The 143,426-nt window shown below is 46.2% G+C and overlaps 4 protein-coding genes and 1 pseudogene across 4 annotated transcripts in view; 2 read left to right on the forward strand and 3 right to left on the reverse strand.

Moving 5' to 3' along the window:
- Nucleotides 1–1,131: 1,131 nt before the first annotated feature.
- Cd101 (CD101 molecule) lies at nucleotides 1,132–39,299 on the forward strand. The gene is made up of 9 exons (XM_032897625.1): nucleotides 1,132–1,236; nucleotides 10,355–10,735; nucleotides 11,885–12,301; nucleotides 14,354–14,740; nucleotides 18,258–18,635; nucleotides 19,590–19,994; nucleotides 23,799–24,209; nucleotides 28,294–28,695; nucleotides 38,486–39,299. The coding sequence occupies exons 1-9, from the start codon at nucleotides 1,194–1,196 to the stop codon at nucleotides 38,713–38,715; spliced, it is 3,054 nt and encodes a 1,017-aa protein (XP_032753516.1). The 5' UTR covers nucleotides 1,132–1,193; the 3' UTR covers nucleotides 38,716–39,299.
- Nucleotides 39,300–64,839: 25,540 nt separating this feature from the next.
- On the forward strand, nucleotides 64,840–95,781 carry Ttf2 (transcription termination factor 2). Its single transcript, XM_032897626.1, has 23 exons — nucleotides 64,840–64,897; nucleotides 64,982–65,084; nucleotides 67,052–67,138; nucleotides 70,246–70,312; nucleotides 70,938–71,867; nucleotides 72,660–72,774; nucleotides 72,972–73,157; nucleotides 75,365–75,492; nucleotides 76,676–76,757; nucleotides 78,202–78,321; nucleotides 80,126–80,276; nucleotides 82,531–82,636; nucleotides 83,698–83,879; nucleotides 84,647–84,800; nucleotides 85,059–85,150; nucleotides 85,806–85,888; nucleotides 86,434–86,567; nucleotides 87,203–87,373; nucleotides 88,857–88,915; nucleotides 89,988–90,138; nucleotides 91,100–91,182; nucleotides 92,660–92,734; nucleotides 94,456–95,781. Exons 1-23 carry the CDS (start codon nucleotides 64,870–64,872, stop codon nucleotides 94,598–94,600), a joined length of 3,432 nt encoding a protein of 1,143 aa, XP_032753517.1. The 5' UTR covers nucleotides 64,840–64,869; the 3' UTR covers nucleotides 94,601–95,781.
- Nucleotides 78,510–79,010, reverse strand: LOC116895163 (annotated as a pseudogene).
- A 7,136-nt stretch (nucleotides 95,782–102,917) lies between the features above and the next one.
- On the reverse strand, nucleotides 102,918–111,771 carry Trim45 (tripartite motif containing 45). Its single transcript, XM_032897627.1, has 6 exons — nucleotides 110,775–111,771; nucleotides 108,649–109,379; nucleotides 106,957–107,086; nucleotides 105,968–106,082; nucleotides 104,212–104,338; nucleotides 102,918–103,197 (listed from the first exon to the last, which is right to left on the reverse strand). Exons 1-6 carry the CDS (start codon nucleotides 111,260–111,262, stop codon nucleotides 103,049–103,051), a joined length of 1,740 nt encoding a protein of 579 aa, XP_032753518.1. The 5' UTR covers nucleotides 111,263–111,771; the 3' UTR covers nucleotides 102,918–103,048.
- A 26,548-nt stretch (nucleotides 111,772–138,319) lies between these two features.
- Nucleotides 138,320–143,426, reverse strand: part of Vtcn1 (V-set domain containing T cell activation inhibitor 1) — a 67,403-nt gene continuing 62,296 nt past the window's right edge. Inside the window, exons 5-6 of the mRNA XM_032896679.1 lie at nucleotides 142,154–142,323; nucleotides 138,320–139,927 (exon numbers count right to left, since the gene is read on the reverse strand). Coding sequence (XP_032752570.1) covers nucleotides 142,199–142,323 — 125 coding nt within the window. The 3' untranslated portion in view covers nucleotides 138,320–139,927; nucleotides 142,154–142,198. The remainder of the gene's footprint in view (nucleotides 139,928–142,153; nucleotides 142,324–143,426) is intronic.

Consider the following 143,426-nt stretch of genomic DNA (forward strand, 5'->3'; position numbering starts at 1 on the left):
TTTGTTTGTTTTTTGCCTCTAGTTGTTTCTTTAGCCCAGTCCAATCAATCTTGACTTTCCATCCTGTGCACCAACTTCATTCTCTGCCTTTTTGTGTCCCATTGTTTGTGGACACATTTCATTGGTGGTCATCTGATTAAAAAGCCGTTTCCTGAGGGTAAAGGAAAGGTTGTGAATATCTTTGTATATGTGCAAGTTCTACCTCAACACCAGAACATGGGAAGAAAAAAAATGGTATGTAAAGGTGGTGGATGGATGTATCGATAGATGGAAGGGGTGGATGGGTGAATGGATGGATGGATGGATGGATGGATGGATGGATGGATGGATGGAACAAGAAAGAATCTGTCTGTTACTGTGCCCTGAAACAGACTAAATTATTACTAATCTACCTAGGTCTGTGCTATACCAGATCGTAGAGTCTGAGGTTAATGTCCTCAGGGATGTGATCTTGAGTTCTAAGTCTCGAATACTCAGTTATCCCAGGTCCAGTGCCAGTAGTTGCATGTAGGATAGTTGCAAGGATAACACTTCTGTTATCCTTGATCTCCAGACCCTGCCCCCTGGGAAGATAAACATTAACTCAAAGGTCTTCTGATGGTGATGATGGCAGGTGATATCCATTGAACAATATGTGGACCAAATACTGTTCTGAGTGCTTTAAACCAATGACATTTTTTAAACTTGTCTGTGGGATGTGTGTTATGAGTAGCCCCATTTTAAAGATAAAAGTTTAAAAAGTTAGCCTTTCTAAAACCACACAGCTGATAACAGTGGAATCTGCCTCAAACTTCAGGCAGCCTACCTCTGGGACCTTCTATTTTTATACCTCATGTGACATCCCCCCCCCCCGAGCTCATGGATTCCTCCCTCAAGAGGAGAGCAGAGCATTTCTCAGTGTTTTTATTCACTCAGATTTTCGAAATCCCTTCATATTTGGGCAGGAGGAGGCCCAGGTTCTCTTTTGTCTGTGTTTCCTTCACCATGAAGATAGCTACTTACCTTCATACCGAGATCTAATGACTGTAAATGCAGCCACCTTTGCTTTCTGCAAGCCACCTCCGTCTCTCAGTGGGCTGGAAACCACACCATAGCTTCCTCTTTACTAAAGTTTGCTGTGATAGCACCAAATTTTGTCACTCAGCTTCTGGGCAAGTTCAGTGACACTGCCTGGAAAGACTGTGCCGGTCCGGATGGCAAGCACCCTGTGTGTGGCATCTCTCTTTCTCTGTCTAAGTAAGTCTTATAACTTTGATGTTTCTACCATCACAGGAGCTCGTCATCCAGAGGCTGCAGGGTGAGGGATCAGGCCAAGTTGGTCCTCACAGGAACGACTCGGTTATAGACTTTTGACTTTGTGCCTATCTTTTACTTATTGATGACAGTTTTAAGGCTTCCTCATGTGTCCTTGCAATTGGGGCAATGGAAGACTTTGTTGTGTCCCTGGGTGCCTACTGTATTTTATTGTAAGTTTATCTTTGAGCTTTGCATGTCCCTGGCTTTACCTTCCTTTCCTGGGCTGCCCATCCCATGGGAGAGGAAGAGGTTTTGCTGCCACACAAAGAGGCCTCAAGGCTTGCCTGATGGTAGGGTGTAACTAGATATGTGTGCCTTGTGGGCGTGACTGGGTAGAAGAGGGAAAGCAAGGAGAGCATCCTGAAGCTTAGGTCCAGCTAAAAGAAGCGTCTGGACTTTATCTGAGAGCTAAAGAGAGACTGCGAAGGATCAGGGCAGTTACCTGGCTCTACTAAAGCCCATATAGGGGCCTTTATCTGGCCCAGGGACACTTATGCATATTTGAAGAAGGTAGAGGAAGGAAAAGGAGACAAAGGGAAGAAGCAGATGAATTGAGCAGGGAACAAAACAGTTCCTTATCGCATAGAGCAGGTAATGGGCATGCTGTGCCCCACATACAAAGACCAGTTCGGTGTACCTTAAAAATGCATATCATAAAATACATAGGACTGTAAACTGGCCATGTTGAAATAAAGTTATCAAAATAGTCTCAGTACTAGTGTGGTGGCATCTGTAATAACAGCACTAGTGGGAGCCTAAAGTAGAAGGCCAGCCTGAATTTTATAGTGAATGAACAACGTTTAAAAAATAAATCATAATGTGTTTATTTCCATTCTAATTCATGTGCTATACAACAAGATCTGGAGGACTATTTATTAATCACCAAGCTCAGAGAAGTGATGGGTATGAAGAGAATGTTTTAATATGCCCACAAAAATTGCCATATAATATGCAAATAGCCAAGGTTCCATGTCTGCATCCATCACTGAGGGAAATAGGACATTTCCATTGGAGGTTAATGAGAATAAAAATGAAAGGGCTTTTTCACCCTGGACTAAGGACCCTTTAATCCTATCCGTGGGTTCAAGTTTACAAGTCTTGATTCCCAGAGACTGGGTAGAGTTAGTGCAGGGACTAGGATAGCTGGGATGAGGGATGAACTGGGCTGAGCTGCAATCAGTGTGGCCAAGGCTGTAGCTTTATAAGATAAATGAAAGGAGCATACCATTCGGCACTAAGGTGGACCAGCAAGCTCTGGTGGAGTTGAACCAGGATCACATCTCAGCCAGCACATGGGTGAGGATCAGACCTGGGGCCAGAGAAGGAGACAGGAAGAAGCCTGCAGAGGGATAGATTAGAACCATTTGCCAGGTGACTGACACCTGCCAACACCCTCGCAGGGCAAGCATTGACGAACAGTGTCTTGGTGGAGTCCTGTGTGGATTGCCGTGTCTGTGATCCTGCTCAGTCGTCTGACTGAGTATGCGTGCTCTGTGTGTGGGGACTGTGCGTTTGCTTTGCATGGCAGTGAACTGGGTTTACATTGCACAAGGATGCAGAAAGTTGCATGTTCTTGTTCTAATTAGTATTATTGTTAGTAGTATGTTATTAGTTTTCAGTTGTCCATTTGTTTTTTGAAAAGCAGGCTCAAAGGTCTAGAGGAAGCATCATAACAGTCAAAAATCAAAAAGGAGAAGATGGTGGCTTTCCTCCACCCACTTCCATGGTTGCCTGACCTGGGTTCTGCATTTGTTCCTTCTAGTCTTCGACCCATGTTATGTTCCAGTTCTGCATGGAATCACAGGTCTTACATGGGACATGCATAAATCAGGAAGTAACTTGAAGTCTGCTACATCTCATTATAATTACAGAGAGGAAATACAGGAAATTAATGATGATCAAGTGATCGATCACATTGTTCGGCGAACCTATTCTTTATCCCAACTTTAGAGTGTTGTTTTGGAATGCAGGGACAAAGTCTCCAGGACCCAGCACCCACTCCCTTACCAAGCAACTCTACCACTGAGCCACATTCAATGCCTCCATTTATTATCCCTTCAGGTCGCGTATTATTCCGTGTGTTGTGTGTTGTATGTGGCAATATGGAGTCCAAGGACAGCTCTTTGGATTTGGTTCTCCTCTTCTGCCTTTTTGTAGGTCCTCACAATTGAACACAGATCATCAGGGCTTGCTTAATGAATGCCTTTACTTGGTTCACCAGACCCGTTTTATTTTTTTATTTTCCTTATGGTTAACAAGAACACTAAGTAACCAATTAGAATGTGACTCTCAGACGCTAATGCAGTGGGGGAAAGGCTCCTGTGGACTTAGCCTGCTTGCTGTATCACCTCTCACCCTGACCAACTGCCAAACAGTGAAGGGGGCCATTAACTCAAGAGGGGCTACTTTTATGTTACTGAGATTGGATCATGGAAAAACAGAAAAGTATCCCACTTCATTCTGGATGGATGACGTCCCAACCTCCCCACACCCCACCACACACACACACACACACACACACACACACACATTGCTTCTAGTGCGTAAAGCAAAAGCAATTGTTTGGTGTGTTGCCTGTTCCCTAGGTAGGTAGATTTTACATAAGGTGAAATTACTTCAAATTCTTTGGCTATGTTGTAGCCTGAATGTTTGTGCTCTCTTGGATTTCACCTGTTAGAACCTAAACCCCGGGGGTGATGGCATTAGGATAGAAAGGCTCCGGAAGGTAGTTGGCTGAATGGGTTAGTGCTCTTACAGGAGATGGGAGAGACCCAGCTGGTCTCTTTCATGTGTGAGGACACAGCTAGAAGGTACATCTACACAGACCAGGCTCCCGTCGGACACCAAATCAACATGCCTTAATCTTGTAATACGTAGTCTCCGCGCCGGTGTTTCTACAACACGACTCCGTCTACTGCTTTTCTTTATTGCTACCAACAGGCTAAGACTTAGACCTTTGTAGACATGAAAGGGAAAGCCTTGGTGTTTTTACAGGTTATTCATTCATCTATTTATTCTTGCAATTCTGGGGGTAAATTCAGGTCCAGTGTGTACTATGCTAGCGCTCTATCACTGAGCCATCTCCCTGGCCAGTATCTCTAAGATGGAAAGAAATGGTGTCCAGATGCCAGTTCACAGGGATCACATGATGACGTGTCTAACTGTCATGGCCACTGTCTCTATGGGCTGTGTCAGAACTTCTCACTTCCTCCTAGAGAGGATGATCCTGCAGGGGACTGGCCATTGCTTTCTCTCTTAGTGGATGGACAGTGGGCTTTGCACACAGTGGCTTTCTTTCTTGTGGTCCAACCTCTTCCTCTACGTGTCCTCTCTGGCTCTATGTGTCTCCTCTTCGCTGCTGCCTCTGCAAACGTGCCCTTACCCATCCTCACTGCTCACCACCTGTCACTTGGCTACCTTTAGTCGCCATCCTTGTTCTGTCCCCTACAATGCCATGAAGCGGTTTACATGTTCTATAGCCACTTCTTAGCCTCAAACCCACCGCTGTTTCTGCTCTACTGGAATGTCTTGCAAAGCTCTGCACAGCAGTCTACTCAGGTGACCCAAAGGCCTCTCTTAGTCCCTGCCCTCCAGCAGTCCTCAGCAGTGCAAGCCCTTCTCCCTTAAAACATCCTGCTTCCTTTGCTTCCCAAGTCACTGTGTTATAGCTGCCTTCCTACCCTCCTAACTTCCCAGGTCCTTCTCTAGGTTTCGTCCCCGCCCATCTTTTAACAGAGGTTCTCACTGGCCATCTTCTTTAGAGTCCACAACACTTCTGTATACTTGTGTGTAATGAACCTAGTCTACCACTACAGCCCAGGCTCGGGGACTTGCCAGGCAGTGAGAAACAGTGAGCATAGCCACAGAACAGCTGGGCACTTCCAGGCATAGGTTCGAGTCTGGCTGAATCACTGTGAATTTTGACATTACTAAACACAGAAATGACACAGTTCTTGAGAGGGTTAAATTACAAATGTTTTCGCAGTCTTTAAGGGTCTTTAAGGTGATGCACACATATTTAAATCTCTCCCCAATGTTTTTTTTTTTTTTTCGGGTTTTTGTTTTTGTTTTGTTTTTGGATGTCTTTACTGTTTATTCCAGAGCACTCAAATTCCATCTCTAAAGTTAAATGCATTACCTTCTCACCCACCCTTGAGTACACTGATAATTCTCACTGATACTCCCTTTCCTGATGGGTACCGTATTCTTCCAGCGGATCTATCAAACTTGGGTATCCGATTTCCTCCAACCTCCTGTGCCTGTTCATCCCTGCTGCCGGAAGCATCCAGACCACTAAGCTCTGCAGATCCCATCTCCGCAACAGCTCTTGAGTTACAGTCCCTTTCCTTCCAGCCCTGCCCTTTCATCAACTCTGTCCTGAGCTAGAAGTTATCTGATGTCTATTTCCAACTTCCACCATTCTCCACACAACCATCAGTTGCATTGCCTAAGATCTTTCCGGCACTCTGATTGGATTCCCTAGTGCCCAATTAACTCTGAGCTGACAGCCATGAGAGTCACGTCCCGTGTCTTTGATGCTGCTAGCAAGTCAGTCTCACGCACCCATCCGTCTTGCACCCCTTTCCCACCAGTTAACCTCTTCCTGTTTCTACACAGCTCTTTTCATTTTCACTTAGGTCATCTTCTTATAAAGTTTAAAAGGCTCTGTCTCCACTTGGCAATCTTCTCAATCCCCCAAAGTCCAATTCTCATGCCATTTGTGCTAGTTAGTTCTTGTCACCTTGACACAAACCTGGACATACCTGGGAAGAGGGACTCACAACCCTGGAGATACCGCCATCAGATTGGCCTGTAGGCCTATCTACTGGGACTTGATTGCTAATTGATGTAAAAGGCCTGCCCACTGTGGGTGGTACCATCCCTACACAGGTGGACCTGGGCTCTGTAAGAAGGCAACAGAATATGAGCCTGGGACAGAGCCATTAAGCTGCATTTCTCCGCAGTCTCTGCTTCAGCTCCTACTTCCTGGTTCCTACCTTGAGAGCCCACACTGACTTCCCTTCATGATGGATGGTGGGTTATGAGTTGAATGAAGCTCTTTCCTTTCCTCCCCAAGTTGCTACTGGTCATGGATTTGCCACGGAAACATGAGGAAACTGAGATAGCGTCCTTTCTACGAGCCTCACCTGTTTGTACCCTCAAGCCATGAGCTCTCTGCTTTCTTCAGATTCCTCCGGGGGCTTTCTTTTGTATCTTTCTCACAGAGATGATTGCCTTTCTAACTGGCTAGCTTAGTAAGGCTCGAGGACAGAGATGATTCTAAACTCATCTCTATGTCTTAATCTCTCAAGTATCAGAAAGACTGTAAGTGGCTGAATAAATATTTATTGACTTGGCAAATAAAGCAGGGAGGAATGAAGTGCTAGTTTCCACATAGAAACCTTCTAATGGGCACTTGTTTCACTATAAAAAATAGTAATAAAAAGTGTTGAAGAAGCCCGGCCAGGGTGCTCACGCTACAAATAACAATATAACGTGCGCTGGCAGGAAAAGATGAAGGGTGCCTCCTCTCTCTCTCTCTCTCTCTCTCTCTCTCTCTCTCTCTCTCTCTCTCTCTCTGTGTGTGTGTGTGTGTGTGTGTGTGTGTGTGCATGTGAAGACCAATATCAGGTACCTTTCTCAACCTTACTCACTCCTTCCTCCTTCCTTCCTTCCTTCCTTCCTTCCTTCCTTCCTTCCTTCCTTCCTTTTTTTCTTATAATTCATTGGAACTTAAAGTATAATTATATTATTTCCTCCCTTTCTTTCATCCTTCCAACCTCTCCTATATTCCTAACCTTTTCTCAAACTCATGGCACCTTTTTCTTTGTCATTGTTACATGTATGTATACATGTATGTACACATACATACATGTATGAATACAACCTGCTCAGTTCATTTGGTGTTGCTTCCATGTATATGGTTTTATGACTGACAATCAATGTCAGTGTTGGGTAAACAATTAGGGCTTCATCTATGCAGAAGAATATTTCTCCTGCTCTCCACAATCTTTAGTGCCTGTCGTTGTTCAGTGAGAGGGGCCCAGTGAGAGTTCCTTCGTCCATGTGAGTATGTCTGCTAGTGTGCTGCTTTTCCAGGTATTTTTTTTCTGCACTCATATTGTTGGAGTATGGGTGAAGCTTCTCTGTCATTTCTAGAAGACACATCCCTACAGCAGGTTTCCTGGTCCCCTTGCACTGGCAGTCTTTCTGCCCCCCCTTCTATGATGTTCCCTGAGCCGTAGCTGCAGGAGTTGTGTTGTAAATGTATCAGTTGGAGCTGGGCTCCCCAGGAGGACTCGTTCTTTGCCTTCTTACTGGTTGTGTCTTTTCTGTAATGTTCTCCCTTGTTGCAAAGAAAAGTTGATTCGGTGAGTCGTAAGGGTTACACTTACCTGTGGGTATAAAGGTAAATATTTAGAATGTAGTTATGGATCATGCTAGCTTAGTAAAGTGTCAGTAGTAGATTCTTCTCTAAGATCCATGACATCATTAGCCCTGGGCGGTTGGCCACATTTCCAATACTAAACATGATTTCTTTCCTGTTGGGTGAAATAATAAAGCTGTTGAAATAATAGGAGAGCTGTTGGTTACTACTAAGATACGAGGGCCAGTAATGCTCTTAGGATATCTTGCCAAATTGGTCCTAGGTGGGACCTTGTATTTAGAAATAGGATCTATCACTCGTACCTTGGACTCTACTCACTGTTTCAGATAGACGAGCTTGCCTACAAGCCCCAGGGTTCCTCCTGCCTCTGCCTCCTCGGCACTTGGATAATGGGTGCCCCACTGTGCCCAGCTTTACCTGGGTACTGGGGATCAAGCTCAGGCCCTTATGCCTGCGCAACAGGTACTTTGTGATGGAACCATTTCCTCAGTTCTAAGACAGATATTCTCATGGTGAGATGTAGTGTGTAAGAAAAGGCTAATAAAGCCTAAGTGTGCAGCTCGATGAATAAGCAGAAACTGAAACCTGCAGAATCACTATAGGCTTCAAGAAACAGCATCATCAGGTCCCCGGAAGTACCCACCCATTCTGCCTGTGCCTCATCAGGAATAATGCCTCCCCACAAATCACTTTCCTGACTCCCATGATAACCACTTCCTGGCCTGTTTTTAAAGATGATTTTAACCTTTATTTATCAACTAAATGATACAATGTGGGTTTGCCTATTTTTAAATTTTTATTATTTTTTTTTATTTTATATGCATTGGTGTTTTTTGCCTTTATGTATATCTGTGTGAGGACATTGGGATCCTTAGGACTAGAGTTACAGATAGCTGTTAGCTGATGTGTGGGTGTTGAGAATTGAACCCCGGTCCTCTGGAAGAGCAATCAGTATTCTTAACCACAGAGCCATCTCTCCTGATCCCTGTACTTTAAAACAGATGGGATATTTCTGTAGGCAGCCAAAGAGATTCAAAGGTATTCCATGAATGACCAGGCATAATTCTACATTACTACAAATAGTTATGATTTTTAATTTCTTTGTAAAACTCCATCTTATGGTACACTGCCATAGTTTATCTGTTCTGCTGTTGATGGACATGTGAGCTGTCCCTTGTTTGGGGCAACAGTGAATGGCACTGCTGTAAATATTCCTTCATGTGTCACCTGGTGCACAGTGCCCACCTTTCATACTTCACAAGGCTGCCTTGCTGAAAATGTTTAAAACTTCTCTGTAGTCACTTTCTGGTAAGTAGTAATTTAATTTGTTCTAATGTAGTCTAATTTCTATTTATAGATATTCAGCACAAAAAAACGTGTGATATAAATATATGACATTGAGATTTATGAATACTTAAATATATTTTTAAATTATTACTGGAAATGTGTGTGGCCGGGTATTGATTAGTTTCTTGGCCAGTTTTGGTTGAGTGTATTCAGATGCGGTTTTTAAGTTTTTAGTTGATTTTATCAATTAATCACTTCACCCTCTTGTGGGGGGAGAGGGAGCCTCCTTCCGGCCTCTTTCCATTTCCTCTCACGAGCTCTGCACTTCTCTTCCCTCACTCCCCACAGGAGTCTCCTGAACCCCTTGCCCTTGCTCTGGCTCTCCGGAGCCTGTTCTGGAGGATTCTATCCTGTCCACTGCTTCATGTTGCCCATAGCTCTCGATGGACCTTCTGATGTCCTTTAACCCCGCCTTGCCCTTCGAGGGTTCCTGGACCCTCAGAGAAGATCTTGTCCATCTCTGTGACATCATTACCTCTTTCAGAAACACAAAGCGAGCCCACTTTCAGTATTAATCGTCATCAACAATCTTGTAGTTTCTGAAAAAAAAAACCATCTCTATAGAAAAGTTACCTTTTAATCACATTTCTCCTCTAGACCTCATTTTCTGCAGTTTCGATCGAAAAACATCCTAGCTGAAAACCATGGGTAAGAAAAATAACTCTGAGCCCAGACAGACCCTGGACTTCATGAACGTCCATTTTAGAGTTTCCAAGTAAAGCGAAAGAGCCTTTCTAAGAAATTAGAACAGCAAAGCCAGCAAAACCGAGCAAAAGCAAAGAGAAAAGAAAAGCAGCAGAGACAGGAAGTGCCGCTGTCATTTCTGTGGCTAGTTTTATCTACTCTTGTGCTAGACACGGTTGAGGGCTACAGATGTCTGTAACCAACCAGCAAGAAGGAGTAAGGCATCGGGAGCAGATTTGCGGACTTGGCCTCTCTTGAACGCCCTTCTGTGGGGGAGACTGTGCCTTGGGATTTGGGGGTTGAGAAGGTTTATGCTGTTTTGGCATAAAATACTGTAAAAGGTAAATTGGCACATATTATACCACCTTTTGAGTAAATCCGTGTAGACAAACTGCTGCCTTGACACATGGCTGAGGCTAAACATTTTCAAACGGAGTCTCGGCTGTGCAAGCTTGGTTAGCAGAGGAACGGAGGCCTCACTGAGCCATTCCATCCCATCCGGCCTGAGGAAGGCGGTTATAACGAATAGTCTGTGGTCTCATATATCAGGATGGTAATATAGAGACCGAGGTGATGTGGTGCCCTGGGAATTAAAGCACTCATGCCGTTTTTATCCCCTTTCTTCCTCCTACTTACAAGCTAAGCTCAGCATCAGCCAGAGGGAAGTGAAAATACAAGAAGGACCTCTGTACAGAACCGAAGGTTACCCTGTCAGCATCAGTTGCAACGTAAGTGGTCATCGGGGTCCTTCCACACAGGATTTCCAGTGGTCTATTTACCTGCCAAGTGCCCCAACCCAAGAAGTCCAGATCATCAGTACCAAGGATGCCGGCTTCTCTTACACCATGTATACCCGGAGGGTGCAGAGCAAGGAGATCTATGTAGAGAGGCTGCGGGGCAACTTGGTCCTGCTGCGTTTCTCAAAACTCCAGATGAAGGATACTGGCGAGTATGAGTGCTACACACCCAACACGGACGGAAAGTACTTTGGAAGTTACAGTGCAAAGACGTATCTAACTGGTGAGCTCCTGTTACCCAGCCCCTGGCAAGCCTGTATCCACCATCACAATGCCTGCCGAGGGAGAGACTTTCCACTAGTCTGTTTGCTGTGGGTACAGAACCTACCTACCACCCTGAGTATTCTGGAGATGTGTCACAAGTACGTGTCTCGTGTGTTCCCAGTGACATACGAGCCCCCACTCACAAGTTGGTAGCAGCAAAGCATTAGATAGATCTTTGCATTCTACCTCACCCCCATATCACCTTGCAGCTCGGTAAGAGAGCCAGCCCCAGTATCATGGGTGATGTCATTAACTGCAGAATGATTATTTTCCAACCATTTCCTGGCACATTTATCTGCAGGGAGAGGATCAAATTCTTGCAACTGTGGTTCGCCTGGGAGATCTGGTTTAAACACCTCCATGAACTCCAGGGTGCAGATTCAACACTGCCTCCTTTGCAGAACCCTTTAGATTGCCTCAGGCCACATCCCCAACCTGGTTCTTCTTAATGCCCTGGTCATACTGTGATTACCGGCATTCACCCCATTATCTCATAACCAGCTACTTATGTGCCCGTCTCCCACCACCTCTGAGCTTCCTGGGGACTCCCAGATCCTGCCCAATGTCCGTACTCATTGACTTGGCCTCGGTGCTGCTTTTACATGAGTTTCAACTGTGTGGTTTACATTTGAGGGAGAAGAGAATAGCAGGGTCCTTAGATGGTTATGAAAACTTTGGGAAAGCTTGCATTTGGTCTCTGAGTAGCAAATTACATTACTTTAGATCTCCATAATAGAAAAAGCAGATTAGGGTTTAGGAAGAGAAAAGAAGCCATCCATTCATGTCCGTATAGTGAGACAGAGTGGCCGAGAGCCAGAATCTGGATCCAGAAACTCCAGTGTTCCTCCTACTCGTGGCTGAGTAGCTAACCTGGCTCCAGCCTGTGCTGATGAAGCAAAGCCAGGGTCCTACATCACTGAGCCACTCGTTTTGCAAAGTTCTTAGGCTCTCTCAGCAAAAGGGAAAGCCCGTGTTAGGAAAGTAAATGGCTGGGAAACCAACTCAAGGGGTGTGCCTTGCAGACGAGGTTTGGGCACCATCTTCCCTCGAGAAGGTCTAATGAGACAAACATGAACCAGTAAGATAATCGCCATTGCCTTGTTTCCAGTGATTCCTGACACCCTGTCTGCCACCATGCCCTCCCAGACGCTCAGTAAGAAGGAAGGCGAGCCGTTGGAACTCACCTGCGAGGCGACCAAAGCCACGGCTCAACATACCCATCTCTCCCTCACCTGGTACCTGACGCAGGAAGGAGGAGGGAGCCATGCCACTGAGATCATTTCTCTCTCCAAGGATTTTATATTGACCCCTGGGCCCTCCTACACAGACAGATTTGTGGCCGGCGATGTGCGGCTGGACAAGCTTGGAGCCACTTTCTTCAAACTGTCCATAGGCAAGCTCCAGCCCTCAGATCAAGGCCACGTGTTCTGCGAGGCCACAGAGTGGATTCAGGATCCAGACGAAGCATGGACTTTGATCACAAGAAAGCAGACAGATCAAACAGCTCTGAAGATCCAGCCAGCAGGTAATTATCTTCCCGGGAAGCCTGTGAATTCATTCTCAGTGAGTGTGTAGGGATAGCTTTTTTTTTTTTTTTTTTTTTTTTAAACCTTCTGTTGACTTTTTCTAAAAGGTAGATAAAAACTCTAAGTTAATTTTGTTTTTGTCATCTGGAAAGCATAACTAAGAAGATGTTCCAGAATGTTCCATTAGGGCTCTGTTCACGGGGAGAGTTTATATGGGACAAGAAATGGGGAACAGATAGATTGATGCTACAGGCAGCCGTGGAAGTTGTTTTATAACCACAGTTGCCAGGCGTTTTGTAAGCACGTCATCTTCATTATTTAATTGTAGTCCAAATAATCACCTCGATGTAGCCAGCTCTCTGTTTTAAAAACAAGGAACCCCACAGACACAGACACAGACACACTGCGTGCATCCCAACACCTACCAGAGACAGGAGGTACTCGCTTCTAAAGCCAAGTCTGCCTCTCTGCAAAGCCCACTTACCACAGGCAGCTGGGCCTCAAAGCAGCTCCAGTTTCTTTCTTTTTTTTTTTTTTCCTGTTTATTATTTTATTGGATTTTTTAAAATTTATATTTCAAATGTTATTTCCTTTCCCAGTTTCCTGGACATAAGCCCCCATCCCATCCCCCTCCCCTTCTTCTATAAGGGTGTTCCCCTCCCAATCCATCCCCCCTTCCTACCCTCCGGTCGACATTCCCCTATACTGGGGGTCCAACCTTGGCAGGACCAAGGGCTTCTCCATCCATTGGTGCCCAACAAGTCTATCCTCTGCTACATATGCAGTTGGAGCCACGGGTCAGTCCAAGTATAGTCTTTGGGTGGTGGTTCAGTCCCTGGGAGCTCTGGTTGGTTGGCATTGTTGTTCTTATGGGGTTGCGAGACCCTTCAGCTCTTTTTTTTTTTTTTTAATTAACTTGAGTATTTCTTATTTACATTTCGAGTGTTATTCCCTTTCCCGGTTTATGGGCCAACATCCCCCTAACCCCTCCCTCTCCCCTTCTTTATGGATGTTCCCCTCCCCATCCTCCCCCATTGCCGCCCTCCCCGCAACAATCACATTCACTGGGGGTTCAGTCTTAGCAGGACCCAGGGCTTCCCCTTACACTGGTGATCTTACTAGGATATTCAATGCTACCTATGAGGTCAGAGTCCAGGGTCAGTCCATGTATAGTCTTTAGGTAGTGGCTTAGTCCCTGGAAGCTCTGGTTGCTTGGCATTGGTATTCATATGGGGTCTCGAGCCCCTTCAAGCTTTCCAGCTCCAGTTTCTAATATGATGCCTGGCCCCTGTTGGTGGCAGGATGCCCTTCCACCAGGCGCCATCTCTATATTGCATGAGCCATTGACATTTTTGTCAAAAGTAGACAGAAAGGCCTGGTCATTTTCGGTCTTTTTATGTGCATTGGTCATCTAAGACCATGAGTATCCACTGTGGAAAGTAATATTCCAGTGGTTGATCACTGACTGTCTATGGTTCTCAGCTCCACCACATCCTGTGGTCTTCAAGTGTCTAAATTGTGCTCAGTGGGTCCTAGAAGGCCCTATCACATGTGCTCAGAGGTTAGGAAATTCTATGGCTGTTTATCAGACAAATGAACAAGGTAAGAAATAACGGTTGGGGGTTCAGAAGAAGCAGCAAATACCCAGCACACAGTGAGGCCCAGGTTCAATCCCCAGGACAAAAATAAAAGAGAAAACCAGAAGTCCTAATTTCCAGCAATTCAACACAGCAAGGAATAGTTCACTTTTTCATTTTGGAGGCAGGCCTAAGTAGATCTTGACACATCTGTGTATGTAGAATTTTTTCTTACTGGGACTGCTTTCAGAGAACCATGGACACCGTCCTTCCTGGATGACTTAGACTAGTCAGGGGCTTTGTAATTTTCTTTTACCGCGGGGCTATTTTGGAGCAGGGAACTCTGGTACCACAGAACTGAAAGGTGACCTGCAGTGCAACCATGGGACTCTTACCACAGATTCCATCCATCTTGTGCTGAAAGGGGCACGCACGGCAGGCTTTCTCAACATCTGCCTTGCTTTCGTTGCCCAGCAAGAGATTTTGAAGTGAGCATCACGGCCAGCAGCTCCCCTGATGAAGGGAAACCCTTGGAACTGGTCTGCCTGGTTGTCGGCAGAGGAGGTGACCCACAGCTTCAGGGTACTTGGTTCCTCGATGAGAAGGAAATTGCCCAGATTGATGCTCGCGGGATCCTGGATCTGAAGAGAGACTACAGAGACAGAGCAAGCCAAGGACAGCTGCAGGTTTCAAAGTTAAGTGCCCAGACTTTCTCTCTCAAGATCTTCTCCGTGGGTCCGGAGGACGTAGGCACCTACACTTGTGAAGTGGCAGAGGTGGTGAGGACTCAGACAGCCTCCTGGCAGGTACTTCAGAGAAAGCAGTCACTAGGCCACCCGGTGCAGCTGAGGGAGCCGGCAGGTACGTGACAACACGACATAGGGGCATCCACAGATGGTGCTGTCTTCAGACGCGCCCCGCCCCCGGGAGGCATTACAGGAACACATGGGGGAGGGGTGGGACTTCCTTTAGAGTCTGGAGCCTGTCAGACCCTACTGGAGGGGAAGTAACCCGTGAAGGACGGAAGCGCACCCAGACTAGCTAAGACGTTCAGAGTGCAACTCCTGAGCCCTGGGGCCTGGGCCTCCCTCTTCTTTTCTTTCCATTTCAATTCTCTTGTCTATGAAATGACAAGTGGGTGGCCTCCATGTCCCGTCCGTCTTGCCATCTTACGTTGTTCGAGTCTGTTTACTCGTTTTTGGAGTTGTAACTTTCACACGCTGTTTTCCGTTCAATGAAGGCCTCTGACTGTGTGTTTGCACACTTGTATGTACATAAGCATATGCTTAGAAGTGCATGAACATGCTGAGTGCTTGTGTGCCCTGCGTAAGAATGCACGTGTGTATGGGGGTTGGGGGGGGAGAGCTGGAGAAGTGTAGAATCCCTTTTCCTGAGGAACACACAGCCAAGTGAGCTGACCTTGAGTTGAGGCTGGGCAGCCATTTTTCAATTGCCTTCTGCTAATCTTGTTATGTTAACTTGCAGTGGGTCATAATTCTGACTCAGAGTGAGGAATGAAGAGACAAATGAAAGCAGACAGACTCTATTCTCTGCACTTGCTGGGATGCGGCGCGCTGTCTGCTCAGCCGGTTCTGAGCATCCCTAACAGTGCAAGCCACTGCTGTGGCTTGCGTATAATTGTCCTTCAAAGGCTCCGCGTTTGGTCCTCAGTGTGGTGATGAGGATGAAATTAGATGACGGGAGCTCCACCCTCGAGAGTGTATTAATGCCACCTTGGGAGACAGGACTGTGTAAATGAGGCCACACCCCGTATGCTTGTCCCTCCCTCTTCCTCACAATGTCCCGCTGTAGTTAGAGGGTCCCACCATGCCAGTATCACAATATTTGGATCCTTAAGCCCATGAACCCATTTATACACTACCCAGCCTCACATATCATGTTCTTGCAACACAGAGCAGCCCCAGGATGGCCACCATGCTCATCATTATTTTGTGGAGGTTGAGTGGCTTTAAACATGTTTGAATCCTCAGTGCTCTGTGTGTAGCATAAAAACAGATGCACCCACAACTAATATTAGAATCCTCTGGGCTGAGTGCTAAAGTCAAACTCTAGAAAGAAAATTTGCCCAAAAGCAAAAAAAAAAAAAAAAAAAAAAAAAAAAAGGGGGGGGAGAAATTTTAATTAAAAATAAACTGAGCTAAAAAGACAGCTATTCTTGCTACACTTGCTCATTAGGGGTATCTTCCAAAGATAGATAAATGCCACTTCTGAGTTCTGCTTCCCTCTCCCCATTGGCTAGGGAGGAAGATAGCAGAGCTCAGGACAAGTGGCAGGCCAGGAAGTGTGTTGGTGTTAGTTTCCATGCTAAACATTTGGTCTAGGTTTCTAGGATTCAGGAAAAACAATGTGGGCGGGTTTACATGTTTGCACAGAGCTCTCTAAATCTCTGAACTCCCAGGGGGAAATATCTACAAACTTCTTTAAACCTGGTGTGTGAGAATTTGTTTCCAGGAGCTCCAAAGGGTTCTGCATGGTGCCGGGCTCTGGTCCTGCAGAGAGGGTAAATTTTTTCAAGGCTAAAGAGAATTATTTTCTCATAGGCTGGAGTCCAAACTGGGCCTAACATGTAGCAATTGGAAAACTTATTAGCATATTTATTGGGGGCCTTGTCTAACATCATTTTGAAAGTCCAACTGCCATTTGAAATCCAAGCAGATTTTATCACTCCATGAATATTTTAAGCAGAAGGGAGCACCCGCGGCCACTGCGCCTTGCTATACTTCCTACTATGAGGCTAATGACCACAAGGTATTTTTGACGTGATGCCTCTTGAAATTAAACATAATGATTGTGTTAAAGAGGTGAGATCGTGACTCGTTATTTCCCCTCTAATTTTTAAACTCTGGTCATGAGTCAGTTTTATATAAAAAACAAACAAACAAACAAACAAAAAACATATACCACGATCACTGACTCTCACCCAAAATGCAGGCGGAAGCTTGATAATTTGCTCAACCCGTTTATGAAGATTAGCCTTCTTTCTGCCTTTGTAGCTGGTGTGTGCGCGCCTGAAGCGGAGGTTGGGATCTCTCTCTGCTGTGGGGAAGAGCAATTTGCAGATGCGTTTAGATCCCCTTTAGGTGTCTAATGCCAGTCTGTTTTACTTTTCTCTTTCGCTTTGAACTACCTCTGCTGCTGCCAGTGCCTCCTTCCCATTAAGCACGAGAGCCAGCCCCCTTCAGTCCTCTCTGTTGCCCAAGGCCTCCGCCCTCGGTGTGGCCTATGTTCAGCCCTCTCCACAAAGCAGAACTGTAGTTACTATTATTACCCTCATTTTTCCTGGAAAGAAACACAAAGGCTGGAAGAGGTCAAGTGTGCTGCCCAGAGTTAATTCTGCCTCAGGTCATGGTGGGTGTTATCCTTACACTTAGTGCTGGGATGCCCAGGACACAGGAGCTCCTGATGTATCTACATGGCCCACAGGGCAGCCAGAACAGGACCTCGTACAGTAAGCGTTTGTTGAATGAATGTTTTCATTTCTCTACATCTTGAATTTCCCATCCAGGACCCGGCCTTGCATTTATAGCTGTTTAGCACATAGCTCTATTATGACGTTTAAGCATGAGAAGACTGTCGCTTGACAGTGACAGAAGGTAGAGATGCACTGTATCTATAATACATGCATATATAAATACAAAATTTCCCCAGATTAATGGTTTTTATGGTGGCCTTGCAAACAGAGATCTAATTAATAATTTTCTTTCCCTGTTCAAAGCCTACACTAAGGTAATTAGGACTGGCAGGCACATTGCGAGCTTTCTGAAAGAGAGCATATTGGAAAGACTGACAGCCTTTACTCTAAAAAAGCAAACACCCTAAAATTTAAATTATCAAGGCTTCATTACTTTCAGGTTCATTTACTCTCCCTAATGAATCAAACAAAATACTATCAGATATTTGCCCAACTAGATCTTCTTCAATACGGGCCAGCTGAACAAAAACATAAGGAAAAAAAGTATATATTATGAATCATGTGTGTTATAGGCTTCTCTGTCTGCTTCCTTGTTTCCACTATGTACTAATTACCTTAGGGAAGTTTTATTTTATTTACACACACACACACACACACACACACACACACACACACACACACACACACACACACACCCTTGCATACTATCTTCCCATCCTGCTATCCATTTATCTTTCCATCCATCCATCCATCCATCCATCCATCCATCCATCCATCCATCTATCCATGATGTGTTTGGAAGATCTTTGCTCTGAGCGTGGTACAGGAGAGTCAACCAACTCTGATCAAACAAATAAAGTACTTTATAGTTAAATTTCATCATCATATTTTAGAAACGTTTTTATTTACTCGAAGCACTTTTCTCCCATAACCTGTAATCTGCAGCAAGAAGTGTGGCCGTGTCTGCCGAGCAGCGTGCCGTGTGGGAAGGAGAGACAGTCACCCTTCTCTGCAAGGCAGCTGGAGATGCAGCTGCTCTGTCTGTCAGTTGGTGGCTCACCCCACAGGACCAGACCACACCCGTGTTTGTGGCTGGCATGGGGCAAGATGGTATTGTGCAGCCGGGAGTCTCTTCTCCCGGCCCTGGGTACCATGGTAACAGGAGGTTGGAGAAAGTGGACTGGGCCACCTTTCGGCTGGAGATTGCTTCTGCCACGGTCACAGACAGCGGTACCTATGAATGCAGAGTGTCAGAGAGACCCCAGAACCAGGCCAAAGATTTGCAGTCAACCCAGAAGATTTCAGTCACAGTAAAATCTCTGAGTAAGTCCCTGGGAAAAGTCCTTTTCTGAATGTGTGCCAGTCACGTTATTCTATGCAGCACTTGGAGTGACGTCATCCAGAACTTCTGCCAGAGGTGCACGTATCCTGAGTGCCAGTGGTACATGTACTGTGAGGGCCAGTGGTATACGTCCCCTGAGTGCCAGTGGCATATGTACTGTGAGGGCCAGTGGTATATGTATCCTGAGTGCCAGTGGTATATGTCCCCTGAGTGCCAGCGGTATACGTCCCCTGAGTGCCAGTGGCATATGTACTGTGAGGGCCAGTGGTATATGTATCCTGAGTGCCAGTGGTATATGTCCCCTGAGTGCCAGTGGTATATGTCCCCTGAGTGCCAGTGGCATATGTACTGTGAGGGCCAGTGGTATATGTACCCTAAGACACGCAGAGCAGAACACGCAAATCAGGCCTGAGAGCAACCTCTTGAGTTTATTCATCTTTATAAAGATCATTCTAGAGTGCAACTTGTAAATTGCTCAAAGTTGAAAACAAACCCCTATGACTCGGAGTTGACTTACAGATGAGTGGGGCCAAGCCTGCTCCCTTCCAGCAGCAGCCCAGGTATCACGGAGTCTGCTCTAGCATGGGCAAGTGGGTGGCGCTGAGCCCAGTGGGGGTGGGGAGAGGAAGGAGGCCAGACCCTGGCTGCGCGTGGTGTCCCTGCTCAGTGCAGCTGTCTAAGTGGCACAGTGGAGAAACACTGACTGTTTGTTGTGGCTGCTGAGAACAGTCATAGGGGAGGGGGGAGACTTGGAGAGCTGAGGTTGAAATTCGGGACAGACTGTACTGTGGACCAACCTCTACCCTCGAATTCATGACAGTCCAGGGACACAAATGTGTGGTCCTGTGTGAAGGGTGGCATTGAGAAGACTTGGAAGTCCCTGTGCTTGGACTTGGTAAACAGGAAGTGTGTCTCAATCCCCCCACCCCCCACAGAATCAAGTTTTCGAGTTAATCTGATGAGCCGTCAGCCACAAGTGACGTTAGCCCATACCTTCGACCTGTCCTGCATAGTGAGGGCCAACTACTCGGATCTCAAGCTGCCATTCTCCGTGATGTGGCAGTTCCAGCCAGCTGGCTCTGGAGCCTTCCATCAGCTTATTCGAGTCACCCATGATGGCCGAGTTGAATGGGGGGACACCCTCCCCCAGCTCCACAGGAAGACGAAGGTGTCACAGTCTTTCTTTCGTTCTCAACTCCAAATCCACGATGCTGCCATGGAGGAGACAGGGGTGTATCGGTGCGAAGTGGAGGTTTATGACAGAAATTCCGTGTGCACAAGTGGCCCGGCCAGGGTGTCTGCCACCTCTAACCTATTAATGATTACAGTCACCGTTCCAGGTAAGTGATACTTGACATTGATCCCTCTTTAAAAAGAAAAGAAAAGAATCTCTTTTGGCTGGGTGTGATGGTGCATGCCTACAGTCCCAGTATTCAGGAGGACTGAGAATTTGCGGTCGGCCTAGGTTAAACTAGTGAGCCTCTGTCTCACATAACAACAGAACTCCTCCCACTTTGTGTACACTCTAGAAATAGACATAAAGTTCCCACGTTTGCTGTGGTAAAGTGAGCATGACGTAATGGCATTACCATGAAGGTAGTGTACGTGGAATGCCCACATCGGCTGCTAAAACAGTGAGATCTTTCTTGGCAGCTAATAGCCACTGCTCTTTGACCTCCCCACGCCTGCCATGAGTTCCCATTGTCAGCAGCTACATGACACTGCGTGGCACAGTCAAACCTCACTGCTGAGCTCCAGCATTTTTTTCATATTTGGAAGTGGTAAGGATCATGTAAATTCTATTAGAGTGCTGTCTTCGTTAGGGTTTCATTGCTGTGAAGAGACAAATGACCATGGCAACTCTTATAAAGGACAACATTTAGCTTGGGGTTGTCATCTAGTTTCAGAGGACCAGCCCATTGTCATCATGGCAAGAAGCATGACAGCATCCAGGCAGATGTCGTGCTGGAGAAGGAGCTGGCACTTCTACCTCAGGATCCACAGGCAGCAGAAAGAGACTGTGTGTCACACTGTGAATAGCTTGAGCAATAGGAAACCTCCAAGCCCGCCCCCTCAGTGACACACTTCCTCCAAGGCCACGCCTACCCCATCAATGCCACGCCCACCCCAACAAGGCCACGCCTCCCATGGCCAAGTATTCAAACCCATTTGTTTACAGGGACCATAACCATTCAAACCACCACAAATACGCTTAGCTACCTCTTTTAACATATTAACCTGTAAGAGAGAGTTTGTGGTTCCAGTCCAATTCAGTCCTAAGTTGATAATAGAACACAGAGGCTGAGTCAAAGCCCGCCTAGCTGAAGTTGGGCTGCGCCTTGTGCTTCCTCTCTCCTGACTTGCCATGAGGGGCTTTGAGATTGCTCAGATGAGATGAGCTCTGGGTTTGGATGAGTTATTTAATCTATCCCTACTTCGGTCACCGCCTCGATATAAATCTCTGATGTGCACTTGGACTGCGGTCTACTGTGCACCCAGAGCCTATGCTCAGGCGGGCAGCCACCACGTGCCCTGCTGCTGAGCAGTGCTTTGTTAATGGTCCAGATCTTGCTGTGAATTCACGCCTTAGTTTACTCATCCCTCCCATGATGCTGAGATTGCTTCCACAAGCCGTCCTTTTCCTTGCCCTCTGCCTGGCATGAGGTTTCCTTCCTAACGCCAAGGACACTTCTCATTTTCTTGTACAGAATTCTCCTCCGCCACTGAGTCGCTATATTAATTCTTTTGTTTCGTTTTGTTTTTCTACCATATCTCATTCTGTAGAGCAGGCCAGCCTGAAATTCTCATTCCTCCTGCCCCAACCTACTAAGTGCTCCAGTTACAGGCATACAATGCTTGGCTTTTCTTTTCTTTCTTTTCTTTCTAAACTCAGGCTAGCATCAGACTTGTTAGGTGGCCAAGAATGACCTTGAGCTTCTGATTCTCCTCCATGGTAGTCAAGTCTTCATCCCATTGAGCCCAGTTTCTTTTTTAAAAAACAACTATTCATTTGGATTTAAGCTTAGGTGTTTCCTCTGACTCTCTGTGCTTTTCTACGGGAAAACAAAAACAAAAACAAAAACAAAAACAAAAAAAAAACCAAAAAACCAAATTTCTTCCAGTGGATACAAGCCACCTATTGACAACCTCCATGTTTGTTATCCAGATTGGTTTGTCTTCTGGCCTTAGGATTCACATCTAACGGCTTCCAAGGCATGCTGTGTTCAGGGACATAGCATAGGTCGTTATCATTGTCCAAAGATGCCCCTTCCATATTTTTCATGGTGCAGGGTCCTCCCCCATGTCCCAGCACCACAAATTAGAAACTGCGTTCTCCACATGTCCAAACTCCCATGGCAGGCATGAAAGATCTTTTATAATCCTCTGCACTTGTCTCTTCAGCGCCTCCTACTTCCCATCCTAGATCTGACTTCCAAGCACACTCAGCTGCCTGCATCTATAATCCCCACTTCCCTTTATGTGGAATTCCTTTGCTATCTATTCATCAGAATGGCTGCTATTGATCCTCAAGACTCATTCAGAGTTGCCTCCTCCAGGAAGTCTCCCTTCACTCCTGTCCTGGGTTTAGAGAAATCTGCTGAGTGATCCTGATATTTGTTTCATTAGTACGCATCTCTGTCCTTGTATTGGTGACCAATTACAGGAAGTCTTTGTTCCTATCGTATAACTTCCTCTAAACTGTGATTCACTAACAGGAGCTATTCACAAAATGCCTAGAATGTCTGGTATGTGATTTCATATATATACGTGTTTGTGTGTGTGTGTGTGTGTGTGTGTGTGTGTGTGTGTGTGTGTGATTAACCAATGTTTGTTGAAGGGGAAAATTCAGGGACCTACTGGCATCATCTAGAAAAGTAGGGTGACCGGGCTGGGGATTTAGCTCAGTGGTAGAGCGCTTACCTAGGAAGCGCAAGGCCCTGGGTTAGGTCCCCAGCTCCAAAAAAAGAACCAAAAAAAAAAAAAAAAAAAGAAAAGTAGGGTGACCAACAAGAAATGGCAGAGAGATTTGTGACAAATATTGTTCACCTTAGGACAAAGGAAAAGCCACTAGAGTTAAAAGATAGCAGAACCCCCGTGCATATGATAGTCTCAAATGGAGTGGCTGCAGAAAGACAGACTTGTAATAGCTTGTGAATAACTTCTTCTTGATTACTCACTTTGCTAGGCAGCTCTAACTAGACTTTGACAAATTGGGGATCCAGAAGTGGTTCAGATAGTAAACACACAGAGGCAGAATGCTCATAATGTCATTTTCTCTCAAATTATGCAAATATGCTATGGAAGAAATCCCTCTGCTAAAATACAACAGGATTATCATGTTGGGGGAAGAGCTGGGCTTTTTCCTATGACTGCCCCATCCCCACACAGTAAGGGCAGAAGGAGGACCCGCAGATGGATATTATGAAGAGAGAATCATCAATTTGCAATCACACAGACTTCTCACAGGCATGTCAGGTCTTTTGACATTGTAACAAAAACTGTCATCTACAAAGTTCATGCACAACTGAAACCCCAAGAGCAAAACAAAATTTCTTAGTGTACATTCACAGTTCCGCGTTGGGTCCCATTCACAGCTCCTCTTAGCCACATGCTGCCTGTAAAATGGACAGAGCTCAGTGAAGGGAAGGACAGCTTCCCCAGATTATGAGTCACACCAAAGTTGAGTGAACAGTTAGGGCAGCCTCTGAGAGGGAATTCACCCACACAATGCTTGAGTGGTTCTCGACTTGGGGGCCAAGAGATATTGTGCATATCAGATATTTGCATTGTGATTAACAGTAGCAAAGTTACAGACATGAAATAGCAACAAAATAGTTTTATGGATTATAATATTGTGGCTGTGAGGTCACCACACAATGAGGAACTGTATTATTAGGGTCACCGCATTAGGAAGGTTGAGAACCACTGCTGCTATGGTGGCTGTTTGCCCTGGTTAACAAGCTAGCTTAAAATTCTAAGGTATGTGTGTGTGTGTGTGTGTGTGTGTGTGTGTGTGTGTGTGTGTGTGTGTGTGTGTGTGTGTGAGAGAGAGAGAGAGAGAGAGAGAGAGAGAGAGAGAGAGAGTGGTGTGTATGTGTATGGGTGTTTCTAGGAAGGTAACTCTTTTCATTATTTTCCTTCAGAGAGCAAACTGAGAGTGAACTCAAGCAGTCAGGTCCAAGAGCTAACCATCAGCTCCAGCACTCAAATAGAATGTGCCATCTTGTCCCGATCTGCTGGAAACCTTCCGTTATCCATCATTTGGTACTTCTCTCACATTTCTACAAATGCATCCCACTTGAAAATCCTAGAAATGGACCAAACCAATGTTGTAAAATATGGGGACGAATTTCAAACCCCTCAGAGCAAGCAAAAATTTTATTCCGAGAAAGTTTCCCAAGACTTATTTCTGCTGAACATTCTGAGCATGGAGGACAGTGACCAGGGCCACTACCACTGTGCCGTAGAGGAATGGCTCTTGTCTACAAATGGCACTTGGCAAAAGCTTGAAAGGAAGACTTCAGGACTCACAGAATTGAAACTCAGGCCCACAGGTAAGCCTTGGAAGAGTATCGTCATACATCTTTCGATAGGACTTTCTCCAGTGGCCTTTAGGGTGTGACTATGATCTGGACCACAGAAATAACAGGGCTACAATGATTACAGGACCTGGAAACCTAGCAGAGGAGGGGAGGTTGCTCGAGGTGAATCAGTATGAAGTTTCACGCTCACACAGGAGCAAGATCCCTTTGCCTGGTTTGCCTATCAGCTTGGCAGCCTGGTCCATGCAGCTGCCCAGGGACATGGACCTCCAGATCTCTATAGTAAGAAGCTGTGTCACTCCAGTGGGCCCTACTGTAATTTGGCAGAGGAAGGGTAATACGAAGCATATTCCTCCCACTGTGAACAGAAACTGTACAACTCTGTGGGGATATGTGGAGAAATTGCTTTTCAACATTTGGCTGCCTAAACATAAGGCTAATCAGAGTAGTTAACTGTTGGAATGGCTTACTGGGGGAGTCTTCTCCATCTCTGCAGATCCTTAAGAGTGTAATGGAACTTCCAGCCATTCCAGCTAGTCCCCGAGTGCTGCAGAATGCAGACGGGCTGGACTGGGTCACCTCTAAATGTTGATTAAAGTCAAATGGGTATCACAGCTAAGGAACTGGACAAGATTCAACAGTGTGATCCAACAGTACAAATAACTCCATCTTATGTGGTGCTTAAAGTACTATTTTCGAGATGACATTTTTTTAAAAGCCACTAAGATTATAACTGGGCATTCCCATATGCTGGAGACAGGACACAAAGGTAAGTGAGACAGGGCTCTAGCCCATGGTGAGCTCACAAGCAGCAAGAGAAACATAAGTAAAACCGGCTTAGGGAGCGATCTCTTCCTCTGCCCTTTCTCTTCAGGTCCCTCCCATTCTCTGTGAAGCTTGAGTGCTCCCCAGGGAGTGATCCTGGGCTCTTCTTCTTAGTCACTACTTTTCTCAGAACTTCTAAAGCCCTGCCCTGGCTTTACCTATTGTCTACAAGATAATCACCCCAAATCTTTGGATTTAGATATTCTGAGCCTTGTGCTTTTAGACTCTACTGTTCACTTCTACTTGGATGCCTCAGAGACCCCACCCCCATTGCATTTATTATCTTTTCCTGACCCTCGTGATTACTCTGTCTTCCTACATTCTGGATCTGTGTGACTGAAATCCCTGCCTTCCAGTTACCCTAGCCAAACACTTGACTGTGTGTGCGTGCACGTTTTTAAGGAAGCAACATCTTTTGACTCAAGCCAGTGTTTCTAAGGTAGTAATGTGGCTTCAGGATTAGATCTTTTAGTGTATCGAGAAATTCTCAGTCTGCACTGTTAAGTCAATTGGATTGGGGGGCACCTAGGAAGCTAGTAGAGTCCACTTTGGGTGTGTTATTATAAGAACATTTCCACAGAGGATTAGCTAAGGGGAGACCTGCCTGAATGTGTGTGGCCTCATCAAATAGCCTGGGGTTGGAGGTAGAGGTGCCAGACAGAATAAAAGTGAAGAAGGAGGAGAAAATCCATGGGTGTAGCTGTGCCCTTCCTCCTCTTCCTTGCCATCCTCAGAGCAGCTTTGCCACATGCTCCTATACTATACATCTGCCTCACCTCTGGCCCAAAGCCTAGATGACTTTGGACTAAAATATCTAAAATTATCAACAGGATAAGCATTTCTTCCTCTCTTTAAGTATTTGTTACAACAGCAGCAGCAGCAGCAGCAGCAGTAGCAGCAGCAGCAGCAGCAGCAACAACAACAACAACAAAAAAAAACAAATATAGAAAGTTGATCCCAGAGAGGCGGGGGTCAATGGTGTGACCCAGCCTGATGAAGTGGTTCTTAAGCATTTGGAACTGGTTTGAGGGAGGAGTTTGGAAGAGGTTGGAGAAGCAAGCCAGAACAGTTCTAGAATGTTTTAAGCAGAGCTTAATGGGAAATCCTATTGAAATAAACTGCTGGTAGGAGTATGGACAGCAAGAGACTTTGCTCATGAAATTTTACATGGAAATGGGGACTTTATTGGGAAGTGATCTAACGGTCATTCATGTTGAGTTCTGGCAAATATTTTGTTTATTCCCTGAGATTTGGGTGAGGTTAAACTCAAAAGGAAAAAATAAAATTCCAAGGCAACTCAAACTATGGCATGGTTACTGCGCCTTCCTTTTAGCCAGGTTTACAATGACTAGCAATGAAACAGAGCAGAGAGATATAAAAACTTTGGCATCTGCCCAAAAAAGAGGCTCATGGAAAGTTGAGGAGTGGGAAGTCAAGGAAGCTGTTAGAGATGAGAGCTACACACTCCACACCAGCACAAAGGAAAAGGCTCTTTGGAGGCATCTCAGGAATTGGCCAGACTTACCCACCACAGACTCAAGGATGTAAAAGAGTAAATTCATTGAGGAAAATTTTGCTTGAAAGGCAGTTGTGGTGGCATTCAACTAGAAACACTGAGGCAGCGTAGGACAACTCCAAAGACATCCTGACTTACAGAGTGAGTTCCAGACTACCCTGAACTACTGTGATTTTTTTAAAATGACTTTCCCTTGAGGTAAGAGCAACATGACCAGAGTCCCTTGCTCACACTGGGCTCCATAGGAAGTTGGTTCTGTAGGATCCATTTTACTGGGCGCAGCTGCATAGGCACTAAGAGGCCACTAAAGCCGTGGTCCAAGGGCTCCTAATCATAAGGCAAGCCATCCAGGCGGTGCTGGTTTTGTAGACATGCAGAACATAGGAGTTATTGGAGCATGGTGCCCGGAACCACTAGCCACACAGTAACTCTGCTTCCTTTTTTTTTTTTTTTTTTTTTTTTTTTTTTTTTTTTTTTTTTTTTTTTCGGTGCTGGGGACCGAACCAGGCAAGCGCTCTACCACTGAGCTAAATCCCCAACCCGTAACTCTGCTTCCTTAAGTTGTCTTGCCAAGGTATTTTTGTTGCAGTAATGAAAAACTGATTAACCCAACACAGTCGCATTCCTCAACGAGAGAATGCTTGAAGTGGACCAAAGTCTCTTGAAATACTGAGTGTATTGAGCGCTGTGTGATCACCATGTGACTGCGGGTTGCAGCTGTACACCTGAGTTAGGAAACGAACTATGGAATAGGCTGCCAGGAGATACTGTGGGCATCACCATGGCAGGAGTTTTTTCCTCAGGTCAAAAGAAGAAAGAATTTCAAGAAGAAAATAAACCTTAGTGACAAAGGCCAATGAGAAAACAAAACCATGACTGGAAGGATCTCTTGAGCTTGGAAGTTGACCTTAGTGGAGTATTGTGATGACTTAGAAACCAATTTGCAACCAAAGAGGGCGTAACTGGAGGCAAGGACACAGATAAGTTTATGTGAATTTAGATTCTACATGATTCCCCAAGAAGTACAAGTAAATCCTAATTCTAACACTAAACATAGTCTAAAATCAGGGGGGAAATGTTGAAAACCAACAAAATAGATCAATAAATGAATTGGTGGAGTGGTAAATGTATTATATGCTGTAATGTCCCACCTTGACTTTCTGTTGCTCTTTGTTATAAATCCTGGGGATTTTATTCCAGGTCCTCGCCTGCTGGTTAGTGGAGGAGGGGGGAGGAGGAACGCCAGAGCTGTTTAAAGCATACTTATTAATAACTGAGACAGATCCCTCGGGTGGTATTCTGACACTTGTATCAATGTTCTGTCTCTCGGTGTGTCTAAGCAAGAAGATGGTGTCTGGGTGCGGTGGGGGAAGGTGATTTCATAAGGCCTGGTGCAGCTGTAACACTAGGTTCGGTGGGATACTCAAAGTTGGGAAAGGAACAGCTCCTGTGCCAAGTCAAAGAGGAAGTTCAAAGTTGGGCCAAAGCTGGGAGCCCAGCTGAAGTCCTGTCTATTTCAGCAGGAGGCTCTATCAGGCAAGAGGATAAAGGAGGGAAGTGGTTAGCTTGGTTTGCAGCAGAGAATGTTCTGGCAAGTGTGGCCAAAAGGAGAAGCATCAAAGGAAAGCATTCATGATGAAGGTTCTCTTGTCTGGAGAATCCCAGATGAGATCTCCCAGTGGAAATGACAGGGCTCAAAGGTGACCGGGCCAAAAGTCTTGCTCTTCTCTAACTGTCCACCACTTTGCCTTCTAGGAAGTCAGGTCCATGTCTCCAAAGTAAGCTGGAAGGGAAATGCTACAGAGTATGGAGAGGCGGGCTTCAGCTGCAGCCTGGACGGCCCTGGTAGCACATCCTCCCTGTACTCTGTGACTTGGTACTGGAGCAAAGGAACCGCTGTGGACGGGAGTCAAATGCTGGTGCACCTGCAGTATGACGGCTTGCTGCAGTATGGCCAAGAGGGGAGCAGGAAGCTCCTGGACTGCTACCGATCCTCTCCCACAGATTTTGTCCTGAAGCTGCATCGGGTGGAAATGGAGGATGCTGGGATATATTGGTGCAGGGTGGCTGAGTGGCAGCAATATGGCCACCCAGGCAAGTGGATCAACCAAGCCTCAGATGAATCACAACGAATGGTACTCCGGGTGCTGCGCTCAGGTAACTTGGGGGTCACTCAGCCACTGGCTCAAGGGTCATGGCATGTCCTGTTCCCCTCTACGATTCTTGCTAGCCTTGTTTCCTTCTTTCTTCTGGCTAATGACCATATTTCAAATTCCTCAAAGAAGATAACTATACTGCCTTTCTCCATAATAACTGGTTTCAACCAGCAAGGTCTGCATGAGGTTTGGGCACAGACACCTGACTAATAGGCACGTCTGACCTGTTCTGCCCTTCCCTGCCCAAGCAAAGAGCCATCAGCATCCTGTATGCCTCTGATACCCAAATAGCATGTGCAGCCAGGATCCTTACCTCTTGGCTGATGCTCTAACCTCCAGATGCTGTTTTTATAGTGGAAAAGAAAACAAGGCAGAAGACGACAGTTGTGATGATAGGTCTGCAATTTGACCCAACTGAACCAGAGTCAGTTACACCCAAATACGCTCCCCTCTCTCTGCCTGCCTCCTCACCAAACTGTCCAGGCTTTGGTAATGTTACTGGTCAAACATAACCAACTTACAGAGGTAGAATGACTGCTCCGGCTCAAAGCTTTAGAGACTCTGGTCTACGATCATTGCCCTGTGACTGAGTCTGCAGCAGCATACCATGGCTGGAATCTGTGGCCGAGCAAACCACTCACCCTGTGTCTAGGAAGAGAGGAAGAGGAGGGACTGGTGTCTCACCATCCCCTTCAGCGATGTACCTTTAATAACAGGAAGATCTCCTGCTTGAACTGTCTCCCGCTAGGCATCATCACCTCCAAATAGAACCAAACAGAAGAGCAAGCCCTTCACACGTGGACTATTTAGGGCACGGGGTGGTCATTTAAGACCCAGATGATAGCACTGGTCATTTGGTATCTTCTTTCCATTGTGTCATTGTGTCCTAGAAGACATGAAAGAAAGGACGATGTCATAGAGAGTTGCCTTCTGGGTTCCAGCAAAGGCCTTTGACCAAAGAGTGACAGTTCTTTGTGCAGGGAAGTCGTCCTCAGCCACTGTCAGCCTAGTGTCGTATCAGACATGTGATGGGCCTCTATTAGGCTTGTGTTAATAAGAGCTGTCTCTTCCAGCAAGACCAGCAAATTGTGGCCGCCATAGGACCTGCCAGCTAATTATCTTACACTTCTTTCCATTCCAGTGAGACCCAAGTAGGTGAAAGGCAAACTACAGGCTGAACTTAGGTTGGAAAAGACTGGAGAAACTAAGGCAAAGTCTTGGGATCTACCACAGGGAAGATAAATGGGACTTATCATCAAACTGGCAGTCCCAGGAGACCAGCTGGCTTTAGAGGCAGTTCCTGGAAGGACAAGGGTACATACGGCAACTTCTCACAGGCAGAGAACCTCACCACATCCAGGTAGGGTCCATCTGAAGTGTTCCTTAGGGCTCTGCCATCCTCTTCCCCTGTCTAATCTTCAGGGCTCCGTCATCTTTCGCTCAGGTCCGTTCTTCAGTAATTTTTTTCCCCATGGGTCCAAGCAGAATTTTTCTTATCAGCTTTTCATTCCAACAATTATAGGATAGTCCACACATCTGGCTGCACTCCACAAGTGTTTTCCTCTGGAATTCATGGGCCCCAGAGAGTCAGCAGTTTTTGCAGTAGAATAAATAAAATAGCAACCATAAGAAGGGCAGACTCTGTGACTAGCAAGCGCCTCCCCTATGAGACAGGTGAGATGATGCACAGCCTGTCTATGTGGGAGCATGAAGAGCGGGTGTAAAGGAGGAACTCTGGAGGGAGGCATTAAAAATGGAGTCACTTTTGTCTCCTCTGAAAATGCTCACAAGCCTGTGCCATGACCAGCAGGGTTTTCACTGCAACAACACCATGTGTTCCCAAGGCAATCCTGTGACTCAGACACTGGTTTGCTCCACCTTGCTGCTCCTGGCTGGTGGTTAGGAAAACAGTCTGGAGTAATAAAAAGTCCTTAGGGATTGGAATCCGAAAGCCTAAACTCAGATTACAGTCCTACCACGTATTAGCTGTGTCATCAGACTGTGCTTTCTTGTGTGTTGTTTGGCTTTCTCATAAAAAGAGGATCATAATACAAATATGTTTTGAAGAACCTAGTATAGACACTAGCGTATTATAAGTTTTAGATAAATGTAAATCCCTTTGTCTTTATGCCTTCAACCAAACTTGTCACATACATATACATACACTACCATAATTTCTTTTCATGTTGCTGACATAAAACACTTTGACAAATGCAACGTAAGGAGAGAAAAGGTCAATTCTGGTTCCTAGTTCAAATATACAGTTCAGCTGGGTAGCACACACCTTTGATCCCAGCATTTGGGAAGCAGAGGCAGGCAGTTCTCCAGTTTGGAGGCAAGCCTTGTCTACAAAGCAAGTACTAAGACAACCAGGGCTACACAGAGAAACCCTGTCTGAAAAAAAAAAACCAAAAGGAAAAAAAAAAAAGATACAGGTCATAATGGTAAGAAAGTCAAGGGGGCAGGAACTCGGGGAGGGGAGTTCCATTGTGTCTGCACTTTGGAAGAACCCAGCAATGAGTGCTTATGCCTGGCTCACTTTCTCCTTTTTTAGAATCTAAGGAATGATGCCACCCACAGTGGGCAAGCCTTCACACCTCAGTTAACATCATCAAGATAATCCTTCACAGATTTGCCCGTTTCCTAGTTGATGCCAGATTCTGTCAAGCTGAGGACTCTAATCATCACACATACATATGTAACAGGCTTACACCCATCTATGAGGCAGACTGTTTTAATTTGCTCAGTATGTAATCATATGAGATCCGAGCACACAAAAGTGCATATGGCAGAGGTCGTTCCCACAGAATGGGGAGAGTCGAACCCGCTGTGATAAGCATCATCAGAGAAGCAGTCCCAGGATGCTAAGGGAGCAACTGAACTAGAGTAAAGGGTCAGGGACTGATGCTGTCTGGGAAAATGGACGTGTGAGAAGAAGAAGAACTATTTTAGGAACAGGTACACAAGATGGCAAAAAGATCTAAAACTTCATGCCGGAGCGAGGGAACCTCGGTGGCTGAGAAGGGCTCAAACTCAGTGTGCGGAGTACAAGGCTAAGCGATGGGAGCACGAGTGTGGGGCTAGCACAGAGCTAAGATGTGCCTAGTGTCTAAAGTGAGGGAGAGGCGCTTTACCATGGCAGGTATGGGGTGCTACTGAGTAAGATCAGGTGCAGCAGTGACGCCCTGAGAGTCACGTTTGGAAGGTTCCCATTGGGTGCAGCAGTGAAGCTGAAGTGGAGGGAGGGCAGACGGAGCAGGGCGAGCTACGTGAAACTGTAGCCAAGATGAGGCAAGATGGAGGCCTGAGCCCAGGCAGTGGTGAGGAGGGTTGAGTAAGCAGGAGGTGTTCAGAGGTTGGTTAGCTTGATGGACGTCTGTGGGCAGTGAGTGAGCAGAAGAAGCAAATTGGTATTGGGCTTAGGTGGATCATGAGGCCGTTTACCAAGCAACCGAACCAAGGCTTAGAGGGGGAGATCGGTCTGATTTGTGCAAGTTGAGCTGGGACTCAACTCAAAAAGAGTTTCCAAGAAGCTTTTATCTGTGGGATTTATTAGTGGGAATTCCAAGTGTGGACCACATGTGACTTGTACACTAGGAGCTACCAATGTATGACCATTAGCGATGCTCAGGGGAGGACACCCAAGGTAAAGTACCAGGCATCGGCAGTAGAGAATCAGAGCAGCGTATCAGGAGGCAAGAGACCGAGGACTACGATAGGCTGCTTAAGGTAAGAATGGGAGGGCCAAAGAGATGCCTCAGGGATTAAAAACGCAGCTGTTCAACCATGATAACTGGAGTTCAGGTCCTAGGACCCTGTGACAAGCCAGGCATGACCTCACATGCATGTGTGACACCAGAACTATTGGTAGCAACCTTAGAAGGCTCTCTGGGGTTTGCTGGCTGCCAGCCTAGGCGAAAAGTAACATGAGCTACAGGAGAGACCCTGACTCAAAAGGCAGAGGGTGGTAGAGGAGGACACCTGCATATAACACACACACACACACACACACACACACACACACACAGAGAGAGAGAGAGAGAGAGAGAGAGAGAGAGAGAGAGAGACAGAGAGAGAGAGACAGAGAGAGAGAGAGACAGAGAGAGAGAGAGAGAGAGAGAGAGAGAAACATCTCCCTGGATCTAAGCAATGTGAGAGTCAGCCTGAGGTGTGAGGTCTGAGGAGTGAGGAGTTAGGTGCAAGGTACTTTCTCAAGAGCGGTAAAGGGCAAGAGAGAAGGACCATAAGAGGTGGCAGGAAGCATAGACAAATGAGTTTTAGTTGTTTGTTCTGCTTGAGGTTCAAGTTTGGTAGTCTCGGGAGCATGTTACAGTATGAGAGGAAGCGGCAGTGGGGGCGGAGGGATGAAGTCCATACAGCAGCACCTGGCTGTGAAGGCAGCCCTTCATGACATCCTTATCCTTCCTGGTAGGTATCTGAGTCTTAGTGGTTCTCTGACTTACCTCCTCTCAGACATCACCCTGGAGCTACCTGTGCCATACACATCACCACTAGGGGGCACCCAAGAGAGGCGCTCACAGTTGGATTCCTGCTGGCTGCAGACTTTGCTGGTAGACTCCAAATCAGATACTGCTTATCACTGCTCTTCACTTCATCACCTCCCCTGTTTGGCCACACCAGATGGGGTTAGTTTTAGAACGACATGAAAGAGCCGTGGATTACATAGCTGAGTCGAGGTCGAGCAGATATAGCCTGGACCTTGCTTCCCCACAACCGCCAATTGCCTCTTAACAATGACTCAATGGGGTGAGCGCTATAGGGCTGAGCCTTTTTTACCTTACCTTAAGATCGTAAGTACAGTGTGTATGTGTGTGTGTGTGTGTGTGTGTGTATGTATGTATGTATGTATGTATGTATGTATGTATGTATTTACTTGAGTTAAGGTTTCATAGCTCCTGGGCTGTTTTAACACATGCTATATAGCCAAGGATAATCTTGAACTTCCGATCTTTCTGCATCTACCTCCTCAGGGCTAGGATTACACGCCTGCCTTATTACAGCATACGTCTATAACACGAGGGTTCAGACCCAGGCCTTTGTGCATGCCAAGCAAACGTATTACCTAAATGTCGTGTTCTGAAAAACTTGTCTTGATGCAGTGATAGGCCAGACCATAAGGCTTTCTGGGAGGTTGGATTAGTCGTGGCAGCATAATACTCATCACCGTGTCTCAGCTTTTATTTAGATAAGAATTTACTGAGAAATGGATTCTTAAAGGACACACGCACTCCTCCCACACTGAAGTTTCTGGAGAGGCCATTTGTTTATTTTCCGCAGCGTACTCAACAAGGTCTGGCACGAGGCACTGAGCTAACACTTGAGAGAATGAACAAGCACTCCCTCAATTAGGTTAAAACAGGAAGCTGTCAGGGGCCACCCACTCTGGGATGCACTTGCTGCAGAGATCCAAACCCCACTTTTAGTTCTTGGCAGGAGCCAGATCTCTCAAATGACCTCACATGGCCCAAGTTCTGAATGGAGGTAGAGAAAGACTGAAAACACCTTTATTCTCTCTCTCTCTCTCTCTCTCTCTCTCTCTCTCTCTCTCTCTCTCTCTCTCGTCAGCATTTCTGAGGAAATGACTAAAAGAAAAGCTCTTCCTTGTGTGCCTGGCCATGGGCAAAAGGAAGCAATTTCTAAACGACTGCTCAAGACGAAGTGAGTTCATTGCATTTTTGGCTCCGTTCTGCAGGCCTTGTACTTTGAGTCTGGGGCACTTACTTGGATTGATTTGCAATGCCAAACTGTAATGGTTTTGAGTGTCACCGGTTTGCATCCAAACGTGGGTGAGAGGCAGATGGTAGGGAAATGGGCACCACAGGATCCGGAGCAAGCAGTGCCCTCCCCCGAGAGGTCATTTAGAAGCACTGGAGCTGACAGTTACTCACACTTGGCCAACTCGGCACTGTGCAGAGGGCACTGTGCTGCCCCTTGGTGGCAGACTGCTCTATATGGAGCAGCCTCCTCCCATGAAGACAGTTCCTTCAGCCTGAAGGCTAGAGTCTCAGGGGCAGAATAAACCAGGGCCAGATTTCTTCCTACATCCCATGTGCCCATCCCTGTCACCGTCATCCTGCCATCCCAGCTCTGTGAGACTTGCCACAGACTCACCTCCTGATTCCCTACCACCCGACTAGAAGGCAAGCCAGTGGAATAGTTCCTTTGCTATTTCTAGGATTAAAAAACACCATGACCATGGTAACTTATAAAAGAAAGAATTTGTTTGGGCCTATAATTCCAGAGGGTTAGAGGCCATGATGGCAAAACAGAGGCAGCAGGTAGTGGGTGTGGCAGCTAGCACAGACAATGAGGCCTTACATCCTGAACTACGAGCACAAAGCAGAGAAGGTGAACTAGAAGGGCAGTGTGCATCCTTAAACTCTCCAAGCCAGCCACAGCGACACACTTCCTCCAGCAAGGCCATAACTCCTAAACCTCTCCAAACAGCACCAACAATCGGAGGGCAAATGTTCAAATGCCTGAGATGGATGGAGATTTCTTACTCAAATCACCACAGCCAGGGGCTCCAAAGGGATCACCTGACTTTCCCCATGAAGGGTGAGATTTAGCCGTGGAATAACGTGAGGGGTCAGTTGTGGTTGTTGGTTTCCCATCCCTGGGATGGAAGACCCGAGGCAGCTTCTCGGGAAGAAAGGGATACTTTGTCTCATTGTTTTGGAGTTTTCAGAGTTGGTCCGTGGCTTTGGGCTGGCAGCAAGGTGGGTAAGAGGGTGTGACATTTTGAGAAACTTCTTAGCTCTTTGCATCCTGGAAGCAAAGAGAAAAGGGAGGAAAGAGGGAGGGAGGGAAAGGAGAGAGAGAGAGAGGGAGGGAGGGGGAAGGGGGAGGGGGGGGAGAGGGGGAGGAGGGAGGGAGACTGAGAGGGAGAGAGAATGAGAATGAAAACTAGAATTCCACTGTCCTCTTTAAGATCGTGCCCCCTGTGACCTATGACCTCCCATTGAGCACCACCTCTTAAAGGTCCCCTCACTTTCCAGTAGTGCCGAGCCATGGCCAAACCTTTACTATCTGACTCTTTTGCAGGACATTCCAGATCCACACCACAGAGCTGAGGTGAATCAGCAAGCTAGGGAGAAGGTTGCCTGGGAGTTTCTCAGCTTTCCTGGGAACGTTCTAGCTACTGTCTATGGCTTAACCACTCAACAAATGGTCTGGATATTGTGTTAAATGTTATCTCCTTGCAGCTCCATAAATTATCCTGCTTAGTTGATAAGGAAACAGAGGATTGGAGGAGAAGAATAACTTCCCCAGTAAGAGTGAGTTGAGGAGTGACGAGCCGAGCCAAGCTCTCTCTGGAGTATGATGTAGGAATGCTCATGGCCAGTGTTTTCACAGGGACTCCATGGTTCCATCCTCTCTCAGTGAAAGGCCTTGAGCCTGGGCTCAAGAGAGACACTGAGGCAGATTGTCCTATTGGGTAAGAAGTTTATTACAAGGGTTATTAATGCCAAGCACAGAGCTCTAATGAGTGTTCAAGGAGGCTCCTCTTAGAGGGCTCAAGAAGGTTCACATGGTGAGCATGCAGCCAGGGTCTTGGATTCAGTTGCTGCAGAGTGGGTGGGGTGGAGAGGAGAAGGGGGTTCCAGGAATGTGCAGCTCTGAGGATGTGGGGAAGTGAGAAAGAAGGGCCTGTCTAGTTGACGTCTACCCAGTATATGGGTGGGGGCATGTGTCAACCCTGGCCGGCCTTTGATATCCCAGGGAGTCGAGCCCTGAGGTTTGTAAACTTCCTTGGGGAAGTGAAAAATTGTGGCTGTCTGTCATTCTCTGGGAATCTGGACACCTGAGAAGACTGTTTACGCTCTCAGAGATGGGCTCTCTGTAGGGCACTTGTCATTTCCTGACAGTGGCCATCGCTTTCATAAAAAGAAGTTTCTTTGGGTAGCCATGGTTGAGCAGCCTGGCCCATTCTAACAGTGTTGCAGTCTCTGCTTCCTTTGACTGTGTTTGCAAGCATCATCACAGGAGACCTGGGAGACTAATTATTGTCCAGCTGGACCATTTGGGAGAAGAATGCACAAAGAGGTTAAAAAAAAGGATTAAAAAGTTAAGCCAGGCGTGGTGACACGCGCCTATAATCCCAACCTTTGGGAAGCTGCGGCAGGAAGATCATGTGTTTGAGGTTAGTTCAGGCTACGCTACATAGTGAGACTCAGCCTCAGATCAAAACAAACAAAAGAAAAAATAACATTCAAAGTCTCTCTCTGCCATTGATCACGTTTTCAAGAAGGAAAATCAAATGCAAGATGAAGACTACAATTGAGAAGGAAAAAAAAAAAAAACCCAAAATCTAGGCCACCAACTCTACAACTCTGTGCCAAACCCATTCAGAACTGACAGCCTAATGCTCACCAGGGACCGCCACTCTGCACGACGGCGGCCACCCTGGTTCTTGCATGGGGAACACACTCGGTAGTCGATTCTTTCTCCAGGATCCTGGAGGCCTTCCAGGGAAAGTGCTTTACAAGACACAGAGACATGTAAAACACAGGCCCAGCGCTCCAGGAGCTCACAGAACCCACCTCGAGCAAATGTCTGGGCTCTCTCTTGATTTCCGGCGAAGAGGCTGTCTTTGACGTGTAAAGTGCATCAGCGAGGCCCCGAAGGGACATTTGTGCACTCGGAGGTTGGTCAGAATGACCTATTAAACCTGTTTTATCACTGGGAATCCATAATCTCGAAAATTGTACAGCTTAACCTTTGAAGAAGAGAGGTCTCCTGTCCTGATGGTTTCCCAAGCAAAGCCCAGCTGCCGTTAGTCAGATTGTTCAGAATAGCCCTGATTTCACATATACCATAAATGTAGCTGGAAGACTACAGTGAGTGGTTGGTAGCACATTACACGTGTGACTTTCTGCTGAATGCCTGTAACCCAGGCCGTTAGCCATTAGCTCAGGGTGCCATTTCCCAGGACCTGTGGTCTCCGTGGTCCTCTCTGCTTTGCTTCCCTGGGAAGTGGCCAGGAGCCCCAATGCCCCACATGTTGCTCTGCTGATGGTGCTTCCCAGCTGGCTGCAGCTGCTGGAGGATCGCATGCCTCTGTACGGTGTCTTTGACTCTGGCAGCATTCGATTTGGTTTAAGATCAGCAAATGCAGGAACCGGGGACACTTAGACATTCTCAATCCAGGAAGAAAGGGGCCAAAACAAAGGGTTGCGTGACAAGGAGGGGTGAGCACTGGGCCAGGAAAGAAGTCTGGGAGAAGTGAGGACCAACCAGACAGGGGCTGTGCCCAATAGCTTAGATACAGGAAGTGAGAATGGTGGTGCAAGGAGCCAGGGCTTGGGATAACCTATGTGTCACGGGTCAGGGGGAGAAGCACCTTCCTCGAGAGGTACAGCTGCTACTGAGGACAGCGTGGTGCCCTGTGAATTTCAGAAACAGCAGTGGGAATAGCTCAGTTAAAAATTCAGGGCCAGCTACACAGTTGAGAACGAGGACTGAATTATACATATCTTTTCTGAGGGAAGAAGATTAAAGGAAAGGTTGTCTTTTTTTTTTTGTTTTGCTTTTCTTTTTGGCTGGTGGTTGTAAGTAGGTCATTGGTAGCTCTACAGCTGCCTGGCCGGGCAGGGGGAGAGGTGCACGTTGGGAAGGTCCTGGGTCTGTTCTCCCAGTGCTCTCACTCACAGGATGAAAGGCCTGTTATCTACGTGGACTTGCTGATGATAATGTGTATGGTGGTGTCCGTGCCTAGTTGGCCCTGATAATTGGGATGCTGATTATCTTCTGTGTTTCTCTGGTTGCAGAGTCCACGTTCTCTTCCCGGATCTGCTCCTCCGGACCCTTACTCTACTTCCTCGTCATCTGCCCCTTCCTCATGCTGCTCCTTCTGTTCACGTCCTGCCTCTGCTTGTACTGGAAGGCCAGGAAGTTGTCAGACCTGAGTCTCAGTGCGAAGAAAGAAAAGGCTCTCTGGGTGGGCATGAGGAGGACATCACTTCAGAAGGAAGCAGGAGAGGAGGGTGAAGGCTACTGAGTTCCAAGGAGCATCTGTGCTGACAGAAGGAGTGTGTGGAGAGACTCGGTTGGACTGACCAGGGTGAATGAATTGTGCTTCAGACCTTGGCCAAGTCACCTAGGGACCAGAAGGACCATGCCACGGGCATGTGTGGTTAACCAGATCTAGTTGAGTGCTTCTTTGTGTAGCAACCTTTTTTTTTCTTTCATCCTTCAGAAGCAGATAGCGTCATTGACCCCACTTACACAGACCTCACCTCTTAGAGGTCCAGCCCTCATCTGGAAAGAGAGGACCACCAGCTGGCAAGCCTTCCTTCCTCTCTCATTCCTCTCCAACATCACCTATTCCCTTGGAAACATCAGCTTGGCCCAGCCACAAGGGAAATAATTTTTCTTTAGATAAGAAATGTAGGGGAAACTGGGTGTCTGCAAAGCAAGAGAAATTGAGAGCATGGACTGGCTTGCCTGCAATCGGACTCCCCCAGTCAGTATGTAGCTTTTTCTAGGCAGAAATCCAATGTTTTTCCTCCAACCCCCTTTACCAATGCCTGCTGAAAAGTTAAAGAGTAGTTGTCTAATCAATATTGGTCCTTTGACAAAAGAGTAACATGTTGCAGCCTTTTTGAAGTGTTGATTCGATGTACTGCTTTTATGATTTGGGCGTGTTTTTTGTTTCTGTCTTTGTTATGTTGAGAAAAGGTCTTGGGATACAGCCCCATGCCAGCCTTGAACTTGATCTCACTGTATAGCCCTGCACTGTACAGTCTGGAGTGTCCTCCGATTTACAGCGGTCTTCCCCCTACCAAGGCCAGCCTCCAAGTGCTGGGATTAGAAGCATGTATTGGCATTGGTCAGTGCTGTGCATGTCTTTAATCCCAGCACTGAGGAGGTAGAAGTGGGTGAATCTCTGAGCTCAAGGCCAGCCTGGTCTACAGAGTACGTTCCGAGAAAGCCAGGGCTACACAGAGAAACCCTGTCTTGGAAAAAGAAGGAAGAAGAAGAAAAAGAGGAGAAAGAAGAGGAAGAGGAGGAGAAAAGGAGGAGAGGAGGAGGGGGTGAGGGGAAAGGGAGGAGAGGAAGACATTGCCATGCTTGGTTTTTAAGAGATAGTAAGTCATCATTGAAGAATATCCCCCTACACCCATACAACAGTGTTCTACTCAGGCCCCAAGGCCTCCTCCTATCTCCTACACACACACACACACACACACACACACACACACACACACCAGCCTACCACCATAGTGCTTGGCCAGTGCCTTCTTTGAGAGCTCTGGGTAGGAGGGATGGGCTTTAGTAGAACTTGGGAGAGGGCTCTACAGTAATACCCTGATCTCACGGTACTGCAGTGTTGGTTCAAGGGAAGCAGAGGGTCAAGTCTGATTCCTGAGTTTCCTAATCTCACTCTAGAAATCCCAGTGTGATGGTTTAAGGCTTTCAAGAGCTGTTTCCACTGTGCAGGCCTGGCTGTAGCCAGAATTGAAAATCAATCAAATAAAGGACCTGAGATAACACATCTATTTATTGTCTATGTGACCACCCGGGTTTCTTCAGTACTTTGTAATTTGCATTTCTAAGGAGAGCCATTTATTTTTAATTATTTTATCAGGCACACAGTCCTCTCCAAAGATAATTAGTTCCTTTGCTCCTTTGCAAGCAGATTATGCGTGGCTGTGAGAAACGCCACCACAGACATGTTGGTTCTTTAATCCCACTCCCTCCAAGGCCTCATTTGAAACATTCCAAATGTTTTCTCAAACAACCAACACATTAGCTTCTTCTCTCTCAGGTAAAGATGAGAAGAAGAACGAAATTAAAGAGTTCTTCAGAAATAAATATGACGGCTTCTCCCACCCACTCACCCACCCCCATTTTAGAGGCCTTTTTAAAAGTTTTGTGTAATTTGCCTGCATGTATGCCTGTGTACCCCGTGCATATAGAGTCCACCAAGGTCAGAAGAGAGCATGATATCTCTTGGAACTAAAGTTATAGATGGTTGTGAGCTGCCATGTGGGTTCTGGGAAAGGAACCTGGATACTTTGGAAGAACAGCCAGTTCTGATGAGCCATCTCTCCAGAATTCATCCTGCCTCTTTTTTTTTTTTTTTTTTTTTTTTAAAGACAGGATCTTACTAGGTAGCCATGGCTGGCCTGGAATTCACAAGGTAAACCAGGGATAACCTAGTACTCACAGAGACCTGCCTGCCTCTGTAATGGCCTGACTAGAAGAAACCTGTATTTGAATGGATGCTCGCCTGGAGAACCATGGAATACACTGTGGTACTTCCCATCTGCTCTGTTTGGAGTAATCTCCCAACCTTCCCCTTCCCTTCTTTACCTTAGCTGTTATTTCTTTTCCGTCAAACCCAGGACAGACCTTTGAGGAGACAGGGCTTTTCCAGCCAGAGTGCAGTCAAGGCGAGTATGTCCCTGAAACATTCCTTGCTTGTCAGGCATTGAGGTAGACTAAAGGGTGTTGACTCAACTATGTCCACCCCCATAGCAGTATTGCCTGGCCTATTCCAGATGCTCTCTTTCATAAACAGAATGAACAGCAAGCTATGTCTCACTATTGGTCCAATCAGTTTTTAGGCAACTGAACACCCCAAACCTCTAACTTTTGGCTTCGTGTGCGTGTGCGTGTGTTGACATGAATGTGCAGATCTATGCCCCTGTGTGGTATGTATAGAAGCCAGAGGTAGACAGGAGACGTCTTCCTCCATCATTACTCTGCCTTAGTTTTCTTTTTTGAGGAAGGATCTCTCACAGAACCTGGAACTCACCTATTTGAGGCCAGACAGCCAGGCCAGTGAGCCACCAGGATGTGCTGGTTGGACTTGTGCTCCCCACCCTCCCAACACTCATGCCAACCCAGAGCTGGGGTACAGATATGTGCTACCACACTGCTCTTATGTGAGTACTAGGGATTTGAACTCTGTCCCTCAAGCCTATGCATCCCACACTTTACCCATGGAGCCATCTCCCCAACCCAACCGTGGAGCTTCTTGAATAAAATTAACTTTGACCCACCAGAATATATATATTTCCAGGAGACTTCTCTCCGGTTGCACCCTTGTTTGTTTTAGTGTTTGCATCCTGTGGAGGGCTTCTCTTGTGCTCAGTGTTTGTCGTCCTCCCCATCCCCCTTTACTCTCAGCTTTGTAATGAGTCCTCTTTGGCAATAAGACAAGCCTTTATCTCAGGAATTGGCTAACCACATCCCAAGGGCCTGGTACAGCCTTACACCCGTGCTTTAAATACAATTTACTGGAATACAGTCGTTCTCATTCCCTTACATTCTATGCATGGCTGCCTTTGTGAGGAAATGACCACAAAGGGAAGTTGCTAAGGAGACCATGTGTGCTGGCTTGTTTTTATTGTCAACTTTACATAACTTAGAGTCACCTGGGAAGAGTCACCGGGACTGAGGGATTGCCTAGGTCAGACTGAGCTGGAGGCAGGTCTATGAGCGATTTTGTTGATCGCTCCTTGATATAGGACAGCCTAGGCCAGTGTGGACAGTGCCATCCCTAGGCAGGCGGGCCTGGGCTGTGCAGGCCGTGAGCCAGAGACTGAGCCAGCAAGTGGTGTTCCTCCATGGTTTCTGCTTCAAGCCTCTCCCTGGCTTTCCTCAAAGATCGATCGTGACCTGGATGTACCAGGCAAACAAACTCTTTCTCCCCAGGTTGCTTTTGGTCAGAATGGCTTTTTATCACAGCAACAGAAAGAAAACTGGAACACCACGTGACCTACAAAGTCTAAAATGATTTCTTTCTGACCCTGTACGGGAACCATTTTTCCAGCTTCTGTCTCTTCTGATTAGCGTTCTGCCCATTGTAGCCACGTATGGTGTTCCCGAAACACTTGATTTGACCTGGTTTATCCACCATTGTTGTGTATTTGGATGACTTAATAAACAGTCAGGCTCACTGGACTGGGGTGTGGTCCAAGCCAGTTCTGCACTTGGGATATTTCCAAGCAGGCTGACAGTCAGGGCGGAAAGCTCACTGCCCCGAGGAACTCATCACTGTTCTGAGAACCGGGTTTAAGCTGACACGAGATGAAGGAGGCGTGGCCCCTCCTCTCATTGTTTTTAGTCTTTTGAGAAGTGTAACACTGACTGATTTATTACTGAGGATGATGCAGTGGTGAAAAGACGAAAGTCACTCTAATCCCTCAGGACTGTTCAGAATTTACTCACCATCGTAGAAGTTTGCTGGCATCCCACATAGAAGGGATTGTTTCTGTCCTACGAGTGAGGAACTGGTGCACAGAGAGGTCAGGATTTATCCAGGGTCGGCTTGCACTGTGCGGATGAGAAAGAACCAACATTTAGGCTTACCAAGCGATCCTAAACGGATGGTTCTCGACCTTCCTAAGCTGTGACCCTTTAATACAGTCCCCTCCCAATCATAAAATTATCCTGTGGCTACTTCATAACTGTAATTTTGCTACTGCTATGAATCATAATGTAAATATCTGATAGGCTATCCCTGTGAAAGGGTCATTTGACCCCAAAGGGGTCGAGAGCCACGGGTTGAGAACTACTGTCCTCAGCTCTCTTACCACAAACACTGTGCTGAAATTTATTGCTGTGGAGGGAAATTCTGAGGACACTAATACCCACATCACATGGTTTGACTCGGGTGCTTACGTAGACATAGGAGCTTGTTTATTTCATTTTCCACGGTGGGGTTCTTGGCGGTAGCAGCGGCTCCCATCCACAGTAGTTGAGCCTACGAAAGCAGCTCGCTCACATCCCAGCAGCCAACTTAGAAATAGGTTTTAAACCACCTCAAATCAGAGGCGAATGTCACTGTATCTCGACTTTTTTTTTTTTCCGGCCCTACCTGTGCTCATCTGAAACAAAATCAATAGTAGTAATTCAGATTTTATAGGCTTTTGTCACGGCTTGCTTACAGCAGGGTCTTTGCCATCAATAATGTCCTTCAAATATATCTAAGGATTCTGCCGGATTCTGAAGATTCTCACGCTAGTGAAGTCTGTCACCATAACTCCCTGTGATCTAGTCCGGTACCATGGGCTCATGGGGCTTGGGATGCTAGGGCATGAGAGAAGAACAGGCAGCTCTGCCTTCAATGGCAACTCTGTCTGCATCACCCTCAGCTCTAAGGGGACAGATCTAAGGTCTCTGTGACTCTCTGATGTCTCGTTATTCTCTTGAGAAAGTAGCTCTACGGTCTTTGTCCCCAAGTCTCCCTGGTAACATCTAAACTCTGGCCAATCTGGAACCATCATGTTGACCTTCTGCTCTCTGTCCTGTGGGCTCAGGTTCTGAGCATTTCATCTCCTCTCTCCCTTTGCTTCCTGCAGGGAGGTCATACAAGCCTGCTTGAGGGTGCCAAGGTGTCTGTACTCCCTCATGGCACTTCAGGTACGCTGGCTATTCATTTTTACCCCCAGTGAACTAAGCACTAAGACCACTGAGAAACCATGTAGAAATGCTATTTGACTGAGGATTAAAAGTAACGGTGTATCTTTAAAAGGAAAGTTGAGTTGAGGTAAACAGTCTAGGCAGAGGAGACGCTCAAGAAAAATGCCATGCGTAGAGTAGCTCTGAGTTGGTGCAAGTGTCACATCCCCAGGGAGGGCTGGGCAAAGGAGTCTCGAACGTGCATAGAAATTTGGGTTTTATGGTGACTATTGGCTAGCCAGGGAGCCTGAGTGTTCAGGGAATGAAATGACCAGTGAAGAGTTTGGCTGAAATTGGGCAGTGGTACCAAAGGGAATAGGGCAGCTGGCTGCAAAGCAATCGTTTTCCCAACATGAATAATGGACGTGGCATCAATTTTGTGAATGCCTTAATGTGGAACAGGATTATCAGAAAATTCAAGTTTTAGGCAAACCTGGGCCACAGAGCAAGACTCTGACTACAGAGACAAGATAGATAGATAGATAGATAGATAGATAGATAGATAGATAGACAGACAGACAGACAGACAGACAGACAGATGGACAATGGACAGATGGATGGATGGATGGAGAGAGAGGGAGATAGATAGATTTGGTCAAAGTTGCTAATATTAATTTGGTAAATGCAATGTTTTTCCTTTAGCCTTTTTTGAGATAGGATCTTACTATGTAGGCCAGGCTAGCCCAGAACTGTTATCATCTTGCCTTGGCCTCCTGAATGCTGGAATTATAGGTGTGTGCCATTATGCCTGTCTCCATGTACCTCCTTTTACTCATGCCTACATTTAATTTGATTGTTAGAAACTGGAAGCTTCCACCACATCACCTCAGAAACCAAGGTCTCTTCTGGACCAACCACCCACTAGAGATGTGTTGTTGAAACCATTTGCTGAGACAAAAGACCGCATTAGGTGAGGAAGGCGATTCCGAAGGTGTCCGGGCTATCTGTAGCTGTGTGTGAAAATCCAAAGCTATTCCTTCTGTGAGGCAGAGGGTGTTCTGTCTCTACTTTGGTCTGTACATCAGTAACAGAACCCTTGATGACTCATCTCCCCCGATCCCTTCTTGGTACCCAGTGTTCCAGTTATAACAAATGACTCAACTTGCTGAGTCCCAACTGTGTTTCTGGTTGTGTGTCTTTTACTGTGGAAACCTTTTTCCCCCTGTGATCTTGACTAATCCCTTGAGTTGACCTCCATATTTCTGAGGCCAACACCAAGTCCTAGTGGAACGTTGTACTGTTTATTCTGTTATTCGAGACTGGATGAAATTCAGAGATAGCCGTGATACAAGACAGGTTCTCAGAGTGCTCCCTACTCCCTCCACACACTCTTTGGTAACTGAGATCATGAGTGCCCCTGCTCTTCTTTTGGGTCATGGGACTGCTGCCAGGAAGCCTTTCTATACACCTTGATGCCAGCCCTATCACTACATGGAGAGACTCGATAATATGGAACCTGCCCCTTATCACTGGTGAGTGCATGCGGCTGACAGTGGTGAACAGAGCAAGCTGGTCAACATGATAGTTATTAGTTATAACACTAATCACTGGGAGCACAGGGCATGGGGGCTCACACTGTAGTACAGCACATGAGAGGTGGAGGCAGGAGTTCCTTGGCTGCAAGATGAGGCCAAGGACTCTTTGTACTTCATGAAATTCTACAAACAAACAAACAAACAAACAAACAAAACATAAAATAATCACAGAGTTCGGGACATATAGAATAGATATATATACTATGACGATAGCAATGAGCGTGTGTGTGTGTGTGTGTGTGTGTGTGTGTGTGTGTGTGTGCAATGAGTCCCTAATTGAAACATATGCCACTAATAGCTGGTTCTTGGTAAGATAACTCTACAGAGCAAGGATCATCAGCTTAGATTTAAGCAGGTAAATTAAAAGAAAAACAATTTGTCTGAGGAGAGTCCTTAGGGGGTAATGTAGACAGAGGTATTTGGAGCGTGCATTTCTATTTAAAGGCACTTAGATCCAAGGTAATATATGAGATAATTGTGCAAGGAATTAGAAGGAAGGGTTCAATCCTTTGAATCCCTCCTCACATCCCGAAGCCGTCACCAGATACCCAAAACTCCGCCATTAAAACAGCATCTCAAGGCTATGAGTACAGCCACAGATCACAAGGCTGCATGCCCAGCAAGTTTGCTATTTTACCATTCAAAAGTAGGCCCGCCACACATCGCAAAGGAGTTTTGTGTATCACACGAGGTAGAAAGCTCGAGCATCAGCATTGGGAATATAAAACAGAGTAGCCGCTGTGAGCGAGCAATAGGTCAGTTCCTTTCATTTCTTTTCCTGATCTGATTTGCATCCTCTTACTGCAAAAATAGAAATGGAATTACCATATAACCCAGTAACTTTGCTTCTGAGTTTATACCCAAATTATTGAAAGGAAGGATATGAAGAGATTTTGTACAACCGTGTTCATAGCAACAGCATGCACAACAGCCAAAGCTCGAAAGGCAACCCAATGTTCATGGATACGTGGGTAAACTAACAGAATATGATACTATACAGAATAGAATATTAGTCGTCCTTTAAAAGGGGAAGGACATTATGACACATACTACAACACGGATGATCCTGGGAGACACGGTAAGAAAACCCTATCAATCATAAATGGGCAGGTGGTGTATGAGTCTCTCATAAGAAGTGCCTGGAGTAGTTAGATTTATAGACACATAAATAGAATAGTGTTTTCCAGAGCTAAGGGACGACACAACCCAGCATACCTGTTTAATTCATTAGAGGGCTTTGATTTGGAAAGACGACAACCTCACGGAGCTGGATGGTGGCACAACAGGCGTGCCTGAACTTAACACCCGGAAAACGTGCACTTCCGTGGGAAGATGTGCGTGTGTGTATGTGTGTGTGTGTGTGTGTGTGTGTGTGTGTGTGTGTGTGTGTGTGGGGGGAGGCTGAGAGATAGCTCAGTTGGTTTGCTGGTTAAGCTTGAGAACCTCAGCCTCAGAACCCATATTAAAAAAAAAAAAAAAAAAAAAGCCTGGTGTGGTGGCATCAGCTTGTAATCCCTGAACAGGGGAGGCAGAAACAGGTGGATCCCTGGCACTCACAGACCAGCCAGCCTAGCTGAACTGGTGGGTGAGCCCCCAAGTCAATGAGAGACTCAGCTCCTGATGAAAGACATCTGAGCTTGACCTCTGACCTACACACACACACACACACACACACACACACACACACACACACACTGGAAAGTGTACAATAAAACACCAAAGTTTCTTTTCCACAATCACCCTGTTACTCTAAATTACCCTGATATTCCTAAAGAGTATCTTTTTTCTTGGGCAGTAGTTTTGAGATCAAAAAATATAATAAATGCCATGATTTATATACTATTTAGGAAATCATTGCTTAATTAGGTGTCAAGGTACATGCTTATAATTTGAGCTCTGGGGAGACAGAGGCAGGAGGACCATGAGTTCAAGGCCAGTCTCAACAATATAGGGAAACTCTGGTTCGAAGAGAGAAAAAGTCAAACATCGTGTAGTACATGCCTCTAATTCCAGACTCCGGAGACAGAAGCAGGAGGATTTCAAGTTTGAGGCCAGACTAGACTACTGGGAGATCGTGATAAGACCCTGTCTCAGAAACAAAACAAAACAAAACAAAGCATAAAAAATATTTGACTGTGCTCCGTAGATTTTAATGATACTTCACATCACAATCAACCATGATCTAATCACAATTTACCACTGTGCATGTTTTATCATGAAATGCAAAACTGGATTACCATGCAAAATTCAATCTATGTAAATCATTTTGTTAACAGCACAGAGAGAAAATTCTTCCTCATCTCTGTAGGTGCATGGGAAGAATTTAAGTTTCTAAAGGTCATAGTCAATACATTTCTCAGCAAACAGACGATTAGAGGGGAACATCTTCAGGTTGACAAAGGGTGTCACATTCAGTGGTAGAATACTGAGTTCTTACTGCCTTTCATTAGGGATTCGATGGGATGCCAACTAGCCCTGTATCTGAAAGTTCGCATCTGGGGGAAGTGCTAGTGAGTGAGAGACCAGTATTCTCTGAACACCCCAAAATGCATAAAATGGCACCCTCCATAATAAATACTCTCCAAGCCCCAAACTTCATTAGTGTCACACATAATGGAATTCTAACTCAAATCCCAGAGACTTTGGGGCATCAACATGCTCTCATTCTAATACTAAATAAAAATACATATTATTTGGAATCAAGAAGACCATGTTTAAAAATATAAGGTTGAAGGAACTACATGATCAGGTTATGGGAAATCCTGTAAAATACAATAATAAGACCACCTAAAATATGTCTACATAAATAAAGAACCATCGAGAAGAATTGGAGACCAGAAGTAAATCTATCTACACATACACATTTATCCGATTTTTACTATTGCTGCTACTTTACTGAGGAAAGAATACTTCTTTCAGTGAATTACGCTTGAGTAATTAAAAATAATATGTAAAAAAACCCTCACATTGTACATGATAAAATGATAAACATCGTTCAATTTGAAAATTGAGGACCAAATAGGTGACTGACATTGTGTAATTTCAGTCTAAAAGAGGAACGATGAGATGCATATTTTTAACAAGCATCCGGTGGTTCTGACTGTATGGTGAGGCTTATATGAGGGCCAGGTCAATCCCTTCTCTCTGCAAAGAGGAAGCAAAGTGAACTCTTACTTCATTGAGCAGATACCACGGGTTTAGAAGGATTGAATCTCTGTGACAACATGGGGGAGAAAATGGCATCAGTCCGAGCTCTCCAGAGAAACAGAAGGAACAGGATCTGAACAGAGATGTAAGAGGAATTTTGTTTTGGAAATTGTTTCACACAGTTATGGAGGCAGTGGGATCTCTAGAACAATGTTTGTGGGCCAGAGACCCAGTGAAGCCAATGGTATGATTTAATCAGATCCCAGGGGCCTGAGAAACTAGAGGGGCCAGTGAAGTTATTTCTACACTGGGCTGTAAGGCCTGGGAACTGAAGAGCAAAGACAGGTAGGCCTTGCAGCCTCAAGGATCAAAAGTTCTGGTGTTCAAGGGCAGAAGATGGACACCCCACCTCAAGAAGAGAGGATTTGCCCTTTCTCAGACTTTAGTTCTGTTTGTGCTGGTAACAGCTTGTAACTACCAACCCGGAGGCTGACCTTTTAACTTAAAAATATTTTAGATTACATTATGTGTATTGAATGTATTTATATGTACCTCAGGTGTGCATGGTGACCACAGAGTTCCAAAATGGGTGTTGCGGAACACCTGGAACTGGAGTTATATAGAACACCTGGAACTGGAGTTATATAGATGGTTATGGGTCACCTGATGAGTACTGGGAACTGAACCTGGGTCCTTTGCAAGAGTAACGGGTGCTCTAACCATTGAACAAACTCTCCAGCCCACAGGACTGATGATCTTAACATGGCTGGCATTTCCTCCTGCAGTATCCTCCCAGATACACCCAGGAACAGTATTTTACTAGTTATCTTGGGCATTCTTTAGCCCAATTAAGTTGATGCATACAGTTATCTATCACAACTATAAAACGGGGAGTCACAGCTCTGTCTTATGGTCACTAAGGATTATGACACCCACAGCAGTGCCCCTCCTTCTGCAATGTGCAAAGACTCTACCCGCTCATGAACAGAGACACATAAGTAACATGAGAGTAACAAGAGTCCCACTGGGGCAACAGCAATGATAGGTCGTAGGACCTAAGTGAGAGGTCCTCTCGCTCTTAAGAGAGAGGAAATGGGCTCAGGAATCAGGGAGCCCTTTGCACTCAGCACTGGCTTCCACAGAGTTTCTTTCAGCCCAATATATGAGCGTGTGGTCACTCTGTGTGACCGTATGAGGCGGTTTATACAGACACAGGAAGATGTGTTTTGCAGTGGTCTCCTGTCACTAAACGCAGACGCTACACATTCTCAAGGCTGTCTTTCAGGAGTCTTTGCATTGTCTCCTGGCCTGTCTGGCAGTAACTATTTATACCACCCTGCTGGCCACGGAAAATTGAAGGCTTTCTAGTGGCCATTGCTCAAGATAAGACCTGCTTGATAAAAGGCTGCTGATATCAGAATGACCTGCATTTTGCTAAGCATTGTTCAGATGCCCTCCAAGCCCTAAAGCAGACAAACAGCAATTCTGTGCCTAGAGAACAGGTCTACTAAGGGAACAGCTGGGGAGGAGCTGCGGCATCTGAAGTGAAGTGGTGGGGCGGCTTCCAGTGTGAGGAAGGGCTGTCCACTCTTGCCCAGCATCAACTCGTAGCATATAGATGCATTCAAATATACCTGTGGTGCTTGAGTGAGGAAAGGCACTCAGCAAGGCATGAAATAAGGAAGCACTAGACCCCGCCATGCTCCCCACGTGTCACCTGCCCTGTTCAGCAGTTTGTCCTTCCCCACCAAAGGCTTTAGTAAACACAGGAGCCCTCGTCAAAGAGCACATTTCAATAAGACAGATTGAAGCTACCAAGTAGTTCTTCTCACCAACCACTTTGACTTTTTGTCCTTTTTAGATCCACAAAAATGAAGGTAATGTCTCTGACCTGACAGGGCTCAGGGAGTCGGTGTTCATATTTTTAGGGAGTGGTCATTCCTGATGAGCCCCCATTTTGATGCTTTCTGCACCTGAAAAGAAAACACCAGCTGCCTGTGTTCTAACTCCTAACACATCCTGGAGAGAACATGGTCTGGGATACAAGCACAGACTCAGTCACGAAACAGGATTGCTGCTCTGTTCTCAGCCGGGGAGGCAAATGGAGGGCAGGTTTCAGGAAAGAGTCTGGTTACCAGGGAATGGAGGAATATTTGGATAATGTGGTCGGGGCACTTTTCAGTTAAAATGAGAAGCCAGTGTGATTTAGTCCAGGGGTTCAAAGCAAAGATTTATAAAGACATGAAAAATAATGGAAAGGGAGCCGCCGGAGACTTCTAGCCTGAGATACATTACACCTGTATTAATTAGCTAATTCAATTTACATGTAGATTTTAGTGCAAACGGCACATTTGGAAAACACCGAGTGTGGAAACATATGCTGTGGTGGAGAGTAAATAATTAGCTTGGGAATTTGTATTGGTGGGCTTGGGCCTAGAGTAAAACACCAGGGGCAGGTGACTGACACCACTGAAATCCTTTTTCTCGAAGTTCTCAAGGCTGTATCCCAGATCACAGGGCATCACAGTGCGGATGCAGTGTCAGCTGAGGGTTCTTCCTGGCCTGTAAGTAAGCTATCTTCCTCCTCAGAGTGCTCTCTGGACAGAGAGCCAACCCTTTCTGCTCATGTTCTCTTTGACTCTGACTCTGTCTCTCTCTCATGGAGGCACATGCATGTCCTGGCTCGAGTGCAGATGCCAGAGAACAGCCCTGGCAGTTGGATTCTTCCTCCCATCATGTTGGATGCAAGGTGTCGCATGTGCAGCTTCATAGATGAGCTGGTCCCCAAGCTTCCAGGGAGTCTCCCATCTCCGTTTCCTATCTCACTGGAGGAGTACTAGTACTAGATGTGCGCTATTGCTTCTGGCTTTTACTTAGGTTCCAGGGACTTAAACTCGGGTCTTTACACTTGCATGGCAAAGCCTTACCCACTGAGCCATCTCTCCATCCCTATTGTCTTCTGGTGAGGACATTAATAATCATCTCAAGGGCATTAATAATCGTCACAGAGCCTCACCTTTAGAACCTCATCTAAATCTAATTACCTCCCTAAAGCACCATCCCTAAATATTAATATATTGGCTTCCATGTGTGAACTGTGGGGAACGTAATGCCATAGCAGAATTGTCGAGATAATCAGGGAATTGTTTGTCCTGTATTTACCTTACATGAATGTTCTTCAAATCTCAGAACATCTCAGTGGAGAGAAGTTATTTAAGTGCTATAGGCTTGGTATGTTTTATTGTATAAAGTGTGCATACACACACACACACACACACACACACACACACACACACAGTGTGCACAACCTTAAAGCAACATCAGGCGAATGAAGTGAGCTCAGTTTCTCCACCTACCACTTAGCCAGGCTCCAGCTCTTCCGTGAGAAATAAGCAATTACTGAGGTGGCAGGAATGGTGTTTGCATGAAAAAGTCTAAGAATGCAGAGGGATTGCTTAAGGATGTATGCACAGCTCTGGGTAGGGACAGAGAGCCAGGATGTGACCGCCCTTGCCACAGCCACCCAGCAATGCTGCTTTCATCTGTCCTGCCCTGAAGAAGTGTCCTGAATGAGGGATGGGGAGAGGAACACGCAGGAGTCAAAGAGGAGTAGAAGAGAAGAAACAAGGGTAGCAAACTCATAAGGGTGAGAAAGCAGAAATAACGGGGCAGCCCACGGAAGGAAGATGCACGCACATGCACACATGCACACATGCACGCACGCACGCACGCCCTGGGCTCCCTGACTCCCACCCATGGGTAGCTCTGGATGGGCCCAGGGGTAAGAAGATGGCAAGCTTTTTTTTTTTTTTTTTTTTTTGGTTCTTTTTTTTTGAGCTGGGGATCCAACCCAGGGCCTTGCGCTTCCTAGGTAAGCGCTCTACCACTGAGCTAAATCCCCAACCCCAGATGGCACGCTTTTAGGAAATGCATTAGATATCCTGAGATGTAGAGGCAGCAAGTGTCACAGAGCTTAGTGGCCTTACTGTGGCCCTGCACACACAGAGTCTGCTGTGTGTGGAAACAAGACTGTTGGGCTTCCAGTTATGGGGTAAGGTCAGGCCAGGGAACAGGGTAAGGAAGTATTAAAGAGGAAGTGATGAGTGTGGCGAGCTGGACCAAGTGGTTCAGCCAGGCTTCTGCACTGTGGTCCATAAGGAGGTGGCCTCGGATCTCATCAAAATAGTGAACTCTTCTCCCTGTGAGCTCATGAGGCAAATGTTCCTAACCTACATCCAAATGCCCATAAACCTCAAGAGAAGAACAAAAAGGAGAGGAAGGAGGAGGCAGACAGAGCCAGGAGCAGGAAGTGATAGATGTTGTGACCAAGTTGACGAGACAGGAGGTGATGTGGCTGAATGAATCACCAGCCTTGGTATACGGCAAGATCTCTGTCCTGAAGAACCATATTCCTCTGTGGCCTTGGGCTGTTTCCTGAGCCAGTCACCAAGACGAAGCCAGGACAGATTAGCCTCATGCCTTTTGCTGTTATGCTTTGAATTCTGATCAATAAAGGGACAACCATAGGGCAGCAGCCACGAACGGCAGCCATAGAGTGAGCGCTGTAACTCCATTCCTGACTGAATGACTGTGGCGTCCTGTTTACCTGGAGGAGCGCTCAGCCTGGCTCAGCAGTTTTATAGGCAGCACCGCTGAAGGGGAGGAGGGTAGGCTTGTCAAGTGTTCAGCTGGGAGACAGCGCTAATAAGTCAGCCCTGAGAAGTAAGATTCAAAGAGATGTGGACCGGCTGGAAGGAAGGATCAAACTATTATCTGATGAGATTCAGAATCCACGGCTACGTTCAAGCAAATTACGTGCACTGGGATTTTGGAGTCCATGTGTGAAAAATGAAAGCCCTGCTGTGGGTTTATTGCAAATTTTGCAATAAAAATTACTGGCATGACATATTTGCTATAAAGAGAGAGAGGAGGAGGAGCCATATAATAAACTGGTCAGAACCCCTCCCTCCCCAAAGGAGATAACTATCCCACTGTGCTCTCACTGAAGATGCCTGAAATGAAACAACTACCCCTTGAAAAGCATTTCTGAGGGGGCCGCCGGGGAGAGAACTGCAGCAGCTGGAACAGTTTCTCTGGAGGAAAGAACATGTGCGCGATACGTGAAGAGGACAAAACGGCTTATTAGAAATTTTAAAGTGATGCTAGAAAAGACTTGATGTGCCCCAGGGAACTTCATATGCCAAGAAGGCGGTCACTGCAGACTGAGCAGCTTCTCCTCAGTAGGCATGAGCATTCTCTAGAGAACCGGTGGTGACCGGGAGTCTTTGTGCCGTATCTATTAGGGATGCTATGGAAGGGACGGGAGGTCACAGCAAGTGACGTTAAGGTCCCTTCTATTCTGGTTTCATCCACCCGTGGGACAGGTGTATATTGAATGTCTACGCTCTGTACTTAGAGTACTGAGCACAAGTCTGGATCTTGGTCCTTATGCATGGTCCATGGAAGAGACAGATGAGGAACAGCCAAGCAGATGACTGTGTGCTTAGTGCTATGTGGGAAAGGAATGGGACTCTCCCTGAGAGATCAGCAAGGAAGGGGCTCTGTGGAGATGCACACAGGGTGAGAATGGCTGAGGTAAGCTTAGGCCGACGCCTCACAGGCGAGAGGCTGTGGAGAAGTAGTGGGGACTGACCTGACGGTAAAGAGTGACCAGAACTTTAGAGTGAAGGAAGGCATGGCATTTGGAGGACTTGAGGGAAGATGGGTTAAGCATGTGGCATACAAGAGACAGGAAGGTGGCAGGGAGGAAGGAGAAGAACTGGACCAGATCCTGTGAACCAAGGAAGGATGTACATCTTTCTCCAGTTACTAGAGAGACACTGAGGAATTTTGCTCAGAGAAACAAGAGTCAATCGTGTTGGTATTTCTTGAGGAATATTTTTTTGTTTTGGAAATATTTTTTATTCTTTGAACATTTTATACACTTATATAATGAATATTGACCATATCCATCCACTACCAACCTCCCTCCAAATCCCCCTACCACCCACCTCACCTCCCTCCCAACTTCATGTTGCCTTTTTAAAATTGTTCATACCCTGGAGGCCAGCTCGTACTGCCTACATGCACAAGGACGTAGGACCAGCCCCTGCAGCATGAACAAGCTTCCAGTGGCTGTGTCCTCACAGGCCAGAGCCTTCCCTCCACAGTACCTACCAACTGCCATAGACTCTGATGGGAGTTGGGCCTCAGCTCCTACTTGTGAGACTTTTGACTGTCCCAGCCAGGTATTGGTCCTGTACAGGTAACCAGCTGCTGTGAATTAATACATATAACAGCCTGCCATGACCCAATCATCTCATAGATGTCAGCATCTCATAGATCTCCAGATTCATTGCTTCTTCCTTTAAGTCCCCTAGACCTGGGCACAGACCCAAAGGACGTCTCTCCTACTGCAGAGATAATTACAGATCCGTGCTCCCTGAGGCTCAAGTCACCATAGCTAGGCAACTGAGTCAATCAAGATGCCCTGCATGACAAATGGATAAGAAGTATGTGGCGCACATGCACAATGGAATATTACTTGGTTGCAAAGAATGAAATCACTAATCTACAGGTAAAACTATGGAACTGGAAAAACTAGAGCGAGTGAGGCTACCCGGGCCTAGAAAGACTCGTGGCATGTTATCCCCCATGTGTGGATTCTAGCTTTAAATCTTTGTTCTGGATACTTAAGCTGGAGTACATGTGGAAGCCAGGACATTAGAAATGGACCCCTGAGGGGTGAACACCTTAATGGAAGAGGGATAGTAAAATACAGGTAAAATGAAAGTAGAGAAGGGGAAAGGTTCAGCATAGAGGAAGGTAGGGGGTGGGGACAGAGGTATTGGCAGAAAGACTAACCAAAGGAACAGTGCCTGAAAAGCTACGTGGAAGCCTATGAGCTTCCAACCCAAGAAAACCTTCCCATTGCTCTTGGCTGCTCATCATAACTATATGGCAAGTCCCTATTGCTGAAGATAATACTCGCTTCAGACGCTGGACATAGAGAAATCAATCTCGAACTGACCAGGAGACGTTTTCCCTGATTGCTAACGTACACCAGTATCAGGTGTACGAACGCTCCTGGGGGAAAAAAGCAGCAGTGGCCTTGCTCAGTACTGGTGCCAGCACGCTACAATTCCAACCTGTCTGGAAAAATGTGCACACTGGGGGGAAAAGTGTGACACGGCTGTGTGGGGGATAGCCACCTGCTCTCTGGTCAGAAAGAAGGCCTGATTCACAGGGAGGAGTCCATGTCTGGTATGGTATAGTCAAAAGCCATGGTGGGGGAATCATGTACCCTAGAGGAGAATCTTCTACTACCGTTGTTTTGCCAAATGGCCATCTTGTCAAACTGCTGTAGATATTTCTGTTTATCCTCACAGACGTGTGCTGCTCCCAGCTTTGGTCAGAAAAGCGTCTTTCCTGCAGTGGGTAGTGGTTAAGTGGGGTAGAGACTCATAACTCAAAGTGCTAAGTACATAAACAACGGAGCACTCAGCTATGGGTGGGCCATTTAAGAAGAAATCTAGTAGCACAATGCAGACCGCTCTATTCCGGCTCCTAGGTGAAGCCATGAAGGAGCTGTGGAGCACTATCACCAGGTCTGCGCAGGTTGTCACAGCCACTAAGATCCCAGCATCTGGAGGGGCTCAGAGATGGTGAATCTTCAGAACCTGGGGTACCACATTCTTCCTCAACAGGAGAACTTAGCCTGTGCCCAAGCGCCATGTGTCACCACCTAGAGGAAAGGCAACATGGAGCAACTGTGTACACAGTCACAGCAGCCTTCTCATCCTGGTCGGTGTGTGTGTGTGTGTGTGTTCGTGTGTGGCTGTGTGTGTGTGTGTGTGTGTGTGTTTGTGTGTGTGTGTGTGTGTGTGTGTGTGTCTGTGTGTGTGTCTGTGTGTGTGTGCATGTGGTGTGTGTGTATGTGTGTGTCTGTGTGTGTGTCTGTGTGTGTGTGAATGTGTGTGTGTGTGTGCATGTCGTGTGTGTGTCTGTCTGTGTGTGTGCATGTTGTGTGTGTGTCTGTGTGTGTGAAGGCGTGTTTGTGCATGTCATGTGTGTGTGTGTGTGCCTGTGTGTGTGAATGCGTGTGTGTGCATGTCATGTGTGTGTGTGTCTGTCTGTGTGTGTGTGTGTCTGTGTGTGTGTCTGTGTGTGTGTCTGTGTGTGTGTGTGTGTGTGTGCGTGTGTGTGCATGTCATGTGTGTGTGTGTGTGTGTGTGTGTGTGTGTGTCTGTGTGTGTGTGTCTGTGTGTGTGTGTCTGTGTGTGTGTGTGTGTGTGTGTGCTTGTCGTGTGTCTGTGTGTCTGTGTGTGTGTGCGTGTGTGTGTGCGTGTGTGTGTGTCTGTGTGTATTTGTGTGTCTGTGTGTGTGTCTGTGTGTGTGTGTATGTATGTGTGTGTGTGTCTGTGTGTGTGTGCGTGTGTGTGTGTGTCTGTGTGTCTGTGTGTCTGTGTGTGTCTGTGTGTGTGTGTCTGTGTGTGTGTGTCTGTGTGTGTGTGTGTGTCTGTGTGTGTGTGTGTGTGTGTGTGTGTGTGTGTGTCTGTGTGTCTGTGTGTGTGAGATGACTATGGCCTTAGGGAAGCAGTGACGAGTGTTCCTGCATCTTAGGAACATTGGAAATTAGGATCATGAATCAAGCTAGAATTAAGTAAAATTCCTAGTATGGAGAGAGCAAAAAGGAGAAAGGACTTGGTTTAAAGTGTGAAATTAGTTACAAAGCAGAGGGTGGGAGGAAATAGAAAAAAAAAGCAAAGAAGAAAGGATTAATTACAGGATGGGGTTAAACAGCCAGGCTGAGAAGCACACACGTATAGAAGATTATGAAGGAGGCAGACGTGTTATCCCAAGGCCACTCCATGGCAGTGTAATGAGATTACATGGGAATAAAAATAGGGGAGGGCACCCCAAATCCTGCCATCTCACATAAGCATAATCATTATGATTCTGGTACACTCTCTTTGTCGTATCTCCCTGCGCACTTGCTTTTAATGGCATTATTGGATTTTTTAAATCACAAGAGCGACGCATGCCAGTTGTACAGAGTAGAACAGCAAAGACTGCCAGCCGGGCTTCCCGGGGGATGGAAAGGGAGCCATGCGATGCAGGGCTTTAGAGGTTTATGGTTTGAGGTCTAGAAATACTGGCATGACTCCAGTCGGAGCACACAAACAACGTTGATGCACTCCACTGTTCCGTCCAGTTCTCTGATGTCCTTGGGGTGGACCAGGAATACAGCAGACAGTATGAATGGACCTCAAAGGCGTCATGTAGGGATGCGCTATGACAGAAGCAGCAGACAAGCTCTATGACTCCACTGACAGAAGACGCTGAGAGGGCAACATTTTGAAGATGGAGATCACTAGGTTGATCTCATTTTCAGAATCATAAACTGTGGGGAGGGGCACAGCTACTGAAGTTCTTGTCATGTAAGCACAAGAACCCCAGTTCGGATCCCCAGCACCCAGAGAAAGGTTGTGCATGCAGATAGCTGGCTCCCTGGAGTTTGCTGGTCAGCCCCTCTAACCAAGGGGTAAGATTCAGGCTCAGCAAGAGACCCCACTCAAAAACCAAGAGGGAGAACAAAAGCCAAGGTATCAGTGGAAGATATCACATGTCAACTTCTGGCCTCCATATGTGCACGTGCATACACACATGCACACACATGTATGTGTACACACATTATACGATATATAAAAAATGTTCTAAAACCAGTTGGCAATGCAACTCTACACGTTAAAAAAAGCACTACGATGAATTATATACAACTAGGAGAAAATGCTCTGAACAACTCTTGGCATCTTATTTTAAGAACAGTGAAATTTGGAATCTAACACTGCAAAATTTTGGTACAACAAAATCATTTGTCAAACTGAATGACAGTTCAGATTATAAACAGATTTTTGCCCACAGTAACATCTTGATTGTTCCTTAATCAAAGGACAGGTTTAAAACTCTCATATATCTGGAAGGCACCAAACAAAATGAAATTGAATGAGCAGTATGTGTTTGTTAGCAAAAAGGATGAAACGGAGGTGGGCAGGCCTTCTGCTTGGCTTTCATGTTAATATGCTGCCACCTAGTGGTGATTTGTAAGATGGCTTTTACTTCTGTTTTATTTAACCTTTACAATTTGTTCAGCATGCTACCCCAAACATGTTTGATGAAATGCAAGTGAAGTATCTGAGTCACTGAATGTATTTTAAATTTTAAAATTTTTGCCTGGCAGTGGTGGCATATGGTTTTCATCCTAGCACTTAGGAGACAGAAGCTGGCGGATTTCTCTGAGTTCAAGGACAGCCTGGTCTACAGGTTAGTTCTAGGACTGTCAAGGCGATACAACAAACCCCTGCTTCAATAAATAAATAAATAAATAAATAAATAAATAAATAAATAAATAAATAAATAACAACAACAACAACAGCATGTTTACTTTAGCACACTAATTTTTTTGAGACAATATCCCAATCATTCATTTTGAGACACATGTAGCTGTGTAACTCAGGTTAGCCTGGTACTCTCTATGTAGTCTGGGCTTGCCTTGAACTCAAGGAAGTCCTCCTTCTCCATGCTCAGGTTACAGTGTGGGCCACCAGACCTGACTATGCTAAATCTTTAAAACCGGGAATAAAGAATGTGTGTTGCTAGGGTAGTTGTGAACACTAAATGTCGTTGCTATTCAGTAAAAGCCCTTACCTTACAACGAGGCTCAGAGAAAGCTGAGATTTGACAACTTCCCTTCTCAGAATGTGCTGCAGGGCAAAGATCTGTTACCTGCCAGTTAGAATGAGGCTCTCAGTTTGCAACAATCAAAATGCCTGAGAGTTTCAGAAGATCAGGTGCTGGGTGGGGTGGTACTCGGTGACTCAGTACTAACTTAGCATGTGTAAGGCCTCCCAGCACTGTCTCTTCACTCCTACCCCATGAAATAGGATACTTAGAGCTGTCAGCTAGCTAGAAAACCTCGTATAAAATGAACAAGACTCGCAGAACTACTAGAATCTGACTACTGGCTTGAAATTTAAATTGCTGGATATTTTTAAATGATGCTGACAGGAGTGTTAAAAGGGTTAGTGTTGTAGCTTGTCCTCTTACCTCTAATGAGTATCCAATGAGTCTGACATCTGTCAGCCAGCATAAAGCACATTTGTTTTCATTTTCCCCAAGAACCAAAATGAGTGTATGGTCCTGGATTCACAGATTAGGGAACCCATCTGCTTCAGGGTCAACACTGTGTGGGAGTGAAGCATGTCTATACCAAGTTCCTCAGTCACTAGGCTATTTTCTAAGGATGTCGGCGTGCCTACCTACCATTTACTCTCCACACGGAAGGTTCCAGCACCACTTACACATTTTAAAAACAACTTTTGGGCTAGTGAAATGGCTCAGTGGTTAAGAGCGCTGACTGCTCTTCCAGAGTTCTATTCCCAGCAACCACATGGTGGCTCACAACCATCTGTAATGGGATCTGATGCCCTCTTCTGGTGTGTCTGAAGACAGCTACAGTGTACTCATATATAATAAATAGATAAATCTAAAAAAATAATTCATTTAAAAACAGCTTTCTCGAGGCCTAAACTTGGGTCTCAGAACTCAGCTATTTAAAGGTATAATTCTAAGCCAAGCACGGGGATGCATGCCTATAGACTCATCACACAGGAAGCTGAGACAGGAGGATTGTGTATTGAAAGTCAGCCTGGAAGCACACCCAGTTCAAGACCAGGTTGAGCTAATCCTAAGACTCTATCTCTAAAACACAAACAACAAACAAAGCGCAGTTGCTGTCACAGTCCAGCTACAGAATAATCCCAACATAAGCTTGGTGGTAGAGCCAGCCCGTCCTTAAGGAATTTGTATGGTTAACTTTACATTTAAACATCCAGATTTGGGAAATGCTCCAAACGTTTGTTCTGAGTATGACAAGGCTATCAAGAAAACCCAAACTTACACTCTCAGCTTCATTCAAAATATAAATCTATATAGCTCATTCTCAGAGGTCTCTCCAGATGGTTTCAGGCTAAGAACGTATATGAAATATATATGCACAAAACCTGTACATGCTTGGCTGTCTCACTGGTCCAGTCCCACTCCTATTATTATGATCTGGGGTCTAAACCTTTTTATTCAGCACATCCTAGACTTCTGGAAGAAACAGTTTTCCTACCTGTAAGTTTTCTGTGTCCATTTTTGCTTTTTGGATGAGTGGAGGCCAACTGAGCAACTTCAGAGGAAAAGGTTTGTCTGTAGTGCCACACTGAGACCTGGACTGGCTAGTGTCAAAATCATATTGTGCAGGAAAGAATCTGTAACCTGGGGCTGGAGAGATGGCTCAGAGGCTAAGAGCACTGGCCGCCTGAGTTCAATTCCCAGCACTACATGGTGGTTCACAACCATCTAAAATGAGATCTGGTGTCCTTTTCTGGCCTGTAGGCATACATGGAAAAAACAGGGGAGAAAATCTATAACTGAACTTTCGGTCATTCTGTGAATTCTTTTTCTTCCACCCTTCTCCACCCCTGTCCTTTCAACCCCTTAACACTAAGTACAAGAGAAAAAAGCACAGAAGGAAAAAGGCGGAAGCATTGTCATTAGACGACTTCCTGCTGATTAGGGGTGTCCAGTTCCTTAGGTAAAGTTTGAGCTTTGCCACCAACATATCTAATTTCTTCTTTTCATCTCTTCGCATATAACTGCCTAACAAACCTCAGCCAACAGCATCCAACCAGCAACCAGCAACCAGCAATCAGCAACCAGCAACCAGCAACCAGCAACCAGCCAACCAGCAACCAGCAACCAGCAACCAGCAACCAGCCAACCAGCAACCAGCAACCAGCCAACCAGCCAACCAGCAACCACCAACCACCCGCATCCCCAACCAGCAACCAGCAACCAGCAACCAACCAGCCAACCAAACAACCAGCAACCAGCAACCAGCCAACCAGCAACCACCAACCAGCCAACCACCAACCAGCAACCACCAACCACCAATGAGCCAACCAGCCAACCAGCCAACCACCAACCACCAACCAGCATCCACCAACCACCAACAAGCCAACCACCAACGAGCCAACCAGCAACCAGCAACCAGCAACCAACCACCAACCAGCCAACCAGCAACCAGCCAACCAGCAACCAGCAACCAACAACCAACAACCAGCCAACCAGCAACCACCAGCAACGAGCCAACCAGCAACCAGCAACCAGACAACCACCAACAAAACAACCAGCAACCAGACAACCAGACAACCACCAACCAGCAACCACCAACCACCAACCAGCCAACCAGCCAACCACCAACCAGACAACCACCAACCAGACAACCACCAACCAGACAACCACCAACCAGCAACCAGCAACCACCAACCACCAACGAGCCAACCAGCCAACCAGCCAACCAGACAACCACCAACCAGCCAGCCACCAACCAGCCAACCACCAACCAGCCAGCCACCAACCAGCCAACCACCAACCAGCCAACCAGCCAACCAGCCAGCCACCAACCAGCCAACCACCAACCAGACAACCAGCCAACCAGCCAACCAGCCAACCAGCCAACCAGCCAACCACCAACCACCAACCAGCCAACCACCAACCACCAACCAGCAACCAGCCAACCACCAACCAGCCAACCACCAACCACCAATTACCAACCAGCCAGCCACCAACCAGCCAACCACCAACCACCAACCAGCCAGCCACCAACCAGCCAACCACCAACCAGCCAACCACCAACCACCAATTACCAACCAGCCAGCCACCAACCAGCCAACCACCAACCACCAACCAGCCAACCACCAACCACCAACCAACCACCAACCAGCCAACCACCAACCAGCCAACCAGCCAACCACCAACCAGCCAGCCACCAACCAGACAACCAGCCAACCACCAACCAGCCAACCACCAACCAGACAACCAGCCAACCACCAACCAGCCAGCCACCAACCAGCCAACCACCAACCAGCCAGCCACCAACCAGCCAACCAGCCAACCACCAACCAGCCAACCAGCCAACCACCAACCACCAACCAGCCAATCACCAACCACCAACCACCAATTACCAACCAGCCAATCACCAACCAGCCAACCACCAACCACCAACCAGCCAACCACCAACCAGCCAACCACCAACCAGCCAGCCACCAACCAGCCAACCAGCCAACCAGCCAACCACCAACCAGCCAACCAGCAACCAGCAACCAGCAACCAGCAACCAGCAACCAGTTAACCAGCCAACCAGCCCCTTCTATCGGGCCCTAGTATTTATATATCCTCTGAAGAGTCCCCAGAATTCCAAGTGTCACACTCTCGCAGAAACTGTACACAGCTGGCAAAACCACACTCCTGTCAAAGCACGAGGCAATCACAGTCAGCTGCTGTGAACATTCTGTGGCAGCCCCACCTGGGATTAAAACAAGAAACATTCTTACATTTCTGTGTTTTTAAAGAAACCAAAAATCTCACTACAAGAATCACTATGGTCCTCTTCCCCAAACCTTAGCATTTGTGGTCTCCATCTCCTCACATGGTATCTATTTTGAATGCACATACAGATCTTGGAATTGCAATCTGGGAATAAAGAAACTACCTCACCTATTTGTCTGTGTAAAGTTTCACTGGAGAACAGGGATATACTGCATGCACTTGGAAATTCATGTCTTTCTTTAGCTCTCTAGGGTTTGCTGGTGACTCCATTCATCTTGACATTTAAATACTATTTTATATTTATTTAAGCATTCATTAGGTATAGGCTAGTTCAGCTTCCTCCATTCAGTAAGCCCCTTGTGGTTAAAACAGTTTCTTTAAATGTATGCATTAGGTGAACTTTATATTTCTCAAACACATATTCCTCTTGGGGCACCAAAAAAGCTATTTAGTAAGAACTGCTTAATTCATAAATGATAACTCGGGTCTGTCTCCCCTCCTCCGGCCTCCTAAAACATTTACAGTCTCCATATAGCCCAGACTTCTTAGTTAGACATTGCAGTTTTTCTGTCCTCCTAGCAGGTGTGTGTGCCACTCTGAGACACACAGTCTTCAGCTGCTGAAAGATGAAGTCATGGCTACAGCAACCAAGCTCCGATAGTCATTCCTTCCCTCTGCTCACTAAAAGAACTGATTACAGGTTCTACAGTTCCATTTTATTTTAAATTCTGTGTATGTGTCTCTGTGTGTACTAGTTAATGTGGGGAGTCCATGGAGGCGTGGAGGCGGATTACAGGTCGTTCTAAGAGGCCGGAAGTATTTGCTAGGGACCAAACTCAGTAACAGCCAGCAAGCGCTCTTAAAATGCTGAGCCTTATCTCTAGCCCCTTGGTTACACTTCAAATGCAGTATCTTTTAACATCACTCTCAGGTTTTTTTTTTAAACTACAACTACAAAATAAGTTCAAAAGGGTGGACAATGCAAAATACACAAAGTAAAATTAGCTTGTGCATGAGGTCCGGTATTGCCCTCAGGTTCTTCTCTCAGACTCAGGGCGTCCACACCAGGCGGTCCTTAGAACCTCACTTGAAGGCAGGCCGTGAGACTCAAAGAGAGCGGAGCATGGAACTGAGATGTGTGCAGATGTTCAATCTTTGGTGACTCTGTGGACGCCCTACACTCATTTAAAGGTTGTCCGGGGTCCTAAGGGAGTCTTTGTGCCGACTCTGCAAGATTCCCACAGTTTTAGGGGATGCTCCTGCCTCTCGGCCGCCTCATATTTAAGTGTTTCCGCCCACAGTGGCTGCTTCCCGAGCAAACCAGCCGCTTTGCCTCCCTCTGAGCCTCAGCGGTTCCTCTGGAGTCGCCCAGTTCAGCTTTGTCTAGCCCTCTCCAAGTCTCGCTTTCTCCCAGGCCAGCAGGGAACCTCCGGGGGGTCCCCCTAGACTTCGGCCACGCCTCCTCCTTCCAAGTTTGATTTCAGTGCGCGCCAAGCCTGCGGGAGGCTGTAATTGGTTGAAGGTGAGAGGATTTCCCATTTGATTGGTGAAGCGTTATGATGGGCGGAACGGGGCGGGGTCAAAGACGGAAACCCGGCGGGCCAGAGCTTCCTGGCAGCGTTATGGAGGTGGTTAAGTGTCCGGAGCACGGTAAGGTTCCAGTCTCAGGATTTCCCTCCTGGGGACTGTGGAACTGGCTTGCAGGGGCCATTGCTGACCTTCTTGTTTCCTCAGGGGCCGTCTGCTTCTTAAAGACCGGCGTCCGCGATGGCCCGAACAAGGGAAAGAGCTTCTACGTGTGCCGGACGAACACATGCGGCTTCGTGCAGGCCACCGAGTGAGTCTCCAACCTGGCCCGGTTCCACGGAGTGACCCAGCCTGGTCACTTCAGCTGCCTTGGATTCACCCACACTCGGATCCTTCTAGAGTCCGCTTAAAGTTTCTAGGCACCTGTCTAGCCTTACTTAGCCACTCCCCTTTGCCCCTGCATCCTTTCTGCTCCCTCTAAAAAGTGTAAACAAACAGTGGACATGGGAATTAATTTGCTAGTTTTGCACCAATTTTAGGTCGCCATTTTAATTTTAACATTTGAGGTTAAAAACAGTAATTAGACACCAGCCTTTCTCCTTCATCTAGTGGCGTGACGCTAATAAACTCCAGAGATTGAAGGTCTTACGGCAGCGTTTCTCAACCTGTGGATCGGGACCTCCAGGGTCTAAGGACCCATTCACAGGGGCCACCTTTTAGATATCCTGCAAACCAGATACTCACATTACGATTCAAAACGGTAGCAAAATTACAGTTATAAAGTAGCAATGGAAATAATTTTATGGTTGGGGTCACCACAACATAAGGAACTGTTTTAAAGGGTTGCAGTATTAGGAAGGTTGAGAACCACTGTTGTAGGGAGTTAGTGCTGAAAGAAACATCAGAGGTTGGTGCCGAACTCAGGTTCTGCAGATGTGAAGGCTGAGACCTAGAAATGTCAAGCGTCTTGTCCAAAGTGAGGAAAGTGCTCTCAAGTGTGACCATTCTCTGAGTGAAATTAAACTGTGGTTCATTTAACACTTCTTTCTGCTCTCTATTCAGCTGAACTTTGTAGAGCACAGTTATTTTTTTTTTCAGTATATAGGTATATAATAGATATTAGTACTGGAATAAGTTGTATTTTGCATCAGAATTTACAGTTCCGTTCCTAAATATATTGAGTATTGTTGTTGAATGTTGTAAGACCCATGCGTGCGCTTGTTCGTAGGAATTTATTCATAGGAACGTTCCTACGCAACGTTCGCATCAATGTCAGTCTTAGGTTTGATTCAACATTAAGAGAAATGTTCTTGAGGATTCGAGAGACAGGTCAGCCTTCAAGAGCACTGGCTGCTCTTCCAGAGGCCCTGGCTTCGATTTACCGCACCCCACTTAGGGGCTGTGAAATGTTGTAACTTTAGTTCTAGGGGATCGCGCGCCCTCTTCTGGCCTCTGAAGGCCTAGCATGTACATGGTTTACAGACACACATGCAGACAAACGATCCCTAAACATAAAATAGAAATAAATAAATAAATAAATAAATAAATCTTTAAAAAGAGAGTGAACATTCTTAAAGAGTGTGCCACTTCCGTGGGTACACTGCAATACAGACTAGTACAGTACTTTCACTGGAGGCTTGCAGTGTGTCTGATGAGCGGACTGCAGGCTGCAGACAATTCTACAGGTCATAGGAGAGTGCTTTAGACCTTCACTCCAAACTGTCTGCTCTCAGTATTGTACATATTTTAGGAGGGACATTTAAAATTTTATGCCAGGCAAGAAGCACATGAGTAAGTTATTATTAGAGGTAGACACGGGAGTAACAGCAGATGACAGCTAGTAGGGTATTAATGGATGAGAGATCCTGAGAAGTCACAGCAGGCCTACCCTGTGACCAGCCTGAGACTATAAGTCATCCCTGGAAGTGTTGCAGTGTGGCTGTCATATGACCGTCATGAAGAAAAGAATAGTTATTGTCACGCTTCGGTTCAGAAAGTGGTAAAAGAAAAACTATGGATCCTTTCCTCAGGAAGGCACACCGATAGCCATAGATGGAATTTATACACCCAGGACACCTTGGGCTGTAGTTGGGCTGAGTGTGGTGGCACACCCTTGTGATCCTAGAGGAAGGATTGCTGCAGGTTTGAGGCCATACTGGTCTAGGTGGTGGGTCCCAGGCCAGCCAGTGAGAATTCAAGCTTGGATTTGACTTCAGACTGCTGGCCTCTATTCCTTGTCTTCTAAAATTATTTTATTATTATTTCTTTCTCTTCTAGTATTCCTGTTTCTCATTGTTTATTGCATGAGGAGTTTGTGGTAGAGCTTCAGGGTTTGTTTCTACCACAGGGCAAGAAAGAATGGAGGTGAGTGTCCAGAAGAAACATCTAGATGCACTACACACACACACACACACACACACACACACACACACACACACACACACACTCCTCCCCAACCCCCAATCCTGAAAGAGTTGCAGCTAGATTTGTTTTTTTAAATATATATTTATTTTTTAAAAATAAAGAATTTTGTTCTTTAAAAGTCATTACTGAAAACCTTTTTTGTACATACTGAATATCATCTACCTTGTTAGCGATTCTGGACCTGTGGGTCTCGACCCTTCCACAGGGGTCACATATCAGATATTTACATTATGATTCATAACAGTAACAACATTACAGTTATGAAGTAGCAGTGAAAATAATTTTATGATTGAGGTTATCACATGAGGAACTACATTAGAGAGTCACGGTGTTAAGGTTGACAAACCAGTGCCCTAAATGCTGTATGAGTTACCCAGAGAAACCAATGGTTAATTTCTGGATGACCAGCTCTGTTCCCCTCTAGCTCTCTAGTTGCTCATAACATCAACCCACTAACTGGTCAGCTTTCAATTCTGGTACTAGAAAGAAGGAAAAGGGCTAACATGCTAAGTAGTCAGTAAAGTGCAGTTTCCCTTGGGAAGGGCAGGGAAGTTTATATAGATGGGAGAAGTTATTTGTCATGGATGTTAAAAGGTAAGTAGAAAGTTACCAGTCATTAAATATTCTTTTAAATGCACACATTGCATGGGGTACCACGGCATGACGTAACAGGACCACTTGGGAGAATTGGCTTGGTGGTTTGGCCAAGAAGGCAGGGGTCATACATGATAGTTTTTATGTAGTTTTAGAATTTATGTGTTCAGATCGTGTTAGAGTCCAACACTATCGTGGCAGGGAACAGGGCAGCAGATAGGCAAACATGATACTGGAGCAGTAACTGAGAGCTTAATCTGCTCCACAAGCATGGGCAAAGAGAGCATCCCCACTGACACACCTCCTTTAACAAGGCCACACTTCCTAATCCTTCCCACAGAGTTCCAGCAACTGAAAAAAACAATCATTCAAATACATGAGCCCATAGGGGCCATTCTCATTCAAACTACCGTATCACTATTTTGAGAATTATGTGTTCTAAGACCCTGTCCCCAACCCCAGTATATCGAAATGCTTGGCGTCCTTGTTTTAAAAAAAAAAAATTGATCCTAAATTTGTGTCAGTGTCTGAGGTGATTAATTTTTGTCCATTGGTTCATTTACATATTTTTGCATCGTTGATTATGTGAAATAGTATGTCTTCAAGATTGTGCTGGAATTGTAGAATCTTTGTGTTTGATTATCAAATATAGATTCAACCTCTTAAATTTTTACAGAAAACTCTGTTGAGGTTGCATAATTTACACAGATCAGTTTTGAGAGAACAGACATCAATACTGACTTTTCCAGGCTGTGAGTGTGGTGTGCAGTATGGCTTTAAATTTTTCGCTCAGTGTTTTTAAATAATTTCCATTATAAAGCGCTTATACTCCTCCAAAATATACTTCTCTGGTTATGTTTTTACTGCTGTCACAATGGAGTGTTTGTTGTTCTGTATGTATTAGCGGTATGTGTACATGTATATTTGCATACATGTGGATGTATGCAGTTGCCATGCACATGTGCGTGAGGCCCGAGGTTGATGTTGAGTGACTCTCTTGATCACCCTCCACTTTACTTACTGAGGGAGATTCCCTCACTGACCTTGGAACCCTCTGTTTGCAAGCCTTGATAGACAGCTTGTCCTGGGGACTTTGTCTCTGCCTCCTGAGTGCTGGGATTAGAGGTAGGCTGCCAAACCCACCTGTATTTTATGTGGGTTCTTTGGTTTTCACATTTGCAAGGAACCATTTTCTTCACCAAGATATCTCTCTAGCCTATAAATGTAATTGGGGGGGAGGGTTGTTTTCCATTATTAGAGTTGGGCAGGCAAATCTTCATTTGTTTCAGTCTTGTTCTCCTGACGCTCAAGGTCACTTGTCCCTTGGTACAGAAGCACCTGCCTCTATAGGTGGTAGGTGGCAACCACTGGCTTTCTAATTTGCATTAAAAGAACCATGGAGGTTCAAGTGAAGACTGGAGAAGAGTGCTTTGAGATAATAGCTACCAAAGAGCTGGCACCTCACATCCCTTGTCTTCCGTGCCCATCCGCTGTTGTTGGTCTCAGTAGCTGTTTTACAGGAAGATGTAAGACTGCTGTCAGAGAGGTTAGGAAGGGACTCTGAGTTCCCACTGTTGCTGGGATTCAAACCAGCTCCAGCCACTGCACACACCCTCTTTCTCTGAGTGAAGGCTGAAATGAGATGTGAGTAAGCTAAGTGCAGGAGAGCAGAGAAAAATGGCTGGAAGAGAGCTGGAGTGGCAAGCCGTTGCCTGGCAGTCCATGCAATGTGCTCCTCTCTCCTCTCTCCTCTGGGACAGTGACGACGGGGCCCCAGAGAGGCCCTAGGTTGTGAAGTGTTAGCTGTGTGATACCGTTTGGAGTCTGCTAGTATCTCTTGTTTGAGTTCCAGCTTCCTTTTTCAGACAGTACTGTGGCCTCCCTTTGGCACGCACAATGCCTGGTTATCCTTTTCCTGGTTTGTAGCAGCTATTGCTGATCTCTTTCTCCATCTCATTTGTTCTTCATACAGAGTAAAAAAACATAAGCCAGTGCATGCTTTTGGTTATTGTATCATTTTGGTTCTTGACTTTCCAGCCCTCAAAAATGTCCTCTGCAGGGGCTGGAGTGATGACTCAGTAAGTAAGCTGCTAGCTGTGCAAGCCTAAAGACCTGAATTCAGCTCTTCAGTACCCATACAAACCATGTGTGGTCAGCCTGGGCTATGGTGAGACACCGCCCCTCCCCCATAATATGGGTTTAGATTAATGCTCAGTGGTTAAGAGCGCTTGCATAAGACTTGGATTCTGTTCCCATTACCCATAATACCCAGCAGCTTACAACAATTACAGGCCTGAATCTAGTTTCAGGGAATTCAGTGCCATCTTCTGGCCTCTACAGGTACTACATGTATATGTGCAGGCAAAATGCTCACGCATACACGAAATCATGCAAAAAATGAAACTCTTAAAGAAGAGTTGCACCTTATTTACATCTGTTTTATACTCCATTAGGTTGTTCTTCCGATGTGCTAGAACTAAGGCGGAGGGGAAGCGCTGGTGTGGTGATGTCCCATGGCAGGTAGGAATCACCCATGTGTTTCCATACACAGGAAGCAACCCCAGTCTGTATGAACTGCTGCTGTCCCTCACACTACCTCTGAGACCCCTGAAGAGTTCTGTGACTGCTCATTCAAAGAGCCACTGCCATGGTCAAAGTTTGATCACTTACCATCGTTTTACATAAATGCTTTCCAGTGTCATAAGAGCAGCCAGTGTCCTCCTACTTAGGGAAGAAAGACTAACATCGCCATCTTTTTATAGATCAGTATTGACTTGATTTTGATATAAGCTAAATGTAACACCTTGGTTCCTAGACTATGAGAGGAGGAGAGGCCCTGTTCTTGTGCCGTACATGGGGGAACTGGTAACCCTTGTAAGGAATAGAGACATACACATTGTGGCTCTTGTGACTGTCAGAGCGTGTTGGCTCAGCCGTCATCGAGCCCTGGAAAGGACTATCCTGACCAGAGTGTGAACACAGCACTGAAAGAAGTGGATCCCTTGTGAATTTGGCATCTTTCCCTTTTAGATGCAGAAGCAGCACTAGTCATGGAGTACTGGGTTTCCCTTTCCTCCAGAAGGACATTTTAGCTGCAAAAGTAGCCCTATTCTGTGTTACTGTATGTTATTTTCATTGTCTGTAGGATCCTAATCCTAAAGGACACTCTGTAACCTGTAAGCCTCAGCTGGCATCGGAGTCACTGCCTCACCCTCCCAGCCAGCCGAGAAACCCATTTAGGGTGCTTAACAAGAATCAGAAAACACTTGAGTGGAAACAGTTTGTGGAAGGAGAAGGTGAGATAAAGACAGCCGATAAGAAGCTGAGAGAAAACAGAGAGCAGCTCTTGGATCAAAAGAAAGAACAGAAGCCCAAATCTAAATGCAGGACGGAGAAGGACCCCTCATCTGACCTGGCGGTAACTAGACAGTCTGGAGGTGACGGGGAAGAACAAGAGGAGAAAACAAAGTTCCGGCCCAAAACTAAGGAAACTGAAGAAATGGCTTCCAAACAAGACCATGGAGAGGTGCTTCAAGGAACATCCAAGGTTCCTCAGATGTCAGAGAGTGAGAGTCAAGAGGTCCCAAACAAGGCAGAAGCTCTGAGTGAAAAGGAAACCCATCTTTTGCTGCAGAGTATTCCTGGTCAGAACCCAGAAAGCAAGGTCCAGAAAGAGGGACACCTCATCAGGGAGCAGCTTAAGAACGGGGACAAAACAGATGCCCACAGTGCACAGGCCTCCCAGACAGGGCTATCTCAGGGGCCTCTCCGGGGGCCTTCCAAGACTTGGAGGTCTACTCCCAAAGCACGAGTAGCACCTGGGCTTTGTTCAGGATCGGTACACCATGCCACCTCCAGCAGCGATGACAGTGAAGATGATGGTGTTTCCAGTAGGCCAGGGTCCCCACTTCTCTTTGACTTGACTATAGACTCACAGAAGAAGGGGAGCCTTCAACATTCTGACCAGAGTGTGCAGAGACAGACAGCTGCTGCTTCAGGTGTTTCCAAGAAGGGAGAATCATCTGACCTGGCAGCCCAGCGTGCGAACCTTACGACACAGCTGAAACAAAAGAAGGTGAGTCTGCAGTGAACGCTGCTCTAGCCAAAGACCCCAGTTCAATTCCCAGCACCCATGTCAGCTGGCTCCAAGCCACCTGTAACCTCAGCTCAGGGCATCCGACACCTCTCCTTGCCTCCTTGCACCTGCACTTACATCTACATACTTATACACAGTTTATATGCGTACAAATACATTGATGGTGGTGGTGGTGGTGGTGGTGGTGGTGGTGGTGGTGGTGGTGGTGGTGGTGGTGGAGGTGGTGGTGGTGGTGGTGGTGGTGGTGATAAGGCCAGTCTTGTGCTTTGTCTCTAAGGCAGTGGTTCTCAACCTGTGAGTTGGAACCTTGTTGGGGGTCAAATGATCCTTTCACAGGGGTGGCCTAAGACTGTCAGAAAACACAGATTGTTATGAGTCATAACAGGAGTAAAATGACAGGAATGAAGTAGCAGTGAAATAATGTTATGGTTGGGGGTCACCACATCACGAACTGTGTTAAAGGGTCGTAGCATTAGTAAGGATGAGAACCACTGCTCTAGGATCAGGGTGTCCTGAGAGCGGCTGGGAGATGCCAACAGAGTTGAGGAGATTCCTGAGAGGGCTTTCTAGGTGGCTGCCTAATTCCTGCCTTTCCTATGTTTAGACTTAGGCTTGGTGTGCTAGCTGGGGCTTTATTTTAATCTTGGTTTTTACATTCATAATTAGAAGATCACTTTAGAGTTTTGTCATGCTAAGCCCAAGTTTAGAAGTTTGAAGTTGTCCTTTAATGACTTGGGATGCCAGTTCCATTTGACAGGATCTGTTTTCTAGGGCACCCTGGCTGCAGTGAACATCCAGGCTCTCCCTGACAAGGGAGAGAAGTTGCTTAAGCAAATCCAGGCTTTGGAGGACGCACTCAATGCTCTGGCTCTCTCACCAGAGCAAGGTAAGACGGGGTTTGCCCTAGAACTCAGTGTCTGTGAACGTGTCAGATGCTAACTGCTGCGGTATAACAGCATTGCTGCATGCCGTGGTCACAGTCGAGGCTCAGTCTTCTCTGGGAGGCCTCCGCTGGCTGCATTCGCTCGCCATGTCTGTACTTGTTTCTCTCACTTTGGTCTGCTCATCCTGGTGTGTTGGCAGGAACTAGGGAGAACTGCAGCCCCCAGGAGCCAGAGCAGAGCAAGGTCAGCGAAACTGCTGCTGCTGGCCCTCTACACTTGGTGCCTCCCCAGCCCCTTCCCAGGCCCCACGTCCAGCCTGCAGCCTCCCTAGGACTAAAGGCCGGCCGCCAGGAGACTCCTGAGGGAGCCAGCCAGTGCTCAGGAGGTAAGGCTCAGGGACTCAGGCCCTCGCAAAGCTGCTAAGTTATGCGCCACCCAACAGATATCTTTGCGCCCACTCGAAGGGAAAGCCGTTCACTTTGGATTGAAGTTGGATGTGTGTTAGAGACCTGATTCTCTATACAGCTTTGGACAGTTGTTTTAAGACTTAGGCTAGGGGCTGGTTACTACCTTATGTCATCATGAGGTCAGTACATAGGATACACAGACAGTATTGGGTGAAAACTAGCTTATTAGTATGAGGCTAGCAGGTAACACTTTTATTTCCCTATATGAAAGATGGTGGTGGGCCAGGCATGCATAGAGACAGAGAAGAATGATCTAAGTGGTGACGAGTCCTGTCAGACACATAGAAAGCAGTAATTCCCTAGATTGCTATGTTTCTGTTGCAAATTTCCAGTCAACTTTGCAGGTCCCCAGTAGAGTCTTGTTTGTTCTTTTGAAACAGGATCTCACCTGTTTCAAAATCCTGACCTGGAACTTGCTATGTAGACCAGGAAGGAGTGCACCACCATGCCCAGCTTCTAGATAGAGCCTTAGGTGTGCTGTCTGATGAGTTGTTCTGCAGTCGGAGGTTGGATTTGGTGTTCGCTGGCAGAGATTAGGAAAGCAGTGGCAGCTTCTCTCAGTGAAAACTGCTAGAGGCGTGAGAGATTGAAGGGCAGCCTTGATGGGAAGCGTCTAATGGGGTGGGTGGTATTCGAATTTAGGCTACTCTAAAATGTCATTGAGAAAACACATGGTCACAAGATAGCCATCTTGGCCACTCAGGAAGCTTTTTTGGGATTGAAACTTACATTACAACATCATTCCATTACGTACTTGTGATGAAGTTGTTGTGGTTTGCCCTGGAGTTATCTGTATTTTGATGCTAATTCCACTGTCCCAAGGTCAGCTGCCTAGTCGTGTACTCAGGACTTAGATGACTTGACCAGAACCTTCTCCCCATTGAATTTGTAAAGTACAGGTGAGGGCAGGTACAGGATAGAAGGAGGCCTGTCATTGGACAAGAAGGAAGGATGGGTGGGAGAGAAGTTTGAAGGAAGAGGAGGAGACTGGAACGGAAAGGAGGAGAGACAGGAGGGACAGGGAGAGAGGCTGTGGCAGGACAATATAGCAGGTGACGTTAAGATTCCGCTCTGTGTATTTACAGTATGTGTTATTAACGTTCTTAAGGGATGGATGGTACCGGGCTTTGTACGTTTAGGTGGGCAATTATATCTTATCAATTGGGCCAAAGGTTATTGTGTTGTGTGTTCTTCTATGTGAGGGTTTGAGTGTAGGAAAGTGTGCGGCGGCTGGAGACAGTGGGCTGCTGCCGAGGAGTTGGGATGTGTTTCCGCCAAGATATCCAGCAGACATCTTGGGGCACCGCAGTGTCGGACCTGGTGGGGATAAAAGACAACCAAACTTTTTTTTAATTTTTTATATTTTTACAACAACATGAAGTCACCTGGGAAACATTAAATTTTAGCAGGTTATTGACATAAAAGAACATGTGACAAGTTTTGGGAAGACTTCTACTAAGGCAGTTTAAGGCATTTCGGAACTTAACATTTCCCAGTGTCTAGAAACCTTGTCCTAGAAATGCTTTCCCCGAGAATTGGGAACAGCTTGGCTATCTTGCCTGTGCGAGACGAGAGGGCCAGCAGTACAGTAGGACGCAACACTGTGGCCTGCATCTCAGGGGTCAGCCTTCCGTCCTCTCAGATGTGGGGCTTTTACTCTCACTGCCTCTTCTCCAGGTTCAGAGGCCTTTGCTTCCAGAATTACTGCCCTGGGTGGACATGGAGCTCGTGGTAGTGCTTGTCTGTCATGTTCAAGGCCTCATGTTTGATCTTCAGCTCTAGAAAAATATTATAGGTTGTTTTGTTCTAAATTATAGTTGTTTGTGTAGTTAAGGAAACAGAATTGGAATAGAAAAGCTTGTGAGACCAGTAGAGCCTTGAGGTAAGGATTTTTACTCAGTACAGATTCATCGTGTGGCAGATAATTGTGTTTGTGAGGCTCTAGCCAGAATACAGTACTTGTCTTGCTGTTTGTGTTTGAGAGACAGGGCCTCCTGTATTCTAATTTGTATGGTGTTGGGATCAAGCCCATTTATGTGAGGCAAGCACTGTAGCAACTGCACGGCATCCCCAGCCCTCAGGACAGCACTTCTGACATCTTTGGGGAACACTTGTCTGTCCTCAGGCCACACGAACGAACATCGTCTTTATAATGTGTGGAAAATCACGAGTGAAGCCATTGATGAGCTGCATCGGTCACTGGAGTCTTGTCCTGGGAAAACTGCAGTAGCAGAAGACCCAGCTGGCTTGAAGGTGAGCCGGGAAGACTACCGTGCAGGGTGTCCAGCACCCTGGACAGCACTGAAACCTCCTGCAGAGAGGTGCCTCAGTGGCGTCTACAGTGGTTCCTTCTTTTTGTTGACCAGTGAAGATTGTAACCAGCCTTCCTTTTTTAAGTTATAAGGCTGTACATGTCTGTGACAGAGGACCTGTGTGTTCAGTTGGTAGATGCTAGGATGCAAACCAACTGTTATCTGAAATGAGCTACTCGGGGTAGACACATACAAAGCTAATGTGATCATAAGACAAAGAAAAAGCACGGTGCTGCCACGCCTTTAATCCTAGCACTCAAGAGCCAGCGGCAAGTGAATCTCTCTGAGTTTGAGGCCAGCCTGGTCTACAGAGTGAGTGCCAAGACAGCCAGGGCTACCCAGAGAAACCCTGTCTCCAAAAAGAAAAAAAATTGCAGTTGTGTGACAGGCCATATATGAAAAGGATATAGGGAATTCAAAATAATGGTCAGTAAGTAGTTTTATACCTTAAAAAATCGCAGATGTTTAGAGGGCAGAGAGGATCAAAACAACACAGGACAGAAGTGAGGGGAAGACGGGTTGGTATTAGTGGGTGTCATCACTCCCTCACTGGGCGGAGCAGGCAATGGTACGGAGAGTAGGGAGTGTCCCTTGCAGTGGAGCCTGGCATTGACAAATGAACTTAGATGTGAATGTTCAAGGTGTTCTGTTTAATGTTAACTCTATAAAGGTTTGTGAGTGTTGTGAACGTTCGTTGTCCCAAAGCACAACGTAAACTGGAACACAGAAGACCTGGGAGGAAGTCAGTAGTTGAAGAACTATTGCAGCTTGTGACTATCAGTCTAGAATGGGCTGTTGGGTAGAATGGAGAGTCAAATATAAGGATCATGAGAAGGGACAGAAAGGCTAGTAAAAATCAGGTGACCATCTGAAGCTTGGTTGCAGGCAGTAAGAAGTGAAGACTAAAGTGGACTTTAGTGGAGTGGAGACATGGACAGGAGCATCCTAATAGAGGTGCTGAGTGTTAGCCATAGCGAAACCTTCACCATGGTGGACAGGTGAAGCCAGCAACTCGTGGCCACAGCTAGAACACAAAGGGCACCTGTACAAAAGAGTAGAGTGAAGCTGGGTCCAGCATGGCCTCTCATTAGGAATTCATTCTGACATTTGCCTTATGTTGTCAGGTCCCCTTGCTACTGCACCAGAAGCAGGCATTAGCCTGGTTACTGTGGCGGGAAAGTCAGAAGCCACAAGGAGGGATCCTGGGTAAGTTTGGTATTACAGTAAGAGCTGACAGCTATGGGATACTACGAGGGAGGTGTGCCCATTTTTCAGGTGGGAAACTAAAGTGTAGAAACGTTAAGAGCTTGGTTAAAAACACATAGTGTGCCAAAGGAGGTCTTGGAAGCAGCATGGGTGTCTGCCTCGGACTAAGGAAAGAGTGTGTTCCGTGCTGGTCTCCACAGTCCAAAAGCAGTGGAGAGTGAGCCTGGGGGCCAGCCTTCCAGGAGCACAGGCTGCAGCCACAATTGCCAACTGTCATGGCTTCCCTCTGCATGTTCAAGGAAGCTAAGGCTTCCGTCTGCTCAGGTTCAGAGATTTGTGATAGGACCAACAATATTTAGTCTGTCCCACAGCCTTGACGTACACAGATCAAAATCAGCAGAAGGCTCACAGGACAAAATCCTGGGAGCGGCCTTCTGGAGTCTTCGCCTAAGGAAGTCACATGGGTCACACTTACCATCTGAGTAGTAAGTTGGAGGACGTTTCCAGCCAGAGAAGCATTTTGGAAACTTAGTGCCCAGGGAGTTTTCTAGAAGCATGTAGCATAGGCAGTTTCATACTGGCGAGATTCCATCCCACAGGAGGAAAGGTGGTGTTGGCACAGAACCACGTCATGTATACAAATGGTGTGGGCAGTTTTGAAATGTGAGAGCTCTTCTTACATGTTAGTTCCATGAGTAGCCATGACCTAATGTTGGGAGCAGGGCTGGCAGACGTTGGTACACAGGCTGCCCATGTTGACTTGCACACTCAAGTGAACCACTCACTCTACAGGGATTATGTTGAATGACTGTAGGAAACTGGTGAGCTAATCTAAGTGTTGCATATGGTACGAAGAGTAAGTTAGGTACTGTCAGTGGCTGGCACAGGGGCTGTACAGCATAATCCAAGAAGTGTCACAGCTAGTGACTTGGCTCACAGCAAACATTTTTAAAAGCCTGGTGACCCAAGTTTGAACTTTGGAGTCCATGTAAAAAGTAGAAGGAGAGAACTGACTCCACACATGTACCTTGGCATGTGATACTTTTGTGCATGGGCATACACATGCATGCACACATGCATATACACACATATAATGAAGTGTTCAGTTATGGCCTTTGGTGGGTAAAGGAAGCGCATGACAGACTGCTAGACTGGCAGATTAGAGTTCGTCATAGTATATGTTAGCCAGACAGTTTTGCTTTGGCAAATAACAGAAAAACCAGGCACAAAATGGAAAGTGAATCAATCCACTGTTAGATAAACCCACTTAACAGGGAAATTGGGGGGAGAGTCTGACCTCGATCTCCATACACATAGCAGGAGATCATCTTTACGCGGACAGACCTCACGGGGATAGGGGACAGATAGGGATAGGGAGTGGGCCAGTTTCTGCCAGAGGAGTCTTCTCTTGAAGTCATGTTGATCCCTTGTTTCTTATTTCTAGCGGATGATATGGGCTTAGGAAAGACTCTGACGATGATTGCACTCATCCTAACCAAGAAGAATCAGCAGAAGAGCAAGGAGAAGGACAGAAGCCTGCCTGTGATGTGGCTTTCCAAGAATGGTAGATATAAGCATCTTCTGCCATTATTCCCCACTGTATTTGAACCAGCAGAGGGAGGTTTCAAACTAACAAAGGATAGCTTTGCTCATATCTAATTAATGTTATAAAACCAGTACTGGTTACTTTTCTGTGCTATTTCTTTTTTCCTTTTTTGACTCTGGAGTTTTATTCAGTGGGTCTCTCTGGGTTTAGAAGAAGTTGTTGGGCCTCTTGGTGGTGAAGCAGGGCTTGTGCTGTCATGGAAACACACAGTGGGGCAATGGGAACTTGATCTTGTAGTCATGGCTACAATCTCTTTCACCTTCATGATCTGGAAGGAGTGCTGTGGGCACGGTGCAGGACATGGTTTCACACTATGGTGTGACTCCCGCCAGTGATGGTTAGGTCCCAGTGCTCCCAGTGCATGTTGTGTGTGCCAGGGTGGGCGTCATGGCACAGCCAGACACCAAAGTTCTTCACATGCAGTGCTACTTCTCAAACACTGCCTGTAGTACACTGTCTCCTGGAAGACCTCACCTTCTTCACTGGCGACATGAAGTACTAGGAATGGGACTTGGCCACCGCAGGGTTGGGGGAAAGATGCACATTCAGTACAGTGGCACTGTATAGCACTTCGGGATGGGCAAGCAGCATCCTACTACCTTGTACTCCCAAAGTGTGCCCGACCCCTTCCTGGCAGCTGTCCTCATTCACCGCCATCCTCCTGTGTTATTTCTGATGCTGAGCGCAGTTATAAATGACTTATTTACATTTAGCTTCATCTGGAATTCAAAAAAGTTTTCTGGAGGTAGGTGAGGTTCCAGAACAGTTAGTTCAAGCACAGTAGTTAGTGTTTTCTGTTGATGCTGGGGATAAACTCCTAGGTATATCGAAATGTACCTTTATTCTATTTGTTTCTTAACTGTTTTAAAAATATAGCTTCATGCATATTTTATGTTGATATGTTATCTGTAAATACCATGTAAAGTACTGTGAACATGAGCACAAGTCCTGCTTTGCTTATGTGGTTAAAAGCGTGTAGCTCTCTCTCAGGGCCTGTGGTATACACTGTCGCAGCTGGACCCCGACCCTGCATGGAGTAACACACACACACACACACACACACACACACACACACACACACACACACACGATGAAAAACAATGGTACTAAATACCGTGTGCCAATAGATGGTCTCAAATCACATTTGCGGGGCTAGAGAGATGGTTCAGAGGTTAGGAGCACTGGCTGCTCTTCCAGAGGTCCTGAGTTTAATACCCAGCAACCACATGGTGGCTCACAACCATCTGTAATGGGATCTGGTGCCCTCTTCTGGTATGCAGGCAGAACATTGTATACATAATAAATACATTTTTCAAAAATGTGATTTAAAAAAAATCACATTTGCTTCTCTTGGAAGAGGCTTTTTCTACTCACTTAAGGCATAGTAATTTGTATTTATATTTTAATGTAGAAGTACATGAAGTTATGGTTTTTTTATAGAAAAACACAAAACAGTAATTCCCTGTAGCAAATCATCTCAGGAGTCCTTAGGAAAGGACCTGCTTCTGTTTCTGGCCACTGTGAAAGAGCATTGCTTTTTTGACTAGGACACACACCGCCCACTTTCCTCCCTGTTCTTAAACTCTAAGATAAATAATTGTTTGGTTTAACAGACTATCTCTTTTATTTCCTATTCTGTTTACTTTGTGTAGAAATAAAACAATAGTAAAAACTACTGATCGAAGGGATAAAGTCATCAAGAGAAATCATCATGTTCAAGGCTGGTCAGTGAATGTAACTAGGTATGGATCTCTTCCTCTAGATTCCTCTGTCTTTACTTCCACCGGAACACTAATCGTCTGCCCCGCTTCCCTGATCCATCACTGGAAGAATGAAATAGAGAAACGTGTGGACAGCAATAAACTCAGAATCTATCTCTACCACGGGCCAAACCGGATTCGGCATGCGAAAGTGTAGGTCGGAAGTGCTTGGCCGTGTGTGCAGCCCACTGAGGGAGCCCTTTGCCTTTCTGCTCGCCCGGTTCTTCAGAGCTAGTCTTAGTGTGGAGACTGAGGACAATTTTCAGCCTAATTATCAGGCAGCTTGCTTTCAAACACATGTCAAGGTTTAGCAGGTTCACTTTGCCATGTGCTAGTCACTGTCCCCAGCCAACGCTGCAATAGGAGGAGCTTGTAATGCCTGAGTTGCCTTCGAGGTAGCAGCCACATTCCCTGGTAAACCCTGGGCAATGAGGAATGTCAGGGTCTCTCTCTTGGACACTGAAGGCCTGAGGCTAGATAGAATTCCTCTTCCATTTCCCTGAGTGTGAAAGGAAGCACTTAGTCTTATACGCCATCTTGGTAGCACTCTGTCAGTTACCTGCTGTGGGCTGCGTGGATGCGAGCATGTTTGTGACTGTATTTTTATACATAGACTATTCAATAAGATTAAGTGTCAGGGTTTTAGATGCAGAATTGTTAGCTTTAACTAAACATTCTTGAAAAGGGATGCTTGGGAGGGAGGAAGATCACCCCAGATCTTTAGTTTTTGGGTTTTGGGGATCAAATACATAGGGCTTACCAGTGCATTCTGGGTAAGCACCCTAGCACTGGACTAAGCTAGACCTGCCTGTTAACTTCAAGGAACTGTTTTCTGTTTCTGACTGGGATGGGTGGCTTGGAGGCACATACTCGCTCTTTCACTAGGATGAGAGCATTGTTGTTCTTCCCAGGTCATCACGCCCAGCTTTGCTACTGCATATTTGTACTCACAGACCAGTGTAGGAGCCATACCAGTTTGGTGACATTTTATTTTTAAATATGTATTTTTTAATTTTTAAATGTTAATTTTTTTAACTTTTAAATATTACTGACTTAATGTATGTGAGTGTTATATATGTATGCCACATGCATGCAGGTACCTGCAGAGGCAGAAGGTGCTATCAGATTCCCTGGAACTGGAGTTACAAGTAGTTGTGAGCCATGTGATGTGCCGGGTACTGAACCCTGGTCCTCAGTGAGAGCAGCAAGTGCTCTTAACCTCCGAGCCATCTCTCAGGCCAGACCTGAGTCTGACAGCACAGCGCACATCTGTTCTCACGGTGCGGTAGTGGCCGGACCGGAGCCTTTGCTGGTGCCTGCTTTGCCCTGGATCCTTACATAGAAACATTGAGCTCACTTGACCTTTGCTCTTTGACTTGCACTTTGAACATAACAGCTTGTTACCTCAGTCACTTATGTTTGATTCTGAGGATTCATAGATGGTACTACCACTTGGAATTGGATACTCTCTCTTAGGTACATAATATCAAATCCATTTGAGTAAGATCCATGCCTTTGGGCTGGAGAGATGGCTCATAGTTAAGAGCACTGGATGCTCTTCCGGTGGATCCAGGTTCAATTTTCAGCATCTACATGGCAACTTAACTCTCTATAACTCCAGGTCCAGGGGACATGACATCCTTACACACACATGCAGATAAGACACTGATGCATGTAAAATAAATGAATAAGTAGATCTTTTTTTAAAAAAATCCATGCCTTTAATAAGAACCATTGTGTGTAAATAATATAGAAAAATTGAATTGAAAGCTTACTACATTTTCCTGCCCAAAACTAAGTTAATGGGTTTTCACAAATCTATTGTAAAGTGGTAGCAAGAACGTACCATTGGCATGGGGTTGACAGTGCTTTGAAGATTTCTTTTTTCTTGAAGACCTGAGCATCACCCACTTCAAATCATTAGATATCAGTTTCCAGCCCTGTCCTACTTTCTGTTCTGATTAAGTCATAGCAAACTTAATAATGACTACAGTTAGACATTTTCCTTTCTGACTCACTGGGTGGTTGCTGTGGTGAAGAGACTGTAAGAATGGTCACATTGGTAGGAGATAGGAAGTCTATAGAAAAATCTACCTCATATTACACACCATACACACACACACACACACACACACACACACACACACACACACACACACACACACACACACACACGGAGAGAGACAGAGCTCATGTATGTACCAAGCACATAATTAGTCGATGTCACTTCTGCTATCTCATTTTCCCTTCCTAAGTTTGTGTTGTTTTTGCAGTGCTGGGAATTAAACTGAGCCCTGAGCATACTGGCAAACGCCCTACCCCTGAGCTGTCCTTTCTCCCTAGCTGCCCAGGCCTGTGGCAGGCACCAGGAAGAATTGTTTACTGTTTGCTTTTTGTATCCATGCAGCCTCTCTACATACGACATCGTGATTACTACTTATAGCCTTCTGGCCAAGGAGATTCCTACAGCAAAGCAAGAGGGAGAGGTCCCAGGAGCAAACCTCAGTGTGGAGGTGAGACCTAGGGAGACCAGGGAGGTAGAGGAAGAGCCACAACTAGACTAATGGGAGAGGTGGCAAAGGTATCGTCCTGCAAGGAGAGGAATGTTCCAGAGAGTCCACCTGTGGGAATGAGTCCTTCTTCCTTCTGCTCTTTTATTCTGGACAAGCACCACAGTGGTAAATTATTAGTACTTGGCACAGAGTTCAGCTATTTTTTTACAAGCAAAGAAACATACACTGTAATTGTAATAATCACTCATGCGTGCCGAATCGTCTGGCTTACTATTTTTATCTTAGACTAAGTGTCGTATACACTCATGTATTGTCTTTTGTGTTTTGTATGCACTAACCTGTCATTGCCTGCCTTCCTTCTACCTCTGAGATAAAAACCCAAATCCATTACATAATGTCTAAGGTACCTTACGGTGTGGCCTCTCTCTCCTGTACCTCCCTTTTCTCAGGCGAGTTCCTAACACGTTTCTGAACTGCCTGTCTCCCCTGGCATCTCATGCTCACACGGTTGTAGCTCCCTGTTTATCCAGATGGTCTGGAGGCTCTGCTGTGTTGGGGGAAAGACTCCATGGTCCTGTATCGAGTGACTTCTGCATAGACTTCATATTCTTATGACATTCTTCTCTCTTGCGAGAGTTTGAGCTCCTTCAGGGTCTGAGCTGGCCTTTCTGTTTTTGACTTAGTGTCTTACACCTAAAACTTGGCACATAGGAAGATTTAATAAATTTGGTAAATAATTTACTGAGTGAATTTTCAACCTTATACCTAGTAGATTCCTGACTAAACATTATTAATGCTGCTGTGGAATGTGGGTGGAGAGAATCAATGAGAACTCAGATTACAAAGCATTTTACCCTTGGGTATATTCTGTTTGGAGTCAGACTCTTAAGGGACCATTTATTTGACCTTTTTGAGAGGTTCTACGCTTGGTCTCTAAACATAGTTCGGTGAAGAGTCTAAGGAAGTTAGAGGGTCAGGTGGGCCCCCAGGTTATGTTCCCTCCTCGTGAGGACACATGCGTGTTCCCACACTGGTGTTGGATCCTGCTTTGTTCCTTCCAGGGCATCTCAGCACCTTTGCTTCAGGTAGTCTGGGCCCGAATCATTTTGGATGAAGCTCATAACGTGAAGAACCCTCGAGTACAGACGTCCATTGCTGTGTGTAAGCTCCAAGCCCAGGCCCGGTGGGCTGTCACTGGAACCCCCATTCAGAACAACCTGTTGGATATGTATTCACTAATGAAGTGAGTGTCACATTAATGTGACCCTGTCCCTAGTCTATAAACCTTCATCATTATTTCATGCCTTGGGATGAAGCTCTGGTGTGTCCAGATTATCTTGTGTGGCAAGTGACCAGCTTTAAAGGCAAAGAATGAATATTCATGTTAAATTATAAATGGTTCTTAGGTTGATACAGTATTTTATATTTTTGCAAAAATACAGAGCAGCTTGAATCAATGGAAACTAAGGTCACCATTCTTCAGTCCCAGGGCTGTGTTAGGTTACTTGCTTTAAAATACATGGACCAGGGCAGGACTGCAGTGTATTTGAGGCAAACAGAAAAGAATGCTGATTTTAAAAAGCTAGCTTTTGCCCGGAAACCGGGAAAGGGAATAACATTTGAAATGTAAATAAGAATTACTCAAGTTAATAAAAAAAAAAAAAAAGCTAGCTTTTTCAGATGAGCCCATAAAAGTCTTTGGAGTTTCTTTGCTAGCATTGACGCTTTGATAACAAGTTCTAGCTGTTCGTTATACGTCCTGTTGTGGCTGTTGACGTTGTTCCTGTGAAGTGTACAACTCTCAATGTGATTTTCCTCATTTACTCGGGCTTTTGGCCTGTCAAGCAGACATGGCTATGGCATTCGTTTTCAACCTGACCTGGTGTATTCCTGGGCTGGGAGGACAGGGCAGCAGTCTTGACCTGTTCTCATCTGGTGTCTTATGTGGAACCCTAATTCCATCCTCTCCCAATCTCCTTTCCCGCTCTGTCTTTCCTGGCCTTCAAAAAGGTTTCTCCGCTGCTCCCCATTTGATGAGTTCAGTCTTTGGAAGAGTCAGGTGGACAATGGGTCAATGAAAGGAGGGGAACGGTTGAGCATTTTAACCAAGAGCCTTTTGCTGAGGAGAACAAAAGACCAACTGGATTCCACTGGTAAACCTTTGGTAACCAGATTTCTGCCTATCCCCGGGGAGGCCAGGGAGGGAATGTGATCCTCACCTAAACCACTCAGTGTCAAAGCCTCCTTTTCTTCTGAGGAGACTCCTCAGAGCAGTCCCTGGTGCTGCGTTAACTCAGTCCTTTCCAGGGAAGAGGGGAACCACTGTCCGGAGACTGGGGCAGAGGGCCAGCCTGCTGGGTGTGCTCTGAAGTAAACCGTGGTTTACAGAACTTCACTCCAGCTCCCTCTTCTCATCCCCCAGGTGCCCCTCCCTGCACGGAGCTGTCAGCTGCACCGTTTAAAGCTTTCTGAAGATGAGCGGGCTGTTTATGACGTCTTTCTTGCAAGGTCCAGGTGTGTACCATGAAGAAGCACCTTCTCTTGTGTTTTGTTTTGTTTTGTTTTTTCTTTCTTGGCTTGGGGAAGAATCTAGGCTTATATTTCCTTAAATTTCATATACGACACTGATGTGTTACATCTTTATTTTCCAGAAAACCCTGACTTTCTAGTTCTTTTTAATCCTTTTCCCTTCCTCTTGTCTTATCTCTGTCACTGAAGGCAGAATTTTGACTGCACTTTTAATTTTCTTCTTTACATAGCAATCAGAGGGTATAGACTGTGTCTGCTCCTTTTGGGGTTGGATAATATATTAGATAATGACTCTCTTTGACCTTTGACCTACTACCCAGTATCTCACTGGAGCTTAAATGAAAGCCAGCCCAGGAATCTTACTGTTTGCTCTTTGCACTTTCTCTAGAACTTCTGTCATTCTCAGACTTTTTTCCATTTGCTCCTTCCCATGTGGTACTGTTTGTTTCCAAGAAGACTGTGGCTTTTGTCTTTCTATACTTTATATTTACTATGCATTTTTAAGGTTTTTGTTTTGTAAATTATTATCACTATCATCTTGTGGCTCGTGTTTGCCGTGAGCTGGGCATGACTTAGCCCGTGCATTCTGGATCCTGCAGCGCCGCGTTAGTTAGTGGCTGTCGTATGTGTGTTCTGATAGGTCAGCTCTCCAGTCCTATCTGAAGAGACAAGAAGGTAGAGGCAGCCATCCTGGAAGGAGCCCTGAGAATCCATTCAGTAGGGGTAAGCCAGGGGATACTCAACTGTGAGTAGCTACAGAAGGAAAGTGGGCTTTCTAGCCATTGAAGTGACAAACAGATTATGGGCCTTGGGCATCAGAGAGACCACATTTTACCAAAGCTTGGTAAGCCAGAGGAAAATACACTGATCTGAGAGCATGAGGACTTCCCTTTGCTCCCTAAGTCTCCGTGCTTTAGAACACAGGCATGCCTGCCGAAACCCAGTGTGTCGTTGACTCCATAAAGGACGTTTTAGCCCTGTCAAGAGGGCTCCGCTGGTAAGGGTGCTTGTGCCGAGCCTGGTGACCTGAGTGCAAACCCTGGGCCCCATGGTGCAGAGCCAGCTCTTAATGGCTGCCTTCTCACCTTCATACATATCCGCCACACATACCACTTTTGGTTGTTTGTTTGTTTAAGTATGTTATAGCTAAATTATTGAGTGTCAGATCAAAAAAAGTTTAAATAGCTTGACTCAGTTCCCAGTTCTTCCCCAGATCTCCCTGATTTAAATCTCGTACTGTTTCCTGGACTTGTCTTCTCTCTTGGCAGTGGCTCAGGAGTTCGGGTCCGGTGTGCCCCAGCGCTCCACTGCAGCGGACTCACGGAGACCCAGCACCGTCCATGTCCTGTCCCAGCTTCTCCGGCTTCGCCAGTGCTGCTGCCATCTTTCTCTGCTGAAGTCGGTGAGACAAGGCCCCGTCTGGGGTCACCGCTACAGTCTGCTGTAGCCCGGATCCAGGTTCCTCAGTCAGGAAAAGGCTGGTCTGCAGCGCTCTTCTGTGGGAGGGAGAAGGAGCGTGCTGCTTACACTTTACTTTACGTTAGTGCTTATTAATGCTCAGGATTTCCATGGCTACGCTTTTTTATTGTTTGTTTGGTTTTAGGCCAGGAAATGACATTTTGTCAAGGGAACCATTTGTGAGTGCTTTGGTATCTCAGAGTGTCATAAAGCTTGTGGAGTTTCTGATGTTCAGCATTGGGATGTATAAAATCTCAAGTACAACCGGGAAGCTTGCTTTTACACTAGCAGAGGTGTATCTAGAATTCTAATTTATCGTGGACTCATTTCAGAAGCGTAGCTCTGTACTTGATTGTCAGCTGAGTGAACTCTGAGAACAGAGTGATCATGCAGTCCGTTCACAGGTTTATAACTTGCATCATGTACTCTACCTGGTGAGAAGTTTCAAGGCCATGCTTTCCACAGGGCCTTTTCTGTAGTGCTAGAGATGAGTCTTTTACTCTGGACTGTTGGAAATCAGGTATACAAAGGCTTGCCAGCCCACTGCCCTGTGTTCCCATCTCCTCCCTTTCTTCCAAGGCCCTGGACCCCAAGGAACTGGAGAGCGAAGGCCTTGTCCTATCCCTGGAAGAACAGCTCAGTGCTCTGACCTTGTCCAAAGTCGATGTCTCAGAGCCGTCGCCCACCGTCAGCCTTAATGGCACATGCTTCAAGGTGGAGCTTTTTGATGACACACGAAGGAGCACCAAGGTACTTTTGTCACCTCTCTGCTTGACAACAGATGGCATTACCTTTCTCCCTGTGTTGGACTCCTCATTGTGCACACGGAAAGAGCTTATGAGAGGAGACGTAGAAGGTCAGAGTTTAGATTCCCCCTCTAGTCTTAAAGCCTCACTTTGTCACAGAGAACCCTAAAGCGTCCATCCTCTTTTCATACCATGTGGGGTCCAGGCATTGAACTCCAGGTGTCAGACATTCAGCAAGCACAGTTCCCTGCTGAGGCATCTTGCTGGCCCTTAGATACAATTTTAGAACACGAGCCTGGCTATTTACCATAAGTAACTGGGAAATCAGCCCTGAATGGGAGCAGACTGTACTCTAGCAGTTAGAGTGCTGTCCGTGCCTGATACTCAGGTAATGTTCACATGGCTTCTCAACACAAGCCCATGAGTAGAATCAAACCATGCTAGGCTTCATGTACGCAGGGAACGGCTTAAAGCCAGCAAGGCTCTTTTGCTTTTTTCTGTGAGTGTCAGCTAGACTCCTGCCTCTTCCAGAAGCACAGGAGAGAACCATGCATGTGTTCAGGTCTGCAGAGGATCTGATGTCCTGACAGCAAAGGACGGTTACAAAGCAATGATTGTGCAGTGTGATCAGAACCATGACAGTAGAAACAACATGGAACTGGCTAGCCCACACTAAGATGGGGGGGGCTTTCAAAGGCAACACCCATCATACCCCAGCAATATGGCTCAACGAAACAGGAACAGTGACGGTTCCAAAGAGACATGCTAATGTGGGAGAGAGTCTCCTGGGGTCCTATCCCTAGCAAAGAACTATAGGCAGCCAAAGACCATAGACTGCTGAAAGATGGAGCAGTCTCTCCCAGGGACGAGGCCCCTAACTGGTTATCCAGCTCAGAGTGGTTAGCCCTAGAATCATATATACACAAGCCATACTAAAGAGACTAAGTAGGCTACGCTTACATATTTATGTGTGTATAACAATAATAACTAGAGACCATCGATGTAAGAGGGAGTGGAGGGTGCGTGGGAAAGGTTGAAGGGAAGAATGGCCATGGGGAAGTGATGTAATTATATTTTAATTAAAGATTAGAAGAGAAGTCTCTAAAATAAAATTTAAAAAACAACATGCCATGAAGCTGGCATGGAAAATGATATTCTAAAGTAGAGGGAACAGGTGTGGCCTATCGGGTGTAGAGTTCAGCATGATTGACATGTCCTTTGAGGAGTGCATAGTGAGCGGTGACCAGCGCAGAGGTCAGAGCGGCAGGGACCTAGCAGGTGACATTAGACACATAGGCTTTAGCCTCAGTAGCATGGCATAGGAGGAGGAGGGCAGCCAGCTTACACTTAGCAAACAGCTTTCCAGCTGCAGCAGAGTGATAGACAAGCCGGAAGCACAGAGGCGCCCAGGAAATTGCTTCTGTAATTCAGGGGGAGAAGAGAGAAAAGTAAGTGGCTTAAACTGCAATGTTATGTGACTTTCCCAGGTGTCTTCTCTGCTGGCAGAACTGGAGGCAATCCAAAAAGGCCCAGGGTCCCAAAAGAGGTGAGTGGCATCTCACTGCTTGCAAGGGAAGTTGAGGCTCTTGGGTCTTAGCTTAGGTCATGCCCCACAGAACACACTCAGGCTATGGTGTAAAGTCCTGTAACTTCTAATGAAAACACTGTGATGTGTATCGAATGAGATCCCTGGCTTACTCCTGCTGTGAGGATCTGGCTAAGGTGATACCTGAAACAGTAGAAGAACAGACTCGTGGGACGGGAGCAGGGAGCAGGGCAGGGCTGCTGCTGGGCTGCTTACCTGGGGCTTAGAGCTCTTTGCTGTATGTCACATGTGTAGTGTAGCACACATGCACACAGATACGGCTGTATGACACAGATGCATTTGTATACATGAAATAGTTCCTCATAAAATTGTTGAAGCTCTGATTAAGACCTGTGTCGGATGAATACCTAGCCGCTGCTGTGGTGGTCACAGGATGAGTAGCTGCTGTCCCCTTTCTGCAGGGCCACAGGTTTTTGGATGAACCCTGAGACCCCAAACAAAGGACAGTGGACATCATTACTTTAGCCTACCCAATCCTTTGTTCTGAGTAGCACCAAATGAGACTGGGGCTTAGAAACAGATGGATTATACACTTACACCACGACCTTAAATCACGTGCCTGTATTAGCTTCATGCCACCACTGTGAACGGCCTCCCAGGAGGCTTTTTTAAAGGCCCATGGTTCTGGATGCTTCACTCATGACTGGATGCCCCCATTGGCTTAGGCTGAGGGGGAAAATGGCGTTTGCTGGGGTGCATGTCTGAATAAGTAGTCACGTGACAAGGAGGGAAGCAGGGAAGAAGAGGTGAATTCTGCAGTCTCTTTAGAGGACTGCCTCCCTCTAGGCTCTACCATATAAGCATTCACAGTTCCCCCACACTGCCACTCCAGGGCCACGCCTTTACACACAGGTCCCTGGGGGACACTGTCTGAAGCATGGCATGATCTTGCCCTTCAGGTAACAGGGACTCCTCTTGTGTACATTTTGTAACTAACTAATCTTGAGACTAGTGGGGTGCCGCCTGAGGGGAGACTGCTTAGCCTTTTTGGTTTTGTTTTTCCCCTCTCTAGTGTCATTGTCTCTCAGTGGACCAGCATGCTGCAGGTGGTAGCCCTGCACCTCAGGAAGAACCGACTGACTTATGCCACCATCGATGGCTCTGTCAACCCCAAACAGAGAATGGACTTGGTGGAGGCATTTAACCACTCCCAGGGACCTCAGGTACGAGCTGGGCACAGCAGGCCTGTGTGACGGAGGAGCAAGTTGTTCCTAGCTCTAAAGCAGGAGAGCGTAGCAGCTTAACGTAGAAAGATATTCTGCCTTGATCCCTCCAAATGTTTATATTTTATTAGACACTGCAGATCTGTGCCACAGTGCACGAATGGTCTGGGAATAAACTGAAGAGTCCGCAGGGCAGGCTGAGATGGGGGCTCTTTGCAGAGCAGTAAGCCTTGCAGGGTGCATGGCTTTTGATAGGAGATGTGGGCAAGCAGGGCCCTGGAGTGGTTAAGAAGGATTTAGGACGTACTAGCTGAGTGGAAGGAAGGGTGATGTAGCTGTGGGGGAGGGGATGGTCTCAAGACCAGTTAGAATTTAATACAGAGTTGACCACCCAAGGATCTCAACTGCAGCGCTCACATACTGTGGCAGTCGACCCTCCTGTGAGAGGGGAGGATTGTTTGCAAAGGTGAGGTATGGAAACTGGCAGGTTAATGATTCAAAACATTACACCAGGGGGAAATTGGAAAGGAACATGTTTCTCGTGTGTTTTGACCTTTTTGAACTAGAGCTGGAAAGATGCTGGTTACCTCTCTTTCTGTTCCTACAAATACCCCCATAAAGAGAAGGGGCTGCTTTGCGCTTGTGGTTTTGGAGGTTTCGGTGGTCCTGCTTTGGGGCTTCTGTTATGGGCATGTATCATGGCAGCAGTGTGTGGAGGGAAACAACCACACGTCTGGAAAGGAAGTAAAGAAGACAAAAAGCCACGGCCAAGGGAAGTGGCAGTTCCCAGTGCCCTGAAGATCAGTGGTACTGACCCCGTAAATGTTCCACAGCCTTTGATCTAGCGCCATGACAGGGCCAAGTCTTTGCCGTTTGACTTTTGGGGCACTGAAGACCCCGACTGGCAGCTGCACTGTAAGACCAGGCGTGTGGAACTTTAATGGCGTGTTTCCTTTTGAAGGTCATGCTGATCTCCCTCTTGGCTGGCGGTGTTGGACTCAATCTGACTGGAGGAAACCACCTTTTCCTTCTTGACATGCACTGGTAACTTCAGGATGTTCCTGTCCTAGCATCAGGGAGAGCAGTGGCAGAGGGCAGCATCTGACAGTGCCTTTTAGAAAGTCATGGCGACATTCTGTATGGCCCTGTCTAAGGGTCATGTAAGGCTGGCTGATGGTCCAGGACTGCTGAGGGACTATTTCATGGCTACTTCACGATTTTATTGTTTATTAGCTTAAAAAAATATTAACATTGTTTCTCCATAAAAACAAGGAGCATCCAGACAGTGGTGGTGAAGTCTTTAATCCCATTATTTTGGGAGGCAGAAGCAGGCCGATCTCTAGAGTTCGAGGCCAGCCTGGTCTACAGAATGAGTTCCAGGACAGCCAGGGCTACACAGAGAAACCCTGTCTCAAAAAAAACAAAACAAACAAACAAAAAACCAAGGAGCACAGTTTTGCTTTTTTTGTTTGTTTGTTTTTGTTTTGTTTGTTTTCTCATGACTGAGCTACGTCAATCAGTTCGATGTCTGTTTTTCCAGACAGTTTTTGAGGAGTCAGGGAAGTTGCAACCTTAGATTAGAAACCTTACTCCAGAAGGAAGAAGAGGGGTTTCTAGTTGTGATGGTGGCTTCCCGAGGGGTGTGCCACCAGTCAGTGCCTTGGTTTGTGCCCCTCCTGCATTGGACAGATGAAGTCTCACAGTGCCAGGCTCGGATCTTCTGCCTGTGCACATGGTTGCTGTTTCGGGTGGGCTTTGTTTCTCTTGCTCTGCAGTTCTGGGGCTGAGCCCAGGGCCTTGCACACCTAACCCACCTTTCCTTCTTACCTTTTACTTTGAGACAGGGTTTCACTAGTTGTGCAGGCTGGCCTTGAACTAGGTCTGTTGTCCAGGCAAGCCTGGTATTGCTGTCCTCCTGCTGCAGTGTTTAAATAGCAGGGATGTCAGACCCATACCATGATACTTTGTCTAATTCTTCATGCAGCCTCAAATGGTGCGAAGAGGCCAACTTGCTAACGTTGTAGAGAATGGTTTCCTTAGGATTCTTACATACACAGACGTGAGAAAAACATGCTAGGAATTACACCAGTCTTGAGATGGAGAAATATTACCCCGATTCTAAAGAGGTAACATGAGGTTAATTTAGAGTTGATAATGAGACTTTCTACCTCTTTAGTTGACTTCACTGAACAAGTTGAAAGAAATATTTGAGACTCTTAACCAGCTCTTAGGTTTCTAAGTAGGTTCTGAATCCTGCTGGTTAGGGAATCTCCAGTCAGTGCTCCAGGACCGAGTGAACTTCTGTAAGCGTTTCAGGCTTTGCCGGGCATATAGGTTTCTGTGGCATATCCTTTGCTGTGTGTTGTGTGTTGTTTTCTTAAGCCTCTTTGAGAAGGTACTGACCACTTTTAGTTAGAGAAGCACACAGAGGTGGACTGTCGTTTGGAGCTGGCAGTAGGCCATGGTTTATCAGCCCTGTGTAGCATGTCAGTGTCTCTGAGTTACATCTCTCCTCAAACAGGAATCCCTCACTTGAAGACCAGGCTTGTGACCGGATTTACCGAGTAGGGCAGGAGAAGGATGTTGTCATACACAGGTAAGCAAAGGCACCAGCCCCTTCCTGTGTGAAAGAAAGCCTTGCCTGGGGCGTGGTGATTGTAGCACTAACCATTCCGCAGGCACACCTGAGGAACCCTAGTCAGGAGGAAATGACGCTGTCTGGTGTAGCCTTGCTGGTCTTGGCCAGAGAGCAAGGCTGCATGGTAATAAACCAAAGCTCACCAAGGAGGTAGCTGTGGAAGGTGTCCTCCATGCCCACCTCTCCTCTTGTCTTTTTTTAACTTTTAGTATGGTATAATCTCAGTTATAAAGAAATGACCAGAAAGTTCCTCCTGAATCCGTGTGTGTGTGTGTGTGTGTGTGTGTGAGAGAGAGAGAGAGAGAGTGTGTGTGTGTGAGAGAGAGAGGGAGAGGGAGAGAGAGAGAGAGAGAGAGAGAGAGAGAGAGAGAGAGAGAGATAGATAGATAGATAGATAGATAGATAGATAGATAGATAGATAGATAGATGTTGGAAGTATTCAAGTTCAGTGATAATTAGTTTTTCCGTCTTTAGCTCTCTTTTCTGCCCAGAAGTCCCAAATCTCTACTTTTACTTCCGCTGTCTTGTAAACTTCAGCCTGGGTATCCAGATCCCACTAAACATCTAAGCCTAAATGTGCAAGTACTCATCCATCTTCATTCATCAGTTCGTGTGCTCAGGTACAAAGCGAACAGTACAGAGCGCCTGAATGTGCCAAGTATAATCACACCCTCCAGGATAAAAAAGCCAATCTGAAATCTTGCTTCCTCTGCTTCAGTATGTGCGTGTACATTATCTGTGTGAATAGCATCCGCTTGTCTAGCGTACAGGCGGAATCTAGCCCCCCTCCTTTCCCTCTTCCCACACCAAAGCCTTTAGCTGTACTTTGTAAACTTGTAGCTGTCCTTTCCTTCCATCCCCACTGCCAGCTCCCTTCCCTGCTGACTCTTGTCCTCTGCACTGCCAGCAGACGGCTCCTTCTCTCTGAGACGTCACACCTTCTGCAGCAGCTCACCCTGTGATTTCCTCTCAGTGCTTGGCAAGTCAGGGCTAGCCACTAAGGGTCTGGCTCACAGCTCCCGAACTTTTGCCGCCAGTAAACTTGACTGGACAGCAGGACCTTTAATTAAACACACGTGCTCTGAAGTTCAGCCACAGTTCGTACATGTTCTCATCCCTGGGATGTGCCCGCTCCATCCTGCCTAGCGAGCCCCGGTCATCCTAGCTGCCTCACATTAAGACTGAACTCTGATGGCGCCGTCCATGACTGCCCTACACAGATTGCCTTTTGGACCCTGGGCACACTCTTCCTCGGTCACATCCCATAGGATGTGTATGTATAGATAAATGCAGACTACTTAGTTGACACTTGAGTGACAGCAGGGTGACCTCTTCAATTTGGGAAGCCTGGTTATGATATGGATTAGCTAAGAAGTTAGACACTCTCCACTTAAATACACAGACACTGTCAGAAGGTCTTCAGACCTTGTCAACAGCAGAGTTTGGGTAAAAGTTGGGCCACTGTGTTTAGAGAGAAATACCTTCTGTAATTACCCTCACTTCAGAAAGAAAGTATGAACGCATCACGTTAAACAGACATAGTTAGTGAAAGTTGTATGGATTCTCTACTCTCCAGTGTCCCAGGGAAGCAAACAGCCTTCTTTAAAACTGAAGTGAAGTTCAAATGCATGCTTTGGTGAGCCGCTTGACCCCTGATGTTTGTTATCATTCGCTCTTAGGTTTGTCTGTGAGGGGACAGTGGAAGAGAAGATCTTACAGCTCCAAGAGAAAAAGAAAGATTTGGCAAAACAGGTCCTTTCAGGATCCGGAGGACCTATCACCAAGCTCACACTGGCTGACCTCAAGATCCTCTTTGGCATTTAGCTTCCTCTGCTGGTGCTGGTGTGTACCAGGACCTGGAATGGTGCTCTTTCCGTGATCCTGGAGCCTTAGATCTCACCTTACTCAAAGTGAGGCTTGTTCCTATGCCAGGAATTGAGGACAGGTTACCATGTTAGCAAACCAGTCAGTCAGTCATGTCTGTCACGTAGCTTGTGTACTGTGCGCCATAGAAACCAACTGGTTTTTTCAGAATGAAGCCTGCATGTTGGTGCATCCTATAATCCTGGCTCTTACGAAGCAAGAAGATGGGGAGTTTCCAGTTTGGCCTGTTACCTACTCTTTCTCAAAACAAACCACAAGTGCTTTGGAAGCCAGCCATGTAGTCCTTAAGTCCCTGCACTCAAGAGGCTGAGTTTGTGAGTTAGAGGATAGTTTATGCTACAGCGTGAATTTCAGGCCAGCCTGGGCTACAGAATGAGACCAGGTCTTAGAAAAACCAAAGCCAGTGAAAGCCTTGGTGTGAGATGGTCTGGGAGGTAAGTCTGGAAGAACTGCGTGTGAAGCCTTGGTGTGAAGCTCCGCTGTCATCGCGAGCATGGTGGCCAGGGCCTATAGTGCTGGCGCTTTGGAGGCAGAAGCGGGTCTTGAGTCTAAGGTTGGCTGGGAACGGTGAGTGCTTTGGCAGCCTTAATGACACGGTAAGACCCTGTCTGTCAGACAGCCACCGAGCCCTGTGTTGCCATGCTTGGAGCTGATGACAGACCTGGTCTTGTTACCTTGTCTACATAGGCTCTGTCCTGTTTCCCTGCTGGGAGGCTGCTCCTTATAAGCCTCCTTGTGAACTGAGAAGAGGGTAGACCCTGAATCAACCATTGGCTGCCTGAATCCAGGCAGGTTTAGGGTCAAGATATTCCACATATAAACAGATGTTGAGTATTAATCATGGTGTCATCTAGCGTCTGTCATTTAGCCTGTGTATCATGGTTTCATTTATGTGTATCTGCATCAATGTGACTGTGTCAGTTTCATCACTGTATCATTTGGTATCACAGTATTTCTGTCATAAATATTTGCATTATTTAATGTTTATGTCCATTTTAGTTGCCATTGGCATTTAATACAGTTGTGTCATTTAGTTTCTGCCATTGTACCACATTGTGTTATCATTGGTATAGTCTTAATAAACGCCTTCGGCAGTGCAGAGAGGCGATGTGTTCACCAAACCCCGTCTCCTTTTCCTCAGAGCACCAGCGACCACTTGCTGCAGGTAGGGTCCACATTACTGAGTTCTAGCTGGTGGAGCATAGAGAGAAGTGATGTAAGGAAACAGGACATCCTGTGTCGCTTTCCAAATGTTTCTTCTTGCTATTTCTGTGAACCCGCTGGAGGTACAAACTAGAGAGAAGAGTTGTGGCCTTAGGAAGGGTAAATGCCACTAGACCAGGTTTTCTTTTACAAATGTTTGAGAATTTCATACTCTATCCCCCACCATTGCTTTTCCCTCCCACTTGATGAACTCCATAAACCCACTGAGTCTACACAATGCTGACAGAACGTACACAGGGCCATGCACTGAACACTGGCAGCCTATCAGAGGTTGCATCCCTGAAGAAAATGACCCTTTCCCAACAGCCATCAGTTGCCAGGAGTTCTTATGCACTGGGAATTTGTAAGGCCCTCTCCCATCCACGCCAGGACCTCGCTGTCATGATCTTATGTGGAAGTCATGTGTTCATGTGTGCAGTGGCCTTTCATGTCCAGAAAACACTGTTTCAGTGGTCCTCCACTGTCTCTAGAAGGATCATGTAAGAGGAGGCAGAAAGAACAGGGATTCTTTGGACCATCAATCATTTTGTCAGAGTTGGACTTAGGTCCTCAGGTGTCTCTCTTTCACCCACCTCACCTCCACTGGGCTGTGCCATGGTGGAGAAATTATCCTTTCAGTCTGGAGTTGGGCTTTGCTGCCTGGTATACAAAGGGAGACTTGGTCACTAGGAAACCAATTACAGTAGTTTCATGACACTGCTAACTTCCACTAGGAAAACAAAACACCTTCCTGATAAGAACTGTCCCTGTTGAGTTGGCTAAAGGCATGAAGCCTAAGTTCCCCAGTCAGGTGCCTGAGATGCTATGATCTATTTCAGAAAAGGCTCCTTGTGTGAGCGGGACCCAAAGGCTTAAAAAAGGAAAGATCATGCACGCAGGTAGTCAGACTCAACTCTAGCACTCTAAGTTCTAGTTCTGGTCTCACCTAAAATTCACATTTGGGTCTCCTCATTTGTAAGATAGATCTTGTTTTCAGAACTTAATGGCTACAATAAGATTTCTGATGAAGGGCTGGAGAGATGGCTCAGCAGTTAAGAGCACTGAATGCTCTTCCAGACATCCTGAGTTCAATTCCCAGCAACCACATGGTGGCTCCCAACCATCTGTAATGGGATCTGAGGCCCTCTTCTGGTGTGTCTGAAGACAGCTACATATAAATTTAAAAAAAAAATTAAAAGATTTCTGGTGAAATGAAGACAGTAAGTTACCCTTTTGAAGTTATGAGATCAAAGGAATGATAGAGACGCTTGAGAAGGAATGGCTCTTAGCCAGCATGACCAAGTCTGACCCGGCCATTAGCCAGCTGCCATAGGCTAGTCACAGGTCCCCCGGCATCGAACCTTTCTGTATGGTGTACGAACTGGTATATATTACATATGATGCCTAGAGCTTTAATATACATAGTTTAACTTCCTTTACCTGGCCGGTCAGTGATGTCAGTGCTGTCCATCTGGGAGATGAATGCCGTGAATGTCCACTCCGAGCACCGTTTGACGGAGTCCTAACTTTCAAATTTAAGTCTTTATTTGGAGAATAGAGAGGCTAACCCACATTGGAGGCCGGTTAAGAAATGCCTCTGAAACAGGCTCCCCCTGATATCTTAAAGACTTCCTTCATCCTGTTCTGGGGGCAAACTAGCAAAGCTTCCTCATGGTAACAGAGGCAGGTAAGTGCTCCTACCAAAGTGAGCTGCTCGTGATGCCCGTGGGCATGGAGGATGTAGAACTTCCTGGTGGGAGGACTTTACCAAATGTGTTCTGTGCGTGTCCTTCTGGTGTCCACCTCAGGTGTAGGTCCATTTCGTTCTGTGGTCCTGAGGGTTGAATCTAGGTCGGCATGCTACCAAGCACTCTTACTGGGCTGCTTCCCATTTTATTTGTTTGTTTGTTTGGCATTGACAGTTGGGTCCTGGCTTCATGCACACTGGGCAGGCACTACACTGAGCTGTACCCCAGTCTTCACATTCATTTAGTTTGTATGAGTCCTTATTATCCTTGTTTCATATATTTTGAGATAGGATCTCTTTGGCCCAGGCTGATCTTGAACTTGTAGTAACCCTATTGCCTCTGCCATCTCAGTGCTAGGATTAAAGGCACCCACCACCCTGCGTAGCTCACCAATCAATTTCTTTGTAAATGATGAGCTTGTGCCCCAAATCAATAGGCAGCACCTCACAATGTAGTGACCTGATTGAGGTGCTCTGCTGAGTCCTGCTGATGTCACCAAGCCCTCACAGGACCCTCTACTGCCGGTTTCTTTTCACAGTCACCTGCCTACTTCATGTGAGTCAGCCATGAAGAATCTGAGGCAATAACCCTTTCTAAATCCTAAGACGACATGTGGGTACTAGTGACAGTGCTGTGGGACAATGCTAGAGGTAGCATACGGAGCACGGGTACAGGTGGCAGCCCCAGCTGAAGAGTTGTCACCAAGGTACACGTTCTCAAACGCCAGGTTTACAAGGGTTTCCTTCATGGAGGCTGAGTTGACTTTTCTCTTGAATGTTGATCAAGTAAGAGCGTGCAATGCCCCATGGCCAGGTGGTATTCTAGGCCCTCTAACTCCGTCCAGGACTCCTTGACATGCCATTGGGAGCAGCAGTGGCAGAATGATGCCTTTATGAGATGTGACCCCTTCTCCGTCAATCATGTGGCTTAGGGTTGTTTTGTTGTGGTTTTGTTTAGTTTGACTCAGGGTCTTGCTGTACACCCTGCCGCCCAGGCTGCCTCTGCTTCCTGAGTGCTTGGATTACAGGCACGCTCCTCCAGGAATCTTCCTCTGTGCTTTACCGTGGCTCCTTGTACACCGTGTTATTTCCTCGAAGGTATCTCTTGCTCAGTGACCTGGCTCTCTGCAGGACTCCCACGTGAAGTCCGACTGCCTTACACTAAGGATAATGTGGGCCCCCAGTACCATGTGGCCTGTTCTCTGAAGTCCTGTTTGGTGCTTAGGAGCTGCGTTTACGGAATGGGATGCTGTACTGCTCTCACACAGCTCCTCGTAGTGGGGTTTCTGGTTTTCAGATAGAACCTGGACAAAAACAACTTGGAGAGAGAGTTTATCTCGGATAACAGCTCCCAGGTCATACTCTATCACTGGGGGAGGTCAGGACAAGAACTGAATCAGAGGCTGTGGAGGAGTGCTGTTTCCTGTCTTGATCTCCATGACTGCTGAACCTGCTTTCTTATTCAGCCCAGGACCACCAGCCCAGGTGGCACTGCCCACATAAATCATTAATCAAGAAAAGGTCCCACAGGCCAGTCTGATGGAGGCCATTTCCCAGATGACCCCAATTCCTGTCAAGTTGACTTTCTAACCAGCACACAGCCCCAAGCCATTGAAAAATAGAGGAAGAAAAAGTGTATGTGCAAGCACAAAGAGATAGAATAGAAACTTGAACTCCTCGGGCATATAATCTATATTAGAATGTTTTCATCAATAAACATGAAATTAGGGCTAATCAGGTACACTATGCTACAGGAGCCCCTAACTGAGGGATGGAGAGGAAGTGTAAACAGGCTGTTGGAGGGAGGGAACAGGTAACAGCCATGGGCTGTGCCTACTATCTTCAGTGCTCTCTACCCAGCTCCCACAGCTACTTCTTAGTGTAGGTGGATGTCCAAGAAAGGAGGGGTGAGGAGCATTTCTGTTGCTCAGTGCCTATACATTAAGTGAAATATATATCTCAAGCACCTACTGTGTGCAAGGCCCTACTAAGCACTCTGATTCGAAGGGGAAGCAAAGTCAGCATACGCCTACCTTCCTGAGGCTTAGCACTGAGCATTAAGACACCTGTCACTTGCTGGCGAGAGCTGTGGTGGAGGACCTATGTAGCTGAAGGGTTCATCACATAAACTGACCTATGAGAGCTTTGGGGAAGTGATGAGGAATGCCTTGTCAATATGTAGGAACTGACAGAACACAGTGGCATGCCTCCTCCTCTGTTCTGCTTCTAATGGCTTTGTCTTATCCAGCCACACCTGACTGCGCCTCCTCTGGAGTAATGGTGAGCAGTGATTGCAGAGGGAGGAGGACGGGTGGGCTGGCCAAGACTGCCAAGGTGTTTATCCTAACACCCCAGAGGACTGAGACTCTAATTGTAGCTTTTTTCCCTCAGCTGTAATACCAGCCACATCACTTACATCATAAAGCTGTGCCTTCAGCGTGCACAGCTCAAAGTTCTGAAGCACATTTGAAAAACCTCCATTTCTTTCCTCCTTGCTGTAGAGTTTGGGGTTTTTCAGATCACTCTGACTTTCCCATAGATTTTTTTTTTCAGCTGCCAGAGCATCAGGACTAAATCAGGGTAAGACCCCACTATTGTACAAACTAAGGAAGAGCCCAGGCACCCCTACCATCCCCCACAGGGACTTTAAACATTAACAGCTGTTACCAGCCAAGGGGTGTGCTTATGATCTTTAGGCCTTCCTCCCTGCTTAAAAGCATTAGCTGGAACCTGGATGCCCCACTGAAATTAAAGTTTTCCTCTAGAGACGCAGCTTCATCTACAGAAGGCTGTCTGTCCAGTTGTTGCAGCCTCTCCAAGGGAGACCTGCGCGCTCTGCTGCACTGACTCAGAGACACCTGGGGAAGGATGATGTAATCTCAGAGACTTCGTGACAGAAGGCTCCCTAGATGTCTGAGGTAATTGGAAAATCCAAGGCTGGTCCCTTGGGTGTTTACAGTTTATCCAACAAGTTTGATAGAAGGTGAAGACATTTTCCCAAGTGGTGTTTGGTTAAATGAGACATACTTGGGTTGGGGAAAATGGAAGTCATGAAAATATACTAAGTAAAGCCAAATAAAATTCTACCAACTTTGATTTTTATTCATTCAACAGACTATTTGTCTGGACTATGAGTCAAAACCTGACCTGCATGGGGATAATACAGTTTACTAAATGTCAACTCCCTGCCCTCACGGAGCTCAAAGTCCAGTACAGCAGATATAAGACAGTATGTGGCAGCTGGTGGTGAAGCTGGGGCAGGGGGATGCCTTCTCCTGGGTGTGATACTTCTGTTTTATTCAGCATGGTAGGAGGCTCACTAACAGGACGGCAGTTGACACTAGGGCAGAAACTTGAAATCAAGGGGTGTGCATCTTGGAGAAGGACATGTCAGATGGAAGGCGTCACTACAAAGGCTCCAAGATGAGGCTGCTGAGCGTGAGGAACAGCGGCAGGGCCACTGCCTGGACAGAAGACGGAGCTGGGTAGGAAGAGAAGAACATGGATGGGACCATGTCAGTGACACATGGTAACAGGAAGCCTGTGTACCGACTTTGTTCTGAGTAAGGTGAGGGGACACTGGAGGGACTCAGCAGAACGACCTGATGTGGAAGCGGGCTGGTTAGAAGACAGACAAAGCCTTCTGGTGGGAAGGCTTGGCTTTTCATACCAGGATGGTAGCCGTGGGTGCAGAGAGCAGGAGTCAGATGTGCTGTGAAAGGCAGGCTGATAGGAGTTACCAGTGGTTTGGATATGGTGTGTGACACTCAAGGAGTTTCCAGAGCTGCCCCACCTGAGGACAGACAAGTGTGAGGAGCACTCCAGAAGCCGTTTGGTGCTGGCAGGCAGGAGCAAGTGAGAACTGGACCCTGGAAGTCACTTGAATTTGAATAAGGAGCTTACTGGACACACAAGGGGAGATGAGATGTAAGCCATTGGACATCATCATCATCTAGAGACTGGACCTGGAGGGGACTTGGGAGTCACCATGTGTAGGTGGTGTTTAGGTCAGAGGGGTCTTGGGAACAGAGGTGAGAAATGGAAGGACTGCTCTTCAACCCCACTGAGAGTACAGAGAGCAGCACAGTGCAAGGCTGAGCAGAGGAGCCTGGGAGGGAACGGTGGAGCAGAACACAGGAGTGACCCTCATCAGACGGAGGATGGCATTGCAGGGGGTCAGAACATGCTCCGTTTGCTGCAGAAAGCTGTCCTGCAGTTTAATAAACTGACCTGTGGTCCTACTCAGTGCTGCTAGAACCCATATCCCCAAGATTCTGCCAGACATGCCTCAGGGAGGTGGGGTGGGGCAAACCCACCCTGGCTGAGAACCAGTGACCTCAAAGCAGCGACAGCAAGCTCAAGAGGCACGGACTCTGACTCTGTGTGTGTGTGTGTGTGTGTGTGTGTGTGTGTGTGTGTGTGTGTGTGTGTGTGTGTGGCAGGGCACAGACAGTGAGGAGCAAACAACCAGCTGGAGGGTGGTGAGCAATGGTGTCTTCTGGGAACATCAGATTTTGCTTACAGAAAGGAGCTCGAGGGGAATGTTCCCAGAAAAGGAAGAAAGTATTTTAATGTCTAAAGCTAAAAGAAGGAAATGTAACCTGTGGGGACCTGACAGCGGTCATCTAAGTGCTTCACTTCCTTTGTTTTACCCAAGCCACCACTCCAAAGAGTCACCACTCCCTAAGAGATCTTATAATGCAAATTTCAGTAATTCACTTTAATATGTTCTGAGTTTCCTGCCATGTAAGAATCCAGGAATCCCAGAACACACAAAATGTCTACAGGGAAGACCTTGGCAGGCTGAGGGAGTGCTAGCCGCTAGGGGGTGCCCTGCAGCGTCCCCGCTTTCAGTTGTTGCAGGGTAGAGACACAGCAAAGACCATCTATTAAGTCGGAGCTGTGTGGATGGAGGACTCCGTGATCTGGTGTAAGAACTGTAACAGATGGCTGCGCCCTCGCCACAGCGTTCCTCCGTATTAACTGTCCACTTGTGTGCCCTACACATGAGCATCACACAGGCGCTCACCTAAGCAGCAAAAACACTATAATCATCATAGACCATGCACTAGGAAAAACTCTGAAAGTATACTAACGAAAAAATGACGGGACAAAGGGTTTTCCTTCTCCAGGAGAAGTACTTACTCTAGCTCAGGGATAAACCCCAGGTTGTAATATAATGGAAAGGAAGGGTCCACGATCTCCACAGACACCTCGATGCTTCCCTGCCGTGAAGAGTTGTGGAGGGATGGCCTGCATCCCGCCATGGTACAGGTGAGACGCTCACACATAGAAGAGCACTTGAAGTCTGACGTTAGAAAGCACTTTGTCTTTAATTCTGTCAGTCTCTTTGGAACTACTCAAGCTCTGGGTTCTCTGTACATCCGAAGTCATGCTAACTTCAGGTTTACCTGGCCCAACTTGTCCCCAGGAAGCCATCAGAGTGCCACGGTCCTAAGCAGACTCCTCGGTGCGCTCTGCCCAGTTGAGTACGAACACTCTGACTTCTCAACAAACTTCCCACAGCAAGACCAGTGTGGACGCCCCGGGTGGCCTTTGTGTCCATGGCCACAGCCAAGGTACCCACCTGCAGAATACAAGGGGAGGGGCACAAAGGAAAGTAGAGTCCAGCTGTACAAAGCTAAACCTGGCAGCATTCAGACTTAAGCGGTCAAGATCTCCACAAAGGAACTGCCTATTTCAGTCCGCTGTAATCAGAACTATCTGGACACCAGGCCTGGCCAGGCTCTCAGACCTGTCCAAACTGCAACCTCCAGGTGAACTAGTTTGCACTTCAGCTGATAAATAAACTGGTTTAGATCTAAACTATATGCAGTGAGTGACATGAAAATAAAAGGGTAGATTAATGGAAAAGGAGACATCCTGAATTGGTTACATGGAGGGGTACTAAAGCTCACTTTGTGGGCCACTATTAAAGTAAAAACATGATGAAGTAATTTTTTTTATTCTATGTGTATGTATTGAGCATTTGGCCTGCGTGTATGTCTATGTACCATGTGTGAGGATGGTATCAGAAAGGAGCCATCAAATCCCTTTAACTGGAGTAATCAACAGTTGTGAGCCCCCTGGGTGGTGGGAACTGAACTTGGGTTTTCTGGAACAGCAGCCAGTGCTCTCATGATTGGATTTCCCCCAGCCCCATGATAGAACGACAACCACAACTACTACAACAGAGGACTCTTTCCAGAGGTCCAAAGGACACTGCTCAGTCATCTACTCCCCTGGTCCCCACGGTTTTTGTATGGATCTCTATTTCTCAGTACTCAGAATGGGTGTAGACTGAATCTGAGAACCCCAGATTCTGGTCATGGACTGGTGAACCTTGAAGCCTGCCATTTTAATTCAGAACAAGAGGCTTGCTGTACAGGGTATCTGTCCTGCCTCTACACGAGAGGCTCGGATTCTGTAAGAAAAGCCTCAGTCTGAACCCCCTGACCTAGCGCTGTGAGGCAGTGAAGGGAAGGCCCCTTGCTTGCTGCTGCTTGGGCCAGCGGGCCTCAGGACACCGGCCATGCTTACCCGGCATGGTGCTTACCGGCCATGCTTACCCGGCATGGTGCTTACCCGGCATGGTGCTTACCCGGCATGGTGCCTCCGCAGGCACAGCGTGCAGTCTTCTGGCCTCCACTGGAACAGAAGGTGCAGCAGTGAAACACGCCTGGATGCGGCCGATGCTTCCTCCTCACGGTCACATTGAACGGTGAGCCCTGAAGGGTTCAGGCCAAGAGCAAAGAATAGCGCCTCAGACATCGACGGGGTGTGCTGAGCCATCAGTGCGTGATAAGCAGGTTCTAAGTCACAGGGCGGACAAGGACGCGGGGCAGGGGTATATCTGGGTTGGGACTTAGCTCGATAGGGGCAAATAAAGTGAGTTAAACTGGGCTTGGATGTGTGCAGTCCTCCTGCTAAGTGCCAGAGCCGCATTTCACCAGGCCACTGTGCATGTAGCTACTGAACTTCTGGGCACTGAAGACAGTTCACAGGTCAGCTCCATTTTCAGTGACGTGAACTAGCTCAGACGTGGTTCAAACTCTTCGTGGATTCTGCCTCCCTTACAGCTTTGCATGAAGTGGGAGTGGAACCCACATTAGTCACTGACTCAGGTCTCTGTGTGACTGATTACAGTCTCTAGGAGTCTTAGTCTCAATTCTTCAGGAGCTACGGGGTAGTCACTAGGCTGCCACAACCACAAGAAAGGACACGTGTGGTGCTTCTCAGCTAGCACCTTTCCCGCTACCCCTGGACACAAACCCATTCGCCCAGCCTGTTAGTGCAGGCTGTGGATACATGGAAGAGAGAAGCCTTAATACATGTGGCTAATGAGTCTAAGTTGTAACTCTATCCACTTTTTCTTCAAGGATAACTTCTGTATTTTAATTTCTCTTCCTATGATAAATACAAATGTTTATTAAGTATTGGAATTTTCCTGTCTTTGTGTAAGAACCACATCGTCTGAGAAAAGCCCGTGTGGAAGCCTGGTGTCTTGGAAGTTCCCAGGGTCGGAGGCCCCCTCCTTTGGAGGGAAGGCAGGAACTGAGCCTTGAAGTGAGCAGCCAGTACAAACCTTTCTTTCTTTCAAGTTCACAGCTCAGGTGTTTTGTCACAGTAAGAGAGGGCTGGCAAGCGCACCATTTTCTAAAATATAACCCGGATGCAAACATGACTGGTGCATCCTGTGATTCCCACACTTAGGAGGTCAGAACAAGAGGATGGAGAGTTCAAGGCCAGCCTGGCTACACAGTGAACTGAGGTCCACTGTGGATTACTCTGTCCCTACCTCATACAACAACAAAATGAAACAAAACCACCCAATGATAAAGTAACAGGCTCAGATTCCAAGGTTGGCTGGTTACAGACGTACTGTCAGAGCTATCTGAGCAGGCGTTGAAGAAAATGCCAGGGAAGTATACAAGGACATCTGACCCATCCCTGACACGCTGTGATTAGACATCCATATCCTATGGGCTGACGGTTAGGCAGATAAATGACTGGTCACATGATAGGAGGAGTGTAACCCTGACAACGGTGGCCCACGGTGTGGAAAGGTGGAACTGTTAAATGTGTGAGCTTGTCTATTAGCAGACTCAACTGTGGTCAAGCCATCTTCCCCAGATTGAGAATGTGGATAAACTAACCAGGAGGATAAAATGTAAATGCCAGGGGTGAAACAGGCAGAGTTCTTAGGGCCATGAGCACAACCAGTAAGAACACAATTGCAGGATCTGGGCCGTGTCCACCATGAAGAAGAAAGGACAGCTGACTCCAGGCCCTATGCAGCCGGCCCGATAAGACCGGAGAGCTCTGGAGCTGACGGTGGGTGCCGGGCCTTTCCTCACCTGCACTTGCTGCTCTCTGATGCCAACCCACACAGTGTAGACGCCAGGTTCCTTGGGGGTGTAGGAAACATGGTAGGATCCATCCTTGTTGTCCTGGACCACTGTTCTGATCGGACTGAATACAGAAAGGGTTAAGAAGGTGGTCCTGTGAAGGCCTGGTGCCCCAGGGTAGCGGGATGCCAGGGTGTTGAGGTGGGAGTGGGTGGGTGGGTGGGAGGGGGAGCATCCTCATAGAAGCAGGGGGAGGGAGGATGGAAGAGGGGACCGGGAAAGGGAATAACATTTGAAATGTAAATACATAAATATCCAATTAAAAAATAAAATACTAATAAAAAAAGGCCAGCCCCTCTCACAAGCCTGCTCTAGCTGCCCCATTTGAGACTGGGGCTCTGCAGCATTTACACTCAGTGCCTCTAATGTGAATCATAAACGTTCCTGAGACTGAAGGCTAACAGCGTCAGTTCACTTTAACATCCTGAGAGCCAGGACACGGTCTACTCCCTGCTCTGTGGGCCCTTGATCCAACTGCAGAGGGGGATATATATATATATATACATATACGCATACCTACATACATACACACACATATATATACATATATAAAAACATATGTATGTATGTATGTATGTATGTATGTATGTATGTATGTATGTATGTATATAAACAAACATGATCCTGAAACAATGTATTAGGAAAACAGGCTAGGTTTCAGAAAAAGGGTCTGGTTCTGTACTCATTAAAAACACAACAAAACCGTCCACTTCAGAGTTTAGAACAAGGACAATCTGGGGCAGGGGAGACTACACTGAGAGAGGGCTGAAGCCAGCCATAAATCCTACAGAAGGAAACGAGTTTGGTTGATGGCGTGGAATCATTTTCTCCCGGCATCATGGCACCATGAGATGAGAGCCCAGTTCTGTCTCCTGTAACTCAACGGCCCTCATTGTTCCCTCACTGCCTACCGAACATGATACATTGAACACACACACCTGTCCTTCTTATTTTTGGGGACAACTTCCACACGGACGTTGTCTCCTCCCCTGCTCATGCTCTCTCCCGTGGTATCCTTACAGATCAAGGTAAAAGAGGCTGTCTGTTTCTCTCGAGCTCTATGGAGATCTGCAAAAGACAAACACACTGTAAGCACTCACCTCCCAGGAGAAGCCGTCTCCCCGAGTCAGACCAAAGAAAGCTGTTCTAAGGCCCACCATGTTCCCTTCCTGTTCTCCCCATGTGGTACAGGCACCCACCCTTCCCTCATCCCCTCCCCCAGGCCTGGGCTAAATGGTTCACTAGTAGCTGCTCTGGGATCACAAGGATTCTGCATCTTAACTCCGGCCCCCAGGAAACTGCAAAAATCAGGATTCTTCTAGGTAGCCAAAGGCACCCTTTAGGCTTTCATGAGACTGGTATCCCCAAAACTGTCTTCTAAGGCCCTGGGTCCTCCTAGAATAGGTAGAGGATACTAAAGTCTAGCTTGCAACTTCCCTGTTGTGAGAGCCTGTGCAACTCAGAAGCTAATTCCATGGTGCTACAGCTTGTAGGCCAGCATGAAGACAAAGCTGGGTTTCTCAGGTCCAGTTTGTGAACTACCAGGTATTATACAGAGGCACATGGGGGCATTGGGGGGGAGTCGTGTTAGGAAACTCCCCAAACTCCATGCCCGATTTAGTGGGTACTTCTGGGAAAAAGTCTCAGAGTGATCCTTGACTCCCAAAGAGTCAGGAGTTCCTCCCTAAAATGAAGGCAGCTCAAAGACAAACTTCCCCATCAGGAGGGATCTGTGAAATATGTCTGAATAACATGCTTCCCCTAAGAACAGAACACTGGTATAAAGAGACCATTTTGAGATGGGCCTGGTGCTGCACACCTTTAAAGCCAGCATTCAGAAGCTAGTGGATTTCTATAAGTTTGAGGCCAGTCTGTTCCACATAGTTCCAGGTCAGCAGGGCTACATAATGAGACCCGGTCTCAAAAGCCAAAGCAAATGAAACACCCCCAAACAAACCCTGCCAACCTACCAAATCTTGAACTACCAATGACAGAGTTTGTGTGAATCCAAATGGTAGGGAAAGAAGGCGTGACCGTGTCTTCCTCACTGCTCTGTAACCCTCCACACAGCATCCAAGCACCAGGACGTGTGGGGTATGCCTCTGAGCAGGGAGTCTGCCTTGCTCCAGTCAGTACTGCTATCTCCTGTGGGCATGGCCAGGCTCTATCCCCAAAGCAAAGCCTGATCCTTGAGGTTCTTGAGAGCATCTACTTTTCTGAAGTGCAAAAGGTTCAAGCCTACCCCCAGGATTAGTAACTCTAGCCTGCCCAGAGCATGAGAACGAAAAGGGCAAGGCAAGGGGCCACTGCCTTTAAAACCAGGATGCCTTGCTGATCAAGCCCCATTTATCTTATCTTTTTGACACATGGTCTTGTATAGTCCAGCCTGCTAGCAAACCTGCTGTGCATCCAAAGATGTCCTCAAACTTCTAAGCCACCTGCCGAGTACTAGAATTAAAAGCGTATGTGGCCATGTGTTTGTGTGGTGGTAGTGATCAGACCCAGGCTTCCTGCAAACTAGGCAAGCACTCTACCCATGGCACTATACCCCCAGACAGCAAAACACAATTCTTTAAATGTCAGGTCCCTAGGCACTGCTCTCTCAATCCCATTGAGAAATGCTTCCCTACCTTCTCCCTGAAGGACACATTGAGCTGGATCAACTTCCTGCGTGTTAATGGCCCCATATACTTCATAGCCTTGGCACCTTGCCTTCTCCTGAGGGGAGAAGCAGATCTTATGGTTCACTCCTGGGTGGGCACTGTATTCAACCTTATTCAGCTTCCTGAGCCGCTCTACAACCACTCCCTTGGTGACCAGGATCTCCAAGTCTGAGCCGCTGGTCAGCAGGTGCTCAGTGAACTCCACTCCAGTCCGCATATCGGCCAGCAGCTGTTCCAGCTGCGCTTTCTGCAGCTGTAAAGAGTTTTCCTTCTGGACCCGTATGTCATCCAGCTGTCGTAGCAGCTTGTTCCGATGCTCCTCGATGGCTCTGATGTAGCCCTCAGAAAACGTTCGGATGTCAGCTGCCACCGCCTCCACGCGCTCTTGGAGGGCGTTGTTCGAACTTTTGATCTGAGCCAGGGCGTCTTCCAGGGCCTCCACGTGGGGCTGGGTGTCTCGAAGCAGCTCCCGTACGGAATCTCCATGCTTGTGGATGACGTTGCTGGTGAAGTCGTAGGGGTGCTCTCGGTGCTCCCCAACTACACAGTCCCGACACACCGGCCGGTCACAGAGCTCACAGAACAGCCTCAGCTCCTCGGCAGGGTGGGAAGGACATAGGATAGGCTTTCCAACCCGACTGTAGCCTTTTAGGTCTTTCAGGTCCACCATGGTGTGATCCGTTGTCTTCTTCTGCCGCCTGGAAGGAAGCAGTCGGGAACAGGAAGAGAGGGAATAACTCTAGAGGGAAGACAGTCTGGCAAAGAGGTTCTAGGGGTGAAGTAGATTTGAGTCACATTCCTCAGAACGTACACAAAGCTACGGGATCCTCTTTGCTTCGTTTTTCTCCACACGGGGGAGCACATGCCTATCTGCGTGCTGTTGTTCAGGACACAGCTCATAAATACTCCAATTTGGCATGGGGTACATCTTCAACGCTGCAATGCTGAGGCTATATTCCGAGAGACTGTCACCCGAGTTAATTTGGTAAGTTTAGACAAGAGTCTCAGCCCACTTCCTAAAGCAGGGTGGAAGGCTAACACCAAGTGATAAACCATGCCAGATGGATCTATGTTGCAGCGAAAGCAGCCGGGTGGCTCTGGCAAACTCATCTCATGTTTAATTAACATTTTAGTAAAGCAATTCCTTTGGCCAGCACATACGCTGGCAGGCCCGAATTCCCCTCAAGAGTCATCAGCATTAGTAGAAAGCGAAATCAATGGGTACTAAAAGCTCTCTCCTTCTTTCCTATAGAGTTCTAGGAGGCTCCGGGCAATCTCTAAGGAAATGCATGACTGCTCGAAGAGTTCCCTGGCAACACCCCCCTCATCTTGAAGTGTGTGTGCCTATTCTGGTACGAGTGTGGCTACAGGGAAAATGGGTCAGCTGTTGAGCTGGCAACAAGACAGTCATAGGGATAATGACACAAGTTAAAAATAGGGAGCAAAGACAACTGCTCTGCTGGGAAGGCCAGAAAACAAAGGGAGGTCAGAACTCAAAGAAAGAAAGAGAGAAAGAACTTGTTTAGTTTTGTTTTGAGTTCTGATGCACTAGAGTAGGAAGGAAGAGAAAAGGAGACAAAGACTAACTCACCTAACAAACTATTCCTTGACTGTGATAAAAGACAAAACACCCCCATTCCCAGCCTGCTCTCCGGGTCAGACGTCTGACATAAGGCACAGCCTACTGACAGCTACACCGAGGTGACGCGTGTTTTGTAAAAAGAGCCTAGAAGAATGAGGTCTGAATTGAGGATTCAGTTCAGTTACATGCTCACCAACTGTGGGACTTTGGCGAAACACAAAATCCTGCTGAGCTTCCGCCTCCTCATTTAGTCAATGGGGGTGAAGTAGCACCCACCTTTCGGTAAGAATTACAACATCAGATCAAGCGGTGCTTTTGTTACTGCAGCTATCGGGTTGCCTGTGCTGATATCCCTTCTAAAGCTTGCGATGTGCTTGCACAGTGTACTGTTCTTTGCATTTTGGTAGTGCGTGAGAACGCCTTCCTTCTGACCTGCTCACCAAAGGGACTTGTGTCTTGCTATCCTTGCACCCCACTCTTGGCCACAGTAAGTGGGGTGTTCCCTCTTTACCTGTGAGCCTGGCAGCAGAAGTGGCAGAGATTGGCCTTGCAGGTCTGACACCTCTTCTCTACTTCTCTGTCGCTACACAGGTCACACACCAGGCCCTGGCCTTCCCCGTGCAGACTCTCCAGCATCACGTCATTCATGGCCAGGTGGTCTACCGTTAAAGCCTTCACTCCACCCAAGGGCAGGTCCACTTGAGCATCACATACTGGACAGAGGATGCCGGTCTGTGGCTTCAGGCTGCATGACTTGGGTTCCTGGAATATTGACCCCTCAGAGCTTGTGTCTGAGTCACCCCCTCGGATGTCCACTACTGAGAATGGATCCAGCCTTTCCAGACATGAGGTGCACACCGTGTGCAAGCAAGGCAAGAGCCTGGGGACTTTGAAAAGCCTCAGACATGAAGGACAGTGAGTCTTGCCTGAGCTCCCAGATGCACTCGCATCTTGGAGTTTGTTTACAAAACCTGGAAGCGGTTTCCTGTTTTCTGACATCTTCCCCACCGATGTGCCCAGTATCAGAACAGGCCCTGGGCAGTCCTATAATGCAGGTTAAGTTCACCCAAAGACAGAGTTCCAAGAACTTGAACACAGACCATGAGGACTCTCGTGTTGCCAAATAAAAGGACAACCAGAAAGAGAACGCCTCTGAGGAACCATTCACAGATCTACTCCGGATTTGTGGTTTGGCCCTTCCTTTCCACTGCATCCCACACCAGTCACGTCCACACCTTCCTGGATCACCCAAGTCCTCCTCGCAAGCGCTTCTAGATCTAGTCCCCAGCTAGTTCTGTCACCATCACCCTGACCCCAGCAATTCTTTCCCTCCAAGGCCACCCTCCCTCCCGCCCCACTGGTCCCGCCCCCACCACGCCACAAGCGCACCCTCCCCTCCAGGCGATGAGGTGTCCTTAGGCTCTCCCAGAGTGCGGGAGCGCAGCCTTCTGTCTGGGTTGCCCAGAAGGCCCTAAAGCTGTCGCCCCGCCTCACACCAATCCTAGCCCAGGTAGGCTCCGAAGAATCCAATCACCGTCCGAAAGGAGAGGGCCTCGTCGCTCTCCTCCTGAGTGACATCACTGTCATCCAATAAGCTCAGCAAGTTCCACATCCTCTCCGGCCACTCGCGCGGCGAAAGAAGAGGGACCAAGGGAGGGCCTTGTGCATGATTGGGAGGAGGAGTCTGGGAGTGAGCGGCATAAAGTGGTAGGCGTGACGAAGGTGAGCTGCCACCAGAGAGGCCTCTGGGTCGTTGAAAAGGCCGCGCTGAGTGCCGCAGGACGGACTCCACCCCAAACTCAGATAGGGTTCTCCCATTGGTGCGTGGTACTGTCAGTTGGCCGAGGTGTAGCCCGAAGCATGCTGGAAATTGTAGGCAGGCTCTCAGCTGCAGAGACCTTAGCAAGTCAGTGGTCACCTGGCCAGTTTCCTTTGAGTCTCTTGAGTATTTTTCTGCCTTGGAATCTCTTACGTATAGCGTGCTACGTACCAGAACCGTCTCAGCTGGTTAACTTCTGCCATTTTCCAGGGAAAGGGCACCCACGGCTCTGGTTCCGGAAATTTAACTGAAAAGTTTAGAACTGCTGCTCTGCGGAGCTCCACTGAGCTTCCGGGATGCAAGCTGCTTTTAAATCAATCACTCTAGGCGGGAGGGCACATGAGCTAAGGTAGACAATTCTCACCCAGAGTTCTAACAGTAACGGAAGTTTGGGGATCCAACAGAGCAAGCATGGCATTTGTATTTACAATCAAGAGGAGCTCCTGACTGGTCACAATGGGGCAGTGGGAGATGTCACTGGGACCAGTCCCTTGAAGGTCCAGCAACGAGTTAAAAAGATGGGCACACCCGGCACCCCAAGCATTATCATTTGTCTCCTTGAAGAATTTGCCAAGAGTCTCAAATTCATTCATTTAGAGTCCGCTTCCTACGCATAGGGTCTGAGGCACTGATCGCTGATCCTTAGCTGTCACCTGTTCCCATTCCTCAGATGCTCAAACCTCTGTCTGTCTCACTATTTTCCTTCCTTTACAGCCTTCTATGCTTGATTTCGACCCGTGAACCACTGTTTCAGGGACCTCTTTATTAGAGATTTCATACTATAGGCATAGCAGTCAAAGCCAATGCTTTCATTAAGTATGGACCCTGGGTAGAAAGGGCCCCAAACTGTGGAAAGATGAAATTTAAAAAAAATTATCTGGCTATTTGTAAAATACATTGAAATAGAGATGCAGCTCATTGATCGAGTGTTTGCTTAGTGTGTGTGAGGCTCTGGGTTCTGTCTCTGGCACATATGTGTGAGTGGGTGCACACACACACACACACACACACACACATACACACACAAAACCCCAAAATAGTCTGATTTGGTCTTTATTGTGAGGGTCTTGAGATCTGGTTTTAACTTTAGCATAAGTAAAATATTTTTCTGCTAGTGGCTCAAAAACCTTTCTTTTATATAAAAATCATGTGACTTCCTAATATAAGATGCCTACAAAGGTCTTAAAAATGAAAATGGTCCTTACCTAGATTTCTCCAGCCTTTTGTCTTCAGCACTGCCCTGACAGAATCCCCTTGCTTCGCTCCCATATGCTGAAGCAAATTACAAAGCCCGTGCAGACTTGGCCCTGCTATATATTGTTGCTCTGAACTTGCCCTCCTTGATGCTTAGCCATGCCTTGCCTTCTTACCTCTTATCCATGCCATATTATATTTCCTGTAGGGTGTATCTAACTTCTCTTGTTGGAGGGATGCTGTGTAATTTATAGGCATTATCTCATTTAATCTTCCAACTGCTTATGATAGAAGAGTCTGGAAGGGGTCTAGAGGTCAACCTGAGCTAGCATCTGGGACAGAAACAACAGATTTTGCTCTAGTTCCCTCTGTCCTTCCCGTTCTCAGCTTCGTACACATCAATCCCTGTCTGCCTTCAGTGGAAGGAGAAGACGCAGCTATCTGAAGAACATCTTCTCCTTTTACTTTAAAGTCTATCATCTTCTCTCCTTTCTCATGCCACTGATTGCTGGGTTTTATCCCAACCTCTTCTGCCTCTCATTTTTCTGAGACTTTTCTATAAGTCTTACACATTCTTTCTAGCGAGGACTGTGATCAAATCCCAAAGGAAAACTAACTCTCCCTTGATCCAGTTCCCCTCAACTTAGTTATCGTCAGTGGCTATCACCACTACATTTCTTTTTTTTTTCTTCTTTTCTTTTATTGGATATTTTCTTTATTTACATTTCTAATGTTATCCCTTTCCCGGTTTCCCCTCTGGAAACCCTCCCAACCCCATCCCTCCTCCCCTGCTTCTATGAGGGTGCTCCCACACACACCCACCTACTCCCTCCCAAAGTGTAACCTCATCACCAACAATTTATTCTTTCTCTTTCCCGTGTAGATCATGAGTGACAATGTTGCTGGACTTCTCTCAATAATCAGTCATATTATTATTTGCCATTGCTGTTGACCAGGGCTGGTCTCATATCCCCTTTGTTAGCCCCTACTGTATGTCCTCTTACAGGGTTGGGTCCCAGACCTATAATTCCAGTTCCAACTGACCTCTCTCCTGAGATTTGTCGTAAATGTCTATTATAATTCTGCTCCAGAATGTTCCCTTCACCTAACCCATCTTAAGTGACTCAGGCTTCGCTCTTCACTAAATTCTATGCTCTAGTCTTCCCAATTCATTCTCCCGAGGGGAAGCTCACTCTCCAGCTTGAAATCTTATAGTCCTTCTGGCTTCCTTTCTCATTTTCCACATCCAGGCAAGCATCAGTTTCTTTCCATCCACTCTGCCAATACCTTACTTACCACATAGAGTTTTTAAGACCTTATCTCTCTCTCTCCTCGGGCACTGCAATAGTCTCAGGATTATGGTTGACTTCCTTTTTTTAGTTAATTTGATCTTCCAGGTTAATTGTAAAACCACATTAAACCTTCATTCTACTCATTCTAAAACACTTCCCTTATAAGTGCGTAATCCTGGACTTTAGGTAGTCCCTGAAGCTCGACAAGCACCTTTCTTGCTTTGTCAATTTGTCCACACCGTCGTCCTGCCTCTGTTTTGAGAACTTCTCCTTCGTTCTGTGTCAGGCGAACTTTCTATCACCGGCCCAGAATCTTCCTGTTATCTCTGAGTTCCAGCTTGTATTCTAATGGCTTCTTTGTGAGTTTGGAGAGTTAACGCAGTAATACGGTTTGATACCCAGCACCCCTCAAAAGAATCTGAAGGAAATCAGTTCTTTGCCCTACTGTTTATATTGCAGTATTTTCTACCTTAATGTCGTTTTATTATGTTGTGTGCATATTTTTATATGTATAGATTTTTACAGGTAATTTTTATATGAAATGTGGATAGATTATGTATATTGTGTATAGAAATAGCATACATATGTGTGTGTTTTCTGTATATCAAGATAAACCACTGGCAACCAACCCAGTGCCTTCATAGTAGGCATTTGATAAAGACCTGTTAATAGCGAGGCACAAATTGGTTATCTCAAATAATGAGAAAACTAACAAGACCATGTTCAACCAAGAATTCTGTGGATAAGTGACATGGGTTGAGACCACATGGTTAAGATTTATTAACAGTGTTCCTTTGTCAGAACTGGTTCATCTCTTGCTCTATGATTACACATTGCTTCTCCTACTGGGGACTCTAGACAGCAAGTAGTCACAGGGAAGTAAAAAAGCCACAGGGGCAGAAGAATAGGAAGTACCCAGGTCCGTACAGTGTCTAAGGATTCCAGCCCACTCCTAATGCCCACGACAGGAGCAGTACCGAGGGCAGGGAAGCCAGGAAGGAAGATGATCTATCAGGAGGTCAGGAAGACTGGTTCTGACACTTTCTATCCAGCAGATAGAAAGGTTCTGGCGGATTTACCTTTCACCGCTACATCTGTCCCCATCAGTCACTATCCCTTTCTGCCTTGATTGCTCCTGGTACCTCTAGTCCCAAACCCCACTCCTGTCAGATGCCCTCCTTACTTGGATCTTTCCGTGGGCTCACACTCATGCTTCCTTTTCACCTTCAGTTCTGAGCTCCTCGGCCTCCTTTTTTCTCTTCTTTTTAGCTAAGGGTCTGGAGAAGACCAGTGTGGCGTGAATGGAGTGTGTGCCACAGCTCCCGTGTCTGACCTCTCAGTCCTATTGGTTGTGTTGTGTGGGGAGCATTGGCAATTTTTCACTGGTAGAGACTGGCTGGAGGAAATGGCCCACTGTGGCTGTGGCTTTGAGATTTTCTAGCTGGTCTAATAATGCTACTGTGTTCCTGATTTGCCCAGATGTGACCAAGCTGCCTCCTACCCCTGCCAGTGCTGACAGCCATACCTAACTCACTACGGTGGACTGGGTCTCAAACCTCCCCGTGTGCTGGCCACCATGAGGGTGCCAGATCCTCTGAAACCGGAGTTATAGGCAGTCGTGAGCTGCCATGTGGGTACTGGGAATTGGGCTTGGGTCCTCTGGAAGAGCAGCAGTCAGTGCTTTTAACCACTGCATATCTCCAGCCCCCAACGTTGGTTTTTATTCATGTTTTATTCCAGCAACAGAAAGCCAAACTAGAACACTATGCATCTCAATTTTCTTTCTTTTTCTTTCCTTTTACTATGTAGCCTGGGCTGGCTTGCAACTTGACATGTAGGGTGACCTTGACTTCACAGGAATCTGCCTCTCTCACTGCTGGGATTAACGGTGTGCACACCTGACCACCCTGATGCTGCCTTCCCCCATTACAATGCCCCTTCACTTTTTAAGAAAAAATTATCTTAAAGTTATGTGGGAATGTGCACATGAGTACAGATACCTTACAAGGACAGAGGCATCAGATCCTGTCCAGTCTGAGTTACCAGTGCTTGTAAGCCGCCCAGCAGGTGCTGGGAACTGAACTCAGACCCTCTGGACATGAGTTGTTAATCAAACCACATGAGCTCCCATCTCACTGCTGCATTGATAACACGGGGCACGGTACCGGAAACACATCATGTTCTATAATAAGTAAGTGGTCGAGACTTGTGGTTCATATCTAGACACTCATAATATCAGGGCAAATCATCAGGAAAATGCATTGCTCTCTCAGATAGCGCGTTGTTTCTGATTCCTAACATGTGACTCTTTAGTGCCATCTAGTGGAAGTAGCTTGTATCAAAATAGAAGCACCAATACGCTTGGCTCGTGTTCGCTTAGTTCTTCATAATAAAACAGTTAAAACTGAACTGAGATGAAAAGGAAAGGATTGAGCAGGCTCCAGGACACAGCAAGTTCTAGATGCTTTGGCTTATTTAAAAATTCACTGCTGAGCCAGGGTAGCGCTCGCCAATAATCCCAGCACTGGGAAGGTGGGGGCTGGTATACCAGGCTCAAGGCAGTTAAAGAAAGGAAGGAAAGAGGGAAGAAACGAAGGCAGGAATAGACTATGAGGTGATGTAATTATGAGAGACAGCAGGCATTAAATAGTTCCCTGATCCTTGGTGATAAGTGGGCAGCTTTCTTTCAACCTTGAGAAGGTGGCGGTGAGATGGAATGATGTCAATTTCCAAGCCCTCCACAGAGAAGGCTGGACTTAAATGACACAAGGCAGCGGTTCCACTGTAACTTGTCCACCTGTCCTATAGGAAAAGTCTTCACCGTCTTATTTATGCCATTTTACCTGTTGGACTTGACTCCTGTTGACTGACAAGTGTCTGTCATGGCCCCAAATACACTTTCTTGTACACGTGCCCATGTCTTCCTGTGAACTCCTTTACATGGTCCTCACACATGAGCCCACTAGTCTCCTTTCTCGGGAATAAATATCTTTTAAAAGGTATCTGGAAATTATATATTTTACTTTTAACGACATGGGTAAATGTGTTTTGATTACATTAGTTGCACACACATTTATCTTCCACATAAAATATATATAATTGGCTAAAATGAGTAGTATAAAGAAAACGACAAATGCATTTGGAAGTCAGATTTCATACTGCGTGTGGTGTTAGTGCTTGTCATTAAATTGGAGCTTTGGCTGTGGAGTGCTCACACTGTTGTGCTGAAGAATTGGTCACAAAGTGTGCTGGTCCTAGTCAACACTGCCTTTTAGCTTAACGCATTGTTTCCCCTTTCAGGCTTCCTTTAGCACTTGACTTTAATAAACAGGACAACTTCTGAGCTTGGTTTTGACAAAAGCAGCGCTGTACGGCAGCAGACGCGTACTGCATAGGCACACGCCCACATGGACACACCCATCTGGCTCTTGACAAAGGTGCCGAAACATTCATTGGAGAAAAAGGGTAGTCAGTGTTCTGCAGCAGTGATGCGAAGGAAGTTATCGATCCAGACTAGATCCTTATCTCTCCCCCTGTGTGGAAACCCACTCAAATCCGCCGAGGGCCTTGATGTAAGACTGAAACTTTGGGACGTCTTCCAGATCTAGGTGTAAGCAGTGGCTTTTGGCATAGGACTCTAGTAGTCCAGGAAGAACCAACAAAGATGTATTGGATTAAAAGGCTTCTTTACAGCCAAAGAACAATGGAGTAAAGAGACAGCCCACGGAGAAGAGGAAAATCTTTGCTGAGTATGTATCTAATGGGAATAACGGCTATCATATATAAAGAACTAAAAAGGGGGACAAAAGACAATGAGTTCATCAATAAATGAGCAGTGGAAAGGAACACACTTTTAAGTGAGGATATCCACGTAAATATGCGCATTCATACATGTTACATGCAAATACATGAACAATATTCAACACCCTTAGCTACCAGAGAACTGCAGACCAACTACACGGAGGTTCTCTCTCACCTCAGTCAGAATGGCGAATCATTAAAAAGACAAGCTGGGCAGTGGCGGTGCACACTATATATCCCAGAACTCCAGAGAGACGGCAGGTCTCTGTGAATTCGAGGCCAGCCTCATCTACAGAGTGAGTTCCTGGACTGCAAGGGCTACACAGAGAAACCCTGCCTCAAATAAACAAACAAATAAAACTAACAACAAACCAAACAAAAAGTGAAAGAAAAGAAAGCAAACAAAAGGAACTCTTGTTCACTGCTGCTGGAAGTGTAAATTAAATTAGTTAAGCCACTGTGGAAATCCGGATGGAGGCTCCTCGAAAATTTGAATACGAAAGTTTCGTATAATCCAACCATAGTACTTCTGGGAATGTATCTCAAAAAGAAAAAACCTGACAGATGAATTAAAAACAAATATTGTAGCTTTCCCTTGTATGTAGAAGATAGAAAAGACAGATGAAAGTGTTAGAGATGTGGAGAAGAAATGAGGGAGGAGTGGGAGGCAGGATAAAGAGTTACTAGAAGAGGGGAATGTGATCAAATGATGTATGCATGGGGATGACCCAGTGGAAACCTATGCTCTGCAGTCGGTATAATCCCTCAGGGGCTGGGGTGACAGCCCAATGGTTAGGACCCTTGCTGCTCTTCCAGAGGACCTGGGTTTGGTTCCCAGCACCCACATGGCAGCTCACAACTCTCTGTGACAACAGTTCCAGGGGATCTGTCACTCTCTTGCTTCCAGGTACACATGTAGTGAGCATACATATATGCAGGCAAAACATCGATATAAATAAAATTAAAAATTAAATATATATTAATCTGTGCTAAACATAGATAGCTGTTTCTTACTCTCCAATACAACATGACAAGTACGTAGCAGTTACTTAGTATATGTGGTGTTATAAATAATTTAGAAACCGCTAAAACTGCACAGGAGAGTGCATGGATGTGATGTGCAAACACTGTAGACTCTAGGCAAGGGACTTGGGTCATATGTAGCTCTTGGTATTTACAGAAATAGTTCTTCACAATACCAAGGGATGAGTGTGTGTGTGTGTGTGTGTGTGTGTGTGTGTGTGCATGTATATATGCCTGTGTGCATGTGTGAAAGTGTATATGTACATGTATGTATACATATGTAGAGTATACATTTTTATTGGGAAAATGTGTTTTCTAAACAGGCCAACGATTTAGAAGAATATGTATGAGTAACATCATGTATGCCAAGTCTGAAATCTGACAAATAGTTAATTTTTTGTTAAAAATATTCATACACTAGCCAGGCTGTGATGGTGCACACCTTTAATACCAGCACGAGGGAGGCAGAGGCAAGAAGATCTCTGAGTTTGAGGCCAGCCTGGTCTACAGAGTGAGTTCCAGAACAGCCAGGGTCACACAGAGAAAGCCTGTCTTGAAAAAAATAAAACAAAATCCATATGTTCTGAAACTTACGGGACCTGATTTCTAAACTCTCACAGGGAAAGGCATTACCAGTCCAGCACAGACTCACTAGAACAGAACCTCTGACGTGCCGGTCTTGCTTAGCATACATCCCCAAGTTTTAGTTTTTCTTCTTTGGTTAAAAATCTTAAAGCAAACCCAAGATATTTCATTTTATTAAGTTATATTAATATTATATTAAGACATCTATTCGTAAAGATTAGACAGGATATATCTTAGATTTTTCATGAAGACTTCTTTACTTAAATGTACCATATATCTCACATTTTGTTAATATTTTTCAATGTCCTTCATTTGAAAGAGGGTCCAGGTGAGGGCTAGGCATCTAATAATGATGTCGTGACTTTAAATACAATGTATGTGCATGCTCCCCACACAAAAGTGCATGCCCATGCACATACACAAGTGCATGCCCCCACACGAGTCCGTGCTCCTCACACACAAGTGCTCGTCCTCCCCCACAAGTGCATGTCCATACACACAAGTCAATGCCCTTACACACACACACACACACACACACACACACACACACACACATGCGCGTGCCGCACATGCTGTTCTGTTCACACTGTTCTGCCTTCTCTGCAGGATTTGTGGGGCTGCACAGCTTTTGCTGTTACACTCAAACCCCCTTCTGACTTTTTCTTCCCCTTTCTTCGGCAGAGCTTTTAACAAACACGTCTTCCCCCCTCATTTCTCTGAGTGGTAAAATCCGAGAATGACTATAAAAGGACAGGCTGTGATTGAATGCAGCGTCTCTTCTAATTCACACGACAGCCGACTTTTGTGAGCACGGGACGCCCACAGCTTAGTAAGAGCATTTACAGCGTGAGTAGATTGTGATACATCACAGTGTATAGAGACGTTTAGACATTAGTTCCAGAGGTGCGGGTGAGAAATATAAATAATGTTCCCAGCTGCAAGAACATATAAATCCCCTCACCTACTGAGGCGCAGCCTAGTTATGTATTCTAGATTGACAGCAGCTATTTTTCCTTAAGTACCTATTTCCTAAGAAGCATTTAAATCAGCACTCATTTTAATAAAATGTTCATTTATTTGCGCAGTGTGTAGAACCTGGAAGAACTTTCTATCGTTTGTACGGAGGCAAATGTCTCCTATTTTATTCTCTTATTTAGTGAGTAATACATGTCGTTTTCCAGAATTTCTGATGCACCAAAGTCCTTCTGTCCTTCAACGTCCTGTGTTGTCTGTTAAGAAAATGGTCAGCACAGACTGTGGTATCTCTGAACTGGGAGGAAGGGGGACGCAGGGTGAGATTGCCAAATATTTGTATGAGAGGGGCGGAGAGACAGCGATCTTGGTGGAAAGGCTTAGAGCAGTGGTTCTCAACCTGTGGGTAGAGGCCCCTTTGTGGGTACTGAATGTCCCTTTCACATGGGTCGCCTAAGACCATTGAAAAACACAGATATTTACATTATGATCCATATCAGAAGCAAGTTTGCAGTTATGAAGCAGTAACACAATAAATTTGATGACTGGGATCACCACAATACGAGGAACTGTATTGAAGGGTCACCGTGTTAGGAAGGATGAGAGCCACTGACTTAGAGACTGGCTTGGAAGCTGCATTTCTTGAGCAAACAGCATTTTGCCCTCATTTTGTGCATGGTTTGGAGCAATGCTACCAGAATTGAAGAGCTAGGGAGAGTGGGGTGAGGGGGGGGGAGACGGGGTCCTTGAAGATCATCTCCACACAGCCACTCCCCGGTCCCCTGCTTTGCTATGTGGGGACATGTGGGAGTCAGCTGCCTCATGCAGCTAGCTGTTAATCACTTGGAGTATGGCTAGTCCAAATTCAGATTTGCTGTATAAAGTACGTGCTGACTTTCAAAGATTTATAGTGGAAAAAAGGATGCAAAATATATCGTTGATTTTTCGTTGAGATGACACACCTTTACGCTTATTTTCATCATTTTAAAGTATAAACTTGTCTGCGCCTGCCTGATCACGTGTTTGGACCAGTGTTGCGGGTGCACCCATGTTCTCATTCTCCATCTTACCATCAGGGGCAACGTCTCTCACTTGAATCCAGAGCTCACCCATTCAGCTAATCGAGACAGCTATGTAGGCGGCCACATCCACCTAACATTTACGTAGGTGCTGGGGATCTAAACTCTGGGCCTCACGTTGACACGGCTAGAGGTTCACCCACCGAACCATCTCCCAGTTGTAGCATAAACAAACATTTTAAAAGAACAGTTTTCGCTTCACAGCAAAACTGGGCAGGTAATGTTTCTCCCCCACATAAGAACAAACCTCCCCCTCCCCCGCCACCGTCAACATCCTGCACCACCGCCATGCCTCAGGGTGTGAACTGAAGTCACTGTGCAGTCACATGAACATCACGGTTTGCGTCAGGGTTCACACTGGCGTCGTTTGCTCTGTAGGGTGTGACAAATACACAGCATGATTCAGAGGCCACAGAGTCGGTCTCCGAAGTCCCCTGTGCTGCATCTCCTCCGTTGGTCCTTTCAGTCTCCTGGCAACCACTGGTGTCCTGAGCTATCGCTCGCTACTCCTTTGCTTTTTCCCCAGAGTGTTAATGCAGATGAACTCCAGAAGTCAGCGCTCGCACTGATCGCCTCCGCTGCCCCTCCAACCCACGGTTCCTTCATGTCGCTTCACAGCTTAGTAATTTCACCGTTTGATAGCTACCTCCTCCTCTTCCTCCTCCTTTTCCTTCTCCCTTTCTCTCCCCAAACCTCTGTTCCTCTTTCCTTCCTTTTCTTTCTCTGTTTCTTTGTTTCTTTCTTTCCATCTGTCTGTCTTTTAAAATGTTTTTTGAGAAAGGATTTTACTTTGTAGACCAGGCTGACCTTGAACTCATTATATAGACCAGGCTAGCCAGGAAGAGACTTACCTGCCTCTGACTCTCAAGTGCTGGAACTAAAGATGTCCACCACCACACCTGGCCCGCCCTTTCTTTTTTTTTTTTTTTTTTTCTTATTCAAAAGAATATTTCACTGTGTGGGTGCCTTGCAGTTTATTTACCCTAAAGCAGTAATATTTTAATAAAATTCTAAATAAAGTCAAATTTTAAATCATTTTTATTTGTTCTGCTACACCTTTAAGCTGACTACTAAAACAGAATCACAATCAATTACAATAAATTCCTTTGGGGCAGCTGTGCTGTAAGCCTTGGCAAATCCATGTAATCAGTAGAGTTAGCTTTAAAACACCCTTCTATCTTAACACCCGCCTGGACTCCTTCATCTCTAAGGGCTTACCTGGCAGGCTCTGTGCCTCCTGACTGACTGGTGTCCTTCTCTATCCTCCAGTTCCCACCTCCCAAGTGACACAGCTGTTCCTGGGGAGAGGTGGTCCCTGACTGGTCCCATCTCTTCCTTTTTACTGGGTCCCTGTGGACACAGAAATGTTTAGCAGAGTGCCATTAAGAAGAGATGACAGTGTGTTGGGATATAAAGATGTGTCTGTTAGAATTTACTTCATGTCATTTATACTGATATGGTTTCTAAAAATGACCGGGAATAGCTCATTCCCTTGTACTCTGGTTCCTGCTTCTTTCGCCTCCAGTTTGTTTATCTCAGCTGGAGCAACACTGTCCCCAGATGAGCAAAAGATGCTCCTTCGCAGATGGCGGGGAAGGGAGGGGCGGGCAGTCTTATTCTCTCAATGTATAAAGCGTATATATTTCTGTACGTTCTGTACGCAGTGCACATGCAGATACAATATATCTTGGATACGGTTTCCTGAGGTGAGGGAAGTGTTCCTCAGTGGTTTGATCACAACATGCTGATAAGCCCTGCTTCCTGTGCTTCAGACAGACATTCCTACAGTGTGCACAGAACAGCCGCACTCTAATTTAGACCAGTTAATACCCCAAGTTTCCCTGGGAGAATAAGTATAAAATAGAGAAAATATACTGAAATATTTACAGCTGGATGGCACCCTGTGGCTCCCCTCTCTGCACTGCAGTTGGGCTTTGCGTCCCTGTTGGAGAGACCCTAGGGAAGACCCAGCAGCTAGTTCCTTATAGGTCTTACTAAACAATGTTGCCACTTCCCCGAGTCCTTTGTATTCTCTCTGTCTCTTTGTCTCTTTTCTCTCTGTGTCTACTGAGGTACCTTGGTGAAGGGCACATAGGTTTTTATCACTCCGCTTTCCCAATGTTTTATTTGTTTACTTTGAAACAGGGTTACACTGTGTACATATAGGCTGGCTTCAGACTCACCACCCTACCTCAGCTTCCTGAGTGCTGGGTGTGCACCACCACCCTACCCACCTTCAGGTAGCTTCTGAAAGAGAGCTGAGGTAGCGTGGTGCCACATGCGTACCACCTCTGTGTGGGTCTGTTCTGGTGCCCTGTGGGACACAACTTGTCCCATGCCTAGCGCCATGCACTTATTTATGTGGACCCCCTTGCCTGGCCCCTTTCTATAGCCTTCACACAGCCTTTGCCTGGATATTTCCCAGAAGCCTCTTAGTCCCCTTTCCTCCAAGGAGTCTTCCGTGACTACCCAACCCTACTCAGGTAGATTAAGCTCCCAAATATATTTGAATGCCTGTAATTATCTTCACATGTCATCATATTTACTAAGTTTCTCTATCTTTGCTGTACCATGGCTGTTTTAAAGGCAAAAGTTATAGGGTTTTTTTCTTTCTTTCTTTTTTTAATCTCTGGCTTAGCAGCTTACTACAGGGCTTCATAACAATATTTATTTTAAAATCTTTTCTCGTGAAATGCACAGTTGTTTCATATAATTCCATTCCAAAGGACAAAAGGAAATAAAAACCCAATGTTTTGTTTGCTTTGTAAAGCTTTACTGCTGATAACAGTATTTTAGATTAGACTTTTATAAAATATTAAACACAGCTTCCAGCTCGCCACTATTATCCTTGTGAAAGTCTCCGTGAAATGTCCCTGACAAGGCCATGAAAACCTGGGTGTTTCAGCTCCAGCAAGGCTCTGCTCAGGTCTCTGTAGTACAGCCACTCTGCAGGACCTGCGAGGGAGGCAGCAGTCACGGGGATGGGTGGGAACCAGGGCACAGCGTGGAGGCTGCAAGGACAGGACATTAGGGACTAGGGAGGGCAATGAAAGAGACACATACATGAAACCAATGAAGACATATAACTATGGAGGTACAGCTATCTCTACAGCTATCTATCATCATCTATCTGTCTGTCTGTCTGTCTATCATCTATCAATCTATCTATCAACTATCATCTACCTACCTATCTATCTTTCTGTCTATCATCTATCTATCATCTAACCATCTATCATCTCTCCTATCTATCTATCTATCTATCTATCTATCTATCTGTCTATCATCTATCAATCTATCAACTATCATCTACCTACCTATCTTTCTATCTATCTGTCTATAATCTATCTATCATCTATCCATCTATCATCTATCCTATCTATCTATCTACCTATCTATCTTTTGTCAATGAGGGTGCAGAGGGTATCTGGAAGAGAATGGGGGAAAGAGACGCAAAGAAGGATGCCAAGATAAGAGTTTGATCAAGGTGACAATTTTATTTTTCCCAAGGCTGAATTTATACCATAACAGGGGTAACAGAGGGAGGGGGAAGTGTGAAACATTTACACAGGCCAAGGACACAGTATTTGTGTGGTCAGCTGATGTCAACAGGATGTCAGAAAGGTCACAGGTTTGTCATATCTGTTAGTCAGCAGGATGTTGGTTTCTCAGAAAGGTTACAGGTCATCACATTGGGCATCTTTTTTTTTTTTTCTTCCGGAGCTGAGGACCGAACCCAGGGCCTTGCGCTTGCTAGGCAAGCGCTCTACCACTGAGCTAAATCCCCAACCCCCTCACATTGGGCATCTTGACGTAATGTATTTCTCAGCAAGGTCACAACTTATATCATTATTCATCCTGACCACCAGATTTGTATTAGTCTTCTGCGGCTGGCTGGGGATTTTCCATGAACCCAGTCATACTTAACTCTAACCATAATAATAACATCAATAATGGAGGGTTTCAAGGGCATCACTCCCAACAATCTATTATATGTATCCATATTTATGTATATATGTATATTCATAGGCACTGTAAGGTAGGTGTTATTAATCTCACACATTAGGTTTCCACCCTTGTAACAATAGGTCCAAGATAATCAAGAAGGGATGACTCTTTTGATTCTCTGTTCAGAAGTTTTGGTCTGTGGTCCCTGGCCTGTTGGTGGTGCTTGTGTTGGACTGTGTCTTTTTACCTGGTGACAACTGGGAGGCAGGGTGAGGAACAGGGAGCAGTTAAAGAGCCAGCATCCATAGAGCCTCCAGCCACCATTTCTGCTATGCCTCAGCCCACAGAGGTTCCATCGCCTTACAGCACAGGGGCGCACACAGCTGGCCACCAGGCCCATGTGGGCCTTGGGGCGGCGGGGAGGAGTTTACAATCCAAGTCACAACAGCCTGTTGTCAAAACAAACCAGAACGCATTGCTTGAGTGCGAGTCAGTCTGTTGTGTTCTCTAGAGGTGTAGACACGTCGTTCTATCAAGGGCCAACAAGCATTTTTTCTACAGCTCCTTCCCAGACTCCACACCCTGTATAAAATGGCACCCCGTATAAAATAGCAGCCCATATAAAATGACATAGGTAGAACTCAACTCGGACTGCAGTTTCATTTTCCACCAGCAGGATTCCAGACTGATCATTCCTCAGATGAAATGAGTGGGATGAGGTTGTCAGAGACTTAAGTCTACTATACTTTAGGTATATACTATACACATATATAGTATAATGTGTGTGTGTGTGTGTGTGTGTGTGTGTAAGAAAGGGGCTCTGATTGACACTGTGTAAACCAGGAGTGTGAACGGATGAGGAGCAGATCACACACAAAGTAGCCATAGTTTCCTTGCATATTGAGAAAATTGGGAGCTCACCTGTCTTGACTCCTAATAGATTTCTTGCCATCCCTGACCCCTGCCAGTAGAGTTCTCTTTCCTGGTTGCAGTCAAGAAGATCTCTCTTCTACTGTTTTTCTGTTGCTGTGATAAAACACTCTGACCAAGAGCAGCTTAGGGGCAGAGAGGGTTAAAAAGGCTTATACTGTCAGGTCATAATCCAGGGAAGTCAGGGCAGGAAGTCAAGCAAAGACCAGGGAGGAATGATGCTACTGGCTCGAGTTCAGCCTGCCTTTGCAGACAGTCCAGGCCCGGTTATTATTCAGTTGCTGCTATAGTCCAATGTTTGTGTCTTTGTAGAATTTATTTATGTGTCTAATGTTGGTATTCCTTTGTTCCTTGGTCACAAGACACCACAATGGCCGTGTACAAGCTAACTTTCCTAAGAAAGGGAGATCCTGATACCTCAGCCCCTGAGTAGGGCAGATAACACCAGCCAGTTTAACTTTGTTGTTGTATCTTTTCCTTGAGGGGTGTACCATAGGCAGCCCCCAATCTTATATATGAAGAGGCACTTCATAGGAATGGTGCCTCCCACAGTGGACTGAGCCCTCCCATATTAATAATCAATTAAGACAACCCCTCACAGACATGGCCATAGGCCAACCTGACATGGGCCACTCTTCTGGAAGTTCCTTCTTCCCAAGTGACTCTAGGTTGTATCAAGTTGACAATAGAAACTACCTAGGGCAATCCTCTTCTCGTTTCTCTTTTGGGACATGCAGAGGTCCTGACAGAATTACCTCATGAAGCTAAGCACTGCGCATGCTGAGAAAGACTTCTCAGTCTCTGCTTCTTCATTCCTCTATTCTGATCTAAGTCTAGTGAATACTGGAGGCCAGCTCCAGTGATGGCCAAGTCCTGCAGAGGAGATAAGGGGTCTGGGAGAGAGGAGTGAGTCAGGCACAGAGGTCGAGGGAATCTTGCAGCCTGACGGACTGGCGGTCCAGGTGCTTCCTTGTTTATACAGAGCTCAGAAGACAGGGATAGATTCATGTTGTTCCAAGGCATGGATCCTATCACTTTTGTCCCTGGACACAGGTTTTAACTTCCTCTCGGTCGTAAGTTTAGTCATCGTTGGTAAACCGTAACAGAACAGTTATCGTTCTCAATCGTTTTCCCTCATCAACCCGTAACCCAGCTGTTAAGAATCTAGAGGCATGTTTTGCCAAAGCACGACAGCTCATTCTCAGGCTGGTAGCTCTTGCAGTTTCAAGGGCACGAGACAGAAAATTTCCAAGCCAGCCTGGGTAGACTGCCATGTCTGGAGCAGTGTATTATCAACTTTTAATAGTCAGAGTACTAATTGTCATTAGCCTCAGGAAAAATTTTTAGGCCAAAGCTGCTGCAATTCTTTTATTATTATTATTATTATTATTATTATTATTATTACTACTATTACTATTACTATTGTTATTATTTAATCTTTTTTTATAGTCTAAACTTTATACCCCTTCTGGTCTGCCCCCTGACTGTTCCTCATCCCATACACCGCCCCCTCCCGTCCCCACCCCACCAGACCTCCCCACTCCCTATGGCCTCAAGTTTCTTGAGGGTTAGGTGCATCTTCTCTCACTGAATCCAGAAGGCCATCCTCTGCTGTATGTGTGTCAGGGCCCTCATCTCAGCTGGTGTATGCTGCCTGGTTGGTGGCTCAGTGTCTGAGAGATCTTGGGGGTCCAGGTCAGTTGAGACTGCTGGTTTCCCTATAGGGTCGCCCTCCTCTTCAGCTTCTTCCAGCTTTTCCCTAATTCAACCACAGGGGTCACCAGCTCTGTCCATTGGTTGGGTGTGAGTATCTGCATCTGACTCTTTCAGCTGCTTCTTGGGCCTGTCAGAGGGCAGCTGTGCTAGGCTCCTGTCTGTAAGCACACCACAGCATCAGTAATGATGTCAGGCCTTGGGGCCTCCCCTTGACATGGATCCCACTTTGGGCCTGTGACTGGACCTCCTTTCCCTCAGGTTCTTCTCCATTTTTGTCCCTGCAGTTCATTTAGACAGGAACAATTCTGGGTAGAGTCTTTGACTGTGGAATGGCAACCCCATCCCTCCACTTGATGCCCTGTCTTTCTACTGGCGGTGGACTCTACAAATTCCCTCTCCCTATTGTAGGGCATTTCACCCTCAGGCCAAAGCTGCTTCAATTCTTATTGAATTGCTGCATTGCCACAATGCAATGTTTATATCTTTGTATAATTATTTATATGTCTAATGATGGTATCCCTTTGTTCCTTGGTCATATGATACCACAATGGCCCTGTACTTGCTAACTTTTCTAAGAAAGGGAGGTCTTGATACCTCAGCCCCTGTGTAGGGCAGAGGTAACTGCAGCCGGTCTACTTTTGTTGCTGTTTTTGTTGCTACCTTCTCCTCGAGGGGCGTAGCATGTGTGGTTCCCGGTCTTGTATGCCACATAAATGCCTGAGCACACAGTAGCACGAGGCTTTAATCAGATCTGCTGCCAGCTGCTCTAGCCTACTGAATCTTGTTTACCTTTCTAAGTTTACTTTGTTCTGATTATCCCGTCCCTGAGTAAGTACAGGAGCAGATGGCCAAGACATCTTAGAACATCTTGGAGTCAGAGCCTCATAAGGAGATCTCTGGCTTCTTCATTTAAGTCACAACTTCAGGGAATAAGGAGACTTTCAAGTAGGGCCAGAGAAGGATATCACTCTAAAAGCTGGAGGAGTAGAATGTTCAGGAGTTCTTCTTAGAAGCAGTACTCCTGGAAAAAGGTATAATTGATTCATAAGAAATTTCCCATCAGTCCAATATCTCCAAGTTGTACCAATATTAAAAGCCCCCAGGCATGCAGCACATGGAGATCAAGACCAAAAGTGGAGAACCACATGGTGGCCATTGCGTTACTGGGCTCAACTCTGCTGGGTCTTTGTCAAACAGTTGTGCTGGCCTCATGGCTTTTGCTGTTCCCATTCAACATGGCTATGCCAAGTGAATGCTTGCTTCTCTCTTCTTAAAATGAGCTACTTTCCTTCCCATCATGCCCCAAGTACGTGGCCTTGGATGCTCAGCTGCATGCCTATGTGGACACGCAGAAAGAAACATGTATGTACACAGACCAGAAGACATTTGTTAACGAGAAGTAGAATAACATTGAAAACCAAAGGATTTTATTGTGTTCATATTGGCTGTAATAAAGAGGCCCAGGGACCCTTCCAAGTCCAAGGTTTCAATAGAGGGCAGAAAGGAGGCGTAAGGAACAATCCCTGCCAAGCCCCCCGTTGTTGTCTCTGCTCCAGTTTGTCTCACAAGCTGCCATAGTGGTGTGAAATCTCTTCCTGGAGGACAAGTTCCCCCTCTGGCTTCAGACTTCTTCTCCCAGCATAAGATTCCTGAAGGAGATCCTACTTTCTTGGGGTTCATTGTTTCAACAGTGCGTCATGTGTCTCTAGCACTTCATTGCTGTCAGTGTGGTTATGGAGTGCATCGGCTCAGGCGTCCTCTGCCAGTGTGCGAGCACAGCTCCTGCCACGAGTGTGTGAGCACAGTGTCTGCCACAAGTGTGCGAGCACAGTGCCACAAGGTTGCCCTGTGTGTGCCTTCGAATGTATCGATAAGATTTTCTCCTAGTAACTTCTCCTTTATTTAAAAACTCCATTTATGAATTGTGTGTCCATATGTGTGTGAGTGCAGGCACCACAGTCTGTGTGTAGAGGTCAGAGACCATGTTTCAAGAGTAAGCTCTCAGGGTTGGAGATTTAGCTCAGTGGTAGAGCGCTTGCTTAGCAAGCACAAGGCCCTGGGGTCAGTCCTCAGCTCCGGGATTGAGTGTGTGTGTGTGTGTGTGTGTGTGTGTGTGTGTGTGTGTGTGTGTAAATAACAAAGAGCAAGCTCTCTCTTTCTGCTTTGGTGAGTCAGGGCCTTTCTTGTTGGCCTTGTTTGACAGCCAAGGATGATCGTCTGAGTGAGCGTCTGGGAGTCTCCTGTCTATGCTGTCTGTTTCACCCTGGGTCTGCAGAGATCACAGCTACACACTACTGCATCTGGCTGTTTGTTTGGTTTGGTTTTGGTTTTTTGAGGCAGGGTTTCTCTCTGTAGCCTTGACTGTCCTAGGAACTTGATCTGTAGACCAGGCTGTCCTTGAAAACAGAGAACCACCTGACTCTGCCTTCCGAGTGCTGGGATTAAGGGTGTGCATTGCCACAGGTTCTGGGGTGCAGAGGGCCCACCAGTTCTTGTATGATTTCATTATACCAAACGAGAGGTAAGTGTGCTGTGGCCTATGGTATGGCTCTGCCCTTGTGTGTTCTTCATCTTCCAGGACTAAGTGAGAAAAGAAAGGGAAAATGACGAACCAACCAACAACCACGAGAGGAACAGCAGCAACAACGAAATCTACTTCCTTTTCTGAGAGCCCAAGGAAAGGACACTGTGATCCAAAGACAGCCCTGTGCTGCCATTTGGTTTGCTTACATGGAGTCTAACTGATCCTCCGACACAGCTCTTTTTCTCTGGAATCGAAAGCACACAGATTGTATTTTCATCTTGTCACGACCAGTGGTCTTTTGTAAACACTGAAAATAGTAACTGGTGGTTTGGGGAAGCCATTAGCCAAAGGAGCTCCCTCTGCAGCCTCTGTGAGCTGAGTCATTGTGTTCTGTTCCTCAGGTGTCCTCTGACCTGCTTGAAATGGTGACGGGTGGACCAGGCTTTCTGTTGTTCCCCACTGTTCAAACACTAACCATCCATATTTGATCAAACAGAAGAAATACAGCGAGGCTGTTCATATGCTTGCTGGTATAATTCCTAAGGCTCGTTTGTCTACCTCAGTATGTACAACTTATAATTATATTAGTACACACACACACACACACACACACACACACACACACACACACGACAAACTTTTTCCTCCAAATTTATGTGCTGAATTCTTAGCTCCAAGTATACCTCAGTATGTGACTGTCTTGACTTAGAGCCTTTAAACGGCTTCAGTAGTTCTCGACCTGTGGGTGGTGACCCCTTGTGGTCACATATCAGATACCCTGTATATCAGATATTTACATTATGACTTAAAATTACAGTTTATGAAGTAACTGTTATGAACGACAACTATGAAGTAATGATGCAAAATTACAGTAATGAAGTAGCAACAAAATAATTTTATGGTTGAGGGCCATCACAACATGAGGAACTGTCTTAGCATTAGAAAGGTTAAGAACCATTGGGTTAAATGGTGTCATGTGTGTAGGTCCTAATCCAGAGTGTCTGTCATTCTTATAAAAAGAGTGAGAGCCAGGTAGGGCAGCACAAGCCTACAATTTCCACACTGGGGAGGCTGGAGAAGAAGAGTCTTGAGTTCAAAGCCAACCTGGGCTACATTGTGAGATATAGTCTTAAAGGGGGGTGGATAGAGAGTGGTACACCTAGCCAGAGAAAAGCCATTTGATGACACCAAGAGAGAGACCTTCCTGATACCCTCATCTTGAACTAGCCTCTGAAACTGGGGAAAAATTCATTTCTGTTGTTTAAGTTCCCTAGTTTATCCTTGTTTATTTGGCAAATTCAGCAAAACAATTTAACGAGGCTGTGGAATCTTGATGCAGAACACACCTATCTGTGCACTTCCTTACCCATTACAGTGAGGGGCATGTGGTAGACCTTAGAGTCAGGAGAGACCGAGAACCCTTTTGTGACCTAAGAGTGCACAGGGCATGAATCAGGAAGTAGTCCAGCCTCTTTCAGGGAAAGGAGCCCTCTTCTTTTTCTCAATTAAAAAAAAATTAATGGTCAAGTTATGGGGTCACCTGTCTTTAATCCCAGCACTTGGGAGACAGAGGCAGGCTTCTCTCTATGAGTTTGAGGCCAGCCCGGTCTACTGAGTGAGATCTAGTACAGCCAGTGCTATACCATAAAAGCAGGTCTCAAAAACCAAACAAATGAACAAAAATTAACATATACAGTTTTAACTTTTGTTATGGCTTCTTCCAAACAGAATCTGTTTGGGGCCCTGGAGAAATGGCTCTGGAGTTAAGAGCACAGGCTGCCCTTGCAGAAGACCAGGCTTTTAATACCCACCACATCAGGCTTACAATTGCCTTGTAACTCCAGTTCCAGGAAATCTGACACCCTTTTCTGTCTTCCTCAGACTCTTGCAAGTACTCAGTCACACACATGTAGACACACTTTTAAATAAATAAAAATAATGGCCCAGCATCTGTTTTTGTTCTCCACATCCTGCACCTACACACCCTCACGCCTACCCCCCATGGCCTCTTCTACTCTAATGTTACCTGTGAGCTTCTGTCCTTCTTATGTTTCTCTACGGTTCTCCTCACGGTCTCTAATCCAGTCTCACAGCTCTGTTCACTCTCACTCACACCTCTAATCTACAGATATGCAAACATTAAAGGTTAGCATCCACACATGAGTAAGAACAACAATGTTTGTCTTCATGAGTCTGGGTCACGCTACTTAATGCGTTTTTAGACCCATCGGTTTTCCAGCACTCTTCATTTGTCTTCGCTGCTGAATAATATCCCACTGTGTGTATATGTCACTTTTCATTGTCCTTCCATCGGCTGGTGAGCATCTCAGCTGGCTCGATTTTCTTACACTGTGAATAGAGCAGCCCTAACCTGATGTGGAAGAATCACCGTGGTAGGATGTGGAGTCCTTTGACAAACCTTTGGCAGACAGCTACAGGTCTTGAGAGCAAAACTCAGAACTTCCTATGACTTCCCACACTTAACGTCAAATAAGAGAATGGAAGCCAGTGTTGATATAGCATTTTAAGCTTTACCTGGCCCACTGTACATGCTTGCCCTTGCTCAGAAATAGCTTGTGATGACAGGTGGGGTTGAAGTCTGGCTATCCTACTGACTGTGGGACTGTGGTGTTATTTAAGCTCAGAACTTTTTCTCAGTATAATGGTGGTGGTGGTGATGGTGGTGGAGGTACTAGGACCAAATGGTAAAGACGGAATGGAAGAAATACCTAGTATGTTGTTGATATATAGCAGGTCGCCACTTTCCTTTCTTTCTGTAAAGATGGTTATTTGTGTCTGGTTTCCATGACAACTCCATGTTTATGCAGGAGACATAGCGTCTTGGAGTGTGTCCCATGTTACGCAGTAATTCTGTGGCGCTCAGAAGCACAGTTGGAAGCATGCCACAGTCCTTGCTGAGAATCATCATGATGTCCCCAGCGTCTCTGATGAGTTGAAAGCTTTGTGAGGTTCATCCCTCATTCTCATCGCTCGATCTCAATGAAGAGAAACCGATGTCAGAGAGCGTAGTGCACTAAGCTACTGAAAACAGCGTTCAGCTGACTTCCCATGTGTATCTGGGGATCAAGGAGTGCCCTTTGGGATTCTGGGTAAGGGGATGATGGAGACAACATTGGAAATACAGAGTAGGCAGGTAGAGGACAGTGGGTTGGGAAATTTTAGGAGGGAATGTGGGAGAAACTGAGCACAGTTGCTTCTCAGAGAGCCTCCGTTAGCAGGATGTAAATGGATCCCTGGGAAGGCGTGCTGCCTCTCACCAGAGACGGCTGTTTTTATGCTCTAAGCCTCATACGTGTTCAGCCTCACCTATCCAAGGGTCCTTGGGTGCCCCCACTGGAGTCATATCTGGCCATCTGAACTATCTCATTGGTCATAGTAAATACCACAAAGTTCTAGAAATGTCTCTGTCAGCAATAAAGTAGTTTTCTCCCTACTCCGATATGTAGACAGCTACAAAGGAAGTTGGATGACTGCCACTAAAGAAGACCAGAGAGAAAGACCATCGTGGTCTTGGCACGCCGTGAGTAGATTTAGACTCTATTCACTGAGTAGTGCATTTTTTTTGTTTGGAGGAAACTGTTCGGGATCAAAGTTTCTATGCAATGGTCATGTGTAAAGTTCTGAGTAAAAGACATTGTAACCGCAAATGCCTAGAGCAATGCAATGAGGCAATCAGATTTGAATGAAGAGAACAGATCAAGCTGAAAGTCAAAATCAAGGCTTAAATTGGAGTAATATATTTTTATTTTATCAATTTGTATGTGTGTGTATATAAATGTGTGTATGTATATATGTGTGTATATATATGTGTGTGTGCATATATACATATATATGTATATATGTGTGTGAATATATATGTGTGTGTGCATATATACATATATATGTATATATGCATGTGAATATATATGTGTGTGTGCATATATACACATATATATGCGTGTGAATATATACATATATATGTATATGTGTGTATGTATATATATGTGTGTGCATATACATATATATGTGTGATGTATATGTGTATATGTATATATATGTGTGTGTATATACATATATATGTGTGTATATATACATATATGTATATGTGTGTACGCGTGTGTATGTACACACTTGCATGTGCGCTGCACATTGTGTTCATTCAGGCAAAGGCTCAAAGAGGGTGTCAGATCCTTGGAGCTGGACTTACAGGCAGCTGGAATCAAACTCTGGTCCTCTGCAAGAGCAACGAATGCTCTGAACCTCAGGGCCATCTCTCCAGGCCCCCAAAATTACGATTTTGAAATAGACAAAGTAGGGGCTGATGAGATGGCACAATGGGTAAAAGTACGTGCCCCCAAGCCTGATGACTAAGTCTGATCCCTGGAACCCACATAGTAGAAGGGGAAACCTCATTTCCACAAGCTGTCCTCTGACCTCCATGCATACTGTGGTGTGTATGCTTTCCCCACTCCCACTGAATAGACCAATGTAAAAAGCTTTAAAAAAAAAAAAAGAAGAAAGAAACAATCAGGCACTCGAATCATGTGGGACACTGGTGTCTTCTAGTAGGCAGGACTCTTGGAGTAATAGCTATAGGCCTCCCTTTCCAGGCTGGGACCCATCTGCTGTGTTTCAGTGTCTAAAAGTTAACAACCCAACCCGGGGAGTGCTTGCCTGTCTCTTGTCTCTGCTACAAGCTCTTCAAAGACTGTCTGGGTCCTTGTGCTGATTTAATCATCATAGTCAAGGAACTTTAAGTGCATAAGGATGAAAGGAATAGATGCTATTTTTATGCTAAATTACACAGACGAACTAAAGAAGGAGAAAGATGACAGTGTGTTGCACTGCTCCAAATCATGAGGGAACAGTTTTTGCTGGTCTTTGAGGGTAGATGAAATTTAAAGATGGGAGAAAAAAATAGCCTATTTATTTTTACTGATGACTTCCACATTGAAACTTCTGGGGATGATTCAGCAAAATCAGTCCGGGCACAAAGTAAGATGGCTTGAATTAGCACAGCCAGTGCTTGACGTGTGTGGGGGAAGGGAAGGGCAGGAATTACAGGTATCGTCAGTAAAACCCAAGCAAAGGCTGTACTATGTAATGATGACCTGCACGCATTTCTCACCCCCTACTCATTCACAGATTTAAGTCCTTATTCACTTAAAGTAAGTCTTGCAACCCGAGAATAGTCGGTAGTTCACGTTGGTCAGCCTTTTGACACTGTAACAAAATACTTGATATAAAAAGAAGAAGAAGGAGGAGGAGGAGGAGAAGGAAGAAGAAAAAGGAGGAGAAGGATTTATTTTGGCTCATAGATTCAGAGAATTCAGTTTATGGTCACTTAATCCCATTGTTTTAAAATTTAATTAATAATTAATTTGTTTATATGTGTTTGGGTTACCTGTGCATGTTCCAAGGTATGTGTCCGGAGGTCAAAAGGCAACTTGCAAGCTGTTCTTTTACCACATCAGTGCAAGGGATTGAACTCAGAGTCTTGGGCTTGCTACAAAGTCCCTTTACCACTGAGCTTGGCTGACCCAAGATCAGTGATTTTTTTAAAAAGTTCATTATTTATTATGGACCTTTTACTACATGGTTATCTATGTACTGCCTGTGTGCTTGGTGCACACAGAGACTAGAAGACGCCATCAGATCCTCTGGGACTGAGTCACCACTGGTTGTAAGCTGCCATGTGGGGGCTGGGAATTAAATCCAAGTTCTCTGGAAGAGCTGTCCATGCTTGTAACTGCCGATCCGTTTCTCCAGTCCCAGGCCTTATTGCTTTGAGCTGAAGAAGGGTCTGACATTACAGTTGGCCCCACAGCAGAATGTAGGAAGGGCAAGGCGGGAAGGGACTAGGGATAAGGCACACCCTTTGAGGCAAACTCCCAGGGATCCACTTTCTCCAGCTCCTAATGTCCCATTGGGTGCTAACTCACAATAGATGGATAATGATGTAGCTAGCCTCTCCATGGTCTGACCACCATGAATGCCATGAGCTGGGAACCACACCTTCCACACTCCAGCCTCTGAGGCCATCTGAGTTCCAACCCATAACCCTTAATGCTTCACTTTAAAGGTTGAATAGTTTGTTCCCTTAGATGTATTTTAGCTCTAGGGCATTTAGGTTAGAACAGTTACAGGTGTTTGTGGTCCACACCATGTTCTGGTTTGTGTTGTACATATCTGCTGTGTGTGCACATCGACGAGACAGGAGTGTTTATATGTTCATAGCTTGAGTCACTTTTGGTCACTGATTCTGAAATACAACCAAAGATCCATGTGTTAAATAAAGGCTTAGTCTCCAGCCTTTGGAGCCAGTAGAGGTGGCTTCGGAGGTAGCACCAAGGGAGAGGAATTTAGGCCCTTGGAAGTATGATCTTGGAGGGTCACTGCTCATGTCTCCTGCTTCAGTCATTATGATGAGAGTGGCTTTGCTTTACTTTCCCTGCAATAAACTTGCATCATCACAGAACCAAAGCAGTGGCACCAACCTACCATGTCCCAAGACCCCTAAGATCAAACAGCATCCTTCCTCCTCTGTCACATATCAGCTCTTCTGTTATGTGATAGAAAGCCTCAGTTCTTTTCTGCATAAGCTACATTGGCACCCAATGGGAATGTAAGAAGGAGCAGGTCTAAGGTTCCTTGGGAATTCTCCCTCTGTAGAATTCCTCAGCAGTAAGAGATTTCTTGCTGGGAGTAGTGATGCCTTTAATCCCAGCTCTCGGGAAGGGGAGGTAGGTGGATTTCTGTGAGTTTGAGGCCAACTTGGTCTACAGAGAGTTTCAGAATAGACAGGGCTACGTAGAGACTCCTTCTACACACACACACACACACACACACACACACACACACACACACACACACACAGAGTTATCTTTTGTGACACTAGTGCATCCAACCAGGTATGTTCCCCTGAATTATCTACCACAAATCGAGAGCCATAACTGTTTTTCCTGACAGAAACAGGCAAGGCTGGTATAAGCATGAAGTGATTTTCTTGAGTGCCTAGACTTGGACACTCAGCCCATACAGACCCACTCGTTCCCACTTATGCAGCTAACCCTTGTGGAAGGCCCGTTCTCTGTGGGAGGTGTTCCTCTTTAGAACATTTCCTCTCTTTTTTATCCATCTCTCTGTTGTCACCTTTGGTGACAGACCAGGCAGACAGCAGCTCAGAGGATGTGTATTTAATAATTCTCTTGAATGGTCTCAAGCCTTCTGTAGCAAAATGTAGTACAGAAACGGTGATCTGAAGTCCAGGGAGGCAGTGCTTGACACATGAGTGTGAGGAGGGAGCTGGTGAAAAGTGTTCTTTGCCATCCAAGCCGCATCCCTCAAGGCTTCATTTCAGAGTATGGCCCTATTTTCTTTTAGAAGATCTCTGTGTGGTGTAACTCATTGGCAGAGCACTTACTTAGCATATGAGAGTCCACGTTTGATCTCTAGCGTCTGAAAACAAACAGAACCCTCAGAGCCCACGAGTCTCTGCATATTTCAAGGGAGATTTGCTTTTGTTGCCTTAACTAATGTTTTACCCATGGTCTTGAGATCTAAAATCCAGAGGCAGAGAACTTGAAATGGCACTCAGGCAGCGTTCAAGCCAAACTTGCTGTGTGACACAGAATGAAGGGAGAGGAATTCAGAGGCACAGTGAGCTGAAGACAATCCCATGGAGGTTCACGTGGGTTCACTGAAGCATATCGCACAATGCAGAGACCTGGGTCTCTGAACAGTAGCCAGAGACATAAGTAGATACCCACCATCAGGAAGCAAATGGGCTGTTCACTCACTTTCTGGATCTTTCTTATCCCAATTCAGGATTTCCAGACCTTGATGTGGTTGGCAATTGAAGTTGGATAAATTCTTCACCAGTGGGACATGTTGAATATAATCTCTGAGCTCTTTCCTCTAGACACCAGAGACCCTGTTGTCCCTCTTCCTTTAGTTGGGACAATCAGTCTCTACATTGCCAACAGTCACATGGGGAACAAGAAGGGGGACATCATCCTGGTTTACTCCCAGTACTATGGGGATAGAAGCTGAGATTACAGCTCTCTGTGCAGGATAGAAAGTAGAAACTTCAAACCTTATGATGATATAAGGTCACGTAGTAGGATGAGGAGCCAATTCACACATCAGCATCATCTGAGAAATAACAGGGCATTTGTTTGCCCAAGGGAGAAGTTACTTGAACTATTTGGAAAAAATCAGCATCACTCAACTATTTTGTTAGTCCTAAAATTATGATCGCCCTCCCTATGTGTTTGGCATTTGTCAGGTGGGAGGAGATGCCCCAGCACTTTTGAAAGCATCCTAATGAGAAGTGAATCACTGGGCCTGTCACTCAAATGCTGCCACATCCAAGTCGAGAAGTGGCGGCTGATTAGCAGCTTTTCACGGCGTGCACTCTGGTTTAATGTGCTGAATATAGAAGGAGGATATGGCAGTGGAAGCCATTCAGGAACTTTCAGAGTGACATCATAACAGCCCATCCTCACTCAGGGGCTGGTGGGGAAGGAGAGGTCCCTGAGACATGGGAAAACACCCACCCTGACACACATTTTAACGGCACGATTACTACACGCTAGTCCGGTTGAATTATTTTCTAGGTCCGTCTTGTTCCTATCGAAGGCGTCTGGGGGTTGCTTTTGTTTTTCCTTTTGCATCTTGTTCCTGTCTGTTCACTCCAGACTTTCAGACATGAGTTCATTTTCTTCTAGAAATATAAAACTAGGTCATGTCTTGTGGAAAATATTTCTGTAGATTCCTGGGATTCTGAAAGAACACAATAAGGCATCATGATAGGCACTTGGCTGATGCTTACCGAGACCCCAGAGTCTTCCTTCCCTAGCCTTTGTGTGATCTTATCTCCTGCTTCGAAATGAGCTTATTTTTCTGTATTCTGCTGTTCTACTGTGGCCTGTGGCCCACGGTCCATGATCTGTAGTCTGCTCTGGGAAGGTGACGGCTTACATTTTATACTAAAAGAAGAGCCTGCAGTTCCAGTCTCAGGGGAGAAATGGGTTCTCAGAGCAATAGACATGGGCAGGTTTCTGGGGTGAGGTCGGCAGACACCATCTGCCTCTATTCCTAACAGGAGGGTGTGACACCTAACGCGCCATGGCCAATAACAGTGTGTGTCTGAAATAACAGCCTCTCCCTTTACTTTAGAAATCTTAGCGAAGAACAAAACAAAACAACAACAAAAAAAACCTGAACCAAAAACCAAACCAAACCAAAAACCAAACCAAACCAAAAACCAAACCAAACCAAAAACCTCCTCGAAGGAAGATCTATTTGGTTTAAAGTGATTCTTCTATAGAGAAAGTTATTTTCTACAGACAACAAAGTGGCAGCTGAGAGTGTATACAACTCTGTATGTACCATGTGTGAACATTGCCGTTTACACGCATGACACGACTTCTTACAAAGCTGAAGGGTGCTGCTCCAAGGGAATATGAAAAAAGGATAAATAAACTATACTCCACAGGCCATATTATCTAGTCGCTGCTTATAAAAAAAAACTCATTTATAGTGTAAGCAGGAATCAAGGGAGGAAATAGAGCTCCTCTTTCTACCCATGAAATCCCTAAGGCGCAGTCCCTTGGGGAACAAGGGGTCAGAAATGATGGCAGCTGCAGGTTCCCTTACGTAGAATCCACTTCTCACACCACACTGTCTCAGGAGCTTAGAAAACAAGAGAAGGGATGAGGAGAAGCAAATGCACAGGCCTTGTCCACCTCTGGATCTTAGTGATCTGGGCAAGGAACATGAGCCTCAGAGTGGGCAAGATGTACCCAACCTCACATCAGGTGAATGCAGGCTGCAGGGCCCTCAGGGAAGGGGTCGTAGGCTGAAAAGCATTTCCCTTAAAGGATAAAGGAACACATGGATATAAATTACTGTAGAATGAATTTCCCAGAAGGGCCAGAAGAGAGAGAGCAATGTCAGAAGAGGGGTGTGTGCGTGCGTGCGTGTGTGCGTGTGTGTGTGTGTGTGTGTGTGTGTGTGTGTGTGTGTGTGTGTGTTAGAACTAGAGTGGATTAAAGAGATCACTTAGTGGTTAAGGGCCCTGGGTGCTCTTCCAGAGGATTCAGGTTCCGTTCCCATTACTCACATGGCGCCTCAAACTGCCTACACCTCCTATTCCAGAGAATCTGATACTCAGTTCTGGTCTACGTGAACACCAAACACACATGTAGAACATGAACATACATATGGCAAAAACACCCACATACATACGATAATAAAATACAAAATTTTAACTTAGTATCGGCTTGGATATAACATGATACAAATGGACCAGTCTGAGAGAATGCTGTAGGGTCCATACAACATCTGACATGAAGGACAGAGGACTGTCAAAAAAAACACTGGACCTGTGATCCTCAGGAAGCCTCAGCGCTCATGTGGGAGCTGACCAGAACTTCACAGCTCGGCTCCGTGCAAACTTTACTTGCAGTAGAATATTTAGATGGAAATGTCGGGTCAGTAGGAAATGTTGGTCAGTAATTGGAGCCTGGGAACACATCTCAGCAGGAGGGTGAGTCACTAGGGCCCAAGGTGGCCAGACTAGGGTGCTGGTGGGGAAAAGGTCGTTTGCACAGGGATTACATGCTTCTCATTGTGAATAACAATGATGTCCAGGGTAATTAGTCAGGGGTAAACCATTCTTACTCTTTGACAAGGCAATTTTGAATCCATTAATGACTCAACAAATAAATAGGCGTTTGAAATTACATAAATAATCGGATTGTATGGAGTTGGTTTTCGTATCTGCCGATCAGGTCTCTGCTGTTGGTTAGTGCTGGACACTAAAAGCCTTTCACATCTCTAGGACGGTGTCCCTGACCTTACATCAGTGCATTTTCCTCCTGTGGCTGCTGTTGAAGGCTATTTGACTGTTTCATAACAATTAGCCTAGGGCAGGAGAAACGGCTGGGCTGCTAAGAACGACCCCAGCTGTGACCCACCCAGCATGCTCTCTGTGCTTTACCTCACCTGTTGTACCAGTAACTTTGTATGCTTTTGTGTGGCCAAGGCCCCTCATCTTAGCATCAGGCAACAGGAGAGAGATAGGAGTGCCCAGCCAGCGGCAGAGACGGAAGAAACACACGGAGAAGGCCCAGAGTTCAGCAGCTCCAGCTGACTACGCCTTTTGACCTCTGAATCTGTGAAAAGACAGAAAAGTTCAGAGTCACAGAGAAGCTGATGTCTGCTTCAGTGACTAGGATAGAGCATCTGAAAAATGGAGCAATTTGTTCCCCAATTGGGCAGTTTTGTTCCTCTGCTCCTTCTGCCCTTCATAGGCTTCCTGGTCTATGGAGCAAAGTTCATTCTATGGCCATCTCAGTGAGGATGCAGCCAATAGGAAAGCTTCACCATGTTCCTATGGTTACTATATGAAAATGAAACTAAGCAACGATCCGAAACAGTTCCTTGATTTTGGACATATGTGTTCCCTAGGCAGTGGTGTTTGCAGGCTTGTGCTATCAGATTTCATCAGGCCTCTATAAAATGTACAGAATGATCAATTTCAGCTTCTCTTTTCCCCCAGACAATCCAATTTCATGTCACTATTTCAGCTCTGTCACTCATTAGGTGTGTGATTTCAATAAGTAACTCAATACACATTTGCTCCATTCTTTTTCCTCTATAAAAAAATAGCTAAGACAAGAATGGCCTCCCTCACAGGGTTCTTATGAGAACTCATGAGTGACGTAGAACAGTGCCTGGCATACAGCCACTCAGTATGTGTTAGCTGCAAACAGCAGATATAGTAGACCCACCCAAGCCCCACAGGAAAATGAACACTGAAAGGTTATACACCCAGGGATCCCATCTCATAGAATGAAATATATGGACTAGGGCCGCAGCCTCCCAGGCCTACATGTGATGGATAATGTGTCAAGCAGTGGGCATTTGAAGAGCAACATCTCTAAAGCACCATCGTCCACTCTCTTCTGTTGCTTCTGTGTCCCTGTCTTGTTGCTACCGGTATCAGGTTCCTAGGCATCCTGGGTAGTGAGTGACATCCAACCCAGGTTCCTAGGCATCCTGGGTAGTGACATTAAACCCATTTTGATTGTTATTTTTCTCGACGTTTATATTTGCTGTATCAAGATCCATAAATTTCTTTGTTTGCTTGTTTTTATTCAAGCAACTTTTGATTTTTTTCTCTTTCCTTTTTCATACGCTCACCAATCCTCCCTAGGACCACTGCCGCAGGCTCCTGACTCTAAGGCTTCTTAATCCCTCATTGTCTCCATGTTTA

Source organism: Rattus rattus, chromosome 3 (assembly GCF_011064425.1).
Source record: "Rattus rattus isolate New Zealand chromosome 3, Rrattus_CSIRO_v1, whole genome shotgun sequence".
NCBI classification, from domain to species: domain Eukaryota; kingdom Metazoa; phylum Chordata; class Mammalia; order Rodentia; family Muridae; genus Rattus; species Rattus rattus.

Bases quoted from the DNA above. Each gene is read 5' to 3' on its own strand.
- Cd101 (XM_032897625.1), top strand. From the start codon at position 1,194: ATGGCAAGCACCCTGTGTGTGGCATCTCTCTTTCTCTGTCTAA. The intron at 18,636-19,589 runs GTAAGTCCCTGG...CACCCCCCACAG, and splicing joins AGTCACAGTAAAATCTCTGA to AATCAAGTTTTCGAGTTAAT. The intron at 28,696-38,485 runs GTAACTTGGGGG...CTCTGGTTGCAG, and splicing joins ACTCCGGGTGCTGCGCTCAG to AGTCCACGTTCTCTTCCCGG.
- Ttf2 (XM_032897626.1), top strand. From the start codon at position 64,870: ATGGAGGTGGTTAAGTGTCCGGAGCACG. The intron at 76,758-78,201 runs GTAAGTTTGGTA...TCTTATTTCTAG, and splicing joins GCCACAAGGAGGGATCCTGG to CGGATGATATGGGCTTAGGA. The intron at 78,322-80,125 runs GTAGATATAAGC...CTCTTCCTCTAG, and splicing joins GATGTGGCTTTCCAAGAATG to ATTCCTCTGTCTTTACTTCC.
- Trim45 (XM_032897627.1), bottom strand. From the start codon at position 111,262: ATGTCAGAAAACAGGAAACCGCTTCCAGGTTTTGTAAACAAACTCCAA. The intron at 109,380-110,774 runs GTAAAGAGGGAA...GCTTCCTTCCAG, and splicing joins TTCTGCTGCCAGGCTCACAG to GCGGCAGAAGAAGACAACGG. The intron at 107,087-108,648 runs GTAGGGAAGCAT...TGTCTTTTGCAG, and splicing joins ATGTGTCCTTCAGGGAGAAG to ATCTCCATAGAGCTCGAGAG.